The following is a 144179-nucleotide window of genomic DNA, read 5'->3' as shown; positions in this document are numbered from 1 at the left end:
GAGGTGATTGGTACTGAAGCACAGCTGCTTCTGGCACCTCGACTACCGGTGCTGGGGTGGATGTTCAAGGGAAAGGTTCCTACCACACATCACGCCACCGACACCACGTGGAGCAAATGGATCGCCCTGATCACGCAGCGCGCCCGTATTGGAAACCTGAATCGCCCTGGGATTCTGGAAATTATAACAAACTGGCCTGAAGGTGAGACCTTTGGATTATCCTCTGAAGAAGAGGAGGAGCAAGTGACACGGGCCGAGGAAGCCCCACCATATAACGAGCTACCAGAGAGTGAGAGACGATATGCCCTTTTCACCGACGGTTCCTGCCGAATTGTAGGTGCTAACCGGAAATGGAAAGCTGCTGTATGGAGCCCCACACGACGAGTTGCACAAGCTACCGAGGGAGAAGGTGGATCGAGTCAGGTCGCAGAGCTTAAAGCTGTCCAGCTGGCTTTGGATATTGCTGAACGAGAGAAGTGGCCAAGGCTCTATCTCTACACTGACTCATGGATGGTAGCTAATGCTCTGTGGGGATGGCTGGACCGCTGGAGAAAGGCCAACTGGCAGCGCAGAGGAAAACCCATCTGGGCTGCTGAGATTTGGCAGGACATCGCCACCCGAGTAGAAAGGCTGACTGTGAAGGTTCGACACGTGGATGCGCACGTACCCAAGAGTCGGGCTAATGAAGAACATCATAACAACGAGCAGGTGGATCGAGCTGCCAAGGTGAAAGTATCTCAGGTTGATCTAGACTGGCAGCACAAAGGAGAATTATTCCTAGCTCGTTGGGCTCATGATGCCTCTGGTCATCAAGGGAGAGATGCAACATATCGATGGGCTCGTGACCGAGGGGTGGACATTACTATGGACAGCATCTCCCAGGCTATCCATAACTGCGAGACCTGTGCTGCGATCAAACAGGCCAAGCGAGTGAAGCCTCTGTGGTATGGCGGACGATGGTCAAAGTATAGGTATGGGGAAGCCTGGCAAATTGACTACATCACCCTTCCCCAAACCCGCCAAGGCAAGCGCTACGTGCTCACCATGGTGGAAGCAACCACTGGATGGCTGGAGACCTACTCTGTGCCTCATGCTACTGCCCGGAACACCATCTTGGGCCTGGAAAAGCAGGTCCTGTGGAGACATGGCACCCCTGAGAGAATTGAGTCAGACAACGGGACTCATTTCAAGAATGGCCTCATAAGCACTTGGGCCAGAGAACACGGAATCGAATGGATATACCATATCCCATACCATGCACCAGCTGCCGGGAAGGTGGAACGCTGCAATGGACTGCTTAAAACTACCCTTAAGGCACTTGGTGGAGGGACCTTCAAAAATTGGGAACAGAACTTAGCGAAGGCCACCTGGATGGTCAATACCCGAGGGTCCATCAATCGAGCTGGTCCTGCCCAGTCTGAATCCTTGCATACAGTGGATGGAGATAGGGTCCCTGTGGTACACATGAGAGGTATGTTAGGAAAGACTGTTTGGATTAATCCCACCTCGGGCAAGGGCAAACCCATCCGTGGGGTTGTCTTTGCACAAGGACCTGGTTACACTTGGTGGGTGATGCAAAAGGATGGGGACACCCACTGTGTACCACAAGGAGACCTTATTTTAAGTGAGAACTGTGTGTAGGATTTCATTATATATATGTGTGTGTGTGCGTGTAGTTTAAGGAAGGTATTGATTTGGGATGATGTAGATGGTAATAGAATAAGGGGTGGATAATGTCCTGGGTTGAAGTATATTCTATCACCATCTTCAAGAACTGTTGAAACCAGGTGAGGCAGTGCTCCCTGCCTCCTCCACTCTGGCTTATCTTCTGTTAATGGGCCATCAGCACCTTTGCTACACAGCTCACAGATAACCCCCTCCTGGACTACCTCCTGTTAATGGGCCCATCAGGCCTTATCACATGACTCACCATCCCATTGTGGGATGCTCCGCCCAGAGGGAGAAACCAAGCATTCCAGCCTGGATATAAGCTGAGACTCTGAACACCAGAGGGGCGCTTACCCACTGGATTCCCAGAGGACCCGAGCTACCAGACCTTTCTACAGGATCACTGCTTCAGGAAGACCACCTCATCTGGACTGCTTCCATCACTACGCTCAGGTTGTATTCTGACTCTGTCAGTGGTCTTTTGTATTATTGCATCGATTTTATTTTACTTTCTTTCCTTTTTTTTTTCCTATTAAATTGTATCTCTGACTTGGAGCCTCTCATTTGTTTTGCCTTCAAACTACTACACATTTAAAGCTCACTATAATTTTAGAAGGAAATAATTTACAGAGCTGAAAATGAGATAAAGACCTCTGGGGCTTGATGGTTAAAGAAAAAGATGGCTCTCACAGTGCAGGACAGCAGCACCCTACAGTTGCAGAAAAGTAATATCCTCAGACAAACAGGCTGAAGTATGCATAGCTTTAGTCCTTGTCTCACTGAGTGTGCTTCTATCTGTGTTCTCCAAGATCACTATCCCAAACTTCACATGACCCAAGAGAGCTTTTCCAGCCCTGTGACTATGGCTGAGCTTGTGATTCCTTTCACCTGCACCCCCATCAGAAAGTTCCCATAAACAATCTGAGGCAAAATTACCCAGTTGTCTCTCATCTCGAGACCCTGAGACATGATGCTTTTCCCACTCTCAGAGTCAAATTTTCCAGTTGTGATGGAAGACAATGACTGCTAACACAGCAAACCTAAACCCCCCTACACTAAACACCTACTTAAACTACTCATGTTTTACTCTTCAGTTTACAGAAGCCCACCATTTCTCTCCAAAAGGGCTGTCAAAATAATCCTGCATTCATATTCATTTTGCATAACATAGCTTTTAATTTCCTTGGTTCACTCATTATATGGTGTGCACCAAAAACTAGATTAACACTCTTACATATGCCCCCCTTTTATTCTAAATCCTGGTTACATGAACAATAACTTAATATTTGCATGAGTGAGTGTTGAAAATCAGACTTTCTGGAAGTGCATATCTTTTTGTTAATTCTTTTGATTTCTGTGCCGTGGCCAGGGTCCAAAAATTAATTTCTGCTATTATCAGGTGCCAACTTCAGCTACAGTTTGAATCAATGAAATGCCCTACAAAATGTCTTGCAAAGTGATTTTCCTTCCACAGAGGAAAAAGGTAACTCATTCCTAAACTCCAGCCATGGCTAAATTATCTGATGTTGGCAGTGGTTCAGAGACAATCTACAAACAAAATTATAATCACTAGGCCATCAGTTTCCATAGGTCTGGCCAGAAAGGATTTTTCTCCCAGACCTTATCCCATTTAATCTTGTTTCTTTTGTCTTCACCCTTTCACTCCCTTCTTCATACTTAATTTCTCACGCTTCTCTCTGAGTCCTTTTCTCAATCTCCACTTTAGTTTCCCTTTCCAATCATCATCCTTTGTTTGCTTAATAACACTAGGTGCAAGAAAATTCAAAATGAATCCGTTTTTCAGTTTTAGCTCAGGTCTTAGGGGGGGTTTTTTGTTGGTTTTTGTTTGTTTTTTCTTTTCTAAATAAAGCTGAGATAGGAATTGTAGCCTGAAATACAGATACCAAAATCTGATTGATGAGTTTTGACTCCTACATCTGTATTTTAGCATCTAAATAAAAGTGGTTATCCGATAGTTTTGAATATCTGCAGTCGAAGTGTTAAGTGTTGCATTTAGACATTCACTTATAAAATATTTCTAATTGCAGAAATTGAAATTTTTGGTGGTTAAAATCTTCTGTAAGTGAACTAGTAATCCTGTCTAGAAATAAATGCTTCATAGCAATAAAATTAAAAGTGCTGAGTTCCAATCCTGTGCAAGCTTTTGTTCCACTTCTTGAGTGGGTTACAGGAGCTAAGGAGAGCAAGAATCCATTTTCAGTGATCTGTATTCTTGTCTGACTTACCTTTTCTTTAAGTCAATATAAAAGAATTCTTGAAATAATTTCATGTTTTAAGGCATTCCAGTGATGATATTTGAGGTTAAAAAAAGGCCCATCCAAGCCTGGTCATGAGATGGTCATAAATGCTTAGTGCAGCTGCCCCAAACCAGGATGCACAGGAAGGTGACCAGACTTCAACCATGCTTGGGAATTTGGCCCTTTTTCATATAGATATAGCTCTCTCTTCAGTGTTGTTTGGTTGTTTTGGGTTTTCTTTTGAAAATGGAGGAAGGAGAATTGAAGACTATCGGCACTTATCAGAATCCAGAGTCACTGTCCAGGGTGACTCCATGAGTTACTAGCAAATTAATACAGCTGGAGACCTCCTGACTGGTGGCACTTTTCTGCTGCAGAGTGGATCTTACTCCTAAATCTCCAGTCTGTATTGACTTACAACCTTAGTTTGAGTGTATTTGACCCACAGTGTCAGCAACTTGTCTTTCTCTCTCCTTGTCTCCAGGATGAGAGGAATGAAGCAGAAAAAAAAAAATGGATTTCTAGAGATTTAGGAGAAAGGCTAAAATAAATGTTCAATTGCTTATCATTTCTACATTTCTTAAGGACTTCAGCATAGGTACACATGTGCAGCCATAGATTGAAAAGTTATCTCAATAATGCCATGTTTTTCATATTATATTTAATTATGGTGTTCCTTAGCCAAGATAATAAGCCTTCAAAAGGAGCTGCAAGAGCCTAATTAATAATAATCCCCATTCCAAAGACTACAGTGAAATTTGGGAAATTGGTCTGAATAGAACCATTGGTCTTTCTAATCCATCCTTTTTCTTTGGACTGCTATTCATCAGCCATGCCCCAAAGTGCTCTCCACTCACTGCTCTTTAACTCCATGCTGTTTGAATCTTCATCTTTTGTTAGACTTTTCAATATCCTAATTATGTTTTTAACTGAAAAATCTCTCATTAAACCCCAAAGTAAACCTCCTTCTCATTTCTCATTTCAAGTCACAGTGGAAACAAAACAATGGCCGTTACAGATTCAGCCTTTTTGTACAACATTTGTTACATTTAAGTTTTCCTGTCAGCACTTTTTTTCAGACTGGAGACATTCAAGCTCCTCAAAACAAGCTATGGCTGTAATATAGCCAAAGGCAATTGCATCAAGGGAGCTTCAGTAAACGCCTTTAGACAAACTTTTACATTTGGAATTTTCCCTAGCTTAATTCTAATTACTTAGTTATTAAAGACTTTATTTTTTTAGACCTGCTAGAGGAATATGAACAACAAAAAGGCATCTAGTATTAATGACTGTGTGGGTTTTATAGAGCTATTTGTAAACATGAATTTTTGGTTCCTAGATCCAATCTCTCTCTGATCTAGAGGTCAAGAGATGAGTGGAGAAAAAGGTAGGCAAATTGCTTTTTTCCCCATTAAAAGTGATGAAGAACTTCCTTATACAATTTAAATGACGTGTCCATGGTGGTATGTGAAAGATTGTCTCCCCACAATGCATTTTTCTTTGTAAACATCCTGTCAAGGTCCTTCAATGAGTTCTGAATTGTCTTATCTCTGCCTCGAGGGGAAAAAGAGTTGTCTTTATTGCTGTATTTTAGGATGCTTTAAACGCTGATCTAGTCTACAAGGATTAGGCACTCTGTGGCATGTTCCTTAATCTGAGCCCCAGAGATGGCTTCATTCAAAGCAGAGCACATTTTGGGAATTGATGCAGGTCCCTTCTGGGCTCACCACCTGTGAAAAAAAAGGTGTAGGAAGAAGGCGAATATCTGCTTGGGACTTCTGAAACGGATTTGCAACACACAGACCTAAACATTCGCATCATGGAACTGCTTCTGAGGTCCCCTACAGCAGTCATAATTGAAGCATAACATTTAAAACTTTTAACAGCTGCAAGCAGGAATGTTAAACACTTCCAAAAAACATGTTGCATTTGAGACAAACAACTGTCTCTCCACAGCCCAACTGGCAAATGATTAAACCTTTAATACTTTTCTCTTGTGTGCATGCCATCAGATGCAAAGTGTACACAAGGGATTAGTAGGTCGCTGAAGAGTTCTGAAATGAAGTAGAGAAGGAGCAAACTAAATTCCCAGATGCTTTGAGGTACCAATTTAATCTGTGTCCTCAGAACATCGCAACATGAAATGCTACTAACCAAATTAGTTGTTCTATATGTACTATCAGTATTTTGACATCAGTAACCCACTTGATTGTGAGGAGTTGGTAGGTGTAGGGGTCTGACTGACATGGTTTGTCCATGCTCTTATTGAAGTAAATATATTACCACATGCTGTGAAAATCTCATCATTCTGCTTATTTACATGTCCCCTTGTCTATAGATTTTTTGCACTTACGTGGACTCTGGAGGATTATGGTTATATCCTATGTTTGATTTTATAAACCATGTTTCTGTAACAGTAGATGTAAGCTGACACGTACATTCCCCAACTGGCATGTATAGGTGAAGTTCCATCTCAAAAGTTCATGTTATGAAACTGTTCTAATAACAGCATAAAAATCTCAAAATATCATAAAAAAAACGAGGTGACAAATGTTTGGCCTTCCTCCACAAGCTGGTAAAGGGTAAAATAGAACTTCCTAAGCAGTCATTCTCACTGGAAATCACATCAGTCTGGATATTACCCAAGCATTTGATCCTGGCTAGAAACATTTGTTCTTTGATTTGTTCTGATCTCTATGACATAAATGTATCATGAGCCTCTTACTAGATCCCAGGAGTGAAACTCTTGCCATTTTCCAAAACCAGGATAGAAGCCTTTCTTTAAACAACAGCCAGCAGACAAACCACACGGGACCAGAGAAGGTAAATTCTCATGTGTTTTTGCAACTGCAACATCCCAGCATCCTTTCCTGTCTAGGGCTAAAAGGTCTTAGGATTGTGAACTATCTTAAAAGATATGCCTATGACTTTCTTTGTCTTAGCAATACTAAGCTGATAAGATAGAACACTGGTGTAACTAAACAAAAAAAAAAAAAAAAAAAACAAAAAAAAACAAACAAAAAGAAAGGCAAAAAAAATTTGAAAATTTGCCTGACAAAATACCATATGGGTTCAGAAGCCCAAGACAAGATTTACAGTGAGGCTTCAGTAGTTCTGAATGACTTATGATGATCAGCCTCCTCAGTAACTTCCACTCTTTCTTCTTGTGGACTGGTATTAAAGAGTAGTAGAAATAACAAATATTTACTACTTAGTACTTTAAATAAGAAATGCTTTTACTGTTTGTCATCTTTGGGAAATGAACTTATAGGTGCTCATGTGCAACTGTGAGTGGGGTCAGTGGGACTCCAAAACAAATCAGCTCAGTTTTTCATGAGCAAAGCTGATGTAACCCTGACACCACCCAGAACCTGAAGTGACCCTGGGAGGTAATGGGTGAAGGCAGAAGTAGGACTGCTGCTCAGTACAGCAGGATGGCTGTACTCACAGGACACAGGTGTAGTTATCCCTGCCACGCTGGGTCACACAGGCACACTGTCCTCTGCAAGCTCAGGCATTGGGCCACAGCCAAAAAGACTTTCATGGTTCTGGGCTACAGTTGAGCACAACCAGCCTTTGGCTCCTGAAGGACACACACCAGGTGCCTTTGGTAGAAATAAGAGCCAGATGCGTGACCTGGATGTGTAAAGTATGTGAACTGACGTGTCTGCTGAGGTCTCAGCCCCATTAGTCCACACTGTGTAAATCCCTGAGTAAGTCCACCCCAAGTGGCAGCCCAAGCCTGATCCATCAGCTCTGATGGTCTCTGAGTTCAGGTGCCCTGGGAGCACAGACAAGGTGTGGGTGCTGACCACACTGTCCACCTGTGCCATCCAGCCTGCATGTAAACCAGGAGCAGTTCCTGGGTAAGGGAGCTGGGACTATACAGTCAACCAATGCCTGGACCATGGGAGCTGCCTCTACATATCCTTGGCTGATTGGTACTGTACCTGCAGTAAGAGCTGGTTCACTCTTGTCAAGCAGTTAGAGGACCCATCCATGGTCTTGGAACAAAGGGTTCGCATATACAGGTCTTGAGAACAGTGTGGGGATGCATGTCCTAAAGAAAGAAAAAAATCAACATAACTTCTGCCTATCTGCATTTCTCAACATTTTTACAGTAGTAGGAGTGTTGGCTTAGGAGCAAAACCTCTCCTTCAGTCCTACCATCCCATTAATTTGTTATGCGACTCTCATGCACTCCATTCATAAAATACAGATAATACCTTGTTTGTTTTCCTAACTAGTAAAATCACAAACACTATTTTCTAATTTTTTTAACTAATTTTTTAAAATTAAATTGATTTGAGCATATTATATACTGGCAATTGAGCTCTTACATTTATGTCTCTCTTGGAAGTCAATTTTTTTCCTAACTCAGACATAGGATTAGACTAATATGAAGTTGTGTTTACTGTATGTAGATTAGGACCATATATACAACAGTGTCTATTTGGACTTTTAAAGTATTTTACTATTTTAAAATATTAAAAATGCATATTAGAAAATGCTCTTTTGAAGTCTTCGCTACCTATTTGTATGGGTCTCTTGCTATTATTTATGTAGCAATAGCTATACTATTACATAAAAGCACACATATAGAACGAACAATGTAGATTTTTGTCCCTGTTACTGAACATTATATTCTCTTCATTACAACAGAGTTTCTTGTCCTCAGATGACTCTCAAGAGAATGTGAGCTCTGTGTTGTGATCTGAAGGGCTTGCATTATACATTTGCCTGGAGCTTTCATTATTAATAGACCCTCCTTGAGCACCTCTTAGCTAACTGACATTCATTTGAGACCACTGAATTCCTAAACTTCTCTGACCTTGCTCCATGAACTCAAGATTCATAGTCTCAAGTAGAATGGATAAATCAATTTTTTTTTAAAAAACTAAGAAGTCTCAAGTGTTGACAGCAAAAGAGAATGTAATTATATTGAAAAATATTTGTCCAGAACTACATGCTTTTATTCCCCAGTTCATGGTATTTTTCAATTGTGTCAATTAAAGTGAAACAGCAATTTCTTCACTTCTAGCTAGTTATATTGTATTTGTAGTCAAAGTTGAATGGGGAGTTTTTCAAAATTCATTTTCATGAGTGTTTGAACAGTCAAAATGACATCATGGATTTTTTACAGTAGCATTAGTTCTTGCCAGCTAATAATATGTCAGTCAGTACAACTGTAATATGAGACACCGGTAGGACTAGGTATTGGATTTGTTTTATGTCAAGGTTTCCTTCAGATTTTTCCATACAGTCCCTGCTGAATGAATCTTCTGTGTTTTGAGTCACTTACTCTAAGCATTTATTCCTTTGTTTCCAGAATAAATAAATAAAGAAGAACAAGAGGAGAGGACACTGACAGAAAAATCTCAACCCCACTCAGAAAACACAGGACCCTCTTTGGATTTTGGGGTTCAGATCATGACTCTCAGCAACATGCAGCAGGAAGCAGACAGCATTTGTGGGAATTTGCCCTTTCTACTACTGGAGCTGAGATTTGTAACACAAAAAAGGAGGGTGTTTCTTGAACCCTTGTTAGATATTGAGCACACAGTGTATGTCAGAGTCTGCAGGGTTCATTCCCTCAGAACATCTGAATTTCCATGTGTCTGAGACTCATCCCCTCATGAGCAGTTTGTCTTTCATAACATATCTGCCAATTCAGAAGAGTGTGAAGTCCTACTCACAGCCCCAAGAGAATTTCACCAGCAAAAGTTCTATATGTGTATGACAGATCAGAAAAGTTAATTAACACCATAGATGTCTTTGTCATGTAGACAAGAGGTCTGCAGAAATATCTGTGGAGAATGGAGCCTTCAGAGAACTGTAGTCCTCTGTCTGGGTGGACATAAGTTTCACAGGAACTCTTTTTAAAATCTGTGCTAGGACAAGATGTATAAACTTGAGGCAGTGTCCCAGCTACATGGCTACTCCTGAAATCCACACAGTCATGTCATCTTACCCTCTCTGGAGTATTCCTTTCTGTTTGAGGGATGTGAAGGAACATGTTTTCAGAAATACAAGTCCATAATTTTATTTTCAACATAGTACTTTTTATTAGATTAGTCCAAAGTTACTGTGTTTAGACTTAAATCCTTCAAGGCACTGCAAAAAGAGACTTGCTAAACTGTGCACAAGGTTGTATACATAAGCTCTCTGGATTTTTCTTTGAAAGCAAATTACCACCCCAAATGCAAATAAGCAGGTTGCATCTGGTGTGCCACCTTTGGAAGCTAATTTAAGTGATTTGAATATATGCTTGGAAGTATCTTTTTCCACTGACTAGAGTAAAAGTCCGGGGTAATTGCCTGGGATAAATTATTCACTGAAGTAAGGTTCCTGAACTTAGGCAGTATGACTGTCTCTATTGCCTACCGCTCCTGTCTTAGTCTTTAGACTTCTTAAGGTGGGCAATCAGCAGGTGGGGTTGCAAAGACATAAACAATCATATCTGGTCAAAGAGTGAAGAAATTAAGCCAAAATATTTACAAAGGCATATGTCCCTATTTTTAATTAAAAACAAACAAACAAACAAACAAACAAAACCCCCAAACAACCAAAGCCAAAAACTTGTGAAAATGTTCTGAAGATTTTCCCTACAGTAGAAATTGTCTTCATACTCCCTAGAGAAAAATATTGCTTCTGGAAGGGGTGCCTATTTCCATTTACTTGGGAGAGAAAATGACACCTCAGAAAGTTTTGTGTGTTTTTCAGTGTCTGGAAACCTTTCAAAGAGCATGTCAACTTGCAGACAGTTGTGGTAATATAAAAGCAACAGAGAGATACTGATCAAGGACAATACTAGCTCCTTCCCAGATATATTTGTGGCAAATGATGTCTGAGGTGCTTCCTCTCCCTCTGACTTGCAGTTGCTTCAGAGGCTTGGGCTAAGGAGTGAAGGCACAGAGCAAAAGCAGAGTAAACATGAGGCAGGAAGACCATTCACAGCCCTCTACATGAGAAAAAGTGGCAAATATCACAGCTCCCGCAAAATTTAGACCACTGGACAGATCTGAGGTACTGGCCGGGATGGGGTATAAAGGGTTTTGTTTGTTCTTGTTCCAGTGGAGAACAAACTACCAGGTCTGTTTGCCTCTCTTTGGAGAAAAGCCAAGGGTTTTATCCCATGGGGAATAAATTATACACATAAAATATGAGGCATCAGGTAATGTAATTAGCTCAATTTAGATGCACTATTGACATGACACTAGTGCTTATTATTAATGAATACACTGCTAGTGAATCATTAATAATGCGAGTATCTAACTACCATGCTTATGAATGCTTTATTGTGGAAAGGTGGAAAGTTCATTTAGGCTGTTGGATTTTTGTGGGCCAGTTGTTTGCTTCACTTTTCACCTTTTTGGATCAGCTATTCTCAACTGGGTTTGTGACCAAAAAGAATATGAGTTGGATTTTGAAGGAAATTTGGTGACAAGGGTAATGGAAAAGCCTTGAATACCTTCACTACATTTTCTTTGCATCACAGTTCTGGCCAGGGCACAGGAAAAAGGCACAAAAATCTAGAAGTAAACTGAGAAAGAACTGAATCAACAACAAACAGATCGCATTGGTGCAGAGGATATGCTTTCTGGAAGAAGAGCATTTAAACAATTGGGAAGATATTTCAGTGACCATTTGCAAAGGTACAAAGACAGTCACAGAGGTGTGGAAGTGGGAAATAAAACAGCTACAGGAATCTGTTTCACTTCATAGCCATATCCCAAGCCTCACTCAGGCCCTCATCCTGAAAACTGGATGTGCTCTGACAGCTGCACTTGTGGGAACCGGGACTTTGGGCAGGGACACTCTGCAGGTGTGCGGCGTGGGGTGGGATGTAAGCAAGGGATTAGGCCCCGGGCAAGTTCATTAAACTTCAGCTGTGACATCTGGCACCAGAGGGTTAATGGCAATCCCTGGTGTGGCAAACTGCTTGCTTCAGGGCAGCTCCGTTTTTTAAGGAGAACTCAGGGAGGATTGGAAGCCTTTGCAGTGGTGACTGCTGCTGGGCAGTCAAAACATCCCTGGCTTTTCTCAAGAGGACACCAGCGCTGCCAGCAAACCCTATCCTTTGGAGCCAAATGTTTTGCTCTTTGCCACTTATTAGGCACGCCCACAGACTTGCATTTGAGGAGTGCTCCATGTTTCAGGACTTGGTGCTACATCCCCAACTACTTAGTGAAAAAATTCAGGGAAATCCAGGTGCATCAAAACTGCATGGATAACACTAGCTGGAGCCTCACCAAAACTGAAATATTTTACCGGCTGTTTGGAATCTGAGCAGTAGGATGCAGAGATGTGGTATCATGTAACAAGCTGGCTCTGGCTTCTGGTTTTGAAGCAATTCAACTGATGAGATTTTGCAAGCCCAGAATCACTCTTATTATGCCCTTGCTAATTGACTGAAGCTGTTTCAATACCAACATTTTCCATATAAAAAGGAAACTCTTTTTTTAAAAAAATTGTCTGCCTTATAGGAAATAGAGTTTTCAAATAAAAAATACAATTTCACTAAATTTTTACAGTCACATTTTGTTCTGTATTCTTAACTATGGATCAGATTTGTGTGATCAGGATTATACATCTATGTTGAATTCATCCAAAAGGACAAAGTGCTCAGGATGTTTCATGACCTTGACCTTCACCTCTGAACTTCCTTTATCTCTTTGTGGAGCCAAACACAAAATAGATGTGCTCAGACTTGCTTGTCCTTTTCAGCTCATACCTTGCACCCTATACAGCCCCTTTTGCATCCGTTTTCCACCTTTTTTGATCCAGATTAGTCAGGTAAGATGTAGATTTCAGCTAACCCTTGATGTACTGGATTGTTTCAAACTATTTTGACAAAGATGTCAGGTTTAAAAACAAAGTGAGACAAAAGTCAGACAGTATTTATGATTTGTGAATTGAAACAATACCTCTTGAATGGATAATTTGCTTATAAATTAAAAAAAAAAAACCAATTCATAGAAAGGTCATGCTCTGAAAAAAAATGAAACCATAAATGAACATGTGGTGGCATTATTTTTGATAGATTTCATATTCATTTAGCTCAGTTACATGAATTTGTAAAGGAAAATAAGTAGTCTTTGGGAAGCAAAAAACACTTCTAAAGCTAGATGATTCCTGTGTGCTCTGGGTTGTCTTTCTTTCTTGAATTACAGTTTATTGGAGGGGACTACAGGTAATTCCCAGTTCAACATGTAGCTACAGAGGGTACAATAAATCTCTTGGAAGCCAGACTTCCATTTTTTTCTGGCATGAAGTACATCAGGCAGAGTGTTACAACCTGGACTGCAGCTGATAAAAATGGGAATCTTCCTCCTTATAAAGCAGAGCTTGTTAGCACTTACTATGATTATGCCCAGCAGAATATTCCTGTGTGAACATGGAACAAAATGTCCCAAGTCTACAATCAGATATGGGACTATGGAGCCTGAAACCCCTAAAACTGCACAAACTACAGCTCTGTATCTATCCCACAGTGGCTCAGATTTCAGGATCAATGCTCTAATTATCCCCAACTTGAAAAGTATGCTAGAAAAATGTTTTTTGCCAAATAGAGAAGGAAACGGAAAAGACATTTCCAGTGTGAACAGACATGTCTATGCCATAAAGACAATTGGGGTTAGTTTCAACAGAGTTGTCAACTGCCACTGTCAACCCTGGGAGTGTTTAATCATTGAGGTAGTGATATATCCTTCAGTATGGGAGGCGCTATTAAGGTGTTGTGTTTCCTTCTAAAAGCTTCTAGCAATCTCATTTCTTAGAATGACACAGTTAGTAGTTAGGAGGAAGCAGAGTGCTTACGATCCAGATTTTCAGTGGGAATTTTTTGCTACTTGGGTCAAGGAAAGGTTTGACACATGAGGTTTGACACATGACATTGTGTGTCCCCAGTTTTGCCCATGCTTTTCTTTTGGACTTCTTGCCTTCCCAGTCTCAGTTCTGATTTCTCCAAGCTCTGCCTCCCAAATACCAAACACTTTCACTCCATGGACACTAAGGAATGTTACAGGAATACACTAAGGAATGCATAGTAAATCCAGTACTTCTGTGTCACATTAAACCTACTGCACACGTGCACGTACTGTGTGTATGGTGAAAGTGCAGAATCTGATGCTTATTTAAAATGGTATGCTCCTAGATCCAGCATTTGCCAGCCCATGCACACATTTATTTTTCATTGCCAATTCTTGATTGTAGTGTATTTTCCTTCCTCTCCCATTCTGCTACCCACTGGAGGAGAGTTTTCAATAAAGCTGTTTCCATTCTGGACTCTTATGGAGGACACCGTGTTGTGTGATCAGGATTCTATCTCTGCTGCAAGTTGAGTTCCTGTGGCAGCCCGACTGCAAACACAATATTGCAGGGCTTCAGGAAAACAAACTTCCATCTCTCCAGGGAGACAGTCAATAGGATCCTCTGGAAGACTGCTCTCTGGGAAAAGTAGGTGGAAGATCTGGCAGATCTTTAGTGAAGTCTTCCATGGAGCACAAGAGCTAGCAATTCCCAGAAGCGAGATATTGGTCAAGGAAAACAAGAGATCAGTGTGGCTGAGTAGGGAACTGCTGGTCAAACTAAAGGGGAAGAAGCAAATGCACAGGCATGGAAACAAGGACAAAGTATAGAGATGAAGTACGGTTGTGTAGGGACGGGGTGAGGAGGACCAAGGTGAAGCTGGAACTGGACCTGGCAAGGGATGTAAAGAATAACAAGAAGGGCATCTACAAATATATTAACCAGAAAAGGAAGGTCAAAGAAAGTGTTCCCTGCTGAAAAACAAGGCTGGAAAGCTGGTAACAACAGATGAAGAGAAGGCTGAGGTAACAATTTTTTGCCCCAGTCTTTAATGTTAGCCTCCCTTCCTACATTCCTCGAGTAGATTGACAGCAGAAAGCTATCCAGAGGGACCTGGACAAACTTGATGAGTGGGCCCTTGAGAGTCTTATGGGGTTTTAACCAGACTCAGTGCAAAGTACTGCACATGGGCTAGGACCACCTCCTGTATCAACACAGGCTGGGGGATGAACAGAGAAAGAGCAGCTCTGCTGAGGAGGGCTTGGTGGTCCTGGTGGGTGAGGGACTGGACACCAGCTGGCAATGTGAACTGACAGCCCAGAAAGCCAAATGTATCCTGCCTGGGCTGCACCCAAAGCAACGTGGCCAACAGGATGAGGGAGGGGTTTCTGCCCCTGTGCTCTGCTTTGGTGAGACCTCACCTGGAGTGCTGCATCCAGCTCTGGGCTCCCCAGCACATCAGCCTGCTGTCGCAAGTCCAGAGGAGGTCCACCAAGATAATTAGAGGGATAGAGCACCTCTCCTATGAAGAAAGGCTTGTTGTTTAGCCTGAAAAAGAAGTTTGGGGTGACCTAATGGTGGCCTTTCAGTACCTGAAGGCAGACTGCAAGAAAAATGGAGAGGGACTTTTTACAACAACATGTAGTGACAGGACAAGGGGAAATGTATTCAAACTAAGAGTGTGGGTTTTGATTAGATATCAGGAAGAAATTCTTTCCTATAAGGATGATGAGGCACAGGAACAGGCTGCCCAGGGAAGCTGTGGATGCCTTATGTTTGCAAGTTTTCAAGGCCAGGTTGGATGCAGCTCTGAGCAACCTTGTCTAGTGAAAACAGTCTTTGACCATGGCAGAGAGTTTGAAATTAAATTATCTTTAAGATCTCTTTCAATCCAAACCATTCTATGATTTTCTGGTTTTGAAATTTTATAAAACCTTGGGTGTCTGAATATGAGCTTGAGAAAAATCTGGGCCCAACCTCCAATCCTGAAACATTTGAAAATCTGAATAGCAGTGTGTATTCACCCACCAGCTCAGCAATATGCCTTGAGCACAATATTAACAATTTTGGAAAGCAGATCGATTTTGTGCTGCATTTCAGCTCTTTGGCAGCCCCAGCTGAGCAGAGGGCTGGTGTGGCCTGAATCTCCTTTTGAGGGAGGCAGCTCCCCTTGGCCCCTGCCCTGCTCTGCCTCAGCTGCTTGGGGCAGCAGAGCCCCATGCCTGCCCTGTGCCCAAACAGGTGATTTTGCATTCTTGGGGGTCCTTGGGTGCACCCTGCCTTGCCAGGGTGCCTGTCACACAGCATTAGCCACTTGGTAGAAAGCCCTACAAGAGCAATTGACTCATTTGCCCACCTGCTTATCTCTGGCAGTTTACCTGTAATGCCTCCAATGCCCATGTATTTAAATGATTTGTATGTATTCTGCTCACTGTGCTTATGAACTATGTAAAGGATCCAAGAAACATCCTCCAAACTGACAAGTGTGACAAACCTCAGATCTCAGTTAAATAAATTTGGAAAAAATTTGACCACAGGGTGATTTCAGAGCTGTGCTCATCACACTATGAGTGCACACATCTCACACATAAAGATTCAGGCTTCTACATGAAATTCTTTGGGTCCTGTAATCACATGCTGAAAACTGAGCCAGGCTACTGACAGAAAAGTTTGCCTGCAGCCATAAAAAGTCTTATATGGCTTCCTATAGGAGACTGTTTATTACCCACAAAACCTGGACAAATCACAGACATGTATATTTTCCAACCATTCCCTAATATCTCACATACTACAGAAACCAAATCTGTATTATCCATACTGCAAATTTTAATTTAGTACTTAATTATCTCATGATAAGAGAGATAAAAGAAAGTGACTTCTGTCTCTCTCCCCCTTTTTGGGGGTGGGGATGCCTTTTGTAAATAAGTACTCTGATTATGATAATATAAAGTTCTGTTTATGTGTAGGAATATGTTTATCTATTTTGAGAGACAATGGCTGCAATTCAGTGGCTTTTCCATTTAGGTTTGCATTGGTGAATATTCTTAATAAAAATTTATGTGCATGTGAAGGTGAATATTAAGACAATTGCCTTGGAGTTTTATATTTGATAACTTTCATAGGTTTCTTCAGAGCTTCAAAAAATGCTAGAAAGTTTTACAAACTTTTCATCCTCCCACTGCCCCCAGATTTGCAATCTCGTGCTGTTCATTGGTCATGCTAATTTACCTCCTTTTAAGAAAATGGACTTCTAACTAAGAGGAAGCCTATGTAATGGTTTTACAATAGGATAGCATTCTTCCAGTCTTCAGGAAAACACAGGGCAACTCACATAAATTGCTGGGCTCTACTTCTCTAGTGATTATTTAGCAAAGTAATGGCTCACCAGCTTATTTTTTCTCTGGTATACCTGAGCTCCATTTAAAAAAGTTTTCAGTCACCTGAAGCTGACATTCAGCCTAATTCATAGCATTTCTGTGATTAACAATCTTTACCATCCCCTCTGTTTTTCTTCATCCCTCTCTTCTTTTAATCACTTCTTGACAACTGAAAAATGGGTTAATACTGGTATTTAGGCTAAACTCAAAACTATCGTGTTCTAATTGTTTTGAATTTGGGGAAAATGAGCTTTTATGGCCCAGCAAACATGACTACCCTGAAGAAGGGCCTGAAATTACCCATGATAATTGTTTTCATATTATCTCTACTGTAACTTTCCAATGATATATTTACTGTCTGTTTTGGCAGAGATACAACAGCGCTAGTGGGCAAGTACGTGTCAGACATTCCTGTATTTGTAATTATGGTTCCTTGCACATGCCAGATGAACTGAAGCATGGCACAAGTGCCTGTGTCTTTCTCCAGTCTAAGTCCATACACTTGCTCTAAGCTTTTACCAGCCTGGCAGAGGAATCTCTTGTACTCAGCTTTTTCTCTTCAGCATACAGAAATTTTTATTAAATTACATGAGGGATGAAATGTTGAGACTGTCTTCTGCAAATCTGATACAAATCAGGACGCCAAATTTTTACTCACATGAGCAGTTCAATTACTTTTTATGGGCATAGCACATAAATATCAGCAAAAATTGAGACTTGAGTTTTTTATTACATTTTCTGTGAATGAATGTGACATAGATAAAAAACTGGGAAGTGAATTTATTGAAACTGCTTAGTATCATAAAGAGTACTAGGAGGGAAATCCTTGTTCCAAAAAAATTAATGGGAAGCCTGATGTAAAGGACAAGCATCAGAAATATGGTGTATAACCACAAGAATTCTCAGGCATATGCTCTTAGTTAAACAGTTTAGAAGTCTTCCTTCTTACATAAAATCTAATATTAGGAATATTTGTGTTAGTTTAGAATTCAAATAAGTTGAAGAGAGCTTCATTTCAGCAGATTACCTTTCACACAGTGGGTTCTCTTATTTGTGGTGGAAGACTAAAATTTGTTTCCACTGGAGAATATAACTGTGTTCTGTGTGAAGTACTCTAGGTGAATTGGGAATATATGATATTTTTTTCTAATTAGAGCCAGGCTTTTGCCTAATTAGATCAGAGTAAGGATTTCCAAACTTGGGTCTGACAGACTTTGTGTGCGCGATAATTTTATTGTGGCAAATAAATTAGTTTCATACTCGTGAAGCTACATTCACTGCAAGAAGAGAGAATAGCACAAAGCCAGTACCTTTGCAACTGCTTGCAAAGGAAAATCCTTGTGAAACTTAGTAGTCTCAGGTATATTTTGTAAATATAAATATATAATAACCTATGAATAATCCAGGAAAAACCTTGGAGTACCTGTGTCCATGTTGAGTTGAAAGCTGGAATGGTGGATCAGAGCTGCTTTCAGATTTTCTAGCTCTTTCCCTTTTCCAGCTAATTGCCTTCAACTGGGTATTTACTGAAAAGCCCTGGGAGGTCTGGTTTAGGAAAAACATATGAAATTCCTTTATGCTGGAGCCCTTCCATAGAACCCCCCTGCCCCACTTTCTTATGCTGAATATATATACATATATTAATGTATTCTGATAAGTATTTGAGTTGTTCTTTCAATAACCAGAGAATATTTACAATTATTTTTAGTTCCTCTTAGTCTAAACAAATGTACTCTCATTAGAAACAACTGAGCAGTGAAAACAAACATGCCCAACCATGTAAACCAAATGCAAAAATCTGCCAGTCATTTGTGAAAATGGTTTTGATTTGACTATATCTAAATTGGTGGTAGTATAATTTTCCCTCAGTAATACTGATGTGGTTTTACATAAAGGGTTTAATAAAATAGGTGGCATTTGAGAAATGCAAAAAAATGCGTATGGGTTTTTATTTTTCACCTAAAAATATTGACACAAAAATACAACGGGCACTCTGGATTTTTACTTTTTAAACTAAATATACTCTGTACCATCCTTTCTAAGAGGAAATCCCGACCTACAGGGAAAAATGGTCTCATTTCTACAGAAATAAGTAAGATAATTTTTCTCTAGTACACTATTTTTCCTGTAGCACACATGCAGCTTACTCTGAGTTTGAGCATATCAGGACCAGCCTATGAGGCCTTCCAGTGGTCTTGATTCTGTAAAACACAAATTTTATCGGCAGTAGAAAATACATCTACAGGAATCTCTCCTGGAATTAATACCTGGGGTTTTTTTTTTGGAAGTTTCATTAAAAATTTCATCTGTGTATGAATTGCAACATAGTTCTCTGGGTCATGTCAGAAAGATAATTTGTTTGTTACAACAGGTTCATTAATTTATACCTCATTTTTTGTTATTATTAGACCAAAAATAAGAATAGCTGAAGTATGTAATGGTATGAAAAGTGCTGAACAATTTGGGCTTTTGATTGTTTGATCCACCAAGAAGTTCAACATTTTTATCAGAAAATTGCTATGTTCCTAACTATATTTTGAATTTATAACAAGACCTTGTTTTAGATAACATCAAGATGTTGCAGTTCAAACCTTTGTTTCAAAACAAATATATTCCCTTCAATTTACACTGAAAAAATACTATTTGAACATAATGAGTTTCAATAATTCCTAGCAAGTACTTTTCAGCAAAATACTGTATTCTGTGGAGCAAATGTAATGGTTAAAAATCTTTTCCTTGAACACATTTCCCACAAAATAAAATGCCAATTTGTGCTTATTTTGTGTCTAGTATCTGCATTTCTATAAGTGTGTGGCTGGCTTTGATTGTAGTTTTCCAGCACAGCATGCTACTCAAATTAGAAAAAGATTTAATTAAGTATATTAAAAAACATAGAGGGACAAAGCTGCACAAATCTGGAACAAGATTCACTGACTTCCAGTGAGTCCATAAGGATTTACACCATTACCAACAGAGAAACATTTGGCCCTGCTTCTTTGCTATATCCACATATACAAATTATAAATCTCAAATCTGGGCTCTCACAGCCCCTCCACACTTTATTTCCTTTATCTGATCTCATGACGGTGTCTAAGGCTCCTCAGGATACAGAGAGATTGTGCTCCTACCTGCACCCTTCAGAGGTCTGGAGAGGCCCTGCTGCCCCTTTGCAACCATGATTCATCTGCAGTGGGACTGAAAACCAGCACCTGCTCTGCCCTGCAGGCTCTTCGTGTAACCCTGGCTGTCCCCGGACAAAACCTTCATCTCTTCTTCCCCCCACACCATCCCATCGGCATGGTTTTGCTAGCAGCCAGCACTCAGCAGCTCTCCTGCCCCTTCAAGACACAACAATTATCTTTACCATGTTTTTAAGAAGATTTACGTATGGTTTTCTGCTATGAAAAAGTGAAATCAGAACATCATATCAGAAAAAGTGCAAGAAACCACAGCCTGAGACAAACAAATCCTTCCTCCTTCAATGGCATCAACGACTTCCAGCCAACTTCATACCCAGTTGCACATGTCTGCAGTAAATCTTCACCTTCTTCAACACCTCTGCATGATTTGCTGTCTTTAGGTATACTGACACCTTTTCTCATGTGAGAACTTTATGGCTTGATAACCATAAAGGGACGGCTGGCTCCACAAAGTGGTTACTGCTTACACTCACCTCCTAGTTAGTAGAAATCTAAATATATAGAAATGCATGTACGGTTCTCACTTGTAACCTGATCTATGGGAAATGTCTAAGCTTATTACTGTGGGGATATGTGTCTTAGATCAGCAGTGGCTTTGTAAGTCCCTTTGTAATAATACAGCTGTGGCTTACTCTGAGCAGCCCTGAGCTCTGAAGGAGGCTGGATATAGCCCTCAGTCTGAGCCAATGGGTGAGGTCTAGTTCTAGCTTTGGCTGCCTCTGTTTATGCTGTACAGAAAAATCCATCACAGGTAGGGATTATTTAGGAAAAAAGATCTAAATTCACTGTGCTGAAAATGTGTTTGTGGCTGCTTTTGTAAATAACGGGAAAATCAGGACATTAAAAACTTCTCTTAATTTCTTCCTCTTTTTTTCTCAGTGTTGTCTTGATGATGTTAATTTTGGAGGTGATGCATTCAGAGCCCTCTTTCCATGGGTCTGGGATATCCTGTGATTTCCTGTCTGCAAGAAGAGCAGACTGTCTTGTCTTTACAGGCCAGGCAGGCCTGTAGGGACAGTGACTAATTACCTTCATTTATCATGCTTCCTGGCATCCTTTCAGATAATCTGATCAAAATCCTTTACTTGACAGTAGCTCAGGAGTCATCAGTTCACAGGACCACCAGTGAAAAGTACTGAGCTCTTGGGAACCCTTATTGCTCTGGTAGAGAAGGTGTTTAAATACTGTAACATGAAGGGAATATATTGAACGTGTGTCAGTTGTTAATAAAACTTATGTCTTCAGTTTTGCCTTTATAAATCCTAAATTAAAAATAATTCTAGCTTTGTGGTTCCCTCATTTCACTGGGATGGGAAGGAATAGACAATACAGGAGAACAGCTGCTTTCAGGTAGGTGGGAAAGAAAGGATGAGGGAGCAAGCGTGTGTGACTGAGGCAACCTGTTGCTAATTGAACTGCTTTCCTTTAGCTTTCCATCAAAATTAAGGCATCCTATGTATGGCTTTCTCCACAAGGGAATTGTGAGGACCAGATACCACCTTCTGTCAATGAGATTCTGGTGGAGTTTTCCTCTTCTCATGCCACTGAAGAGAGGTCCTGGTCAGATGGAAAATGTTTAATAGGTCCATAAAAACAGGCCTTCCTCTCCTGTGGTGAGGTAAGACACATTCCAGTGAATGGGGATAGTGGCTAGAGTGCATCCACAAAGGATCCCTCATCATAAGAAAGCCTTTTCCTTGTTGCCACCTTTCAGCTGGCTGAATCATGGACAATATTTTAGGGGGAAAAAAAAAATGAAGGTAATGAGAGGGAATAGCTAAAATCAGCAGTGTTATGTTTCTCAGAAGTCAGAAAGCCATCACCATTTCCAGCAATCACAAGGACTCCCCAGACTGTGATAAGAAAAGCACTCACTACTTGATGGTTTCTATGACAAAAATTCCTACAGCTGGACTACTCTGACACTCTTTTTTGAAGTTTCTTTAAAGTTACTTTTTTCTGCCAAATTATCAGTACCTCTTCTCAAAGCTTGTCTCATGCCAGCATGTTTTCTTACCAGTTCAAGATGTGAAAAATGTCCTTTTTTGCTTTTATAAACCTCATATTAAATTCTTCCAAATCCACAGAACATGCCTTAAATACTGTAATATGAAATTAATAATTATTTCATTAAAATTTCACGTGTCGCTCTCCTCTCTTAGTAAAAGTCACAATCCTCTATCCAGATCCAGATCCTTATTAGGGTTTTTTCCTTATATGAATGAAATATTACCTTGCAATTTCAAGCACTTAAGAAACCTATTTCTGCACTTAACAGAAGACTAGATTAAACTGTGCAGAAGGCACCTTTCCTTCTGCTCCAAACTCTTTCAATACTTTTTTTTTTTTTTAAATTTACCCAGGACAAGTTAATCTTCATTTAGCGAGAATTGTACTATATTTTGCTCATTCCTTATACCATTAATCTGAACTCACCCTCTTGTAATCCATTACTTGAGCAAAGGACCTTGCATAGAAAGATATCCATTTTCAAGCATGAAAATGAAATAGTAAATTTTTTTTCCAATTGCAATATTCCACAAGAGAAAAAAATCTCAGTAAAATTTATTATTGTTTAGACAGTGATTATACTTTTCTATTTTGTACATTCTCAGAATGGAAAATTAATCGGTCCACTGACCTAAGATCCAAATTTCATTTATTTAATCTTCTAGACCTCTGCTAAATATAACCTCAGCCATGTCAGTAGCAGTGTATGTCTATGGTTTTGCTAGTCATGCACTGCATGGTGTTGTGTTACCTCAGAGCTATATTTTGAATCCCACACACACCCATTACTGTAAAATGGGCAAGTACTTTCCTTTGGGCTATGCTCTCTTAGACATTTCCTTTACACTTGACTGAAACTCTCTAAGAGGTACTCTGTTTGTTAAATACATACTTATAATTTAATAATACATTCCACGAGTGGTCACTTAAAGCATCAGGTACTTGGAAAGTTTGCAGAACAAAGCCAGTGCATACTTGTACACATTTCATGACCATTTGCCAATATACATCTTGTTTTCGTTGATCTATTCCTTGTTTTTACAGCTTAAAGCAGAGCTTTCCTGAAGAAAAAAATGATTCTTTTTGGCATCACCTCATAATTTGGAATCTTATCACTTGGACTACAGTGGCTGTTTGTGTCTTGCTGATTTTCCATTCCTTGAGTAGGTAGGAAGTGTTTGTGTCAATACTGTCCTACATTCCCTAGTGATTATTCTAATACAATACAATTTATATTAAAGTTCTACCATTCCCAGGCTTTTACATAGGAAAGAAAAATGTGACATTAATCACACTACTGATATGCCTCAGAATGGTGACAGGAATATGACTTCAAAAGAAGTTAATGAAAAAATTCCCCATTTCCAGGCAGAGGGAGGGGAAGAGCCTATGGTATGTGATTATTTATAAAGTTCATTTAGAAAGATATTTTGCTATTACCTGGCCTGTTTTCTCTTTGATACAGGTAAAGTTCCTAAAAGACCCCTGAAGTGACGAAGAAAAAAAAAAAATTAAAATCAATGTGGAACGTAAGACTTTAGTACAAGCCTTCTAACTAACTTAAACTTTTAATTAACTTAAACTTTTCTTTAGTCTCACTGGAATGTCTGCAGTCAGTGAGCTGTGCATTCATAACAGTTTATAGTAAGAAAAAGAAGGTAGATGACTTTTTTGTGTGATTTCTTGGACTAGTCAAAGTTTCACTGATTTTGGAAGACACTTATATCCTGCTCCCCACCCTGCCATTCCACAAACTGTCCCAGTTAATTTTGTGACATCTCATGCACAGGATTATGACAGATAATCAGTGGGGCAAGAGGACCTTTCCCTGTCCAGCTCTGCAAGGCAAGTTCATCTCTGAAGGAGAAAGGTGAGATACCTATTTTGGCCACATAGTTTTTGTACATGAAAAGGGTTATTTTACATTTCTTAGTGTGGTTCGAGTTGTTAAGAAGGAGTTTTAGGAAAGGTGGATTGGTGGATATAATGAAGGTAGCAACCAACCCAAAGTGTACCTCATTCCTGACGTAGATCTACATCTCATCAATGCAGCTGTATGTTTACAGGTGGTAACACCTTAAAACTGAGTTACTTCTTCTGAGTATAGACGTCATTCTTAAAGTGAATTTGGCTCAAGCTTATATTTTTGATCTGTGAATACATTTTGCCAGAGATGGGGCATTCTGACAGGCAGTCAGGGAAGACAAATTCATGGCTTTCAAGTAACAAAATGCTCATTAGTACTGCTTCTCAGGTTTTGGGTAGAGGCAAGAGGAGCAAGGCTGGGGTTTTATTTTTATTTTTGTAACAGAGGTTGAGAACAATTCTCCTGAAGGATGCTCAACAGAAAGAATTGTGCCCATTCCAGTCAGTCTGAACTAGGCAGACATTGCATTTTGTTTTCATGGCAAGAAGCAGTGATGGCTCACCATATCTGCCGCCCCAGGAAGGGTAGGAGACACAGGTCATGCTGTGGGAAGGCAAGAGTCATCATGTGGTCAAGAGTGAGGATGCATCCTGGGAATCTCACCCAGCCACTGCCAACTATGCAGCTCAGGCCAGCAGCAAAGTCAAAGATCTGGGAGACACCGACCATCACTGATGGATTAATTTAAATTCATCCACTTGGGCTACTTCTTAGGCTTTATGGCGTTACCACAGGTATATATCACTACAGCCTGGGGAGTCTGAGATTAAGAACCATGAAATCTTTTGTTCAGATTGGAAAATAAAGGCCTGAAGCCATGTGAATCTCTACAGAGATTGTGTTTCAGGACTCAGATTGTGGCAGTAGCCATTAATGTGCTACCTTTAGGTATTGCAAGAAAATTCTCAGCTGTAGAGAAGAACTAGCAAGGCTAACCATTTAGCACTGAGAAATCATCAAGAAAAAAATAAATTCGCAAATACCTGTAAACACTCCTGATCTGCAGGTGAGATACCCTCAAAATACTGTTGGATAGAAAAAAGCACAGCTATGAGAGAGCTCCACTCAGACTGTTGCCAAACAGTCCCAGAAACTTAAATGATTTGACCTGACTGTATGATTTGTGTTACTTTGCAAACACATCTTTTTCTTGCTGAAAGCACTTTTTTGGGAGTTTGTTCATTTTATTGTAATGATTTTAATGTATTGAACAACAGGTCGTCAGTATGTTAACCACAGATTTATGACTGTGATAGGCAAATAAAGCAAGTGCCCAGCTTCCAGTGGATTCTGCTATCCCTGGAACTGGTTTGCAGGAATGCTTGAGCAGACTCTGGTCAGCACCCCTCATTGCTTGGCCACTGTGGCTCTCAGATCCTCACTGATGTGATAGTGCTCCATGATGGTGGGCTGAATCCAGGGAGCTAATGCTACAGCAGGGAGACTTCCTAGTACAGCAAGCAACGTCTGAGCAATTCCTTGTGAGAGTGTTTCTCAACATTGTTTTATCTTCTTGTAGATTCTCTTTTAAATGCACACAGAACAGACGAAGCTGGAAGGGACCAGTCTAGAGATCACCAAGTCATAGAACAATAGACTAACAGAGTAGTTTAAGTTTAAAAAGACCTCCAATACCACAGATTCCAACTGTAAACCCAGCACTGACAAGTCCAGCACTAAACCATATCCCCAACTGTCACATTTACATGTCTCTTAAATACTTCCAGGGACAGTGACTCAACCACTTCTCTGGGCAGCCTCTTCCAACTCTTATCAACCCTTTAGGTGAGAAAAATTTTCCTAATATCCAATTTAAGTCTCCCGTGGTGCAGTTTGAGGCTGCTTCCTCTCATCCTATTGCTTGCCACTTCGGAGAAGAGACTGAGACCTCGCTAGGCCTCCTCCAACCTAGTGGTAGAAAGCAAAAACCCGATGTTCTCCCCTAAAATGGTGTAGTCAGACTTTGCTGTCTCTTTCTGTAAATACTTGCTTTGAGTTAAATAACTCAGAAGAAATCTACAAAAACTGTTAAAATCAACCAAAGCAGTCAAATACCTGCTTTGAGGTGTTTTGATTCACCAGCTGAACAGCTCACTGACTATAAAAAAGTGGCATTTTGTCCTGGGTTGAAGTATATTCTATCACCATCTTCATGAACTGTTGAAACCAGGTGAGGCAGTGCTCCCTGCCTCCTCCACTCTGGCTTATCTTCTGTTAATGGGCCCATCAGCACCTTTGCTACACAGCTCACAGATAACCCCCTCCTGGACTACCTCCTGTTAATGGGCCCATCAGGCCTTATCACATGACTCACCATCCCATTGTGAGATGCTCCGCCCAGAGGGAGGAACCAAGCATTCCAGCCTGGATATAAGCTGAGACTCTGAACACCAGAGCAGCGCTTACCTACTGGACTCCCAGAGGACAAGAGCTACTGCTGGATCTTCAGACCCATTATTTCTACAGGATCACCGCTTCAACAGAATCACTCTGCTTGGACTGCTACCACCATAGGGTGTCAGGTTGTATTCTGTCTTTTTCAGTGTTCTTGTACTACTGCATTTATTTATTTCTTTTAATTTTTTCCCTACAAAATTATAATTCTGACTTACGATCTCCCACTGGTTTGATTTCAAGCTAGTACACATTTCAATAAACGTTTTGGGAACTCCAGGTGATCTGAATGACTTGGTTTTTGGTGTGTGAAGCATAGTCACTCCAAAGGGGGAAAGTCTGGCTTCTCTCATGGCTGAAGGTCATTGAGGCCCAAGACAAAGGTACGTCAAAGCATGGGCAGGACATCAAGTCCACGAGCACTGCTGTTGCCTGCAGTGGGACTGTTCTCGAGCTGGGGGTGAAACCAAAGTTGAATGCTTTCCTGGAGTTTTGCTTCACTTTGCACTTGTTTTTAAGGCATGAATTATTTTTTTTAGGCAACAAACAATACTACATGGTATTGCAGGCTAATGTAACAAGACGGATTCACTTTATGCACTAAATTAAAAAAATAAATCTATCCTCAGTTTTCACCTGAATTTGACATTTCCCTTGTTCTCTTTGTGTTTAAATTTAAAAGTAGTAGCCTAAGGGAAGGCGTTTGAAGAACTCTGTGTTTATAAATGGTCTGTATTATATTTTATATATGTAGGCAGTAGCTATAGTCTTCCCTTTTAGGCCTGAGGGGAAGGCAATGGTTTCCTGCATCACAGAGCTGCAGCTCCTGTCTGTAGGCAGGTACACAAAGCTCCCTTTAACTGCCTGGAAGGAGCGGTGAGATGAAACATGCCCACTGATGGTTAACAGATCTGTCCCTCAAGACCGCCTTTCACCGAACATGGCATTTGTTTACACTCAGCTAAAGCTTTTAGCATTTTTGGGCCTATAAGAGGATTTGGCTGGTAGCCCTGCTGCTGATTGTCATATTCCCTAGCTAGAAACGTCAGTTACCACTTCTCTTTCTTCTTCCGTTCATTAAACTTTTTGTATATTTTCTCTGTCTTTCCCAGGAATTAGTGATGACATGTTCCATTTGCATATTACTGTAGTTCTTCCAGGGGATGTGAGTGCACACAGAGCTTGCTGCTTTTAACCCACTAGGGATTCAGGGGACCAGGAGCAACATAATATCATCAGAATATTGTTTGTAGCATTTTGTGTATTAAAAAAAAAAAGTGAAAAAATAAGAGCTGTTCAGCTGGAACTGAATATACACACATACTGCTTTTCTTTCATGACCTACCACTGAGCATTTTCTCTGCAGATGACAGGAAGGTATTTCTGGAAATCTGTCACAGTATAACTAACTGAGAGGATCTCTGAGCTAAAATTGTTTAAAAACTCCCCTTTTATTACTGTGTGGTGCTGAGTTGTCACACAGGCAAAGCAGCTGATTTCTCAGATTTGCCATTGAAGAACATTCACAGGGTTGTTGTTTCACAGCCTGAGAAGTTACCATGGGCTGCCTCTGCTTCTCCTGTGCTCACATACAGGGGAGAAACTCTCTTCCCCCTTTCCTTAGGTAACACAACTTTCATAATAATACAGAATACTCTGCCACGCAGGGCTCAGGCTCAAGACCACATAATTAAAACTTCAGTAATGAACAGGTGATATAGCCCAGCTGCTGCCAATTCACATTTGTTAGTTTCCACCCCAGACTGCTCTGTTCTGCCATCTTCCCCCTGGTTCATTCACAAACCCAGAGTTCATTGACAATTATTTACACAATTGGAACTGAGGAGGCAATAGCCTCAAAGAGGTGGGTAGGAGCAAGCAGCTGGGCATCAGTAGCAGTTGTCTTAATTTGCCTACCATGACTGTCTTGGCTTGTTGCAACAATGAACTGGAGGGATTTAGCTACACTGGAAACATTTCACATACTTCTACCTAGGTAAAATTATAAACTCATCCTAACCCATGAGCTAAAATATGTTGGTGTCTAGAAAAGAGGCAAGCACCTCCAGAGGGAATTTCTTCTGTCTTAGATGCTTTCAGAGCAGCTCATCTGACTCTGTCTCCTTGGATGATGGTAAAAGCTACAGATTAGGGCAACCAGGCTATATGGATTGGTCTGGAACTTCCAGGGATTGAAGAAAGCTTTCAAGATATTAACTTGTCCAGATTTTAGTAACATTTATGAATACTGCAAGAGATTAATCTAGGATGTGTCTTCCTTCTTGGTATGAGTCTTAGCAACTATTACTCATTTCAAACCTGCAGCAGGACAGGAAGTTTTCTGCCCATCATGCTCCCTGGCATGTTTGCCATTCCCATGATAGCCTTTAATCCTGTGCTCAGCATCAAGCTGCCGTGTTGCAGTTGTGTAGAATAAACTACCTTGGAAACCTCAAAGAGTTAAAATCCAGAGAAATTAAGTGCATTTTTAAGGGATAAATATGTTATAGACATGGCAACACTGACTTTAAAATGGATAGCTTGGAGAATAATAACAAGTAGCTACAACAGCAGGGACCTCAGTTCATGCTGAAAGACCTGCCTTTATGAAAAATTCTATCAAATGCTCATACCAGAACTCCATTCAAACAGGGCTACATCCACTGCAGTATCAGTTAGCCAGTCAAAATCTAAGACTGTATCACACAAGTTACCTATGCAGGAATGAAATGCGCACAATCTTACTCCCCGTCTCAAATGAGACTCCAGATAGTCTTTGACAAAGGCTCTGGCCCCGAAAGGCTGTCGTTTATTAAAGACCCGCAGTAACCCCAGCTCAATTTGTGGCTGCCACTTGGCTTTTATGTATGATGAATTAGAAAGTGGGATGATTCCTCCTCACACTACAGGTTTCATTTTACTCTTCTTTGTGAAAAATTCCTTCCTTTCAACCCACAGACCTGGAAAGCATTTCAAAGCCTGTCCTGTTCATGTGATAGTTTGGTAACTCCTCAAGAGCTGGTGAATTTAAGAAGTAAGTTAAGAGTTCTCCACATTCAATTCTGAAGCATATTTCAGGACCACTTACGTTGTTTCCCATTTTGTACACTTCTGGAATTTCAGAGATCACTTCTTTGATTTTAGGTGGTAAAACAATGTAACTACTTTTCTAATAATTCAACTGTACCAGCTGAACACCTTCTCTGTCAGCATGAATACTGCAAGAGGAAAATCCATATAACAAAATCTTTCTTAAAAATGCCCTACAGGACTGAGCTAATTTCAAGTGTGCACTTACTTTTTTCAAACACACCTTATTTAATTTTTTTTTCTGCGAAGTAGTCCTTTAAAAAAAGTCCTGTAACTGTTTTTTAATTGCAAATTGTAACGTGTGTGCCAGGCTGTACATCCTCCTGTTATCCTCTTGACAGTCCAGTGAAATCTCTTCTAGACACACAGCTGCTGTGGGATCCAGTTTCATTAGCCACTTCCTGCGGCTCTCTGCTGTTGCTGGGGCTCTCAGCTATTCTTCTTCCCCTTCTTTCAGTTTGCTCCCCCCTCTTTTATTCTCAATAGAGTCATATACTGTAAGGTACATCAGCTCTGATGTCTTTTCTGAAAAGTTTTCAAAGGAACTGGTACTCTTAAAGCATGCAGAGATGAAAGTATCTGGTTTCACCAAAGTACACATAATTGAGGAAAGCGGGAAGTTTCAGGCAATGGCCTCAGTTCCAGCAGTAGCAAGGCTGCATTTGTATCTTGCACATCAGCAAATTATTTACAAAGCCTGAAAGTGCAGTCAGAGCACCGATGTAGAAGGGAAGGGACTGCCATTGTTTTCGAGCAGGGACACACAATTTCTGTGAAAATTCGGAAAGTATAGCATATGGTGAAACTGGTCGCATTCTGCTAAGATGCTCTGCAAAATTATTAAGTTGTACACATTTTGCAGAGTGGATTTTGGCTTACTCTATATCATTTAGTAAGTTATTTGCTGTGGTTTGCTGCCTTTGCATAAGAATGTAGTATTTGATCTGTTTCAAACAGGGGGTCTTCAGTGCAAATGGTCTTTTTTCATGACTACACAGTCTTAACCCGTGGAAACCCATCCACCCAGTGGATGGCTTGTCAGTGCTATGTGATAAGGACAGTAATACTACTGATGTAACGGAAGCTTCCAGCTGATAGGAATTCTCTTTTTTGCATGTAATCTTCCAGGCTGAATTAGACTTCTGAAGGAATGTTTTGTCTTGCAATCATTTATTTGTCCTTTTCCCATTCATTTACAAAACATGATTGATTTATTTTTCAATGCACAAAAATATTTTGTAACAGATATTAGCATTCAATTTTCAAAACAGCTAACGCTTCTATTTCTTGGATAAAGACTTGGATTTGGCACACAGGAAGCTTCATGGTCTGAAATCTTTCAGCATTTCAACAGCCTAGTGAAAGTGTATTTCCTTTTGACCAGATTATCACAGTTAAGTATATGTGGCTTTTGTAGAAAGCACAAAGTGATTGTTTTCCTAACTATCTGCCTCTTAGTTTTCTCCTGCCTCTGTGCATGCTTGTGTAAGTAACCTTAGAGGAGTGTTCAGTCTCTGAGGCTATGACTATTCTATTAAATTAAAAAGTGGAAAGGAATATTCCCAGGCACTGTGCTTCAATTGCATTTACTTCTAAATTTTAAAAAAGGTAACAGGGACGGTTTTGGCTCACTCTAAATATCCAGGGATGATCTGAGGTTGAGAAAGGGATGGAAAGCCTTCCCAGTGGCAACCTGAATGCAGGGACCCTGCTTTGAAGGGTAAGAGTGTGACAATATGAACCCAAGTACCAGCTGTGCTGATTGCCAGAAAGTGGTTCCAACCATGTTTGTTTTATTAGTTCAGATATAATTTGAGTGCTACTAAGAGTCATCTACCTCTTTGGTGTTTGAAGGACCTTTAAGGTACCTCTCTCATTTCAAAGGAACTGATAATGAGCCCACAAAAACTTTGATATACAAAGACACTTAACCAAGTAAGTAGTTCTGTGACAGTAGTTCTCAGCAGTGTAACTCATACCCTTAATGTCAGCTCCATCCTCATCCCATCACTGGGTTGAAGCCTAAAGTATGTAAGTTTGGAGCTGTCCGACCTCACTGAATTTGAATCTTCACAGGATGCACTCTTGTTACATTTTGAAAAGTATCTGAGGAGAAAGAAGGCCAGTTCAGCCCAGTTTCAAACACTAGACCTTTTTTTTTTTAGTATAGCCACTCTCTCTATCCACAATGAAATATTTGGTTTCTGGCCACTTGTACAGTTACTCTTGATCTAACCTATATGGTGTAGAAATAGGAAAAGGCACCAGCTGGTGCCTCATGTCACCTGTCTCAGAAGACTGATGACAGCACCAGTGTTGTAATCCAACTTAGCATCTTTAAAATAGCACAGCTTAGGGACAAAAACCATACAGATGACACCCGACATGTCTGAATCAAAACTTGCATGTGCCATTCATGTCTTAAAGATAAAACAGAAAAGTTGGTACATTTGCCATTGATGAAAAGAAAGTTTGTATTGCTTTTTTTTAGCATCGGAAAGCTACATCTCTGACCTAACCTGGCCTAGGTTTCATTTGAGAGTCAAATGCTAAAGACACCTCAAAGATGGGTCTTGAAATGAAAGGGTTCTGAATGTCCCTTGAGGTGGTTGTGCACTAAGTACCTGACTTTTACATAGCTAAAATAGAGTCTTACCTTTACCCCTTACATGAGGATTTTTATACCTTTCTGGAAAATAGATGCTGTTTCAGTTAGGTGCAATGGGTCTGGAGTCATTCAGTGAAATTCTGTCATCTGTGTTTGTATTAGAGGAACTGAACAGTACCTCTGTGTTTAAAAGCTAGTGGCCCATGAAATCTTGCAGAGATGACACACACTGAGTGACAGAAGCAAGACTTAAGTAGGCAGACTATACACAGAGATGGCTTTGGGTGGTTTTGCCCACCACAAACATATAGATCACATATTCAGCATCAATATTTGACATGGCATCATTTGGTGTTGGACAGCCTTTGTGCCAAACTGCCTTAATGACAATGTTGTTTTCAGTGCAGGGGTTGGTTGTCTTCATTGTTGCTTCATAACACCATGAAGTGTTAACAGTAACTTTGCCACGACACAAAGGGATTTCCAGGAAAATAACAGAGCTTTGTTGTTTATTTATTCACATCAAGCTCTGGATGTGGTGACAACTCTAGCAGAATCAGGGTAACCAAGCACTCACTGCAGTAACCAAGTCATACAGCTCAGACCAAGAAGTGGGAATCTTGTGCTAGGACTAGAAGGGCATCTAAGAAAGCTGACAGAAGATTTGAAAAGATAAACATTATTTACCATTTTATCATCATTTATCAACAATGACAAACCTCAAAAAAGTGAACTGTAAATCTTGAGTCCGCAGAAGTGGAGAAATAAAATCCAGGGAAAAAAAAATCTATATTGCCTATGGGGAAGCCTGTTGGTCAGGACCAAAGGTACAAGGTTGCTGTGAAAGGATTGCAGATAGAATACCTCTGTTAAAAAAAAAAAAAAAAAAAAAAAAAAAGAAAAAAAAAAAAAAAGAAAAAAAAAGCAGCAAAGAGTCTGGCTATTTATTCAGGCCAGAGGTAGCCCAGAATATTGCAGGCTAGTGTGACATTGCTGTGAGGACCAGGCTGGAGGCCAGCCTCAGTGCCATTCAACTTCTGTGATGTGTGCTTGCAATAATTTCCATAACACCAGTTGCAGCAGGAGCAGACCGGTAGATTGCACAGAGGTTACTTGGAGTACCTCTCCTAGTAACAGGATATCAGTCCAGCCTGATATAGTAACCAGCACACAGTAATTAGTCTGGGTGTGAAGAAGCAGCCCTGCCAGAGTTGTATATCTTGACTATAAATAGGTGAGCACATGGACTTCTAGTACTTATTGAAGACATTTTACCTCTCCCGCTTTGGATTAACACCATGCACCTTGAGAAAAAAAACACCAGCAACTCAGTCAGACAAGGAATTTTAAGTCCAGAGACAACAAGACCCTCAAAGTGGGAAGCAGGAAATTTAATTGGTCCTTTTCTTCTCCTAGCCCTTCCCCTTGAACGATTTGTCATATCTTATTGAGGCTGGCTGATTTTATGGTGCAGATGACAGGTCTAGGCAGGCAGTGCTGCTTGTACAGTAGGACTAGGAGGGAAGCCCAGGTAAATTTGTGCCAGCTCATGAAGTTAAAACAGTTTTGCATATGAAAAGGAAACCATAACTAATTAACACCAGGCAGGTGGTCTAGCTGGAAAACTAAAATCCAAACTAGGTCACAAGGGAATATGGGACTTGGCAGATGAAACTGTAACTGAAATCATCTCCTAAGACCAGCCAAGTGAGAGCAGAGCCAACTACCCTCATGAAAAAATATGCCTGTGCTAGTCATTTCTGGGAAAAACAAGCCAAGGACAAATGACTGCAGCTCTCAGAATGAGAGTGATTCCATTTAGTCTTTAGGGTTTTGTTTCTAGAAGAGTTCTTTGTTAAATGCTAATCTTATTTGGTCAGATTCACAGTGAGATCAAAATCAGTTTTCATGGTGCTTTAAGAGAATCAGCAGGGAAGATAATTGGGGGTATCAAGTATTAAAACAAAGGGAAGGGTGTGAAAATTTATGTCAAATTTTGGCGGGACTTGGAGGAAGCAATAGACCCTGCTGAGTTATGAAGGCAAAAGCAGATACCAGCAAAATACAGAGCTGGCTATGTATCAACTACAGTATCAAGGACTGTAACCAGAACGGTGGAAGAAGGTTTTGTTTGGAGGAAAGAAATGGAGAAAGTGAGATTTGTGAGGTGAAAGATTCTGTTCTTTCACTGAAAATAATGACTGAACAAATACAAGCACAGCGTCTTAAAACTTACCATGAGTAGTGTATGAACTTTGGGAAACTGAACACCCAGATCGCACATTCAATTGGTGGCCCTTAGGGAAACAGAAATGATTCCATCCCCTCAAATTCATGAAATGTAATCCTATGACATACCTAAATGTTAAAGCAGACTAATGGAGACTTACCCGCAAGCTAAAGAAATAGGTGACAGATCTGGACTTTTAAAAGCTTATGAGAGCTTGCAAATATGTAAGGTAACAGCATGCACAAAGTCCCAGCTATTCCTGCTGCTGCAGGTAGATTACTCCACTCAACTCAGGGTACCTGTGGTCAGAATATGTATAGTTCTCCATGTGAAAATCTTGAGCGGTGCATTTAAAACACAAAAAAACTAAAGCCTGTAAGATCAATTGACTGTATTTTAAGGGCGTTCTTTGGCAAGCAATTCAGTGAAGAGCTAATTGCAATCAGTGAGCAGAAGTAGCTCTTTAGCTTTAATCAGCCTCATGGTACCATTTATCCCTTCTACTATAAACACTATTATGGTAATTCTATAACAATTCTCATTCATGCTTCACTAAGATCATGATGGTTCTACTTTACACTGCAACGCTCACATGTAGTCGCTCACATGTGTATAGCATTATACAGATGCCTAAAATACTGAGGCCCAAGTTCTTAGCTGGTCAATAACGGTGTAAACTACTGCTGCCAGGTAAAGCTCACATACTTGCGTGAAATCCCTGCCTTTCAAATATTTTTTTTCAGCCATATTTAAGTATGTACAAGGCAAGGCACAAAATACTAAGGGATCACAGTTTGCTTGTAAAGAAATTCTGGGACACGGAATGATGCATTCTGCCAGATCAAACTGGAGTACTTGAAGACTTAAGTGTGCTCATTTCTTCATTGCCAGCTCACTGGACCTTCTCTGAGCCTTCAGCTGTGCAGGCCACCCAGGGTAAATGGGTGCTGATAAACTTCAAAACTCATCTACATGGCCTGAGTTAAACCACTAAACCTGCACTAAAGTAGATTAGGAAAAACTCCCCATGCTTACTGTTGAGACCGTGCTGGCATAGCAAACATCTGTCAGGGTGAATAACATCTTCTGGCACCACAAGGTTTGCAAGGTAAATGTGTCATTATAAGAGAAATGAGCCCAAACATAAAACTAGTTTTTCCATTAGGAAGACAGAAAGGAGAAGTGATTTGTCACAAAAGGCTTAGGAAACTATTTCATCTAGAAGACAGCAGCATGGAAAGGAAAAAAAGTTAAGATTGGGAGGACATAAAAAGGACAGAGTTGATACCAGAAGTTAGAGTAGCAGCATGAGAATATATTTTATGACTCTGAGTGCATGAGAAGAGCTGTCAAGCTTCTGCATCAGACTGGGAATAAACCACGCAGGAGCTAGAATCCATTTCACCAAGACAAAGGGGAAGTTTAATCCCCCTTTCATATCATGTTCTCACTAATTAACTGCTCCCAAGCCATTGCCCTGCTAACTTCTTTTCTTGTGTCCCTCCAAAAGTCTTCAGTTCATAAAAAAAGGCAATTTAAAAAACAAGAAAAAGACAAGTCTGGCAACTGAGCAGTCAGAATCTCTTTTCTTTACATGTTCTACTTTAAGCAATATACTGTCCTTCGAACAGGGAAGAATATTCTCTGAATGGGAGCTGAACCAGCTGAATACCATTGTTTAAAAGCTCCATACCATTACTGACCTGCTGCAGTAAACAGTCTACTCAAATCATTTGGGAGTCTTCTATAGTTTGTGCACAGAAGAATGATGGACTAATTGATACAGTCATCACAATCTCTACAGAAACACTTCTCATTGTCTTGAGGGAAAAATATCTGAATCTGTAAGAACCTTTATTACTTATATTAAAATTATTCTCTTGGACAATTATCATATTGATTTGGGCAATGTAGACTTGGGCATTAAGTTGAAACCAAGCTATTAAAAAACCACCCTGAGGTGATTTTTGTAAAACTTTTAATTATTGTTTTAAATAAAACATCAGCTGTCTTTTAATGAAACATGTCACTGCATTCATCCTTTCCCTTGGGTTTATGAAGTGTGCTCAGATGAACACTCAGAGACAGCTCTGCTATTATCATTTTTACATTTACAGAGCCAGATAAATGCTTGTTGTAGCCTAGAGAGGGACAGATAGTAGTCTAAATATGCTTGGACTACTCAGCAATGCAAATGAATATCACAGGAAAAGAGGCTTTAGGAGGATGAAATAGAAGAAGGTCAGTGTTTGGCTCCCACAGAGCAAAGCTGATAGTCTGTATTGCAAACTCACTGCACAGCTACAGAAAAAACCAGGCACTTTAATAAGAATGTCAAATGTTCAGCTTGGGTCACCTAGTCAAACCCTATTCCCGGACCAACTGCAGGGAGTGCCAGACCTGAAATACCCCCAGACTACAGGAAAGGAATGCCCAGGGCTAGACTATTCTTCTGCCAGGATGCAACTGCTGTTCATATGGCATTGAGCCCAGGCATACTGAGAATCCCATTACGCCTTTGTTGTGCATGCAGTCCAGGGGAAGACAAAATGGCCTGGGAATCACATTATGGAACTTCACGAGATTTGCCTTAGATGCTCCCATCCCTGTCAGGGCACATGCTGACTGCATATTTTCAGGGCCCTGACTGCTGTCAGGGGCAAAGGCAGCGCTGGAGACAGCCCCTGCTTTGTGAAGCAGGAATGGTCCTTGGCAGGAAGAGGTGCTTCACTGTCATAAAGCGTCTTCTCTGTCTTTAACTAGCAGCACAGTGGCAGGGTAACATCTTTGTTATCAGAGTGCTGCAAAGGGTTTTGTAAGCACCTAAAGTGAAGACCCTTCGAGGGAAGCAATACAGGCTTAGATGCCACATGGGCTAGTGCTGGACTTGGCCCAAGGCACACTTAGGGTGAAATCAGAGTCATCCCATTGGCCTCCCTGGGATTTGGATAATGCCAGTTTGGCTCCCTGACCACCAGGCACAGTTTGTACTGTTCATGCAGATTATGTTGTTATTCTTTTCAGCTTGATTAGCTATGCCAAAAAAGATTGAGACTTGAAGGTTATTCTCTTTAAGAGGAGAAATTGATGATAGAGTCAGATAGCTTGCATGCAGTTCTCTCTGGCTGCAAGCCCTGTGTTCCTAAACCCAGGTAATATTAAGCAGTGGGAGACAACTTTGGTTTTGGCCAAACACATTAACATTTTTGAGCATGATCTTACACCCCTTCGAGTAGAGGCACAGGCTTGGGTTTTGTTTTGAGAGGCTGCTATCATTTCTTTCACACACTTCCACAGAGGAACTTCATAGTTCTTTTCCAGCCTCTTTGAAGGAAGGGTGGCAGCTTAGTCCACTTCCTTCAGTGAATTCATGCCCAGTTCATTTCAGTCTGCCCGTTTCACTGTAGCTGTTCCTCACACCACATGATTTTCTCTCTCTATTGCTCTTTCATTCGGTATCAAATTTTCTGCACATTTTGTGTATTTTATGCACTATGAAAATCAATAAAACAGATTGAACAATGATAGCAACTGAGAGACTGCAGCTGTTTCATTTTAAGACGCTTTTAATCTCCATTACCGTAGCCACCAACATGCTTTTCAGTGGCAACAGTTATCAGGACAGACGTACTGTCCCCATCATTAATGATAAATCACTGAAAGACCTACTCAGCTGCAGCATTGCTGTGAATGATCTGAGTCCATCGTTGAAGCTCCTACACCACAATCAAGGAGTCTCTGCGCAGAATCACTTTCAAACACACAGAACTATGGAATCATTCCATGAAGTGACTGAAGCAGTGCAGCCCAGTCTCTTTCCGTCTTTGCTTATCTGCCTAGGGACACACGGGAAAGTTAAGGCAAACCAGCTCAAGGTGGGAAGTACTGCACATAAATTACAGCATGCTAATCCCTTCCACAGATGCTCTCATTTAGGTGTAAAATGGTTTAAGGTTATTGAAATTCCATGCCACTGGGATTTATTTACATTTCCTGTAGGAGGCTGTGGTTTGATGTTACAAGATGGACAACAGTGATACCAGCTTAAGAGAAATTTTCCCAACTACAAAAAGAACAACAAACACCCCCAAAAGACACAAAGCAAAATATGGTCAAAACTATTTTAACTGATTTTGCAACCAGATCAGTTCACGAATCTTATTCACAATGAAGTCACACAAATAGCATCCTAGAAGCTCTCCTTTTCTTTCTGATAAAGTTTGTTCTGGAAAAATTGAAGTTTTATGTCCATGTTTCACATTTAGAAGTTAAGGATAGTTCCATTCTAATCAATTTAGTTCAGTTCTGCCCTACTTACTAGCACAGTAATTGCAAAAGTGATTTCAAATAACTGTCTGAATTAGCTAAATATGTACATGTGTAGTAAAGGCAGAAACACAAGGATGTCTATTCAAAAATTTCCCTCATCATCCTGTACTTCTGCAAATCCTTTAAATATTTGCACAGTTGCCATGAAGCCTAACACATAATTAGTGAATAATATGAAGTCAGTGGATTCTCCCTAGTTTGTGAGGTACAATCAAAGAATAAAGCTCATCTTACTGAGATTGGTGCATTTGGCCAGTAGATACCCTGGTCTGGTAAACAAAAAATACCTGGGATTACAAGTGTCTGAAAGCAATCTTCTAGCCCTGAGGCCTGTGTGGAGATAGGAAAGTTAGGGACAGAAAGAGAAGGCTTGGAACCAGAGTGGTAATGAGTGTGTACACAGTGGAAGGAAAGAGTGTGAGACCAGTTTACAGTTATAGTATTTAAAATCCCCCTAGGAGCTCCAGGAAACGGGCCAGGATTTGGCAGTCTTAGGAATAAGATCTGGAAGTGGTCTCTTGACCTGGGGATGGACTGGAGCTTCTTCCTGCAATAGGAAAAACCTCACAAACTAAATAAATGCAGCAGGAGGTACTGAGCTGGTACTGCCCAACCAAGTAAGAGACAAGGATCTTTATTCTGCACTTTCCTGTGGTTGGACACATTGGATAGATACTGGCAGATCTGCCGTGGAGGTACCTGGGACAATTCAGAAATATTAATCTCCATTTCTAATGAATGAGTCAATGCAATTCCAGTGCCCCTTAAAGTATTTGAAAATTTACTTTCACTAAACCTATTGTCTATTTAGGATTACATTAACATTAGTCAGTAGTATTCTTAGAATAATAAACAAGAGTCCAGCTCCCTGGCAAAACTCACCTTGATCTGTATTATCATTTAGACTGCACCTGAAAACCTCATTAAATTAAATAAGCAATAGAGACTGAAATAAAATTCCATTCATGCTTAATTCTTCAATGTGGTTTTGAAAAATCTTTCTTCTTTAGCCAGTCTTATGTTACATGCTGGATGGTCTTTGCTTTGACCACCTCATAAAAAAAGGCTCATAAATACTTTCATGTGTTATTTAAACTAGCGGTACTCCCTGAGGCACCATGCTTTTATTTTTAAAAATCCTTTGTGTATTCCTAAAGCATTTCTAAACCAGTAGCAGAGGTAAATGTGTATTTTAACCTAGGAAAGCCATGTTCTGTCAATATCAGAATACAGTTTCTTACCCTATGCTGATAAAAAATAAAAAATTTTTAGCAACTTCCACTTGATTTATGTGCTTTCCTCCTAAAAATCAGCAATTTCTGATTGTGAGTGAAAATAGCTAAAATTATTTTTCTTGACTAGATGCTTTCCAGAACAGAAAATGTATTCCTAGTATGCTGCAAGCAACACCCTGGGAAGGGTCTCCATTTCTGCTTGGGAATGCTTTGAAAGAAGGCAGGAGGTATAAAAGCAGCACCTGGGATGGGTAAGAGCTTGCTTGGAGCAGAGTGTCATTAGTACAGCTGTGGGGGCAGTGACTGCAGGCATGTGGAGCAGGTGGGGAGATGGGAATGCAAAATATCACCTGGCATAAGAGATGTTTTGTTTTCCCTAATTAACAACTATGGATAGCAGTAGAATTAAGTTCTACTGCGAGTGGAAGTACTTGTACTCACAACATGTGGGCAACAAAAAATATACAGCAATGTTGATGGAATATCACATTTTAAAAAATCAAATGTAAAGTAGGATTTAAACCAAAAAGATTAGAAATTACACCAACCGAATAGGCATAAGGCAATTGGATCAACCCAGATATTCCAGAAAAGCTAGAATGGTTCTTCCACATTCTAGTTCGGCTCCTGATTTATCTTTCAACAGGCAAAGAAAATCCCCCCAAAAATCTTTTTGGCTCACATCCTGAGCATATTCTTCTTGGCAATTTATAACCTGTGAATCTCTTTCTACTATCCTAAATTAGGACAGGAATGACATCATCCTGAGTGACACAGGTATTGTCATCCTAACCTCCTTAAAAGACACAGCCTGTAGTGCCCCCACAAATACACTGACAATAAAATCAGGAGAGAGAAGGATTTCTAGATATTTTCCTTAGATTCGGCTCTTGTGGTGGTGTATTGGGTTAACATGGCAGGCAGAGGGGGAGGTGCCACAGGAGTGCCTTCTGTGAGAAGCTGCCAGAAGGTTCCCCAGTCTCTGGCGGAGCCAATACCAGATGGTTCCAGGATGGATGCGTCGCTGGCCTGAGCTGAGTCAGTCAGAGATGGTGGTAATGCCTTGGCAGTAAAATATTTAAGAACAAAGAAAATATATTTTCTTTGTGCAGATGTAATTGTGCACAGGGAAGAAAGGCATGAGAATATGTGAGAGAAACAGCTCTGCAGGTACCAAGGTCAGTGCAGAAGGAGGGGCAGGAGCTGCTCCAGGCACCAGAACTGAGATTCCTCTGTGGTGAAGACCATGGCGAAGCAGCTGTGCCCCTGGAGTCCATGGAGGTCTGTGTGGCATCAGATATTTATCTGCAGCCCACATCAGAGCAGCTGGATGCTCAAAAGATGGCTGTGATCCTGTGGGAGGCCCACACTGGAGCAGGTTCCTGGCAGTGACTTGCAAACCTTTGGAGAGAAGAACCCATACTGGAGAAATTTCCTGGTAGGACTTGTGACCCTGTGGAGGACCCACCCTGCAGCAACCTGTTCTTTATGGACTACATCCCGTGGGAAAAGACCATGCTGGAAGAGTTCATGGAGGACTGTTTCCTGTGGGAGGGACCCCACTCTGGAGCAGGGGAAGGATTCCTCTCCCTGGGCAGCAGCAGCAGAAACAATGTGTGATGAACCAACCATGACCTCTGTTCCCCACCTCGAGAAGGCAAAGCCCAGGAAGAAGTGAGGAGGAGAGGGAAGATTTTTAAGATTTGTTTTTCCTCTCAGTATCCTGCTCTGATTCTAATTGGTAATAAATTCAATTAATATCCACAGGTCGTGTCTGTTTTGCCCATGATGGTAATCAGTGAGTGATCCTTCCCTGTCCTTATCTCAACTCATGAACCTTTTGTAATATTTTCTCTCTCCTGTTTTGGAGGGGAGGGATAGAACATGTTTGGTGGGCACCTGGCATCCAGCTGGGATCAACCTGCCACAGGGGGAATCTCCTTGGACACATGAAGATCAGCTGGTACAAGGGATAACCCTTTTGTTCATGGAGTTCATGGCAGTACCTGTGAGTGCTTGACAGGTCTTTAAAAATTCACATTTCTTTAATGGATGAATTCCTATTAAATTTTTTTATTTTCTTCTGGAGAACCTGCCAAGCACTAATTCTTGCTGAGATGCATCACTAAGACTCATTTACAACTTTAGAAGTAGCCAACCTGCTAGATACCATACTTTAGAACAAATGTCACAGGAAAGTGTTCACATACTCTTTTTAACAGCTGTTTAATCAAATACTCGTATTTTCAAGACTTCCTTTCATTTACCCTCACAGTTTTTAAAAAAACAGACACTGAGGAAAACAAAATAAACTCCCCCGATCGTTGTCCATACATCTCAATTATTTGGTAGCCTATGAGGCTTAAAAAAAAGGAGGAAGAAAAACAGGTTTATGAAGATCTGAGAATTCCATTTAACAAGGGAGAGAGAAAAGTGGCATTAGAACTGGTCCAATAATACTGGATTTGAAGCAGCTTTTTCTGTGAAACTATTTCTTCCTCCCTACCCCACACTCAGATCATTCCCTTCAGACAAAAGTAAACTTTTCACAATAGCTTTACCATCCAGCTGGCACAGTAGCTCTGGGATTCAATTCCAGTTCAAATGTGAAAGGCTGCTGGACTGTAATTCTCTGTTACACACCTTGACAGTAGCCAACATGGGAGCCATAGTCAGGAGCAGAAATGGAGTTAGGAGCTTTGCTTGTAGGAAGCTTTCTCCTCTAGACATGTTACCAAATTCCGCAAAAGCTGAGGTTCCTTCTTCCCTGCAGAGCCACCAGCATTTAGAGGGGTGGTAGAAGAGGAAATGTCATCTTCATATATTTTATTGTGTTGTCACCAAGGATGACCATTTTCCCCACCTCTTATTGCACCCTACACATCACTTGGGAAGCTAGAGTTGGGCCACAAGGGACACAGAAATTTCAGCAGGATAAGAAGTTGGACTGTCTCCAAAACATCAAGAAGTCTGAGCCACTGGGATCTGTGGGGAGTAAAGAAAATAAAACAATTGTAATAGAAATAATACTACAAACTAAAATGAAAATGTACATACAATAAATATGGACATCACCAAAACCATTTGACCTTTTTGTATGCTGGAGGAATGCACAATACCTCACATTTGTAATCTTCCTATTGTCCCAACACTGGTCTATGTATGATGTTTTCCTTACTAAGAGGTAAGAGACATCAGATACAAGTCAATCAGTCACTTACCTAGCATGACATGGGGAAATCAGAGGATACAATCTGGCTGTCCTGGACACTGGAGCTGTACTTGCTCTCCTTCCAATACACTGCTGTTGACTCTCAAGACACCAGCTCAAACTGGAAAATGTATTTCCATGAGGTGCATTGGACAACAACAGTTGATAAGGATAAGGGCCTTTTCCTGCTGGCTATATTCATACTGTGCTTTCCTAGGCAGCATCCAAGGGATGCACATGCTGCACAACTCTGCACAGGGTTCAGTATTCTAGCTCTGGTGCTGCATGGACTCAGTTGCCCCTGCAAGAGCAGCAGAGGTGCAAGTGAAGATTCTCAGTTCAGAGGAGGGTCATACATGGCTGTGCTGCCATCAGATAAGCTTTGCTGCTCCTGCCACGGAGCACTGCTTGCTCTCCTTTCCAGGGGATTGGTTAAGCCCCAGCCAAATTATGACAAGATAATTCAGCCAACATGCACTCTGAAATGAACCACAGATGCTGGCATGGCATGCAATGTGCTCTCTAAGCCAAAAAACGTCTCCTAGTCTGGCTGATCCTTTCCCCCAGACTGCTGCCTGTCTTTTAGTTTCTGAGAGACAAGTAATGATTGATGTTTTTCCATCAGTTATGTTATTCAACCTGCTTTTTAGCCTAGCCTAACCTGGCCTAGTCTTTTATTTTTAAAGATCCAGAGTGGTTGTTATACACCATGCATCCTCAACTACTCTTAAATGAAGGAATAGTAAAATGCTTGCAGGCTGATGCAGACAACATCTGGCAAGCATAAATGCTATGGCAAAGTAGTAGACACCACAAGTTAAGATTGTGGGCAGAGATTTTTACCATTATCCTATTTGGTTTTTTTTGGTCTTTGGTGTTTTGCAGCTGTCTTGATTAGTGTTACTAAAACGTGGTTCTTTTAGATTTACTGTCTGTGCTACAGACCTGAAGATTTGGGGAATTCTGGCAGAACTGAGCATCAGTGCTGGTGGATAAATAAAATGACATCGTTGCACAGATTCAGCTTTTGGCTGTGTAGTTTGAAATCATAGCAGTGTCTTTCACTTATGTTTGTTTGCCTTCCTCTTTGAAGCGAAGAAAACTACAAACCACTGTAGATTTATAAGAATATATAAGGGTATCAGAGTTGGTTAGAGTCCGACAGCTATGGCTCTGTAGTTTATTTTTTCAATAGGCTATATCACTAACATCACACTTAATCTATGTTTTGGAGAATTGATGAATAATTTTATTTATAAACTCAATGCAGTTGTTTCTTCCTGGCATTGTTATCGGTAGACAGGCTTAAGTTTTGCATGCTGTTAAGAAGTATTGTAATGGATTTGAAACAAAGCCCTTCTTCTATCCATAGACATAAAGACATTATATTCTGTTTATTTTACCCAGGCTGCCTTTGGGAATCACTGAACATGAAGACAAAACAGAAAATTCTCCTTCAAGTGAAGATATTAAAGGAATGAGACATGAAGACCTGACATGTGACTCATTGATTTGATTCAAATTTAATTAATAGGAATCCAACATGTGTAAAAGAGATAATATGCCATGACAAGAAGCCACAGTTCTGCCGTTTCATGTTCTTGCAGCATTATTACAAGAACTGTGAACACAGGGAGTTACTGTTACATAATATCAAAAGACCACAGTTAATGAAGCTGAGGAATGGACTCTGCAGATACATGAAGTAGGGTTCTATACGGAATAGCTTGAGCCCAACTGTGGCAGACCAGGCTCTGCATACCTGATGTTGAGGCTCTTAATGAATAAAATGGGCACAGAACCATCTGCTGCTGCTCTGGTGCTCCAGTCATGGTGTCACCTGACTGATGGAACAGAAAAGAAGGTGATGGGTGACTAAAATACAAATTTCTGCATAAACATGGAATCAAAACAGAGTATCTGATGATGGGTGGGCAGGACACATGGTGGCCCTGGGTCCATTTGGGAACTCCTCATATCCACACTGATACTGGCCACAATTGACGCTAGAAGTGAAATCCAAGTGGCAGGGAATGGAACACACAGGTTAGGGGATGCTTGCTACATGGTTCAGCATGTTCATGTGCCAGTTCTGCTACAAAATTACTGCATTTTACTTAGCTTTTCTCTCTTTGCTACCCTCTTGCAGATTAAAAATGATTTTGTTTGGTAATTTAGGTGGATTAGTAAACGTCAAGGCTAAAATCCAAATCTCAGTCTCTCTACTGAATTGTGGAAATAATGGGATTTAACCTCAGACTGCAGCTGTCCCTCATTTTGATTCAAAGTATGTTTGAAGGGGGTCTACTTTCCATTTCCATTTCCATTAAGAAAGGAGTGGATTAAATTATTTTTTTCCATTTATGAGAGCCAAAATCTCCCTTTATTTTAGGTTTCTGAATGAACAGAATGTCAACCCACAAGTCTAAGGAAGTGTAATTAACAGACTGATTTGAAGGCAGCATTCTTAGCTGATATTCAGATTCATGTTACACAATGAAGCATTTACAATGGTCTATTCTTCTTTTAAATAACAATTAGGTCATAATTTCAAATAATATTTTTATTTCTACAAAATTGCTGGCAATTAGTTTGTCATCTGGATAGTAAAACCATCTGTCCAGAATTATTCCCACCAGGAAACTGAGAGTTTAGAAATCCCATGTACTTCCACACTTTAGAACGATACCACAAATATTCACCAGAAAGCCACTGTCTAAGAACTAAACCAAGTGCCTTGTGGAACAGACTCTTTTTGCCAGCATGTTTTCAAAATTACTAGAATGGTTTTAGAAACCTGACCAGAGACAACATAACCATTCAAAACCCTGCCAGAGACCTACAAAAGGTTTGAACATCAGTCTATATTTGGTACAGATGAAAGAGTAATTAGAAGGCTGTGGAAAATATTAGTATCCAAACTGTAACTTTTTCTCTGCATTTCAGGTGCAGTATTCTCCATCTCAGAAGAGAAGGAAATACATTATATACTATTATGGAAGCGTTAAATAGCTTCTGTCTCAGATGTCAATGTTTAAAACATTGCAGGATCATGGAATATGGAGGAGGACATTGCACGGATTAGGACGAAGTTAAAATGGCAAGAAGAAGGTCATAAAAGTCAGTTCTTCACAGACAAATGTGGGAGAAAATATGTTAAAAAAAAAAAAAAAGAAAAAAAAAAAGAATAAAAGAGAAGCATGAGATCAGTATCTTCTCTCATCACCCAGTGTCCCAGCTCAGGACTTGGACTGCTCAGCAGGAAGGAGGATAAATACCAAACCACATTTCCAAGCAAAACATGATTCAAGAACAAACTAAAAGTCTCCAGTCAAAGTTCTGGCTTCAGACTGCCATAGCACTCATCAGGTTTGTCTTGCTCCTATTCCTAGTGGAAAAAAAGAGCAAATATTAAGCAAAAAGGCCAGTAAGTTTTAGGGGTCTACTACAGTTACAGATCTGCACCATTGCCCATAACTTTAATTGAAACCAATGCGCAACCCAATGTCTAGAATTTTTAATAGAGAGTTTCTGTTCAGGTTTTGATGGAAATGTAGTCTTTGACATAAAGGAATTCCAATTCTGCTTATCTGTAAGAAAGAAAATCACAAAAAAATTGTTCAGAAACTGATTTTCTCAACTGTCATTTAACACCTGTTGCCCATGTTAAAACAAGAACAGCCAGAAGTAACAAGGGCACCTTCAGACCCAAGAGGTACTAACATTGGCTGTTACCTTCTCGGCACACCCATTGCACGGTTTGGTTCTTCTGCAGGGAAATGCCCAAAGACAATTAGCAGAATCTTCAGATCTGCTGGTTCACACAGCTACTGGAGCAATGGAAAGAGGAATCAGGTGGCATAAGAGCAAGTATTTGAGAAATTCTGGACAAAAAGATTACAGAATGGTGGACTTCAGCTGGACTATAGAAATATCAAGAAGAATGCTAATATTCACAAGAACTGACATTTTCCCCCCTGTAACTCTCATTTAAAAGGGATATTGCAAGCTTCCTAATTTTATTTTGCTGAGATTTCCTTGTCTTCTAGAGAACTAAGTATATAGTCTAGGGTTGTTTTTTGTTCCAACTCCCCTTTAAAAACTTTCTGTCTTAGAACAAAAGGGCTCCAGGAAGGCTCTGACTCGGTATAAATCTGTATATTTTAAATTGAATTTCAAACTCTCATTTTATAAGAAGGTATCAGGAACAGTCTGAGAGGATTTACCTGCTGTGTAGTGGAAATATTACTGGGCTGACCCCATGTGACCCCAGATTAGTGACAAATACCAAATGGCATGTAAGTAGACCTCTGACATCTATGACACAGATGCTCTACTGAATTTTAAGTGAGTCACATATAAATAATGACTGCACAGATAGATTCAGGAGCTGGAGCATGAATTTAATACAAAGTTAATAATCCCTTCTGGAATTATAGCATTTCTTGAGGTAAAGGGGAATGTAATGGTTTTGTTTCTATTCAGTTGCTTGTCTTGGTACTGAGAACTGCACTTGTTTACTCTGGAGAGGTGTTTTGCTGGTTTTGGCTGGGATAGAGTTAATTTTCTTCACAGTAGCTTGTACGAGACTGTGTTTTGCATTTAGGCTGAAAACAGTGTTGGCAATTCAGGGATGTTTTAGTTACTGCTAAGCAGTGCTTGCAGAGTCAAGGCCTTTTCTGTGCCTCACTCCACTGCACTCCACCAGCGAGCAGCTGGGGGTGCCAAGGGGTTGGGAGGGGACACGGCTGGGACAGCTGACCCCAACTTACCAAAGGGATATTTAATACCATATGGCATCATGTTCAGCATATAAAGATGGAGAATGAAGAAGGAAGAGGGGGGATATTTGGATTGATGATGTTTTCTCAAACCACCATTATGTGTGATGGAGCCCTTCTTTCCTGGGAACGACTGAATATCTGCCTGAAGCTGTTCATGAAATTGTGAATTAAGTCCTTGTTCTGCTTTGCTTACATGCACAGCTTTGGCTTTACCTATTAAACTGTCTTCATCTCAACCAATGAGTTTTCTCACTTTTACTCTTCCAATTCTCTCCCCCATCCAAAAATGAGGGGAGTGAGTGGGTGGCTGCATGGGGCTTAGTGACCTGCTGGACTGAAACCACAAGAGAAAGGAAAACAGGTATTCAGTCCACCCAGTGGATTTTTCTGAGGAGAGCTAAGGGCATCACTGGATTCAGTGGTGTGAGCACATGCCTCAAAGACAGGAGCCCTGATTTATGTGCCAGTTCCCAGGACTTTCTGTACTTTGCATTAAGCAGCTACAGAGAGGCAAAGTGTTTTCGCTCTGCAAACATCATCCTTGTGTGCTTCACTGAGAGCCTGCACATTTACACTTCTCTTTTCTTCCGCTCCCACGAAACTCCTCCAGCTCTCCAAGAGCATTACCAGCAGGCAGCCTCCCACATAGCTCTGGATAGGGTTGAAAACAGACTTGGTTTAAAGTCACCTGTATCCTGTGCAAGTGGTCACTGATCACTAAGCTTCTGTAGAGATGGGGAACAGCGGGTGCTGCACAGGACACAGACAGCTCCTGCCATGCTCCTCAGGATGGGCAGCCTCCTGTCCTGCACAGGAAAGGGTTCCAGCCACCAGTTAGGGGGCAAGATGTGGCGCTCAAGCTCCTGGTAAGGGCAGGATTTTGTGCATAGCTCTGGTGCCAGTGGCTGGCTTCAGCAGCTCCTCACTGAGGGTCTCAGCTCTCTCCATGGAGAGCATGCACGACCAGCTGAGGCCCTGCATGTCCTGCAGATGGCCAGCCACAGTGACACTTAGCTTTGCTGAGCCTGAGTCCTGACAACTTCGGGGTTACTCTGTGGCAGAGCCAAGAAATTAATTTGCCTTCCTAAACATAATTTTCTCCATTCTAGACAACTCAGCATTCTTCCTCACTCCTTGCTTTGCATTATTTTCTCTTGGATTTATTATCCTACATTTTTCAAATCAATTTATGTTTTTTTTATTTCTATTTTTTACCCTCTCTGCACTATACTGTCTATCACTGCAGCCTCAGCTATCAAACTTAATGTGATATCTCGATCTCACTTCACTTCCATGTCAAATTTGACATGGCTTGACAATGAACAAAAAGAAGAAGACTGGGGCTTCCTTTGCAAATGATTCAATTCCCACTATAGAAAACAATGCACCTGGGCATGAGACTGGAAATAGCACAGTATCAAAGGCCAGCCCTTCAGGGAGCAATCCATGCAAAACATGTCTAAGTGAGGGTGAAAAAACAAAACCCAAGCCACAAATACCTCTTCCCAGCCAAAACACTGCCAGTGCTGGTGAAGTGATGGGAAGGGTAGATCACTAATAACATACTTGTACCTTCATCTGACTTCCATGTTAGCTGGCAACATCATGTGGCTTCCATGAGAACTGGCATATCTGCATTTAGCTTTAGATAAATCCAAATACTTTGCTTTTCTTCTGCTGTTATTCTATTACGATTACCAGGAACAAACAGCCACTTAAAAACCAGAAATGGCAATATAGAATATTAGTAAAAAACAACCAAAACAAATTCCCTGGTGTATCAGAACTGGTGAAAGTTTATTTATACTCACATGAACTGAAATGCTGACAGTTACAAAGATGGATGATTTGAGTAGTCAAATGTAAGAACTTTATTCATCTTTCATAGCTGTGCTGGAGAATGAGAGTAAGCGGCATTTTCTAGTGCAAACCATTTGCATAAAGTCACTTAGGCAACAGGTTCTATGATACATAATTTTAATTTTTCTGTCATAATAAAGCTTGGCAACAAATATGTCTATCTATATTTGTGTATCTAGCTATATATGTATGTATATACATGTGTGCGTATGTATGTATGTGTATATATGCACATATATAGTACAGAGAAGTTCACCCAGTTAATAGGCTGTGGAGGGAATTCAGGACATGAACTCCAGAGATTTCCATCTTTGCTGTGTCCTTTCTGGAACATGAAGGTGCATGCCAGGAGTACGGAGGTAATGGGGACAGGGCAAGAGTTTCAGGAGGAGCCAGAAGAGGGATGGCAACCAGCCTCCCTTGATTTACACCATCCTCCCCTGAGGACCACACCGAGTTACGTGCTCTTGTCCACCATTCTGTGGCCAACCTACCATCCACACCATGAAGTTGGTGGGATAGGGTAGCCAAGAGAATGTGGGACGTCTCACTGGTCCCTTGTCCCATCAAATTCCTGGGCATAATCCTGAGCAGCTGCTGGGGGCCCATCTAGGAGTACTGAGTGCTCCACTCAGTGACCCTCCCTGGTTACTTGCAGACCCTCTTTGCAGTTGCAGCCTTGTAACCCTTGCACTTCTTCTCTATGTTTTTTTTCCAACCTGGGAGATGACAGTTTTCCCCCGGATTTTCCATTTTTCTTCTAGTCCTTTGCCTGCACAAGACAGCTGGACAGTTTTGGTAGAGCCTGTCCCTGGCTAAAGAGAGAATGGCAAAAGTGACAGCTGTGCAGCCCTGCCATTGACAAAGAATGGGAAGATTGGGACAGGCCTGCTCCTCTCCCTTGGCATATGACACAAAGAAATGTGTCTTTTAATATCCATCCTCTACTCATGTTGCAGGGCAGAATTCAACACTGAAAGAAGCAGAAAACTGAAGGAAAAGGCAAAAAAGAATTTCTAACAATATTTTATTGGCTTGCATTGCAAGCATTTTTGAGACAAAGGTACCACTCACTGAGCATGCATTCCAGTCATGAAAGACATAAATAATAATAATTACTATTTTTAATTTCAGTTTCTCGGCACTACCTCGAAGTTACATGTGCTATTCTTAGAATGAAAACCATTACAGCTGAACACTTTTATCAGTGAGCATCTGTGAAATGGAAACTTCAAGCAGGACTGACAGATTTCAAAAAGTGGACCCCAAGTCTAGGAGCTGCCTACATGACCTCCTTCACTCTATAGGACTCCTTGCTCTCTTACAAGATTTTGATTTAAGAAGAGTTTCCATATGATGCTCCTTTAAAAATAATTATTTTTCTGAATATTTAGTTGCTCAGAAAGAAAGACACTGACTTCAAGGGGCATTTCAGTGCTTACTTCATCAGACCAATTTCTAGCATCATTGATGCCGTGCTGAAAACATACAATTCACCTCCGAGCGTGCAACTTCCATGGTGGTGCCAAGTATGTAGAAGCACATCCTTGACTGGTCTTGGGTTTGCTTCCATTTGTTAGGTCTCACTAGACCAGAAAGTGAGACTAAGGAATAACCAGCTGGCAGTCAAGCTCTCACTGATAGGCAGAGGAGCAAAGAGGGATCTTCACCAGACCATGTGCGTACAACAAAGCGTCTGCTATAAAACGGTGGTCACTGCCACTCTTCCCAATTTAATGGGCAGCCCTCTCCTGTGCTTGGAAAAGTTAAATGCCAGTCCTGAATTCCCAGATAGTCAGGCCTGTAAAACCTCAGAGGATGGGACTTGTAGCCTCGAGTGAGATGTCTGAATGGCAGACTCACCCATTCAGCACATGGACTGCTCTGGATGACAGAGGCACCATGAAGTTCAGGCATTTGGTGTGAGTCACTTAGAGACACTTTTCCAGGACACCATGGCCTTATTCTGCACTGACTGTCTCCAACTGCTGCTGATAAGCAAAACAACTGCTGCTCATCAAATTGAGCCTTCTGTAAACTAGATGCAAGTATTAGACATCTCAGCTGGGCACCAGAAAGTGAACAACTTCTGTGTCTTGGGACAGCAAAGAGATGAGAGATGTCTCCTCATTCCCAACCCAGAGGGCAGAAATATCATAGACTTGCATACAAAACAATTGTTTAATATGTTCACAAATCAATTTTATTAATTTAAAACAAAATTAATGAAGAAAAATTCTGTACACAGTTGTGGACACAACACACTTTTTGTACAATAAGGCCCAGATAAACTTTGTTATTTTTTTCAGTCCGCGAGTGACCAAAAATTGAAAAAAGCCAAAGGAAAAAAAAAAGACAACCAATCCCCCCCATCACTGTCTACTTTGCTTGAGGAAAAAAAAAAAGGCTAATTATAGTGTCAATTCTAAAAACTATCCACAATGTGCTTTAGGTACATATGTGAGTACTGCACGAGTTGCAGCATTCATACTGGGTCAAGTAAAGCACATGTGCAAGTCTTGCTAAGATAAAAACCTCTCTGTTGGTACTAAAGTAAGCCACAAATATTTTATTCTAGCAGCACTGTGATTCCTCCAATAGCGAAGGGTGTTGATTTGTAGCTACATTGGTGCTTTGAAGCTTTCCAGGTAGCTGTTTTGAGGCTGGTGGTTTTTTTAAAAAAGTGAAAGAAATAAAACCAGAAAATTAACCAGCAAAAGTGAGGCTGCTTTTTAATAAGATAACTGGGCAAAGAGAATTGGTACAATTCAAGCCAAAAAGTCAGACTAACAGTTTATTTAACCAAGTCGCTCACAGCCTTCAAGATCAGAAAAGTCACAAGTCACAGACAGACACAGTCTAGGCTTGTCCTTTAAGTTAGTACAGACAAAAGCAAATTTTAACTCCTTGGTGATAACCATTTCAGCACTTCCATTGCCGGCAATGGATGTTATATCTTAGGAAAATCTGACTCCTGGTGGAAGAGGATTAAAAAATCTTAAAAGTATATGAGCATTCTTGTTTAATTTCTCCAAAATACTCTCACTTCTAATTTCTAAAAATATTAGTGACGATAGTTTCCTTCATTTTTGGATGAGACAAAAGCTATTCAGTAGCAAGGTTCCAGTTTAAGTTACATCTTAAAATATATTTGTGTTCTTTCTCTATCTCTTTAAGGAATGACTTTCCTAATTAATTTTTAATACTCTAAGAAAGGGTTAATATGTTAACTTTAAAAGAGGAAACAAAAAGACAATAAAGGCCTCCTCTTCATTTGGGTTTTATCTGTATTTGCTTCGACCGGGGGGGGGGGGGGGGACACAGAAAATCCATCTTTTCATAATCAGAGTGTGTGAGACAAGAAAATGGCAGAGAAACAGCTGAGAACAAAACCCAATTCCTATTGACACTTGACATCCATGCTTTTGGTCTTGACAAATTTATCTAAAAAATCCATTATCTACATATTTATATCCAACACATTGATAAGGCACTGCACAAGTCTGTGCACACGTGGCCTCATTCTTCACCAACAAGGCATTACTATCTTTCAATAGCATTTACCTTAACAATATGTAAAAGAATCATTCATTATTACAAATTTACACAAAAAAATCTTCCTGTACATGATTGTCTCAGTGATGTACCTATTAGTTTAAATTAGACATATTTTAAACTACTCTGTAATGTGCTAAAACCAAAAGTAGTTGCTGTACCATAAGGCAAAGGCTTATAATAGCCTTTAATCCTATTATACATATCCTCAGTTATATGATGTCAAAATATAGTCTGTTCATAAATAAGTAAAGATGTACAGAGTACCCTGGGTATGAGGAACCAAAACGTAAACCTTCTTTTTAAGAAAATTACTCCACTGGTATTTTGTAAAATCTCAGTCTTCATTGTGCAATCAAGTTTGCTGTGTTGAAGAAATGGTGTGTGTCACATTGAAGAGGCTAAAAACTACAAAGCATTTGCAGGTCCTTTTTCTTTTCTTCACAGGTATGAACCTCTCATTTCCTTTTCTTTTTTTTTCTTTTCTTTTCCCGTTTTATTTTTCCTTCTCTATTCCTTTTTGGTAGCAAACATGGTAAAGATGAGTTGTTCAAACACTCGCATGGCTTGTTTTCGTTGGACTCGCAGTACCGGAGCCAACAGCTGTTCTGAAGAAAAAGACATGCTCCTCCGTTTACTGAAAGGGCAAGGGTTAAGACCAATTGCAGCTGTACGTCAACATGTTGAAATCACACCGTTCTGTAGTCCAAAGCTGACACAAGACACAGGCATCTCATCCATGGGCAGAAGGAGGCTCTGAGGTTTTGAAAGTGCTGCTAAGCTGCTACAAGTACTCCAGTTCCAAGGCATGGTGAAGGGCCATAAGGTCAGAGTGGCTCGAGATCCTCCAAAATGGCATAGCATGCTGTGAACAGCACAGACAACATGTAAAAATAACCCCAAGCATTGTGGTATTTAGACCCACCCTTTGTCTTTTACAGGGATAAGAGAACACTTGTGGGAGAGAAAAAGAGCTCTTAAAACCTGGAGTCCTTCATGTTTATGTCTCGTTTCTCTGACCTACCCCCTAAACATAAATTATCAATAACAGCAAATCCATTTACAATAGGAACTACAACAAACACATCAGGAGATCATAAGGAAGGGAGTGGCTTCTAATATCTTTATATGAAAAACAGATTTCAGAACACTGCAGAAGAGAATATTACTTCTGGAAAAAAATAAACCAAATAACATACACATGAAGCATGTGGGTAGTTTGAGGAAGGAAACAGAAAGAAAATCATGAAAGTGAAAGTATTGTCTACTATCAAAATGTGTTTGCTCCTTTTAAAAAACTACTCCTGGCAGATGAGTTAAGCACAGAGAAATGGTAATTCAGAATAACTCATGTGTTGCTCACATCAGTTTGAAAAGATTTTTATCCCAGTGGCTTGTATAACATTGGCCATTGCTAACACTGATCTTAAAACATCTTTTCCATATGGGACATTAAAATAAAATCATAATTTTTTCCTATTAGTTGTAATAAAATCTGTCTGGAGAACAAATACTTTTGCAAAGAACCTGGATAAACCAAAAACACAAATTCCAGGAAAAAGCACAAATTACCTCATTCATGAAGGGTAAAAATCTGATTAAGAACAACCTTTATACTTCAAATTAGGGATTATAATGTCAACAAGAACTTTTGAGTAAATTAAAAAAGAAAAAAGATAAAAAGATAACCATCAGCTTTTGTCAGGAAATTATTCTATAAATCCAATGGGAAAATAGTTTCAATTTGACAGTATTCTGGTGGCTAACATGATTGTGTTCATCTTTTCATTGGGTTAGCTTGTGTCCCTGGCATCTTTAAGAGGCAAACCACAAGCAATTTATTATCACATTACCTTCCAAGTTCCCCAAGCATTTTATCTATGACTTCTCAAAGAGGCTTTCATCATCCTACTTCAGCAGCTCCTGAGTAAATTCCTAATTCCACTGAAATCAGTAGCAAAACTCCATCTCCTCTGACACTTTTATTCTGCTTTCCTTTTTTCATTCTGGTCTTCTAAAATTTGAAGTTGAAGAAAAATTTTGAAAACAATGTTGAACTCACTGTTTCCACCTGTATGTTTACTGAAATTTTTATACCTGTCTCAGAAGGCAAACACTTTAACACTCAGCCTATCACATCCTCTTTGATATTACACTGCTGATCTGAATAAAGATGCAATATGGATGCATCAGCACATGCCCGCATTCAGAGTATGCCTTGCTTCTAAAGCAAAGGAATTTCTTCAGGAAGAAAACAAAATGATCCCCAAGAAAACTCCATTGTAATAATTTCTGTTCTGCTTTGCTTTGCTCTAGAGTATTAGAAAACCTTGAGAAAGAGCTGACTGAATCTCAGCCTGAAGATAAATTCATGAGCGATGGCTGACAATGGAGAGAACAAAACAAAATTCAGAGACAACAGAGGTATTTTAAAAACAATGCTTATGATATTTCCAAAACACTTTTACAGATGGATCCTTTCCTTGAGAAGAAAATGTTAAAAACTACAACATTTTTTTTCCCCTACAGTTTCAATCTGGACTTCCACTGTACTGTCTCTATGCTCCACTAACTACAGAAAACAGATGCAGTTAGTTCACTCAGTTACAACTCCACATCCCCGGGTCTTCCCTGTTACATTATACAGGCAGCCTACCCTCTGTGCTCTGTCAAGCCAGACACTGCTGCTTTCCAACTCACAGATTTCCTAAAGATGAACCTCTTGCATCATGTTCAGGAAATAAACCAGCAAGAGCAATACGAAATAAAAATGACTAGTCATGTCATTCTCTGGACTTTGCAAAAGTTTCTGTGCACTTATCTCTAACTTAGGCTGCAAGATCTTTCTGACAGAATTTGAAATATCTGATGGGGGGTACTACATCAAGGACAAAGAGTCACAGGTTCGTGCTTGCAGCAGGTCCACGCTGTATTTGCCAGATGACTGCACAGGTCGGCGATGCTCAGCACTGCTGCCTCCTTTTCGTGTGAGGTTGCAGCTTTCCTCTTCTCTCTCAAAGCCCTGCCAGGTGGGACACAGCTGCTCTACCTGACAGCCAGCCATAGCTCCCTGCTCCTCCTCTTAGTTTGGCAGCAGGTCTGCTTTAGCCATGGGTCAGGGAGGTGTGTGTGGCGTGGCAAGAGTTTGGCGGACACCTGCATTTGCAAAGTGCCTCTGCAGAAGCCAAGAGTCAATGACATGGATGCCCTCCAAGGTCACGGAGCAAACCAATGAATAGGGAGAACTATAGGAATAAAATCTTGGATTCCAGCTCCCACTTAATGCAGCTCCAGCTTTATACTGCTTCCCTGGTAACAACCTCAGCATCACAGAGCATACACACACCAGGCAGATAGAACAGTTAAAGACTGATTGATTTAACAGAAGGTTTAGCTTCTGTTAAATCAAATTACAGCACCTCTTTCTAGATGCCCATGTGCAATATTGAGTTTTGGATTACCCTGTTTATGGTTCAGTTGTTGATGGTCAGATTTTAAACCAAAACTGGAAGCAGTCATTATTTTGACTATATATGTCTATCTCAAATTCAGTTAAGGGTCTTCTGCTTTATTTATGTCTGTGAAAGGAACATACCTATATTTACTCCACACAGTTACAGCAGTCAAGCGTGGAATGACAATAGAGAGTCTCACGAAAGAAAAGAGGTTGTGCAAATCTCAGGATTATAACTATTTTCAGTTCTCCTTCATGTAGGTCTAAAGGCCAGCTGGACACTCCCAAGAAATAAAGCATGCCAGGGACGTGGTGGCTGCATGGGGCTGGAATCTGCACTGATGCCCTGGGCATGGCTGAACGTGGCCAATTCAGATTTCAATCAGTCTGACCCTACAGTACAGCCTTCAGAGCTGTGAGGAGGGGAAACAAACCTGATACAGATCTATATATATCTGTATGTTTGTGTGTATATATAGAGACTCACACATATGTGCTCATATTTATGCATGCGTTTTCATGAGGCATGCACACTAATTTTCACCCCATCCAAGTTAATAGATGATTGTTTGAAACTAAAATCCTTAACAAAATTATCATACAAACTCTTCTATATTATTCCTGTATTAACATGCACTGTTGATTCACAACCTTTCAGCCATGTCAAAAGTGGCAACACACCCATGAGATGGAAGTACATTTTCTCTTCCCAAATGACTTGAGATCATTTGAGAGAGCAAGAGATCTTTTGTGTATATATACATAATAAATATTGCCTCTAAAAAGCCATCCCTGTCAACACTTAGCACACACACGTCATGCAGAACACTTCTATTCTGAGCCAAGCAAGAAATGCTAATCTCACATTTGCTGCTGCAGGAGAATGGATGACAAATGTTAACCACTAATAAATAGGTGGTGAATCTGGATGCATTAGTATCTAATGGAACTCTAATTCTACTATTTCAATGTTTTCCAAGTAAATATGAAGCTTTTGTCTTTTAAAAATCATGAATTGTTTGGTAGATGATGCTTAGTAATAAAACATCTATGAACTTTTAAATTATTTGATTTTGATGACATTTTGAAATTAAATATGGTGGCAAAATTTTGGTTTCGATGTAAAAAGCATAAAACAGAAACTACAAATTTAGTAAGCCTAAAAATTAGAGTATTATTAAATAACCTAAGATACTAAGCTATTTTATTTCTGAAATAGAAGTAACTTTATTTTCAGCATGTACCTACTAAAAGTACAAAGCTTCAGCTATTTTACTCTACAAAATAGAGTGTTCCTATTAATACACATGCAAAACAAATCCATTTTTTGATGGCAACACCAAAAAGTGCAGACTATCCTCTATTCTCCTTCTCTTAAATGAATACATATTTATACAAAAAACTTACTCTTGAGATTTGTGATGGATTTGAATAGAAAACTCATCAGTTTTTGTCATCTTTCATGGTATTTTTGTTGTATTCCTGCCAGATTTGCTAAGCAGCCGTCTTTACTTCCTACCCCAAACCTGACCAGCACAGTGTGACTGTGAACTTAAAAGCAGTGGCATATTGGATACCCATTTATATTCTATTTATTGCTCCACAAAGATTTATGGTTTTTCCTCCAAGGCAGCATGACCATTTTGGAGACAAAGGGAGAAGCCCATTTGTCTAGGCTCTCCCGAATCACCTGATGTAAAATCCAGCTCCTCAGTGCAGAGGAGCCTTTGTCTCTTCTCACAAATTAGATATCCTTTGGAGAATTCTCCTTAGCAGAAAAACTCAGGAGCTGGGGTTTTTCTGTCTTATTAGTATTTCCCAAATGTGTCTCCAAAAGCAAAGGCAAAAGATGAGCATAAAACAAAACAAAACACAACACAACACAACAAAACAAAACAAACCCAACCTCCAAAACCAAAACACAAAGCAAAGCAAACCAAAATGCCAAGATAATGAAGTCTCTGGCAGAAACCCCCAGAACTTTACACAGAGAAAAGTTTTGTCACCACAGTGGCTCTCGCAGGTGATGGCTCTGACCCACAGGGCACCCGCACTGGTGCCTTTGGACTTTCACACTGGTTTCTCTCTGCCTTCCTCTCCCTCTTTTCCTAGGGAAGCTGATATGAAGGTAGCAACCTTTGCGTGAACCCTGGTGTTACAGCCAAGCTCGCTGGTTGCTGCACTGATCCAGACGAGTATGATTATTCCTCAGTCCACAGTGCAAATACCCTGAGAATTTTAACTGTCTCATCAAATATTTTGCTGGAAGTGACAGCTAGACAAAGGGTCAGTATCATAGTTTGACTAACGCTATGAGAAATGCAACAGTGTGCAGTTTCATCAGTGTATTACATTTACTTACATCAACCAAAAGAGGCATTTTATGAACAAACTGTTTATCCTAAAAATGTTTCTCAGTAAAGAAATGACACTTTAAGTGGCATAAAAAAGTTTCTATTATTGAATTTTTATTCTAATGACAATAACAAAAAGATTTTAAATATGTCTTTTATTTTCCTACTGCTGTATTGACTCAAGATTTTCCATGAATGAAGGCCATACACGAAAATCTTGCTTTACGATGAAGGAATTTATAAATGATCAGTAAATTATTTCTAATAATAAACCTTAACTTTCCTACCTCCTAAGCTGGAAGTTCAACTTTTTTTTTTTTTTATCCACTGAATGAACACGGAATAAAAAAAAATCTCTAATTAAAAAGGCTAGAATTTATATGCTCACTTGAAAAGACTCATTACAGTTTACATGTAAATAATAAAGTGCTACCTAAAGAAGGATGTACTGTTTATGTTCTAAGTAGTGTAAAGAAATACACATATACTAATGGCATCATCACAGGCCAGAGCCCTACAGGAAAGTGCTGTGCAAAGGGGTGACAGAAGACCTGTCCCTTCTCTGGAGAATATAACAAAACCAGACATGCTGATGGGAAGCAAAGTCAGAAGGAACCAACTCCCAAGAGTCAGGGGATAAGCATGACAATGGGGTACATCACAGGACAGCTATACCACTCTGGATTGATTTGCTTTGGGTAGTTTTGTGGAGGTAAAGCTTCTGTTTTGCTTGTGTGCTCTCCAGAGGTTTCTGCTTTTGCAGGATGTGAAAGAAAAAACTAAAAAGGCAAATCCTGCATTCACAGTGTGAAATGGTGATTTCTTATTTGCTGGAGTAGGGAGCAGGACAAGAACCACAGAAGCATTTCCTAAATCAGATTGATAGTTTATGCAGAAAGGCAGGGCTGCTGGTCTGCTTATTGACTTCTCTGGCATCGCTGCAGCAGATAATTTAATCCAGAGCATCTAACATGCTTTCAACCTGAAAATTCCTTCCATCAAGAAAGAATACACGCAAGTAATTGCACAAAGGAACTTTCTATACTGCTACTCCTCTTAGTGACTGGAAAGGCTTTCTCTTATGCTTTTCTGAATCATGTTTCCTGTTGAAAAAAGCATTGGAATAGATAATGTTACCAAAAGGACTACTCCTGCCATTATCATATACAACACTATTTCACCAAGCAACAGAAAAGGAACAAAGAGAAGGAATTTCCCCCCCACCCCCGATCTTAAATACAGCTTTTAAAATGTAATCATTTGCAGCGGGAAAACATTTCTCTGCAAAGATGAAAGGCATTTCTGAAGGAGAAAGGAGCAAACTGTTCCCGTCAGTCCGCCAAAGGGAGACATGAAACTGAGACTCTGCAAAGTGCTGGGACGAGCCGAGAACCTACCCGCAAGGCTTCAGGGGCACAAAACCCAGATTTCATGAAGCAAAACCAGTCAATGGCTGTTAAAACGCTATGTGGACTAATTAGTTTCACTTCTCCAATTTAGAAAGTCACAGTGGAAAGAGATAGAAGTATCACATAGAGTTTTGTGGTGAAAAAGAAGCTGTGTAAAAGCAATTTATCTGTGAAAGGAAGCAAGAACAAAAATGCCCATTTTCCTGCTCTTTCTTCTATTATTCAAATAGCCAGGGTTATGCCTCATTCCTCTATGCAAAGGGTGTGTATCTGCAGACTACCTTGCAAGGCTAGAAATAATGCCTATTAATTGTGAATGGGAAGTGTTGCTTTTTATACAGCTTAATTCACATTGAAAAAAAAAAAAAGTGAATTTTTTCCTTCCTCTCAGTGGAAAACAAAAAAATAATAGACAGTCAAATAGTATCCTCTGCTCAGTTATCTGAGATTATGAATGCACGCCAAGCCACAGGTTGTTGTCTGAACTAAGAATCCAAATTATGGACACACAAGAAAACGGAAATTCCTGTGTACCTACTCCAGTCCTACATGTCTTTTTAAGGTGTGACATATACGTATTTCATACAGTCAAACAGCACACTGCCTTTGATCACTAGAAATCACCATATTTTGCTTACATTCATAACATCCTATGTGGTATTTTGGGTTGCCAAGGAAAACAGAACTATTAGTTCTTGGCACAAAAGCCAGGGCCCATTTTCTGGCCCCTTTTTGAAATATATCAAACATACATAATTTAATGTGTCTTTTGGAGAACAGCAGGGCAAATCATTATCTACAGTCTTACCCGGCTTTCTGCTAGATATGGTCAATACAGATTTTGTAAGGCACAGATATCCAACCTAAATGTTGGATATTATGCTATCCCATGTTGAGGAAAATACAATTTTCCAGACTCTTGAAACCAATCATCACCAAAAGAAGGTCATTACCTTTTTTGCGCCTTGTTCTTCTTCGACACCATCCCCTATAACAACATACACTACTTTTCTTCCAAATCTTTGAATTATTCGCTCAAAACAACTTTCCTTTCCTGAAAGAAAAAGATCAGGCTATTTAGGGTAGGTGGTCATGGGATACCATCAAATAAATAACTTTTTAGCCTGGATCTCCCCAACCCTTAGAATTCCTAAGTAGAGCTACAAGATGAGAAGAGTCTGTCCCTCAGGATGGTGTATAAAGGCCAATTGCACCATAAATAGCATACTGGAGGTCCACAATATGACCTTTCTTGTCTCATTCCATAATATGACACAGGTTTTGTGGGGAATTTCATCACCAGGAGAATTATCTACCATTTGCTGATGACCAGTAGCCTGATTTGAGTAAATTGATTGAAGCTGGGTTGAAATTCTAGCTTTTTCTCCAAAACCTGCGACATGATTAATCACAGCTCCTAAAACATAGTAAGTACCCTGACTTAGAAGGTCACCCAAAAGATTTAGATTTAAATGCCTGTAATCCAATACACGGGCCATGTCCTTGATCCTGCACTGGGATCCACTCATATGGACCATTCCTTCCCTGCACACACCTAGGGAAATGATCTCAGTGCTCCAGCCCTTTGCACAAGTACCACAGAATCATAGAAATATTAAGGGTTGGAAGGGACCTTAAAAATCATCTAATTTCAACTCACCCTGGTATGTGCAGGGACACTACCACTATAATAGGTTATCCAAGGCCTTACCCAATCTGGCCTTTAACACTGCCAGGGTTGGGGTATCCACAACCTCCCTGGGCAACCTGTTTCAGTGTCTTACCACCGTTACAGTAAAGAATTTCTTCCTAACAGCTAACCTGAATTTTCTCTCTTTCAATTTGTAGCCATACTGGGAAGCTTCAGGTATGGTACTGAGAAGACAGAAAGAAAGCAAATGCTTGAACTTGAGCCTTCTCAAATGTCCCCACTCTGGAATGTCACTTTAGTCTGGCCATGGGACATGCTAATCTGTGTGTCTACAGCAATGGATGAGATAAACTGTTTTTTAAAAAAAGTTATTTCAGCTGAAGAACAATAAGCATAAGAAAAAGTAGGCTGAAAATTAAATGAAGTTTTCTAACCATTACAGAAAGCAAACTACTTAATGATACCATTTGACGGTAGCACCAGGCATAAGAAACCTCCAATACTAAGTTGAAACAGTGTTTGAATATTATGAATCTAATTACAAAAATCCCATGGTTTCCTGTTACAGTCAGTGACAGAACACATTCTTTCTAAAACACCCTTCCATCTCATGTACCTGAATCACAAGTGAAGATTTATTAAAATATTTTTAATTAAAATGTGTATTTAAAGTATTATATTTCAAAGTTATAATTTACTATAAATTTTGACAGAGGGCACTGTAACTTTAATATTCAGGAAACAGTTTTAAATATTTTAAGGGAACACTTTCAAATTTCCCTGTAACGCTCTGAACCAATTTTTCTTTTGTCTTTAAAAAAAAAAAAATTTAAAAAAAATCTCACAATTATTTCTTGACAATTTGAGCTTGCTGTATTATAGATACTTAAGAACACATGAAAAACGTGTTTGTGTAGCCCACAATTATGATGGAATATGAGACAGAAAGATATGTCATAATCACATTAAAAACTACAAACACCATTGCCATCTGGTCTGGGGTACTTCTACATACTCAGAATAATATCTTTTATACTGAACCACAAAACAGAAATAAACATTTGCCTGACTAAAGCTTATTACAGTCAATAATGAAGAAACTTAATAATTACATTCTGCAGCAAAACCTTCTTGCTTCTGGTAAATTGTTTACCAAATTTTTTTCCAGAGCCCATGAAAACAAATGAATCCAGGGCCTACCTTTACAGAATTTCTCCTACTGCTGCTCCAGGGAGACTCCAGTTCTGTACTTACTGCCTATTAAAAACCCTTCTCAACTGCTACACAGCCCCACAGTTCTGAGAAATGATGAAAAAAAAGCAACTAATTTCTTCCTAACAGAGACTGTACCACTGTCAACAGAGATATACAAAGCTTTCTGTGCTGGATCATCACTCATTCGAAAAGCACTTTAAGGTTGCTTTACGAATGTTTCATGAGGATCAGGTGTTACTAATTTCTGTATTTGCTACAGTGAAAGGAATTTAGAATTAAATATAGACTACAATGACTTTTCTTTTTAGAAATACAGCTTTAAATGTATCACAACATGAAAAATAGCTCACCTATTTTAGTTGCACTGTAAATATTCTCTATGGGAAATACAACCCCTAGTCCATACAACAAGACTTTTGCCAGAGCTGGAATTAGCTGAGTAGTTGTTACAAGAATGTTCACACAGTTTGTCCTATGGAAGAGAAAATGCAAATATCCTTTTTCAACAAAGCATAACAGAAAAAAACAAAACAATAGCAGGAAAATCTTACCCCTGCCATCAGAACCCCTCAATATTATTATTGCCACTTAAAAACAATGTATTTTTTTAACCACTGTACCAAGGAGCAAGGTGTGGCATGGTCAGATCAGAGTAAGGAATGAGGATAAGGTCCTCCAGCTTCAGCATTTTGCCCACCACACCAGGGAGCCTCTTTCAGATAATCATCATCAGACACCCTAGAGCTTCCTTCGAACTCTTTAATACTCACCTCGAATGAATGAGGGTGAGTGCTTTCAGTGCAAGTGTTAACCAAGAATCTGTCAAAGCTTCAATTTCTGCTCTTAGTTGTAACCAAGCCTCTCTTTTTGCTGGACCAAGTAGACCTGTGGAGAAGACAAGGGCATGTCTGCACTGGTATTAAGTAGTGCTCTGTCATCTTCCTTTGTTTTCACTAGCTCAGACAATTTCCACACACTGCAAACTGAACAGTAACACTACTATGTAGTAACACTACTAAACACTACTATGTTATAAAAAGGAGTAGAAACCAGTTCTTCCCATTTATGACCTCTCATCAGTGTTTGTTAGATACTCCAGAGCCACTTGCCTCCAACATTATTTTTGTAGGTGTTGTATATTTCTTTTACTCGTCTGTAGCGGAAGGCCAGTTTCCTCATCCAGTCCACCCCTCCACGCACGCCAGTGGCCAGGCACAGGTTGGCGCTGGTGGCAGCTGCGGGAAAGCCGTCTGTTCCGAAGTTATACGTGCTAGGCAGAGATACAAAACCCCACGGATTAAGAAAAGGCAACAAGCTACACTGAACCACCAGCTACTCACTTGGCTGGGTTGCAAAGAAGACAGTGAAAAGGGAGCGGGCTACTGTGAGCATTCCAGCAGCCCGTCACTTGCCCAGGAGGGAGTTTGCAAAGCAATTTTTATCTTAATGAGTTTTCTTGTACCTTAAATCTTGACCGTTGTCGTCCGAAGACACGTCGTCAATGTGAACCTGGTCGCATTCCTAAGATGACAGAAAGATTTTACAATTATCTTGATTCTGAAAATCTCGAAAACAAAGCTATAAAAAAATCTACGAACAGTCTAGTCATCGGGGATATTTTTAATTGTGGAAATCAGTAGATGGCAGTCTTGTTAAAACAACTATTTTACCTATTCCTTGTGCTCGTTTCTTAGAATAAATGCACACCGTCATTAGCTCCTACTGTTAAATGGCTTTCCAAAAACACGTTTTTGTGTTTAGAAAGGAAAGTGGTTAAAAACAATTAGCATATGTGTTCCATAAACGATCTTGTAGCCTTTCAGGTACCTTAAAACATCATGCTGCTCAAAGCTGATTCAGTCAGTGCATAAGTGTAACTGAAACCAGACATTTTGGTAAATGTAACATATTAGAAAAATTAAACCTGATGCTAACCGCCAATGAAATTATGACCTCTGATTGCTGTTGAGCCACACACCAACACAGCCTGAGGCCAGTGTTTCAGAGGAGTACAGATGAAAAATCTGTTCCTAGTTTGCCATTCATTTGAGAGTTGTGAGTTTCCTTCTCTCTCTTTGGTCTTAGTGCATGAAAGCAGCATGCCAAGATGAAGAAAATCTGAACAGAAATACCCAAATCAAACCATCTTTTTTCAGCAGCTTGTCTGCAAACTAACAGAATACATTAAAAATTAGCTTTGTCCATCACTAAATTAAAAATTGCAATTGTTTATCCACAAAAAAACCCATTAAAACATTACTATTAACATTTTAACTGTTGGCAGGAAAACAAATAAACCTCTGACACTCTAGATCAATATCAATTCAATGCTTGTAACAATAATGGATATAAATTATTTTAATAATTTCCTTTTCCTTCTCCTTATGTGAAGCCCTATAACAAATACAATCTATTTTAAAGATGAAAATACTGCAATCCTTTATTTTTGCGTTGCTTTCCTCTGAACAAATTTTTCTCTCTCCATGGATTTGTGAGGAAGGGAGGGAAGATAGAAGTGGAAAGAAACTCAAACCAGCTGTTCCCTAACAGAATTAAAATCCTGACCCTCAACCCTTTTTCTAAAACATCTATTTTCCAGCCAACCCTCTCCCAGCAAGCAGCAAGCTCCAAGGAGGAAAAGACTTTGACCCTGTAACCTTCTCCTCCTCTCCTGAGGTCAACAACCTCAGATAAGAAAAAAGCTGAAGAAGCCTATGTGGCCTCACATGGTGGCTGTGGATTCTACATTTTTAAAAACACAGGTTTACGAAAAATGCCTCAGAAACTTGAAATGTTTTGAAGAACGAGGTGTGGTCTTTTGCACTTGTACAACATATTCTTACTGTAATGCTTACTCTTCTCTGCCTTATGCATAGGTAGCTTGTGCTAAAGAGAGAGGTAGGAGTGACAACCAGCACAGGAGAGACAATACTATATTTGCCCATATTTAACCAGCATACAGTGAATTTCCTCCTCAGGCAGACAAAATACATCAGATGTACAGACACAGCTGAAACTGCAACTTTGAGCATATGTTGCCTGGCTCTGAAAATCAACTTGGCGGAAAAAGCAGCCAGAAGCTTCTTCATCAAGTTATCAAATTCACATGATATTTTACTATTTTTCTGTTTAAAACCTAGAGCAAATGCCCATCCAAATCCATACCACATAAACAATTCAAATATGAGTAAGCTAAAGAAGCAACACTCTCCTGAATTCATTAATTTCCCCACTGTTCTGTTGCACAGTGATTTCTCTTTCTCCAGCTTAGAAACTATGAATGGCAACTGTTATAAGCTACTGGAGAAGAGGGCTCAAAATGGAAATTTGTGAAAAATAAACTATTTTTTTTAGTAACCACAAAACTAAAGGTAGGAGTAGAAGCTCATCCTCTCAAAGGAGCAGATGGAAGAAGGAATAACTCAAAAAATTTCCAAATTCAACTCTCTCAGGGAAAAGACAGAGGCAGGAAGATTGAGACCACTACGTCTTAGATACCAAAGAGAACCTGGGGACTTGGAACTTTAATTCACAGTGCAAGATCTTGGGACCATCACAAGTCCTGTATCATGAAAGACATTCCCCCCTTCTGTCTAACCACCTGCTTGGTAGGGTAGAATGTGAGAACTGCGGTGATACATCGGAAATAGAAATTTTGGCATAAAAATAAAGAATTATTTTGGAGAGAAAAGCCCAGAAAATAAAACTGAGACTAAAAACTGCTAGGGAAAAAGTGCAGCAACAGTGTCAAGAAAGCAAGAAAAATGAAGAAAATGTCACAAGCACCGCAAATTTCAGACAAAATATGGAATATAATAAGAGAGAGATAGTGTCCTCTTTTGTCAGGAATAAAAGAAGAAAATAGTCTGGAGGGGAACAAAGCACAAGAGATACATGTTATAATTTGGAAAGGATTAAAGCCCAATGTGATTGACACTATGTTACCGCTAAAGGGAGGTCACAAACAGTGCACGACTGTTTTGTTCCTTTTGAGTGGCAGGGCACGGCTTTGAGGCTAAATGTGATCTTTGAGTGCCAGGTATTTTTTCACGCCATCTAGCTGACTTGGACTTTGGGCTAATGAGTGATGGCTGCATTTTTCAACCCCTGAACATTGTAAAGAAAAACACTCATTTAGCAATTGCTCTTTTAGCAGGGAAGTTGTTTAGGAGTAATTCTTCAAAGAAGCAAATTACCCTCCCATCATTAATTGATGTGGTCCATCCTTCCTTCAGAACCCCTTGTATTTGTTTTCACCTGCTTGGTGTGTGTGGAACATTCTCTTTGTGAGCTACCTGAGACACTGCTCAGTCCTCTGATTAGATATAAGCAATTAAACACACAGTCAACAACTTAAAGTAGCAGTTAGCTCAATATGCACCATAATCAGGGATATGGTAAAACACTGCGCAAGAAATGAAGTATGCCTTTCCAACCAGAACGGTTTTCATAAATATATATATTTACACATAGACTCTAAAATCCTCAACTACTTCTAAGAAAAGCTTCTGTGAGGGGATCTGACAGCTAAATGGCCATCCAGAAAAAAAAAAAAAAAAAAAAAAAGAAGAAGAAAAAGTTTGTTTGCAGGTTCACCATTTCAAACTTCCACAAATGTATTTGACATTTTTGTGGAATTTTCATAGGAAATACAGTACTAGAATTCTCCCCCTAATTTCTCTGGCAAAGTGATATCTGAAACAAATACTGAAAGTCCCTGTAGAAACACTGTTATTTATGCAGATGTATTTTATTATGACAGAATCAGTTTAGCAGTCAAGTCCAAAGCAGAAAATTAAAATTGTGGGATTCTTTTTTTTAAATAGGCTGAATTGGCAAGTAAGGAACAAAATATCCTGTGGCTTACATATAAAGCTTATGTAGCTAGCTGTGTTTTGCTCCTAAATGTGTTGACCTTGCAACTTCAGCGTATCCAGTTTAAAATCTTCGGGAGGAACTACAAGTGATAACATGTTTGTACTGAAGATTTGTATTTCAGTCAGAGAGGCTGAGATGCAGCAGATGCAGCACTGCACTTCTGGATCAATCCCTGGAAAGCAAAATGCACTTGGTATTGTTAGAAATAATACTTTCAGGGAAAATGGGAGTGTCAGCATGTGTAACCTGGCAAATCTACGTCTTAAGAAGTTACTGCCCATGCTGTCCTTTTTTGCTCTTGCATGCAGCTGGCTTGCATGGATCGATGTGTTTGTGTCCCTCAGACCTTTCTGTGCCACAGCTGGTGGCCTGAATCCCCTGCAGCAGCTCAATTAAACCAACAGATGTTGCGTGGAATAACTGAGACTTGTTTCTTCATTCCCTTCCATCAGCTCAGCTTTGGGGCTCAAAGCAACAGCAGATCCGTGCTTGCAGGAGCAACTTAAAGCTGCTGCAATCACTTGCTAAGTGCATGTCTCCAGTGAAATGCACCAAGTCAAAGGTAAACACCAATCAAAAATGAATGACTAGGTGAGTCTAGCCTAAGATTTGTACATGGAAAGCTTATGTCTTCTCCCTCCTCCACTCCTAAAGCATTTAACTTCTTCCTGCTAAGTTTTCCTCCTTCTCTTTTCTGTTTTTGTATGACAAGCCAAAAACTCCCAGAGATGCTCCACAGTCATCATTCACAGCTCTTAAAATGCCTGGACCTACGTAGTCCTCTGGAATCGTTCCTTTAAACTAACTTAGGATCTTTATAAAGATTCATATGCAAAGCATTAACTTATGGCAGAAATGTTCTGCAAATATTTATATTACTTTGCTCCTTGACTACCACCCGTCAGGTTGTGTACTTCTGCCATAATTATGTAAAATATGCTTCCCTACTCAATTACTGTAGGAAAATTAATAACAATAATAATAAAAAAAGAGATTAAGGCTGTTATAATAGTTTTCTTACCCGTGCCAATACTTCATGCCAAGTGGAGTGACGCAACAGCTAGCATGCTGATCCTCTACATTTCTGTGTTACAAAACTAACAAAAATAAATCTAATAATTCTGCTGTCTTTGAATAAACACTGACATAAGGTAACTCTGGAAAAGTCTGCACATTATAGAGAAGAATAACATGAAGAATATTAACATAACCTCAGAGGATGCCGAAGTATTACAGTTTCAAATCTGCTGATTATGGCCAAAATACATTTCCACATTTGGTTAATCTTCTTAATTTACTGTGAGAAAACTAACACCACACTGCCAACTAATTGTTCCAATACCTTTGTCTGCAAAGTCAAATGAGAGATGGAAAAAAAAAACCCCAACCAACAACTACCCTTCAGAATGAGCTATTTTCATTTTGCCTTTACATCAGCGGGCCCATTGAGACATCCTGGAAGCTGGCCAACTCACAGGAAATGATTGCTGGGATTCTCTGTTCCTCTCATATCTGTCATTATGCAATTATATCCACTGCTTCATTTTCCCTACTGAACAGTAGAGAAATTTGGTCATGTACATGTGAGAACAGATCTAGCAAAACAAGTTAAAGATGCAATCCTTTATAAATGTGATGTATATGTAAAAAAAGAAAAACTTAAAAAAAAATCCCCAAGTGTACTCTGCTGTGTTTTTAATGCAGCTTTTTACGACAGCAGTACGTCTGTTTATGTCTTTTCCAGGAATAAGACATATACCGTTTCAGTTGTATATACCCTTTAAGACTATTATCTACTCCACAAATACTCATCACTCCTATGAGCCATCACAATGTGCTTCTTTGGGAATCACAGAGTTACAGATTGACAGATTTTATTTTTTTTTCCAGGCAACAATTACGTATTTCAAGGCTAGTTTGTAAATGACCAATTAACATCGCCCCCCCATTCTTTTTACTCACAGTTGTGACCACATGCAAGGACCACAACACTACTTGCCAGCATTCATTTAGCTTTAGAAGTAAACCTCTGTTTTTCACTTGACTAGAAGGATAAAATCCCTGGTATGTAAAGGCTGGAAAATTGAACAACAGCACATCTATATCCTCGGTGTCTACATATATATATATATATATATATATATATATATATATATATATAGTATGAATTGTACCTAATGCTTCTCTACTGCAATCCTGTGCTTGCTAAATGTACAAAAGCCTCTGCACTTCCTCTAAAGCCGAGGCAACAGAGGCTAGAGTGCTGAACTTGCTCACCCGTCATCGCGGAGCGCCTGTTAGCGCACAGCACAAATCCATGTGAAAGAGCAGGGACTGCGGTTCGCAGCTTCTCAACCCTGGCACTCCTTTGGCAGGACCTGTCATCTCTGTCTAGCCTGCACTTTGTGACCCTAACATTTTCTCTTCTTTCCCACCACAATTATTCGGCGCTGAAGAAAAAAGGTGCAGATTACCTGTAGGTCAGGCACAGGATATTAAGAACAAAGAGAGTTCTTGAAATCCACTTCATTCTGTCTGACAATTTGTGGATGAACAGTCAAGGAATCAAATTGGGCTGTGAAGGCTTTCAAAATGCTCCCATTTTTAAACTTAAGACTATAAAGAGAAGCTTATAGTGTAAAAAAAGCCCACAATAACCCTACCAAAACCCTCCCAAATCCTATCTTTTATTGTTAAATAGAACATCAGAACCAAAAAAAAAATATATATTATCTATATAAACTATTAGCTGTTATAAACCCTGAGGACTAGGAACTGAAATTATTTACAAACCCTTTTTCACAGCCAATGACTTTAAAGTAGTTCCCTGCACTGAACGTGTAACCCTTTTATACCGCACAATGGATGCCATTCCTTTGTAATAGAAAAAGTGATTTAAATCCAATTTTGCTTGCTCACATCAACAAATGCATTTGGATCAAATATGATACTCCTAAAGTAAACAGTGTATATTCCAAAATAAATACAGATCTTATTCTGCAACTTGTTTTTATTGAAGTAGCTATGCTAAAACCAAGGTTTACATTTTCGTTTCAACTACACCTTGTAACTGGAAAAATCCAATTTAAAATAAAACATGACCTAGAGAAGTATCTATATGGCAACTGCAGTGGAAGGAGTAGAGTGCCTCTCTAAGAATCAGTTCTTGCTCCAACTCTGAGAAAGTAATTTGTTGTTCTATTCTATTATGTTATCCTATTTCTGTATATTTTGCAGGAAAAGTGAAGGGAAGAGGGGGGATGACAAAGAAAGAATTTTACCAATAGAAAGAACCAGCTAAATAAAACTCAAGCGTATCTGCTTGAAAAGTCTGTGTCATTCCTGGAGAGAACAGTGTTAAGTTCCAAGTGTCAAATTAACTGTATTTTAAGTCCAGCACTTCACATGTAAATACTTTCTTTATGATATGATTCCTATTATCTGCTAATATATACTTTTGCAAAGAGAAAAAAATTCTATGATTAATAGGAGACAGTGAGGATAAGATTTGAAGACATTTTAAGAAGTAAAAAAAGCCATGAATCTCATCAGAATGTAATGAATTATTCCCAAGCTCACTAACTTGAAAGTATACTTTTAGGAACATACACAGTATTTTGTTGAAACCATACACTAAAGATTGTTAAAATATATTTAAATTTTAAAGAACCTAAAAATTAAACTTATGAAAAGAATGATTTTTCCACAAATGCCTTAAAATGTCTCATTTCTCTGGAAACAAGGGGTTCATGTGGAAATTATCACAGGATGATCTAAGCTGTGTCTTTCAGTTCCACACGACCAATTCATTTAAACTTGCAGGGCCTTGGTGCTGTCGATAATTTTCTAAATGCATATGTTTAAAATGAAAGCTGCAATGCTTTGAGTGAGTGAGTGTCCCATCTTTTTAAGTGACTACTAATGAGGTAAAGCCAGGGTTTAAAATTCTCTCTGCTAACCTTGCCAGTATGGACAGCAAAAGCATTTTCTTCTATGGGCAGCCTGAAGACCTTTACACAACAGTTTGAATTTTCTCTTTCCTTTTCTTTCCCACTCCCAGTGTTGTGGGGCAGATGTTGGCCCCTGTGCTGCTGCTCAGTGGCAGAAGCAGGGAGTGAGCTGACCCATCTCAGCCTTGCCCAGCCAGAGCAGTGGACAACTATCCTTTGCTGGAGCTCTAAGAGCGCCAGCTAGAGAGATAAGAGCTTTTGTGCCACCTTACAGCCTGTGGTGGTTTAACCCCAGCTGGGTTAAACCAGCTCAGGGAGAAGCAACAGAAAGGTAAATAAGGCGATAAAGTGAGTCCATGAGCATGGCAGGCTCCTGGGTATTTCAGCTCAGCTGTACATCTGCAAAGAACAACCCAGGTGATCCTTTTGAGAGAGAAAATAGTGTAGGCTCTATTTTTAGTGGCACCTAGCATGAAGGTACCTGTCATTTGCCATGTAAAAGAAATTAAGTGGTTAATAAGTTGCATAAGCCTATAGGAATGGTCTTCTCAAGTGAGCAAAGGAGATATTTGTTATTCTTTGTAGCTCTAACACTCAGGAACTACAGCAGCACATTCCACAACAGCCAGGCATCTTGCATTTCAGATGGGTTGAGGCTTTTAGCTGTGTTTTGCACACACCAGCAAGGCCACAGTTCTGCCTGAATGAAGACTTTGTTTTGCCTTTCTGTTCATTTACCTACAGCTACATGTGTGATGTCATTTAGTCGCACATTCATGCAGTGGAACTTCATGAACTTTCTACAAGTCACTCCTGGTAGTAGTATCACATAGATGAGAAACTATTTCCAGTCATTCCCTCACACACACATTAGGGAAAACACTGTGCCGTGATTTGAATTTCCTTTCCTCTCTCTACCCTTCCTTCCTGCATTGCAGCTGAGCTGTTCTTGAATTGCTACTGTGGAAAATTAAATGCAAATAGATGGGCTTTGTGTCTCAGCCCGAATGTGCAAAGGGAACTGCTGTGATGCCTGCTGGAAGGGAGTTCACAACTGTTGACGGGTTTCTAAGAAAGTGAACTTGTCTTTGTCAACTCTTTATAGAACTTACAGTGCTTTAAAAATAAGGTTTATGGCTCTAAAAATAAATTTAATGCTGTTAAAAGGTTTTGGAATAATTACATTTGGCTGTCCCAGAACTCTCTGTTGATGAAGAAGAACTGTCAGAAGTTGAATCACATGCTTGTTATACAGCGTCCCTAGCCACTGTCTGGTCAGGACGTTCCCGTTACAGACATCACAAACATTGGGAGGAGGTGAATTTTTATTTCAACCAAATGAGAAAAGTAATTTTTTAATAAATACTCCTCTGTAGGGACCACTCTGGGTGCCCAAAGATTTGTTCAGCTGTCATCCCTATGGTATTTGGGGGTGGGAAGAAAATAATTCAGTCAGCTCTGTTTGAAGCTTTCCTCCCCCTGAAACCCTTCCTTGTATCTCACCAGGAATTAGGCTTATCCAACAGTCTTTCCTCTAACTGCTTATTTTTTTGAGTCTGATGACCACAAATCTATTTTCAATATGTTCTACAGTCCTTTCTATGTTTGTTTTTTTTTTTTTGTTTTTTTTTTTTTTTTTTTTTTTTTTTTTTTTTTTTTTAAGAAGAGACCTTTGGTGTTTCTTATTCAACATCTAGCTAGTCAATTAGGAAATGAAGAGCCAAAGGTTTGCTAAGGCTTTCCAGGATCCATCCTCCAATCACAGCCAAATCAGAACAACTCTGCTAAAAATCACATTTGTGCTTCACAGAAAACAGATATTTCTCACAGCAGTAGAACTAGGCCTAGAGGTCTGAATATGAACTTCTATTCCCTGTTTATTGCTAAATGAAGGTCATCTGGCAAAAACAATAATGAGTGATTACATTCAACAGCCACCAGGAGCTGATTCCACTTTCAGCTCATCTTTAACTATTATACTCTCTTGAAAACTCTCCTCAAGCAAAAAGCTTTTCTTTCATAGATTGCTTTAAAATATTTCTATTGAAGAAACATTTCTTAGAATATTAAAGAATGCACACGTTATTTTTCTATTTCGAGAGAAAGTGAAATGTAATTTTCTAAGAAATTTATTTTCTTTGGCATCATCACGGTCAATATTTACTTTTAGGTGAGTAAACCTATCCCTTTATTTCAACAGTGGTTGACCTCCACCTATCAACAACACAGTTGATTTATAATGAATTGCTTTTCTTTTTTACTGACATTGACACATCTAGGTTGATTTTCTTCCTTGCTGGCACATCATTGGTGATCCCAGCACAATGAACAAAATTCATGCCATAATGAAAAAAACCTGAGGTTTTGCAATACTTCTAGAAAAGTTTGCAAATGAAAAATTTTAAATAGAACTGGGGTAATTGTACATGAAGAAAACAAAGAGGAGGAGACACTCAAAGCTGTTATGTTTACTTCTCTAAAAGAGCTGCTACCTATTTGATTTCAAAAAAACCTCAACCAAACAACACAAATAGTAACAACCCCCTTCATATTCCAACAACTTAACTTAGGAATGGTGGAACAACTAAAACCCACAAGATTCCTGTATGGTTGTAAGAGAACCATTAAATTCTATGTAACTTTAACCCTCATTTTGAATGGAAGAAAATATCAGCTCTAGTGCTGGTGCTGCAGACATAATCAGTGAGTTAATCTTTTTAGCATTCTGAAAGCTTATCACAAAACAAATGTAAATTGGATAATTAATACTAAGTTCATCAATGTTTTAAAGCATTCTCCATCACAATTTTCTTCTAATAATAAAATTTCAAAAACCATAAAGATGTAAAAAGTAGACAACTGGTACGAGAAATAACAGAATTTATAAAACTTATAAACATAGCAAATAATTATAAAATGATATTGAATTTTAATACAGTGATTTTTTTCCCATTCTCCTTAATAAAATAATTATTTTAATTCATATCCACTCATACTTTATGTTCTGCTATGGACTTTGGTATAGCTTTGAGATAATTTTACTGATTTCTGAAGCATTTTTTCACACCCCTGCAACTGAAAGCCTAGAAGTCTCACTTGCTTTATGGTCAAGAATGAGCTATTAAACAATACTCACAATCAGAAGTAACATGTTTTGAAACAGCAGTACCTAGAGGGGCAATACTCTGATTTACTGTTGTTCTGATTTTTTCTTTTTCAATGGGTTACCACATCATTTTGTAAACATAATTTGTCACCAACACCAGCCAGAGTTCTCTGTAGCTACTTTTTGCCTTTCTTTCAGATCTGTTATTCCTGCTGAGAGAATCTACTAAAGAAGAATTTTTCATACTGACACCAACTGTAGTCTTGCTGTGAATAACCACATTCCCATAAAAAATCATTCCATTTATTGCAAAGTTGTTGGCAGACCACAGGAATAATAGTCAACTCAGGAAACCTTTTATCCTGAAATCACACAGCTTAACCCTTTGCATGACCACATGCAGTTTATACATAAAAGCTAAATTACCACACTGCTATTTAATTTCTTAGTAAAAGCTTTTCTGTTGTTAGCAATTTTTTAAAATTATTTTTTCACAGTAATTCATTTAAATAATATTTAAATAATAATTTTAAAAAGGTTGAATTTGAATTAGTCAAATAGTATTAAGGGTTTTTTCTCAGTATACATTGTTGTATTAAAAATTACAGACTCTTTCCCAATACATGAAATATTACATACCATTTGAATGTGGTTTTGATTATAAAGTAAAAATATGCATTCATACAAAACGTTTTTGTGTTTTCTACCTTCCTATGGTAAAGAAAGATTTATGAATTTACAATATAATGAAAAAATTAGAAATAAAACCCGTTTATAGTTTTTTTGTGGAAGATACTTCTGCTAATCATTATATTTGCTGTGTTAAACACCAAACTAGTGGAGATTAGATTCAGGAAAGAGTCGTTAGTTCTGTTAGTTAAACCTCTTGACAGTTTGGGAGTCAGAGGTTGTATTGCTTGCATTCAAATTTCTGTCTGAATTTATCAAACTGATGGAACAAAAAAAAAAAAGGTGGTGTATGTTTTCACTGTCTATTTTGTTCTGCTTGTAAATCCTTGTTTGCATGTGATCACAGCTTGATTTATGCTTTATTCATTTGACCAAGGCAATAATGGAAGTTCTGGACTTCGGAATACATCTTTAAGAAAAACATTTTGCTCCAATAAATGAATTAAAATATTTGTGTTTTTAAACTTTTCGAAGTCAAAGAAAATTCCTAGAAACCCTCTTTCTTGTGCTCTAACTGCTGCTAAAACTGCCTCTACCCCTTGCCCAGCAGTGCTGGGGACGGAGTTATTCGCCTGTGTATCCATACTTTACATTCGCAGTGTGAATTATACAAATATGCAGAAGAAAAAGATGAGATCTTTTAACTGATTGAAGGGATTTTCTACAGTTCAGGAAGCATCATTTGCTTAGATAAAGGTGATCTTCCTTGTGACAGAGTTTCAGCTGAGCCAGTCCTCATGTCAGCAGTCTGTCCCTGCTGTCAGTGAACACATGTGAGCTCTCATCTCCTGACTCCACAGAGCTTCAGGTAACCTTCACATAACGCCTAGACTGCCTTGTTTTAACTGCACAAGGATCTTGGAAAACCCAAAAAACTCAATGCTCCATTCCTTCAATACCTCACTGTTTCTTTTGTTAAACGTCATGTTTACATTTTTTTAAGTCCTCGTTAAAGCCTCACGCTTTAACAGAACACTTTAAGGTCGTTTTAGTCTACTATAGGATCACCCAGGCTCTTGAACATATCTAAAGAAAAAATTTATAAATGCAATTAACAACAAAAAATTAGCAACAAAATTAACAACAGTCAAATTTTACTTTAAACCCCAGAAAAATGGAAGTGATACTGCAATGAGTGAGGAAATAATGCTCTCCCTCTTTCTTTACAGTTTCATTAGACCATTGAACTGGAAGAAATTCAGATAGAGGCCTTATTGTAACCACACTGAAACAGTAGAAACCTCCTGAGACTGTGAAACTCAAACATTTTGGGAACCAACTTCAAGCACTCCTTTAGTGCTTTTGTAAGAAAATGAATGAAAGAAACTTCTTAATTTTTTCCCTGTGGAAACATTTTAATATAATTGCTACCAAAAAACCAAACCAACCAACCAAACAAAACAACCTAAAAACTCAGGACAGATATGTTCAAAGTTCATATGTATGCATATTTTCTTAACATTTAAACTTCAGTCATAGCACTCACACATAACCACACCAGCACAAGCGGCTTTCATGATATCAAACAACTTGTAAACAACTTTGTAAATCCATGTCAAAATTAAACCTAGGCTGACAAGATTGATAGAAACCACCTACCATGCATATTGCTAAGATGCTTAAGCTGTGGTTTCAAATCTTTGTACTTATGTGAGGATTGGCTAACGTACTCTCATCCTGCAAAACAGCATAGTAAGGATGACACTTAGTTTCACGTAGCTTTCCTAAAATAATTACATTAAGTTATTTTCACAGACTAATCCACTCAAAAAATCAACCTGACTAATTCAAATCTGAGATTTTAAAATGGTACCTATGGTAATCAGGACATATTTTTTCTAAAGGTGACTATTATGTTCTCCTCAGTTTGCCTTCTGGGCTTTTGTATTGGAAGAGTCCAATGAGAAAAAAATATTTTGCCACAAAGTACTGGAATCAGCACAAAATAACTTCATTATGTGAATAGAAAGGGCAGGCTGGGAAAGATATTTGAGTGTAAATTAATGTTGATCTTAGCTGGAATAACTTGCACTCTTTAGCACTTGCAGCTGCACCAGGGACTTGACTGGCTATATGAGATTTTACACATCTGTCAGCTTAATCAGAGACCAAAACACCAAATCTACTGTTCAGGAATGTTATTTGAATTTATGAAACTTTTTAGATTATAAACTAATAATGGAATACTTAGTGTTGGGAACAAGTTGTAACTACAGTCTTGGCATCTATATTAGTAGATAGGATTTTGTTCAATGTTAACAAATTCATAATATTTAAATAAAATGTAAAAAAAAGTTGCTCACATCAGTTCCATGAAATATTAAAAGCCAAAGTGAAGCCTCTCAACACAAAAATAAAAGGAAAAGAATATAATAATTAATACATTAACTGCTTTTATCATTAGTATCAACTATTTATTAATTTATTTGACATCACTGCTCTATTGTTTCACATAATTTAATTAATAAAATGAACCTATTCAAATCTGAAATGACGATTCTGGCACTAAGAGGCCTTCAGGTTGAATCACATTATTACCTAGTTTTGGATCTCATATGATGAATCATCAAGCAGTGTATCGCATCGGTGCTTAGGGGATGATTTGCATTGTAGAAGAGCTCTGTGACACATATCAACAACTTCGCAGACTCTCAAAAATAAAAATTCATTAAGGGTGCTTCTATGTGTCAGCAATATAACATAGGACAGTGTTTTGAAACCTGCTAATGGTTGTAAAGTTCTCAATCTGTTACTTTTCTTGCAGTCAGTTTTTCATCTCTTGATTTCCAACAAGTCTTAGGCTTTTTAAAACAACTCTGTTGTTTCATTATTGGTTGTAAGAGAATTTTCAAAGCACTGTCTCATGTCCTTCATGACATAGCAATCTGCATGTTAGAGCCTGCCTCTGCAGCCCAGCACTGCAATCAAAGCTGACATACGTGGGGTAGATCTGGGATTCCAGGAACAGACCCTGCCTATATACAGCTTTGATGGAGGTATCGCAATGGCTTCCAGCTACCCTACCACTGCTCTTCAAAACAATGTCTTCTGAACTGGCTGGTCCTAAATCTGATATTTCAGACTCTTCAGAACCTAGCTGTAACAGGCAGGTACAACTGCTACCTGAAAAGCATGACAGCATTTGGTATTTTATTTCCCAGAAAAGCGACAAGAATGTTAGTTCTGTCACTGGAAGGAACACCTTTAAATATCTGATTTGGGAAAATACATAGACAGAATATGTTCTGTTATCTTGATAGAAATTACTTTTAGTACATCTTGGAAATGGGACCCATACCACTAAAAGTTAGCTTGCTGCCTACCACAAACCTTTTTGCACTAGCATGTCTTCCACTGACAAGTAAAATGCCATCCAGAGGGACATTGACAGGCCTGAGGAGTGGGCTATTATGAATTTCATGAAATGCAATAAAGTGCAAGGTCTTGCAGCTGGACTGGGACAATCACCCATATCAGTACAGGCTGGGTGGTGAACTGAGAGAGAGTAGCCCTGTTACGAAAGACTTGGGGATTCCAATGGATAAAAACCCCTGGATGTAACCTGCACCCTAGAAAGCCAACACTATACAGGGTTACACCAAGAGGCCTGAAGAGCAGGTTGAGGGAGGTGATTTTCTCCTTTCCCCTTCTCTGCCCTGGTGAGATCCCACATGGAGAACTCCTCCAGCTCAGGGGGCCTCAGCACAGGAAAGAGAGGCAGGCTGTGAAGTCAGGCTGAGAGAACTGGGGTTGTTTAGCATAGAGAAGAGAAGGCTCTGGGGTGACCTAACTGTGGCTTTTCAACATATAAAGTGGATTTAGAATAAAGATGGGGACAGACTTTTTACCAAGGTCTGTATTGATGGGCCAAGGAATAAGAGGTAATGGTTTCAAACTGAAAGAGGACAGATTTAGATGGATACAGGGAAGAAATACTTCACTGTGATAGTGGTGAGGTACTTGAACAAGCTGCCCAGAGAAGTTGTGGATGTGGATCCCTGGAAGATGGACAGGGCTTTGAGCAATCCGGTCTAGTGAAAGATGTCCCTGACCATGGCAGTGGGGTTGCACTAGACTAGACTCCTTCCAAAGCAAACCATTCTGTGAGTCCATGAAATGCTCTATACTATACTGGACAGTTTGCGTGTTCATGTATTTCTTCACAAAGCATGCCTGCCTTGTCTTCAGCTGATTTGTACTACAGCAAAATCTAGGCATCCCAATGTTTGGGATGAAGCCCTGGTACCAGCTGACTACATGGAGTTCTTACTAGGTACTAGCTCACCAGTACAGACACCTGAAACACTGCTATGATTAGGGATGACTCATGCCCATCTGCTCTAAATGTTGGGAGTGTTTTTTAACCCGTGGTTCTGAAAACCAGACCTTACCTGAAATGCATGACTAACTCAAACTGGAACAAGTTCAACTTACAAAAATCATAAAAAAACCCCAAACAAACAAACCAACCCCCCTCCCCCCCCCCCCCCCCCCCAAAAAAAAAGAACCCCACCAAACCAACAATAGAAAAAAATTGCATATAACAGAACACTGGAAAGTTTTCTTGGCTATTCACAACTCTTTTGTACTCTTTTAAAGTTTTTTGAATACACATATTTCCTAATTGTGTCAGTAGAGAGAAGTTGTGCCAGTATGTTCCTGAGGACTATCATGTTAAAGAGTCCAAACTGAAGCTTTTTTAGAAAACCAGCTACAACTGTACACAATAACCACAGCTATAATCACCAGAACCAACTGCTGCTTTTCTCTCGAGTACTTTATGACAAAATTACGATCCTTGTATCTGTAGATACCATCCTTACCATCACCACGATGAGGAGACTAAGGCACAGTGATCAGGAATTACAAAGTATTGGCAACCACAAACACAGACCTCATGTCGTGTCATCTACATAAATATGTATGTGAAATATGCACCAGACAAGTGATTAGTACCTAGTGCCAGCAAAGGCTCACCCTGTCAGTATTCAGGGTTTGGAGTACAGCTTTTGACACAAAATGACCTTGATCTGATTTTATTTTGTCAAGAAGTTGAGAAAGCTTTTCTCTCTGGAAATGGTGTTTCACAATCCTCCTTCTACATTGCCTTGGTCTGACTGCAGCTCCTCCAACTCCTATCACTGACTGTGGATCTCCAAACAACATAGTTAAGTTTAAATCTAGGCAACATTATACCTGCCATGGCTGTCCAAAGCTGGCTCCATGACGTTTCTACAAGGTGTGGAAGAATAAATGATGGACTTCTACACTGCTAATAGTGGCCAACCTGCTCTCCCAGCTAGCTCAAAATCTGCACTTAAGAGCTGGCATGCATCCAAGCACTTCATTTGTTAAGATTATTTGACTCTAGGACCAGATGTGCTAAAATACTTTCAGAAAGAAGAGCATTTTACCCTACAGTGGTCATGGTTCTTTGAGATGTGCAATAACCTGCATACAGTAAGCCTGCTGAATGCAGTAATGAATTCAAGAATGTGTATTATCATAATGCCCAAGATCCCAAATCATGCTTTGGAGTGCTACTGTGCCAAAAGTTACGAGTCTGAGTCTGTGGCGCATTAAAGTACCCAGGTCTGAGAGGAAATAGTTTCCCTTTCTCCTTCAGATTAAAGAGACAGAACATATGTCTGTATTGCTTCAAAGGCATTCCTACAGGGCACTGCGTGGTACACTGGGGACATAGCTGCGTGCACGGTCACTGAAGGACCTGTGAGGAAAGTCACTTAGTCTCCTGTGGTGTTACTGATACCTACAAAGGAGAAATTTTCAGGCTGATGAAAAGAGGATATATGTCCCTGTCATGAAAAAAGGTCTCCTTGAGGACCAGAAGTGATTTATAGAGTACATTTGCTTTCAGCAGCAGGGAGGCAGCCAGGTTTCACCTGTAAGAACTGAAGGCAAAGGCCAAAAAGGAACTAATGTTCAAGGAGTTCTGCTCCATGACCAGGCTTTATGGATGCTGTTCTGGGTATTAGTTCTCCTTCTTTTCCCTGAGCTCTGACGATGATCTCCCATCTTGGAAATCTCTGTAGTGCCTGGAGTTAGTACAGAGTGTATCACCATCTGCTTTGGTGACTTGGGAGTCTGCCTTGCAATGTGGGCCTTAGGGGTCCTTTACATTCCTTTAGGGAACAGAAGGGCTCAGCATACTGCTGGGTGTCAGACAACTCCACCACATTTCAAGTAAAAAAGCTGTCCTCCACACAGTCTTGAGCTTGAAAAGGAATAGGAGGGAAAGGTAGAGTAGATAAATACTAATAGTCTAGTGACTGAGGGTCACAAACAAGAGCAGGAACTTCCACATAGTAAATTATGCAAGAAACAATACACAAAAATCAGTTTTCCTTTAAAAAAATCCAATAGTTAACTTCTCCCTACGAAAGTGGATTTTAAATAATAATCTCAGAAGAAATGAATCAAGGTCAACATCCTTAATTTTTAGAACATAATTGACTATTCTAATTTTTTTTCTCAAAGAACCAAAGTTACTGTTTGACAACAGTATCTTATGGCATTCCCTGATCTTTTATCACTAAGAGAAATATATCAACTTAATTTAGCCTGAAAACTCATACCACACTGCCATTCATTATAAACGACTCCCATACACATATCAGCGCTTTGCAGACTCCACAAACAGAAGTAAATTGTGAACCCATGGGTGTGCATTATATACCCTTCACGAATGGCAGAAAAATTAATGGTAATCATGACCATGCATCTATATATTTGTCAAAGGTGGGAAAAATTGATTTTTTTATAATATCATTAGAATCTTATTTTGAACCTTCCTACAAAAGCCTACACCAAAAAACTTGAACAGAAATGAAAGTCCTAAGAGAAAAAAAAAACCCATAAAATAAAAATACAAATTAATTTGCTTTTAATTACTTCAGTAGAATTCAACACAAAGAAAAGAAAAAGTATTCCAAGTGTTAGGTAAGATTAGACAAAAAAAGAATAAGTGACATATATATCTCTAAAGGAATAGATCTAATGAGATGGTGTCATTTTAGAACAAAGTTTGCAAAGCACTGAACTAACTTTTTCAAATAAGATGTTCCTAATAATTCATTATAACCAATATTCCTTTAACATGCGCAGTTATAATATGCACTTGATAGGCCAAAAAAATGAATAAACTAATACTTTTGAAAGTAGCAGTATAAACATATAAAATCTTTAAAGATGCAGATAGAATCACAAAATGGTTTTGGTTGAAGGGACCTTAAAAATCATCCAGTTCCAAGCCCCCTGCCATGGGCAGAGACACCTTCCACTAGACAAGGTTTCTCAAAGCTGCATCCAACCTCGCCTTGCACCCTCCAGGGATGGGGCATCCACAACTTTCCTGGGCAACCTGTTCCAGTGTCTCACCAACCTCACATTAAATAATTTCTACCTAATACTAATCCAAACCTACCCTCTTTCAGTTTAAAGCCATCAACCCTTGGCCTGTCACTACATCACACCTCATAATAAATCCCTCTCCTGGGACTGGAAGGCCACAATAAGGTTTTCCTGGAGCCCTCTCTTCTCCAGGCTGAACAACTCCAACTCCCTCAGCCTTTTCCTCATGTGAGATGTGCTCCAATCCTCTCATCACCTTTGTAGTTTCCTCTATGGCCTTCTTTAGTTGGGGTCCCAGAGCTGGACACAGTACTCCAGGTGGGATCTCAGGAGGGCAGAGTAAAGGAAGACAATCACCTCCTCAACCTGCTGGTCATGCTTTTGACGCAGTCCAAGACACAACTGGCTTTCTGGGCTGCAAATACGCATTGCTAGGTCATGTTTAGCTTCTTGTCAATGAAAACCTCCATGTCCTTTCACCCAGGACTGTTCTCAATCCAGTCTCCTCCAGATTAACCCAATCCAGATGCAGCACTTTGCACCTAGCTTTGCTGAACCCCCTGAGGTTTGCATGGGCCCACCTTTCAAGCCTTTCAAGGTCCATCTGAATGACAACTCTTCCCTCTGAAGTGTTGAGCACTTCCTCTTTGTTGGCATGCACCACTCCTGAGCTTGGAGGAGCTGATCCTTGAATATTAAACACTTTTCTTGGGCCCCTCTTCCCTCTAGGAATTTATCCCATGGTCCTGCCAGGTAGATTGCTGAAGAGGCTGAAGTCATTCTTCCAAAGTGCAGGGTTGTGAGCTTCCTGTGCACCCTCATTGCTGCCCCAAGTATCCTAAAATCCATCATTTCATGGCCACTGCAGTCAATCCTTGAGCTTCACATTCCCCACCAGTCCTTCCTTGTTGGTGAGAACAAGGTCCAGCATAGCACCTCTCCTTGTTGTCTCCTCTATCATTTGCAGAAGGAAGTCATCATCAATGCATTACAGAACCTCCTGGATTGCTTGCGGCCTACTGTGTTGTACTTCCAAGAAATATTTGGGTGGCCGAAGCTCATCATGAGGACCAGGATTTGTTAATGTGAGGACCAGGAATTGTTAATGTCTACCTGTCTATAGAGAGCCCCATTCACTCAATCTTCCTGATTAGGTGGGTCTGTAGCAGACCCCCTCTTCATGTCACCTGTTCCCTGCTCTCCCTTTAATCCTGATTTGTAAGCTCCCAGTCAGCCGCTCATCTATCTCCAGGCAGTGCTCCATGCACTCCAGCATTGATATCCACTGACACAGAGGGTTACAGGACTTCCTTGTATCCCCTGCCTGTCCTTCTGAAACATCTTGTATATTTTCAGTCCAACACTCCAATCACAAGAGTCATCCCACCAGTCTCTGTGATGCCAATAATATCATGGTCTGGTAGTCTGTTGGTGACACGCTGTCTTAGGGTCACACCCCTAGAGACACACCCCTAATACAAGGCTCTGGCAAACAACACACCTGTCTAGAGAGCACCTGATGCTGGCAAATAAGACTCTCAGAAGTGAGTCACCTACTACTATCACCTCTTGCCTTCTCTTAGTTGCTCTCACTGTTATATGGGGGCGGTTATGGGTTCAGGCTCCTTACTCAGCTCCAGCATCTCTCACAGGTCCTTGCCATCGCAAGCTTACATTCTGCTATGTTATTGCTCCCCCTCCCTTCTGTGTGTGCCAGTGGGGGAGGTTTTGGCTGTTTGGCCATGGGCTGTGGATCCACTGCAGACTGCACCTGGAAGCAGCTATCCAATTCCACTGAACCAGCAACTCCACAACTTCTCAGCCACCCTGATGCTACTGCTGTCTTCCCACTGCTTCCTGCAGCTCAGCCACCTGCCACATCTTTGGCAGGAAGAAGCTCCTCCACCTGGCACACCTTTGGCAGGAAGGTCTGCCGTCCTGTCCCTGCCCCAGGAGAAACCTCTATTCACTTTCTGCAGTCTGAGTTCTGCACTGCAGTCTCTCCCTTCAGCAGCCCTGTCTGTGTGGACGCATTGGCCACTGTCAGGACAGATGGTGCAGATCCCCCATCAGAGCTGCAGCCTTTGCTCTCAGATGAGTGCCCACCATTCTGCCTTGGGAACCAGGTGGGATGAGTACCCCTGAGCTCTGCAGATGGCTACAGAAGGGTGTTTGGTTGCTAGCAGACTTCAGGTGCCTGCACTTGGCCAGTGGATGTCCCTCCCCTGAGTCGCCATCCTCCCTGTGCACCCTGCCGAGCCACCTGCCACACCACGGCCTGTCTGCCCACCCTGGCCACGCTGCTCTGGCCACAGTGCTCACCAGGCCTGCCTGCTTTGGGAAGTGGGACTGGCCACCCTTACTCCTGGCCTCGCACATGCCAGGACAGTAAGCCACTCTCATAAACAGTTGCCAGCTCCTGGTGGGTCTCTGTGCTCCCATGGGGATTCTCCCTGGCTGAGGAAGCCCCCTGTGAGTCACGTTCCCCTGCTGTGCTGCAGAACACACCTGCACCAGAGCTCACCACCTCAGTGCATGTCACATTTCACCCCTATCATCAAGCTGTTCATTTCCCTAAAACACCGGAGCATACCTCCTAAAATACATAATATGTATAATTGCTCCATATACACATTTAAAATATTATACCTTATTATCCCTATCAAAACATAATCAGCATGTAAAATCAAACATTATTTTCAGATGAGGTAACCGTAGTTCTCTTGAGAGCACTACATCAATGTAATTATTCCCTCTTGCACACAATTAAAATTCAACTATAAAACAGATAGTATGAGATATTTAAATAAAAAACTTCAATACTGAAAACCTAAAGCTCTTGTTTGGAAGCCCAAATGCAGACTTTGGAATCTAAATTTTTAGGACACTGCAACATCTTCTACTGTTTAGCCTAGTACATTACTATAATTTCATTATGAAATTACTGCTAATGCAAGAAAACACTGTTTATTATAGTACTTAGATCAAATTATATGTAAGTAAAAATTAATGGTTTTCTTTTCAGTATGTTCAAAATCTTGTCATAGTCCTTTAACATGCTGTTTAAGGAATGTTCCTAAAGATCAGAAATTGTTTGTTATTGCATCCCTTTGAAATTAATTACTCCAAATAAATCTGTGCAAAGTGAAGCAAATAAGCAATTTCTTTCATTTTTTTTCAAAGCAATAAAACAAGAACTAGTATAAGGGTGCAAATCTAACTGTAGTTCACCCATTCAGAAACAGAATACTGACTTCAGAGCTAGATAGTGAGATCTGACTGAATTTTTTCCAATGAGTTTGAAATTTTCAATTACAAATTATTATTATTATTACTATTATTATCATTATTATTACTTTTACAAAAAGAAAAGCATACATAAAAATAGATGATTAATTTACCTAGCTGTACCTCCTTGCACTAAATTCAACTGATACACATTGGTATTGATTCACTTTATACAGACCAAAAATTGACTGCAAAAGTTTAGAATTTAACCTAATAACATTACTAAATCTCTAGGTTGAGCCTTGAAAAGCCAGTTGGTCATACATAAATCAAACTATGCTTCAGAGATCACTGCTGCAACTTTGCCCTTTGCATTCAAAATGTTCAATCAGTCTTCAGCATTTTATAAGAAGAAAAAGTATTTTCACTTGGAACACAGGAGAGCTATTCTGATTATAGAGTTTTCTGGAATGTGTTGGATGAAAGAAGATTTTTATTTAAAAACATTAACTTGTGGTATCTGGAAAAATGTGCATCACAGGCCAAAGCTATGACAGATGATTGCCTGCCTTTAAAAGAGGCCTCTCTACGTGCCAAGAAGGGTTCCCTCTGAGCCTGGGTGAGACAGAGGGCATCAGTTTTCAGGTTCCCACTCTGAATTAAGCCTAGACTCAAAGACACATCTACTCTGTGGGTTAGATATCTTCCAAATCCTGCTTTGCTGTTCTTCATACTACTGCTGGGCAAGGATACCCAAGCTCTAAAGCTCTCTGGCAATGCTGCCTACAAACATCTTCAATCCAAACAGCCCAGATACTCGTGCTCAAGAACTAGAAAGCCTAGACCTGAGCTAGATCTTTCAGACTCTGTCCTTCATCAGTGAGATGCTTTAAGCCTGAGGCATATCCAAACAAAATTGTCCATTGTCAAGCTGCAAGAACTTCCAAACCAACACGCAAGGACTTTTGAGTTTCTGAGATGGACATGAGGAATCTGGCCCAAGGTCACAGCCCTTGGGAAACTGGCAGGCCCTGCTAGTCAAATGGTGATGCTCACAAGGATGCCAAACTGTGGCTCCAGGAGGACATGCTCCTTCAAGAACATGTCTGCAACATGTTTAAAAAAAAAAAAGTGTCATTGCCTCAGTCTGTGAAGAGGTCTAGTCCATACATGCTGCTTCCCACAAAGTACAGACTCTCTCACACCCTTTCACTGTGTACTCTGAAGGCTTATCTATGAACACTGAACATGCTTTTCACTCCTTGGACAAGGCATGATACTTCAGACTGGAGCTCATGTTCCCCAGACATCAGGATTAGAGCTCATGTACAAGGACATGCACACAACCGCTCACTCCTGGGTGCCTCAACATATGAGGAAGACAGACCAGGGTATAGACACAAACTATTTCACTTTTGTTTGGACATACAACATAAACTGGCTTGTTAGGGTGGAAATGCAAAGAATGAGGCTTAACAGTGAGCTCCTCAGCCTTCATGAACCACCTGGAGCAGTTGTTTTCTCATACACAGCTTCAGAGTTCTGGAGTGAATGAACTACTGTGCTGTTTAGTTAAGGCTGCAACATGTCTATTAGCAGAAGATAATCCCTAAGATGTGATTGATTAACTTCCTTTAAGGTCAGTAAGGTTGACAATTGTGTATGAAGTAGCTACATATCTTGCTCTGCACAGCAAATGAAAACACACTGAACTTTATTAAATACACCTCTAAAATACAGAAAGAGTACTACTTTTTCATTCTGCTCTGGTTAAACAGAAATCAGAAACAGAGTTGGAAAATAACTAGCATTGTTATATTTTTAAAAAATCTGAAAAATAAGTCCTATACATGGAACTCATTGATGGTGCTTCTTATATCCAAAACAATCATATCTTTAAATACAGCTACCTTAATGAAAGAAAATGCTACTTTAAAATTTAAGGAGACCAGCTATTTTACTATAAGTATAAAAATAAACGCTCTAAGGAATGGAAGAAAAAAAAGCATGTTCAATAATTTCATTAACGTTCTAAGATGCCAAATCATCTGTGAGTGGTTTCTTTTTTAGATTAAAAGAAATCAAAATATAGGACAGATGTTGGACAAACCACATTTGAGGTCTATCACACACTGGCATTTTTCAAATTATTTTGGCTCATCTATTGAATAAGGTGTACTTTGCTTGATTTTGAAAAGGGAAACATCAGGAAATATTTAAAGGCCAATTGCTGCCAATTAACTTTGATCAGCAAAAGTTGCATTTGAATCTTTTAGATTCTTTTGCTGTCTGGAATAACACACTATTCTAAAATCTAGCAAAACAACAACTTGATGATTAATGTGTGTTGGCAGCCCCACCACAAGCTTGCTTAACAGCTGGATTTTAAATAAACAGCTGTCTTCACTATGATGGGAAAGAAATCTGACTGTTTTCATGTTTTTGCGTTATTAAAATGCGATCAGAAATTGCTTCTTTCCCTTTTAAGACGAAGCAGCCAGGCACTACAGTGACAGTCTCTTTCAGCAGTTTGGAGAGCTTTGGAACAATATCCCAAGCATTGCCAAACCATAGGCTGTGCAGGCTAAAAAAGCCCTTGGCAAGACACCCACAGCTCCTCGCTGCAGGCAGAGGCACCCTGGCACAGAACACCCCGTGCCTGCTGCAGGCAGAGCAGCCCCAGGAAGAGCCCACAGACAGCCCATACAACATTAATTACATCCCTCAAGGCTAGGGTAACGCTTGCCCACTGTGGGATGTAAGCAAGAAATCTGTACCCAGCCATCAACTGTTTATAGAAGCCGATGTTTAATATTTAATGGTCTGTGCAGACTATTGAATTCTGTATGTTTGTAGGTTCTTTTGGCATATCCAGCTCTGAAACTTGTCTGCTGTCATCATGAGTGCTAAAACCTGTGAGGACAAAACTCCACCATTTTAACTGTAGTAACCTTTGAAGGCCAGTGCAGACATTTAGTGCAGACATTATTATATATCCTTATGACTAAATGATACAGCTCTTTTCTAAGCATTTCCATGTTGAAACTCTGCAAATAACTGCCAAACCATCTAACAACACATAAAATCAGACACATATTAAACATTAGATAATCTTTGTGTTTTTCAAGAGAATGAACACTTACTTCTAAATCGTTAAAGAATAGATGCGTGTCTGCCAAATTGAAAATCATCTCTTCCATTCGTAGTCCAAGGGACACAGAAGTGGGAGGATCCTTAAAGAAGAAATTAAGCAAGTACACCATCAATACCATGCCTAAAATACATACCCAAATACAGACTGGAGGAACAGCTTTCCATAGCATACTATTTGTATTAAATGCAACATCTGCTTTGTCAGTTTCAGTTCAGTAACTGTCTCACCTCCTACTGCAGCACTTCCCAGTACCCCTCAAAATAAGACTTTAACTCAACTGACTCCCAGATTTTGCACTGGGACTTCTGTGGTCACCCTCATGCATCCCCAGCACTGGCTCTTTGCTCTTTGTACAGAAAGGGCAGATCCATTTCTCCTAAAACTTCTCCAGATGTTACAGCTGTTCACAAGTTTTATGATCAACCAGGGGTATGATAATACTATTGTTACTCAAAATAAACTCTCATTGGTCACAAATGACAGGATTCAGTCCTGGGAATACCTAGTGCCTTCAAAGCAAAGAACTATTGATGTTTTATTTGCAAATGGCAATTATATTTAAAACCACCCCTTGATTGTCCACAAAACCAAGCTTTAATTGTGTTTCCAGTTTGGCCCACCCATGCAGAGTGAACAAAACTATTGTTTGTTATTAATACATAACACACTTTAACTTCTCTACAGAAATTACCATAACAACTTATTCCTTACTGAGCTAATAAACTTAAAAAGCATGTTCAGCATTGTGGTTACCAAATGCATTACAGATGTTGGTCTTGTTTTGATTTTTTTTGGTGTTATATATATTTTCAATCTGAAAAATCAAAAAGAGAGCCTAATACATACATTTGATATAGTGTTTCCCATTTATAATCCAAGTCTATCCAAGTGCACAGGAGCATGAGTTTGAAAAAACATGTTATAATATCCCATAACAGCCTCTATTAATAATGTTAGTTTGTTAGGAATTATATTTTAAATAGAATTGAAGAAGTGACAACCCATATTTTACTTAAAATAAGCTCATATTCTAAACTTGATGACAAGTCACAGTTAAAAAGCAAGAGATGCAGTCCTTAGTTTCTTTTTCCACCTCTCAATCAAATTAATAGGTGCTTCAACATGATCTCTGAACTTTCAAACATGTTTCTGTAACTACTGGTTAAAAAAGAAAAATTTGTTGGAAAGAGCTGGAAAAGAATGGTGATTTGGCAGCCTGTTTGCCTTCTGGAAATGCCAAAACCCAAGAACTGCTATCCAGAGAAAGAATTTTTGAAATTTCAAAACAAAGCTACATTGAGCAGACAAAACATCTATTCTTGAACTCACATCCATTAAGAGTAAGTTTTTTAAAATTAAAAAAAAAATAGCACTTTTAAAAGGGGAAAGAAATTGCATCATGCTATTTTGATGAACTTTGCTCTTAAAAATAAGTCTTTTACTTAAACTAACACAGCCAAAAAAAAAAATTGGCTTCTTAATTCAAATGGAAAGACTTTAAAATATGAACAAAAGTATTTTGTCTCTCTTTTAATATTACTCTATTAGCAGACCCAGGTCTTCCTCTGCTTTACTTTTGTAGGCATGTGAGGTGGAAAGCAGGTGGTATTTTCTCTCTAGCTAGGCCTGAGGCTTCTTCTCCCTTTGACATTTCTACATATCTTTGTGCCCAGGTAGCACCTCACCATTCCACACAGTCCATCGGGCTTCTTTTTTTCTTTAAACAGGCAAGGATTTCTATTGTGCCTGAACACTAACAGAAGCCACAACACAGAAGCCTCTGCTCTAGTTATTAAAGGAATTAGATGGGCTAAAGGTCTAAGAGGCAAATGAAGATGACTAGCCACTTCTTGATTATTAACTTCTAATGCAACGAGGTAGAAATAATTCCTTTCTGACTTTCATCCCTAAATAGGGACATCATTTTGAAAAGCAGAATAAATGGGCAACAGAAAATTATATCAGCTATGAATCCATTTGACTAATTTTAAACAAATGGCTGAAAATAAATATTTTACATTTCAGTGTGCGCAACTTCCATTTTTTATTATTGAACATTTTAATCACATTTCTGAATCTGTAAAAAGAGGTTTTTGTAAAGCTTTCTAACCATTTAACTTCAAGGTATTTTTACATGGCAGAAATAAAACAGAGTGATTCTCTCCAAAGTAATACTAAAATAATGTCATTTATTAGGTTAATTAGGCAGAAAAAAAAATAAGAAATTCTTGGCACCTACTGAAAGTGTCAGATTAAATAACACTAAAGCTAAAAGAAGAATCAAAATGGACTGCTTTTCAAAGAAAGCTTAACTCTTAGATTAAATACAATCTTTTTGCATAGGAAGTTCCACTTAACACAAAAACTATGTTAAACTGTGGCTCGCACTAGCTACATATTTAACACAAGCAAAAACCTTATCTGTATTAGTGTTTTAAATATCTTGCAACTGCTCTAATGAAAAGCACAATAACCTTGGTTTAAAGCATCCTAGTATATCAAGCACTGTCATCAGACATTACAGTGGGGGCTGTAAACTTTAAAAAAAGACAAGGCTAGAACAAGGTTTTAAAAAATAATCCCGCACCCAACCTTCTTTTGCAATTTTAAGCCACTAATTGCTAACTAATTACTGAGAGGTGTCACACAATGAGTAGGAAAGCTAACAATCTCTTCTTGTTGCCTGGGATTTGCAGGTTCAGCCAGTGTCTTTTCAGGTATGGTCAAAATCAGGTACAAATCTCTGAGGGAGGTACAGTTTAACTAAAGAAAAGAAATACCAATGTCAAACTGCTTAAGTAGGCCTTTTGTTTCGAATACTGGCATTGGAGCCAAAACATTGCCTGTATGTCATTTCTGAATTCTACCTACTTGATTTCTTTGTTTGGTGGAGAAACAAGAAGCTGAAAAACAGGAAAGTTCACTTTGGGTACAAGGCTTATTTTCCACTTAAGCCTACAGGTCACAAATGAAGGGTTAAGTGAAACCAGGCTTTGTTTTTCTCTATCAGTAAAGTATATTAAACCACGATAAAATAGCTTATAATTTAAAGGAAAATTCCTTTAAAACCTCTGTATATAACTGCTTTCACTGAGGATGGAAATGCATGTAAAAGACCACAGTGTTCTGTGCCAATTCTGAGATGTATTTTCACCTGCTGCAAGATCACAAAGGACTCCAATTTTTTCCAAATTCCAAAACTTAATTAGCCCTAATGTCAATTAAACTGGTAACTTTATATTTGATCAATACATCTCTCTCTGTACATAGTTTAAAAAATCCAAAAGCAAATAGAAATGCTTTGTTTCTTTGTCTAATCTTCTGAAAGGGCATATTCCTAGAGTTTCATACATTTCCATTAAATTCACAAAATTCAAATAATCCTTAAATAAAAATGTAGTGATTTATGGAGTAATTTTTGCCGTGACTAGGCAAACTGCAAAATGAAGGTGTTCTTTTGTTACAACAAAACTGAAGGAAAGAAGCAGGAGGAAAATAGAGCACAATAGCAGCTAAAGGAGAGCGGGTGATAAAAAGAGATGAGAAAGTTAGAAGATAGAGAAAAGGGTGGCACAAGGAAGAAGTTAGAAGGAATGAGGTTGAGAATTAGGCAAAGAAAATCAATCCCTTCAGCAGCAAGGCCACAGATCATTCATAGTCATTCACCATGAAACTCGCTGAGGCATTATGAAAAGAGCTGAATGCCAAGTTGCCAAATCCCCTATTATTTAATTAGGACATTTTTGTTTGTTTGAAGATCCAGCTTTTGTATTTTAATGATTATGTGATCATCCTAGATTTAGTTTTTTAAAAGGGCATTTCTAGCCCTCACCACAGAGATTTATAAGAGAACATGATGTTAGATTGCTCATAAACAAGAATACAGGTGAAAAGAACAATAATTCCCCTCAACTTTTTTTTTTTTCAGATTAATTTATGGTCTGGATTTCTGATTTTAAAGGCCAGTAATCACAGGCAAACACTCTTCCAAAAACGTGCATCTGCTGCCACAAATAAACCCTAAAATTCTTATGTTTTAGCATGTTCGCTTTGAACATTTGACACTGTCTTTCTCTAACATCCTTGGAAACTTCTAACTGTTGTCTGAAGCTGTCAATAACCCAAGAAAAACTCTGATTTGAATGAAACCTTAAGAAAACAAAACCAGAATGGCAGTTTCATGACATCATCTCATGAGAGTCAAGGACAGGCATGTTGCTACCCCTCACCAAAAAGATTTCGTATTTATCCAAAGATTAAGCAGTAATGCCATCTTTCCTCTCAACATCAACAGTTGGCTGTCACTTAGCAATGCAGGAATATTGTGCCAGATGCCATGCCAGCAGAGCCAGCCAGGCAAAAGCTACATCTTATGTAAACAGTGCCAACAGTGATGGAGCAGTCAGCCCTCTCCTTGCAGCATATGTATTTATATCTCTTTGCAACTGAATACCAGCCACTCTCCTCAATTCCAACCATCCAGCAATAAAGTGTTTATGTTCAGGCTCCAATTAATGAATCCACTACTGGGAACTAGTAACAAATGGAAAAAATACGCTCACATTAGTACTTCTATGACAATGACTAATTATTTAGGCTTTTCCAGCGCTACTCTGCTCCCCATAAGGCAGCAGTGAGATTCTGTCGTCACTGAGCTTTTTTGTGAGCACTGGGATTTGTTCTCCTCAATCGGAACTAAATTGTCATAGATTTTGGGATACTACACAAAAGCTGATTTTAGTCTGAAAAAAAGGAAAATAGCTTCTGGTAAATATTTAATAATGCTTTTGTCCATACATATCCAGACAATAATTGTTGAAACATTTAAGTTCTAGTTTCTTTTTATTACCTAAATATAAACTAAGAACACCTAGGAAACCAAGGTTACTGAATTAACTAGCTTTTCTGACATATAATTAAAAAAACTAATTATATTCCTCAAACAGGTACATTGTTATTGCAGTAAGCATTTCTGTAAACAAACCTTACCTGAACAAGCAAGAAATGTTGCAAAGTAGTACTACTTTACATCTGTATAGTGCAAAGTGCTATTGAGAGAAACTCAGACTCTGACTCAGGCACAGACTGAACTGGGGGTAGCTTTGCCCTTCACTCAGCTGGCTGTAGGGTAAAACCTTTTAGAAGCTTTACAAGAAGACAGAGGCATTACCTGAAGCCAGACAAAACTATGTAGTTGCTCTTTACACATCGGAATTTTTGAGGTCAACAAAAAATCACATTCTGGTTATAACTCACATGAGGTGAACATAAAAGGCAATAACAGATTTTAGCACAAGCTGTTAGCTTTCAAATTCAATTCTGAAAAAAAAAAAGTCTGATCTCATAAGGACATTCCATTCATAAACTGTTCTTATTCACCTACAGTCATGTTTCTCTTCTGAGAATTACCAAGGAAATCCGCTGTCTGTAGACATATTCATCAGTTCAGTTATGATTTATAGACTGTGCATAATAGAAAGATTTGACTCATAAGCAGACTTTCAAAAACATCAGATTTTAGATTAAAAAAAAATTTAAGGTAAAAATTTTTAGACTAATCGGGCCATGTCCAAAAGCATTCTTCCTCTTTCCCTCTCAATATACAGAGCACAGCCAATCTATCATAGCAATCATTCCTGGAAGTTCTTCACTCTCTGAGGGGATGTAGACCTTTGCAGATTTTGATGATATCAAGAGGTTTCAGACAACCTGTATCTACAAACCAAACCTCAAGTGGTCAAAGCATTACTCTCAGCACTATTTAAATATGTACTGAATGTAAGAGCTGAGTAACTACAAAGAATGGACGTGTGAAACAGCTGGATATTTTTTGTCTCTTAACGCCAGTACCAGTTTGCCTCAAAAAATCAACTAATGTCCTGGTATTCCATGTGTATCAACCATAAACCAGCAAATATTACTGAACATTTCCATCAGTTTCTTGACACTTACCCTTCCATATCTGTTAGCATAGGACCCTGTAAGCAAGGAATGGAAAATGATGATTGTCTCATCCAAATCCCAAATGAATACTCTCTGTAAAAAGAGAATCAAATCAATGTGTTCCTTTGTGAAGCTAATACTTGAAATGGAAAGTTAAAATTTGAATCAGTAAGCACACAAATGGGAAAACTGTACTGGAATGGTTGCATATTAAAACCATTGCTTCCCTGCGATTTATTTTCAAAACTAACAAGTTGGGGTGGTTTTTTTTTTTTGGGGGGGGGGGTAGGGTAACACAATCTGTTAGCTTTTTACTACAATTTCTAATATAGCAAATCCTTCTACTAGAATAGAATTATAGGATTGCCAAATATACACAGAAAATGTACAATGTAATTTTTGAAGCTTGATGTGAGATAGAAACTGAAATAAATAAAGAGAAGCATCTGAAAATTAAATCTCCAGGGATAGGATTCTGTATTTCTACGATTCTTACAAAACAAAAGTCTTACAAAAATTCATCTAAGTGCCCTTGAAAATTATCTCTAAAACCAAAACAAAGCAGATTGCTGCTAAGCACTTAATTTCCCTTATGTTAGTTTTAATGCATTTTAGTCATCTGAAGAGCAAAAACTATGAACTTGGATGATATATGTATAAAACTTATGGCATCAGTAAATAATTCTTTTGCTTAGAGACAATGGAAAATACATGTTATAAATTTGTCCTCTGACCACACATAAATGATAACTTAATGAAAAATAAAGTGTTCAAATACAACTATTTTAAAACCTTGTGAGATTGTATTTCCCATGATGACAAATGGAGTAAGCTTCTGGAAAGGAAAAGTAATGCAGTGTGGACACTCATAGCTGTGGTGTGTCACTGGAGATGTGTTCTCAATATAAACCATAGGCCACTGGGAGGAATGTGAACATAGCATGAGAGAACAAACCCCACTATTGTGCTGAAGTGTCTCCTGTCCAAATGAAAACCTTTCTTTGCCTTGGGAAAAACTTACTCTTTTTTTTCCCTTTTGGTTTGTTTTGGTTTGTTTGTTTGTTTGCTTTGTTTAATCAAAAGGAGAAAGAAACACTGAGTATTTTTCCAAGAAAGGAGGAGCTCTTCCTGAGAAAGGTTCTTCAGAAGAAAAATCCTATTTTCTACTGTTAGGAAAAAGGGAGCGCCAATGCCACTGTATTTTTGATGCATAAATAACACTTCCTTGTGCAGAATAATAATAAAAATAAAGTTCTGTAACAGGCCAAAGACATTTTATATAAAGTACCTCCAGATCAGAGTCAGGTGGTGGTGAAGGATTATTGTTTCTTCTGCCACGCCCACGTGATTTCCCATCTGAACTACGACGCAATCTGTCTGAATCTGAGTCTTTAATAGGGGTTGAGGGACTGTGGATTGTACTGTATTCTGTGGGAGTAAAGAAAGAACACTTTTACCCTTCAGTTCAATGTTTAAAATGTTCAACTTACTTGCCTACACCAAACCCAGTCCTAAGTAAAATAATTAAATATAAAACAGAAAGTGGTAACATTGATTCATTAGTTAATTAAATCTAGCTCAAATTATATGTAAAAATAGAGGGATAAACTATTTCAGTAAACCCCTATAAAAGACTTAATAGAAAAAAACTTAATTCCTTCATTCCTTCAATTATTACAAGATTAAACTCTAAACAAACAATTTTAAGGGACACCAGTTTTTCATAAAACAACTTTAATTTAACTCTATCTTTTCAAACTTAAATACCTTAAATGCTTTAAAACAATTGTCATGGTGATTGGTAAGAAATTTCCAAACAGGTGTGAAAAAACCCAGACACAGAGAAATTGAAAAATTTTTCAAATTGCCTGATTGGAGACACTTTTAGGTTGCTACTTTTAAGCCAGAAGAATAGAATTATTCCTAAATATAGCATAAACCAGAGTATTTCTTTTCCTATGGTAATTTAAATGAATAAGCATTAAATATGCATCAACTATGAAGATGATATTTCTAGTATTTTTCAAAGGCCTACTCAACACTGAATATTTCCAACGAGTTCCTTCGAGATAGGATACAAATCTTTACAAACAGTATTGTATGCTAATTATTATTCTTTAGCAACATTCATTTATAAGAATATTTACTGTTATTGAACAGGTGAAAAAAGAATGACGATTCACGTAGTTAAGAACAACAGTTTTTCTGAAAACACACCAGTTTGAAGATATTTTGCTACTCTTAACATCCATAGGCTCTATCATAGGGAATGCTTGTACATTAAAAAGGCAGACACCAAGCACCAATTATCTTTCCCTTTAATTTAATTAGCAGTACCACAGTCCTCAGAAATGCGACAACACATTTTTAAATCTCTTTTGAAAACTTCCTTTCATAGTCTCAATTTCACAAATATTTTTATTTTGATGGTTTATTTTGTTTTCCCTAAAAACACTGCTTTAGTGATGGAAGATGCAATTTTTATCTTTCTCAATTTTACTGCTCAGTTAATATTAACTACTCTTTAGAGTCCAGTAGATACAAAATTTTTCATTTGAATCTGCCTAGACCATGACATTCCAGCTTGAAGAGACAGGTATACTTCTCACACAAGGGGTTCTCTCTCCTAGGAAAACATCCTGTTGAGGTCAAAGGTTAGATTAAGGAGGAGACTCGGACATCTGTGTAACACCACATATGCACAATTACTGAAAATAATAACAGTTGCTTGTGCTGAATAAAAGGAAAAGGTCTTGAAATTCTCATGCTCAGCCTTCAAATCTACACTTATTGAGAATTAGCATATCTTACATATTTCATATTATACATTTACCTAAATATTTCAGGCTATATCAAACAAAGCAGAACAAGCTAAGATGTAAATCAAGGTTAAGCACAGAATCTTCTGAAGACATCTGACCTATACCAGAAGAGTGATTCTATATGCGTCAAGTAACAAAAATTATCCAGCCACATCTATCTACACATCCCAATAATATATATCTTTTCATTTGACAATGCATGCATCAGAATATTAATTTAAAGTACTTAAACTTTGAATGCTGATTGCTCTTTCACTTACTGTACTTAACCATAAATAAGAAATCATAATGAATAGTACCAATTTTCCCAGTTAATTTTTGTGCTGTACACTATTTTGCTTATTAAAATCTTTCATAAAAAGAAAAGAGAAAGAAAATTATGCACAAAAGCCTTGAAATAAATTATAACCCCATAAAATAAACAGACCACGATTTCTTCAACAGATATACTGGCCAAAAATGTTCTAAATACGTACTCTAAAATTTGGATGTAATGAAAAATTGCATTTCCTATTGACTAATTTAAATTACAGCTGATTTTGGTCTCTGACACCGTTTTTAGGAGTGTGGCTTTAGTTCCCAGTTTTAGAAATTTTTCTCACAGATATGCCATGCCTAAAAGTTTCAATTATTAAACTTGCAGGAGTAATACTAAAGAAAATAGGGAACAGGTAAGATGGAAAAGTATAAACAAAACCTCATGACAAATAAACAAACAAGCAAACCTAAATGAGTGAGGACATGGAGCAGAGCATGGTGGGGGCAGGGAAGGAAGTCAGGCTGTAAGAGGCATCCAGCTCTCCATGTTTGCAAACACCTTTCACTTATGAAGACTTCATTCAAAATCTCAAACTCAGCGCTGCAAGTTTGGGTGGAGGCTCATTTCCATTTTCCCTTCACAGGTAGCCTGTCAGGATGCACCAGACTCTCACCTGACAGAAAGAGTCCCAACCCTGCCCCAGGACCCCTTCTTGAGACCACTGTACTTCCATCACTCCCAAGAATGATTCGTCTGTCCTGCTCTTATGGATCTCTCCAGGAAATCTCTGCTGCTTGGACAGCTGTGTCATCAGAACATACAACTCAGCATTCATTACAGCAGTAGAGGTTTAATCTGTGAAAGTGGGGGAAAAATTATTCCCTTTATTGTATCTGCATGCATTTGAAGACTGTTCACAGATTCACTTTATTGTTAGATTAACCCTTCCCTGTCAATCTTCTTTGCTAGGCTCTGATTCTCATCCTCTACAGTCTCACCAAACTGGACAAAATAATGGAAACTAAAGTCAAGCAAAGCTTGACTTCCTTAATGTTCTGCATTCTCCCCTGGACACCACTTGGCTGGAAAAGATTTGCATTTTCCACAGTATTTCCATAAATATTAGATTCAGCATTCCTAGATCATCTTCTGAGGAAGAAGTGACATTGAAGTGGTTGTTTCTCAAAGACTTGGCCAAACCTTGCACATGACCGAGTAAGCAACATTGCTAATACCTGCAACTTCTGAATCTACTCACGAGATCAGTGTATTAGAAACAGTGTGACAGAGGGGGGGAAAACATGACATTGTGTGCAAGAAACTTCTTCCATGTACGTGCCTCTGTGTGCATGGCTGGGTTACCAGCTCACTGTCCAATGGTTGCTCTCAGGGCCTCATAAGGAAACCCAGTTAAGGAATACAGCGCCCAGCTGACCCCTGAGCCTCAACAAGCCCAAGACTTGACAAATTCTGGAGAAAGAGAAACAACAGCGGCTGAGGGTACTCTCTGTGCCACTAATATTTGGAGTACTGAGAGCAGACCACAGGGAAAGGTAGAGCCTGGAAGAAGCTGCCAACATTCCCCATCCCACATTTGTGCAGTTCATCATTCCTGCCTAAATGTATACCTCACACCTGCTCCTATTCAGATCACATCTCCATTTTTTGAGTTCTCATCCTGTCTCCAAAGGCCTCGCAGCCCCTCTCAGCATGGTGTCATCTACATATTTAATAGGCAAACACATTCTGTTCCGTCACCCAAATGATTAATGAAAATGTGGTCTGGTGCTAGGCCCAAGGCAGACACTGAGGAATGCTGCTGTAGCCATCCTTCTATTTTAACAGTGAGCTCTCACCGACTTCTCTCAGGACATGATTTCCTAAACAGCTTTTTTGTGGACAGCTTCTGCTGTAATTCCTGCCAAACTGCTTTAGCCTAGCTTGCTTTTAAAATTGTTAAGTGAAAATATTTAAGTGCCAAGGCATCAAAAGACTTGCTGAAGTCAATTTACATAGCCACAAACCATGCTATCACTATACCCATTACTCTATAATCATTGGTAAGAGAAGGTTAATTTGTTCAACTTCAGCTGACTTCATGGCACCAGACATACTTTAAGACTAGCCAAGTGAAATGGTGATTTTTCTAAAGCACTGAATTCAATTTTATCCTGTCTTTGAGCATCACAAACACAAGTAAGTGCAGGAGAAAACCCTGCCTTCCACATAAACACGAGCAGAGAAGGGGGTGAGGATCAGATCCATTGCCTGTCCAACACAAAAGCAAGATCATCAAAGGGAGCTGGCAGAAGCCTGGTTAAATACAAGAAGTTTAGATGAAAACTACAAGATCTGTACACATTTTGCCAAAAAAAACCCCATGCCAGGCTCCCAAAAGATTACATGGGTTCAAGAGAGGCCTGAAGACATCCCTGGAAGTGAAGCATTCAGGGGTGCTACCGCAGTACCACATTAGCAAGTTGGGTCTGTGGGATCAGGCACATGGTGGCAACTACATCAGGCTCCTCTGGCTGTTTCTGAGAGGTTATTTCAGTGCAACTGCATTCTGATCTGGTCTCCTGGGCATCCTCAGTAGGGGCTGGAGGAATTAGGAACTGTTCTGGAGGACAGGTTAGCTTTGACTGAAGGGACTCCACTTGGGTGCCCTAGGACTGCTCTGCTAAGCCAAAGCTTCACATCAAAAAAGACCCTGCTCAAAATTAAAATGCTAATGCCGGCACACCCTAAACACACAAACAAAAGCAGGTCTGGAAATCCTCTGAGACAAAAATATCTGGGATCTGGAAAAGTACTTAGGGCAAATCTCACACAAGCCTAGCCTGTCGATGCTCCTGAGGTGCCTGCTGATGGCCCCTGTAGCAGGCAGGGTACAGCCCGGTGGATCCATCAGTCTGGACTGTCACAGCCATTCCCCTGTGTTGCAAAGCCTTCACAAAATTGTATTAACAATGTAGCAACAGGTATTCTTCTGCATCCATGGACATACACTTCATTTTCGATCTCCCTGTTCTAGCAACTCTCTGTACTTCGCTCCAGGCAGACACTAAATGTTATAGCTTATTTCTGCTTCACACTGTTATGAACCTTGGATAAGTGTAAAAGATCCACTCTTGATTTCTACAGTCAGTCAGAAAAAAACACTTTAAGCCCAGATTCTACAAATTGTTATTTTCCAGGTGTGACTGGTACTCCCCTGCTTCTCACCTGGTAGCAGTCCGTGTAATATATGGTGACACCAAGCCTGACAAAAACATAACTGTAAGGAATGAAGTATATTTACATTTTGGCTTAACTAAAATACATTATAAAATACTGTATCAGACTTTTCTCTATGCTTCAAGGCACCATAAAACTCCAACTTGACATTAGAGTTCATAAGCTTATACTTCCCTTTATACATCACTCTGGGCAGTGTTGATGGTTTTGTCACACAGGACAATTTTCCATCATCCCAAAACCAAAACCACCTTGATTATTTCTGAACAGACAACACAGCTGCAGAGATAGCATTTGCAACACCATATTCTGCAATTCATTTTCGTCTGTTATGAAAATCCCTTCATAGTAATTGCTGCATTTTCTTACTGTTGATTTCAATGTACAGAAAGAGTGTTCAACAACAAATCTGGGGAAAACTGGCTATGCCAGAAAGCCCAAAATCAAGTCTGTCTCTAGGTAAATCCAGCTGGTGAGTGTGTGGGTAGAGCTGTTGCTGTTGACAAAGGCATTGCAAATTTTGTCAGACTTTTTCCTTATTACACCGAAAGGTCATGCAAAAAAAGAGTAAATATACATTATCAAAGTAATCATATCTCATGTCACAATGTAAATTACATGGATGAGGCAGGTCTAGGGTAGTCCATACAGTCAAATGTGTCTGCAAGTAGCTGTATACCAAAATTTTCCATTTAGATTGTGCCCAGATTAATGGCTTCCCCTTAAATCTTATATTTAATTTTGCCAGTGTTATTTCAACTCCTGTGTACCAGAATAAAAATATAAGATTCAAGTAATTTGAATATGTCAGTCTCACACTACAATTTTCTTACTTTTGCATAATTAAAGTTTCCTTTTGCATAAATAGAACTAAACACAAATTCGATGAGCACTTATACAAACTTCTACTTGCATACAACTGGACCAGGATTAAAAAATGCAGCAGAACCACATGTATCTGTGGATTTTTTTTAGCTTGTCTTTTAAAAAACAGTACTGTGTTAGTAGTAAGTAAAAGCACTAAGTATTGCAAGAAATACAATAATGCCTGTTGGCAGTATCACTGAAGCATATCACTAGTGCTGTTTTGACAAAATGTCAAAATCTTCACTTGAAAAACAAATTTAATGTTTGTATATTAAGAATTAAGAGCATGCTATTATAAACTTGACAGAAGCTCTCAACAGTCTGTTAAAAATAGTGGCAAAAATGACTATTTATTTCAAAGCCTGGTTTTGATTTAGGATTGCATATTTAAAAAATCATATATAACAGTATTTATAAACTACATATGACCACAACCTAAAGTGGTCCAGATTTTTTTATCCAGCATTCTTTGTTGAAGAAAAAAAGCAAAGCAATCCATAATGGGCCAGTAGTACCTGTATCCTTTACAGTTATTTCTTCCTTACACATTAGTTCAGTTTTCAAACAATTCAAAAACATTCTTACTTTTAGTCACATCAAAACCAAAGATAAACATCCCAGGAGAACAACCATTATGAGAAAAGCAAAACCAGAACTGCACTTTGCCATTCATTATTGTATCCAATTTAATTTCGTTTTTACGGAATTTTCTGTGATTTTCCTTCCTTGTATAAATATATCCTCTAGATTTACTCTTCATTTCTATTTACAAAAAAGAACAAACATTAGAATACCAGAAATGTACTGCCAATATAGCTGCATTTCTTTCCATACAGGTATCAGTGAAAAGTTGTCTATAGAAACTATCTGCCCTCTTTCACTTTTCTGTCTCTAATTTATTGTTATGACACAGTAAGAAGAAACTGTAGAAGTTGCTTTCCCTTCTGTAATACTAAATGTGATATAGAACTCAAGGAAAAAGAAGTTGAGTCTTTAAGAGCAAAATAGTGACCCATGTCTGAGACCAAGTTTTGCTGGCTGGCACAGCCCTTGTGAGGTTTTTAATCTGCATTATGAAGTATGTGAGTAATATGAAAAAAACCCCCAAACCTTCCAGTAATGTATTAAACACACTTATTACAGAAACCAAGGAAAATGAAAGAGATTGAATCTCAAGAACAATGCAAGTCTCTCTTTTGAGAAACACTGCTTGAGAAATTATAAATATACCATCATATGAAATAGAAGGATAAATTCAGCCTTCCTGACTGAATGAAAAAAAAATATTGCACGAATCAAGATTTTTTTTTTATTACCAGCACGATGATGGAGTTGATATATTGCAAGAGAAAATTATTATGGCTTTAGAAAAGGCAGGTTTTTTCTATATTAACTCCTAGAAATATATGTTATGAATGTTACTCCAAGAAATTTTGAGCATCGGGGTAGGCATAGTGGATGGGGCATAACTCCATCTCTCCAGGGTCAGTTTCAACACTGGCAAACAGCTGGAAACTAAGTAAGAAAGCGTAAAAAGGACAGACATCCACACAGCACTAATTCATCCCCAGTCTCCAGTGATCTTGTGCATCAAGAATTTCTTGTCCCTGTAAATCTAATATTTGAGCTTGTCAAAGTTATGCTTCAACTGGCATAAACTTTTTGCATCCACAATATCCTACAGCAAAGAGCTACAAAGCTTACCTACATGAAACATAGAGAAATACTGCTTTTGTTCCCCCCGAATCTATTTCAATGAATTTGAATATTGCAAGGGAGAATTAATATTTGCTCATTTATCTATTTCTATTCTCCTTCATAATTTTAATTATTATCACTTCTCTTAGATACTACAGTTTAGACAAAAAATCAGGAACTTTCTGATTACATCACTAAGAAAAACACAGGCTTTTGTTCACAAGAAAATAACATTAATTTCTATCTCTGATTTATGTATACAAGGACTATAAACCTCTGGGCAATGAATGGTTTTGTCCTGACTGTGGTACAAGAAAGTTTCAAATCCTGAAAGCGAAGAGAAAGAAGAAACACTGAGTATGGGAAATCTCAGGTTTTTCTGCAAGAATCCCTGCATGTTCTGGATTGCATGGCAAAAACTTTGAAATTTAACTAGTAACTGAGGGAAACCATAAAAGGATTATTTTATATTTGGACAAGGAATTAAACATATTTCAAGTGAAATTATCTGAGATTTCTGAGTCTGCAAAACTCTACTAAAAATGTCAGAAGAGCACATAATTACTTTCTCCCTTTCCCATTTTTCTTACCAGACTCTTCTGTTTCACTTACTGGCCCGAATTCATAGAAACCACCTATGTCTGTCAAATTATTCTGGTGCCTCTGTAAAGTCTGAAAACTGTTCTGTGCTTGTCCTGGCATATTTCATAACCACATGGATTACATGTGTTTTTTTTAAATACAGAAGATGTCTAAGGATAGACAGCTGCAATTCAGCAGCTGGAGCCCATCCTACTAAATGTGATGGCTCTGCACTGCTCCCCACCATCCCTCATACAAAGCATTCCAGTTGTGGTATAGAATCAGCAGCCTAACTTGAGCAGATGTGGCAAAACAGCCTACAGAAATTTTACTAATTGTAATAAAAATTTGTTTAATTTTCTCTTTTGTTCTTTGTGTTTTTGACCCAGCTGTATTCTGTTGAATACGCCTTCCACTTGTCCCCACACCACCAGCATTCCCTTCCTACTTGTAGATCCCTCTTTTCTTTAAGCCCAGCCTTGCTTTGTCTTCCAAGCAGACTGTGCATGAGCTCATCTGAGGGCTAGCAATAAACCTCAACAAGAAAAAGGTACAACCATTTACACTGTCCAAGGAGAAATGGCGAGCACAGCACTGGATTCACTGATGGGTCCTTCCTTCTCTTCTACCAGCATTGAAGGTTTGTGAGGCAGCAAAATATTCTTGCCTAATTTCTCCTCAGGAAGCCAGCACTGGTATGTCAGCCACTTTAAACTGCTTTCATATGACCGGAGAGGCTTTGGCATCTCAGGGTTAAGACTCTTGTTAAACTGAACTCTAATTAGAAGTGTTCATCTCTCTCCAGTCAATATAGAAGGAGCCTAACTTAACTGCATAAAGGAAAAAAATACATAAAGAAAAATGGAGAAATTTTCCCCTATACCTTCTGCTGATTGCAACCACATTGATGGAGATGACTTTCATCAGCTCTTTCCAATAGAGTGATCCACAGCAGGTATTTTCCTAAATGTGCGCCTGCCTCTGGTAGAGGCACCCAGCCCATGATAACCCCATAGCTACATTAAGAGTTGTTATTTGCAAACTGCTATAAGGAACACCTTCAGAACTGTTAAATCAGTAAGGTTAATGTCTTGAGAAAAGAAATGGCAGCCCCAGCAATGCCAGAGGAGGTGTGCACTTGTCCAAGCATGGGCTATGTAAGCAGTGGTAGGGCATCCATGGATGTACAGCTTTCAATACGTGAAATAACTAGAAGGAGGATTGGGTGCAGAACTCATCCACGAGAAAGCCCACCAAATTCCTTCAAATTTTTAGACAAAACTGTCATAACAAGAATATGAAAGATGTGAGAGAGAAAAGACTTCTTAAAAAGGAACTGAGAAAAGCTCTGTTCAGGCTTATAGAGCACAGAAAACTTTAAATAGGAGGATGGCCTTTAAGCCACTAAGTTTGAGCTATGGAAAAATATACCTGCTATTTTCATATGCACATTTACTACAGCTTTTAGGAAGTAAATGCTATAGTAAAGATCAATGACTTTAGAAAAATACATAAAAAGATTTTGCAAAAGATTGAGACACAGATGATACAATGATTAAATTTTAGGATCTTGATAACAGCTAAAACTTGATCACCTTATGGTTTTGGGCTAAGAGGAACTTAACTGCTTCCAACTTAAAAAGAAAAGCAAACAAAATCACAAGAAAAAAAAAAGAAAAAAAAAAATTTAAAAAGTTAAAAGCAGGATTATTATGCAGACATCAATATGCATCCATATCAAAATGCCACAGACCCCAGTAAGAACACATGTATTTAGAAAGATTCTTAAATGCAGTGCACATAGGTGACCTTGTGCATGTCAATGCATACACCAGCACTGGATTTTGTTCCCTACTTACTTGCAGCAAATGTCTCAAAAGAGACAACACTGCATAACATTTTCATCAGGTGCACACTCATGAAGAAAAGCAACAGAGGCCTAGCAAGTTACAGTAAAATTTAGCATTGCACATGAAAGATCAGTCCCATCAAGTGCTTCAAGAGAACTAAAGCCAACCTCATCACAAAGAAGTCCAAAATAAAACCACCTGATACCACTGCCAAATCATAACTGTTTCTTCCTGCATTACTACGAAACATATCTGCAACCTTGGACTTTCTCTCTGACAGACTTCATACTTCTGCCATCTACTAATGACGGACATGCTTGATCTGTTAAAAAAATGGATTTTAACTTTTTTAATAATGAGGAAAGTATTTTTCACCCCTCATTTCCAAAAACAGTTGGAGCAGTTTGGCATAAATGTTCAAAAAATATCTCAACTAGTAAAGGACTGCCAAATTCCACTAAGAAAGGTAAAATGACTGAGAAAAAGAATAAGCCACTGAAAATCTTTTCTTAAAATGGAAACACTTGTGCAATTTCAACTCTCTACTGCAAGCATTATTATGCCCTCTGAAATAAAGAACTCAAAAACTCTCTTTCAAGTAGAGAGCTGGGTTATGGTTTGAAGGCCTCTTGATTTCAGTCTTATTTAAGAAAAATCAAAGGGGTTTATCTTAATGAATGCAGAGGTTAAAAGCACCAGTTTCTTGTTCACTGTAAAGACTTACACATACCATGCAATTTTAAACACAAACACTTTACAAGTGAATATAAACAACTTGTGTTCCAGATAAGCGTTAAAATTTTTACTGATCCTCCTTTTTCTTTAGTCTATTTTCTGTTAAAATCTGTCCAAGATATGCCACAGGCTCAGGATTAAGAAATAATAAAAAAAATATCAACAACTACACAACCCTCCCCCAATTCAATCCCCTTTCAACTTACAAAAACGTGCCTCATAGGGACCATAAAATCCATGTAATTACCTGCTGCAGGATCTGTAACTGCTTGACTGGTGATGCCAGATGGTGGTTCCTGAAGCTGGTATGTTGCATTTGTGGAGGGTGTCGTAGGGCTGGTGTTGCTGTTTGTCATGTAATGTGAAGGATATGGTGAGCTATTGTAATACTGTGCATATTGGCCCTGGCCAAAACTGGGATAAGAGGGATATTCCTGCAAGACAAAAAAGCAACTGAATAGTCCATCAAAGTTTTGCTACTTTTTAGTATAAATTCCAAAATGTAACTACAAACACATGTCAGACTTTGAGCATGTACGCTTCCTGGACTGGATGCTGTAGGACCTAAAACTGTGAGGCAGTAAAACAAAATCTAAATTACACATAATTTAGTATGTCTTCTCATACAAGTAGTTTATTAGATACACTGCTGAAGATGTGTGAATAAGAACATCAAGCTCAGACAATTAATTCTAGTACTGGAAGATGACAGATTGAAGAAAAACATTTATAAATTTAAGTTTAACTTGAAAGGATGACAATTTCTTTCAACAAGCCATTTAAGGGCTACATTTTTTCAGTGGATGAGAATTCAAAGTTTGCCAAAGTTTGCTGAATTCCTATTTACAAATTTACCTGCTGTGAACTATTAAATCCAGTAGAATTAGTGAGTGAATTATTTCCTGCATATATTCCTGATGATGTTGTAAAACTGCTGCCTGAAATGAAATGAAAAATTATATGAATTACTAAAACAAAGTATTGGAAAATACCTTCTATCACATGATTATATCATAACATTATGGCATATTTGTAATATTTTCCATATGTCAGCTCTATGACATGTTAATACACAGAAAGTGATAATTCATAGTTCACTCTGTGTTTCATTATTGCAATTAAAAAAAACCCCAAAACAAATCCTTGAAATTTAGAGTGGAATTCTGGACCGACCTCAGCTCTGATTGAAAATTAGGTTAAGGCACTCCAGGAATAACAACCAGCACTGTGGAAGTAATGAGGGTTTCTTTACTTTGTTGTTGTTGTTGTTGAAGAATAAGGGCAAGCCTTGTCCAGAGAGACACCATCTCCCCTCATGAAAGTGTGATGGCTCTGTTTCTCCTCCCACCTTTGGGAACTGTGTCCTCTTAGCTCAGTCTGACTGCAAAGCCATTAGGACTCACTAACTGATCAGAGACAGCCTTGGGCTGCAAGCCTTTCCTCTTTTGACAGAGTGTACCGGGCTTGACACAAGAGAAAAAAAGTACCTCTCTGAGAAGGGAGACCCAAGATGGAATTTAGCCCAGAGACTGAATTACTGCCTTCATCTCCCTCCTCCAGCTTTCATGAACCACCAAAAATAGACAGATGGGGCTCTCGTTTAATACCCAACCTGAGAAGCTGTTCCACTAAAAGGGCAGCAACCCCCTTTCAGCTGCCTTGCCCCCACTGGCTATAACCCAGGAGTGACACAGCCACCAGCTGAGACATATGGATGCACAGGGTGAAGCTACATAAGCCACCACAAAGTCTGTAATGAGGCAACCTAGTGAACTCATCCATCAGGAGAGCCCCAGTCAGCGCAGGTTATTAAAGTGCACACGTTGTTTACAGCCTCCCTCACCACCAAAATCTGCCTCAGCGCAAAGATATACAGAGACCTCGGGAGCAAAACTCGCAGGTGAGCAGAGGAGACAAGGAGGGATGAAAATCAACAGGGAGTCAGGCACACAGATGCACCAATCCTCTGATGAACCCGACACAACTCAATTAACAACCAAATCTAGAAAGAGGTTACTCATTGGGAGAAGTAATACTTCTTGCAACTCCAAAGAGGACAGAATAAAGGCAGGGATCCATACTTACTGCAACCTCTGAAGGACATTTGTGAGATATTTACTTTTCTTAAATAAAAAACCACCAAAGCAATAGGTATCCTAGCTATGAGAAGTCAGAAGGAAAAATACTTATATGTTTTGACTGCAAAAGTTACTAAAAGCACATACAAGTTAAGCCTCAAAGAAGCAGATGAGAAGTCCAACAGCAGTGGGAGTAAAGGATGAAGCTTAAACTTAAGGTATGAAATGACTGTAAACCTTTCTCTTCTATTTTCTACTAATGCAAAACCTGTGATTGTTGATAGATGCTACTAATCCTGTGAACTAAAATCAGATTACTCCAGCAGAAGAGTTGACATCCAAGTTTAGCAGATAGTACAGATAAACAGTACTAATGAGAAAAACATGTTTTAAATTTAATTTAAAATTGGAAAACAGATGTTATTTTTTTATTGTAACAAACACAAAAGCCAAAATACAGCTGAAAAATATTTGAAATTGCAAAACTTTGAAATGATATTTTAGTTCTAATAGTGCTCTGGGTGGAAGAATACAAGTTACTGTGTCTCTTCTTTTTTCTCTAGAGCTTTTTGAATGATGCAGTAATACATTCAAACCCAGGTTTTAAAGCTTCAACAGTTTGAGCCACTCCAAAAATATATAAAAGGCCTCTCATAGTTATAAGCAGAAAAAACTCCAAACTTTGTTTGAGCAATAAGTTATCTTTCCTCAGAAAGTTTAGAAAGTAATTTGCAAGAGCAAATGAGAAAAGTAATTACATGCCAGCCAGCATCCCTCCCTCTCAGACAAAGACACATACACACTAACACGCAGATCTCTCTCTTTCATCTCATGGTCAGCACTGGCTTCTATGGAGGAGGGGTAAGGGTCTCCTAGACCGTAACAAACATGAAGCAGGTTTCTCAGAAACAGCTCTGTGGGCCACCCAGAACTACAGGCCTGAAGTTGTTTTTAAAATACTCATGATTTTGCAAGTTGTTTTTTAAATATTCAGCCATAACATGGCATAGAGCCGCTATCCTGCCTTAGCTGAGCAAACACAAAAATGAGAATCACTACAAAACATGAGAGATTTACTGCCTTACGTTGGCCGGCTACATAGCTTTAAAATGTGATAAAAGCTGTAAATTGCAGGTCAAAGGTCTATTTTGCAAAGAGCTCTGACCCACATTAAAGCTGGGAATCCCAGTCAGCATCGGAAGGCGGTCGGACCCTGCTGGGACCAGGGCGCGCTCCAGGCGCGGGGCACGCCCTGTGCCGCCGCAGGCACGGGGTAAGGTCCTCCCCTGTGTATTGGCCACAGAAGCCCATTTGCTTTCCTAGCTTAGTCTCCTTGCCATGGGCTATGTCTATCATCAGGGTACAATGTATGTGGCAGAAGTTTAGTACAGCTCTCTTGGGAAAGCCTTAGACAGCCAGATGGGCTATTTAAACTCAAGGTTTCTTCCATTTGCATATAGTGTTTAAAAATCCTTGGCAAACTCCCCCTTGTTGTCCTAGTAACTGCTTAGCCATCCAGCACAATATTTTTATACTGTATAATAATAACCAAATACCTTAACGTTTACTTTTTTACGGTTGAATTCCCAAACCAATCAGATAGTTACTGTCTATCATCACAGCCTTGGTAACTAAAACAACGCCAGTGCTCATCACAGGTCTAGCACCCTTCCAGTGGTAGGGTACTCGGGTGGAGGGCAAAAGCCATGCTTTCTATCACAATCAAAGGAGACTCAAATAAGACATTTGCAAATGGAGTTCTTTCCTTGCTGTTTCCCCCAGCCGTTCTCCACTCCGTTTATCCTCACTGTGCAATCCTTATAACTGTGCCAATATAGGAACAACAGCCCATTCCCACAGCCATTAGTCATGTAAGTGGTCTTTCAACATCTATGAAGCAACTTATATGAAAAACAGCTTAAGGAACACACTCGTTAAATAAAGTTGGGGGAGGCAGGGGAGATGGGTGGCCGAACTGCCTGAGTCCTCTTCTCACCCTCTCTCCTGTGTACCCTCACTTACTGAGATTATAAATTTGTGACAAACAAAAATCCAATTACCAGAATAAACTTAGCAAAGAGTCACAGGCAGCAGTTCTTCTTATAATTTTCATAAGCTGGCAGCCTCTCCCCCCACTATTGTTCGGTGACTAATGACGCTGTAATTTTAGCAGGGTCAGGAAAAGCACTGGGTTTAATTGGCTGCACACGCACCGCGAGGCAGCGTCTCTACATTGCAGGGAGACATTCATCCCAGGGAGAGGAACCAGAATTAACTCCAAAGCTTTGGAGAGCGAGGTAACCCCAGTCAGGGAACACGAGCAGGACAACTGCAAGGCCACTAGGAAATCCCCTTTGCCGCAGGCAAGAATGCCAGCAGGGCCCCGAGCGCGCTGTCATGTAACGCTCCACTGTGGAGTAGGTTGTGGGATCCATTTATCCCCATTTAGCAGCTCAGCAGCTGCACGCAGGAGATGAAGAACAGCCATTGCAGGCCATGACAAGGCTGAGGCTGCAGCCTGCCCATATACTGCTAGAGGGAAAAGGGAGAATAAACTCATTTTCCTCTCTGGAGATTTCTGCACAAACAACTGAACAACAGCAGCATTAACCCGGTCTTCTGTCATGAGAATCAATTTTATCCTTAAATAATAGTTGAAGTTATGAATAGGTTCTCCTTCCAAAATTAAATCGGGAAAGGGAAACAAATGTTCCTGTTTACTTTTAACAGCTGTTCAATCAAAAGGGAAAATTAAGTCAATTTAGAGTTGTTTCAAATACAAAACTTAACTTAATGAAAATACTATCAAGACATATATTCTCATGTATAGTATAGACATATATGTTCAAACATTTAACTGCAAGAAAGACCTGTTCAGCAATGTGATTCTTTTCTACTTAGCAACTAATGACTCCACCAGTCCTTTCATTTGAAATATTCCCCTTATTTCCATTCTTATGGTCTCTAAGGTTTCTGTAGACCAGCCCTTCCCTCACCCACACATTGTACTGTTTATGAGCACATCAAAAAGGACATACACACCACAGGGACCCTCCAGCTCTGAACCTGTAGCTCTTCTGCCCTAGCTAGACTGTCAAGGATCCATTGACTTCCACAGGTGAGCAGCTCTCAGCCCAAGTCTCCTCCCTAAGTCCGGCAGACAATTCCATCATTAAATCAATGCCTCTGATCCATTTCTTATTAGAGCTTCACAGCTGGGTCATCTTAAATATATTTCTTTTTGCAGAATATGTTAAGATCCTTGCCTCTCAAAGTATACAGCTGAGATTCTTTCCAAGATCTTACTGTTCCGTATCTTGACAACTGTCACCCTTTGCTGAGCTTGACAATTCTGATCTTATACATACTTTGCATACAGCAAAACAATAAAAGCAGTACCCTTTATGGCAGACTCCACGCAATCTATTGACAGTCCTAGCTTTGCACTATTAATGCCAGCATTCACGTTACTTACAGCATTTACTTAAGATTTTCCAAGCACTCTCTACGTTATCCTATGCTGCTCCCTCTTTCCTCCCTCTGTTGACTGAGTTTCCCATAGACATCTGCAAAACTATTTCCCTGTCCTGCCTAAAACCCCTTTTTATTGACATCCCTCTGCTCGACATCTTACAAAAAACACCTTTAGATCTGTTAGATAACCAGTATGGGGTGCCAACTGTTTATTATACATAAACAGTGTCAGCTTTATTGTTTCATTAGGATCTTCTAGCCTGTGTGTTTAATTTTAGCCTCCAACTTCTATGGGGACTATATTTTTATTTGCCTGTAAAAGTTAACACAACAGGATCCAGTATATGACTGTGGCATGAAGGCACTACTGCAATAGAAATTACAGGCAGCACAGACATGATTTTTCCACAACACTATTTCCAAGTGACTGTGAATTATCAGTTCCTTAAAAGCGGAAATGCTGATTCTGAAGTTCACTTTAGCTGCTGCTGGCAAGTATTTTGAGCTCTCTCCTACAGAGAAGTAGGATTTGTTGTGGGGGGGGGAAGGTGGGTGTGGAGGTGTTTTTGTTGTCTGAGTTTTTTTGTCTAGCTGCCTGCAGATAGCAAAACAAGTAACCAGTAACTTTGTTTGGTTATATTTACTGGGCTGAGGAGAAGATCATCACTATTCAGCATGTAGATGAAAATCCATGTGCTACTCTGGTCCTGTCCCTCTTGCTTGTCAGAGTATACTATAAGTCAGCAATATTTCAGATGTCAGATGATCACTTCTGCCCTGAGGAACTACTCAACACACAGTTCAAAAGGAGATTAAAAAAAATGCCACAAAAAACATCTCTCTTGAGTCTGAGCAAAGGACTCAGATCTCTATATCCTTAAAGCTGTGGAACAAAAGCAAAATCTTACTCACTTAGTCTCTGAAAGCACTTCCGCCTCAAGACATTTCATGGGGTGTTTACTTGGCGGCACACAGTTTAGACTGAGCTTGATATTATACAAAGGTGCTAAACTTATAAAAAAATGTGGTCCCTTTCTGTGATTGATGTCTTATTTCAACAACTCCAAAATCTGCAACACACCTGATATCTACTGCCAAAGTCAGGTGTGAAAAGGCCTACAGCAGACATCCCAAATTAGCTATTTCTGGTAAACAAAGATTTTTTAAAATATCCATTAAGTGGTGAACAATCCTGAACCAGGCACACCCAGTGACTTCTCAATACAGAAGAGGGAAAAGGAATTGGGAGAACAAGGTGGAAAGACATTAAGTTAAACTAAACAGGAAAGTACAGCTACAAAATACAATTGTTAATAATAGCCTGCATATACAAAGACTTTCAGCTTTTAAATAGACTTCAAAGAAACAGACTTCAGTCATTACTTAGCTACCTCCACAGCTGCAGTAGGTATTTTTATCTTCTTCTCCCTCCTCGAACACGCTCAGGTGTCAAATTATATTTGGCACTTCCTAAATTCATAATCCTGTCACGTTTTACAGGACTAGCTTTGTCTCATTCACTATTTGCTAAACTACTGCTATTCAGAGATACATTTTTTACTGTAATAACACTAGAACACTTCAATATTTAAAATTTAATGAAGCAAGGGATCTTCCAAACTGCTGAGAGCTGGCCTGTTGCTCTCTCAGCAAAGGCAATCATCATTTCATCTCCAACTGCAATAAAACCAGTGTTAAGTGCTCAAGCAAACATTCATTTTTTATTCTAGGAATAAAACAAAACAAGGAGGAAAAAGCCCCACCACAGCATTAGCTATATCTAATTCATGGTAATATCTCTTTATACAGACCTTGCATCTGGTAGCTATAGGGAGCCTGTCCAGGTTGAGGTGTGCTAAAGCTGGCACCGTAGCTTAGAAATCCTGTCTGTCCAGGTGACTGTGACTGTGCCAATCCACCTTCTGTCTTGATGCCTGCCCACAATGCACCTAAATCAGTTAGTGACAGCAAATCTATTTGTTCATATTCAAACAGGGATGGAAAATAAAATCACTTAATTAACAGCCATTTTAACATAAACCTACTATTGCCTGAGAGAATAAATATTGAGAGAATGCACAAATTAATAGGGTAAGGGCAGTTTAAAAACACACTGAAAACTGAAGTTCACTAGGGAGAGGTTAAATTCAAAACTGTGTTTCCAATAACTGCAAAAGAAATTTATACATGAACAGGAAGTTGCATTATTCCTTTTTTCCTTTCCTTTGCCAGAGGCAAACTTTTCCATATATTCATGACATTACACAGAGGTAGATTAGCAACTTTATATGAATTTAATGAAGCATAGCATAGCCAAGCTCTCCTGCCATCTACCCATTAACGACATAACTGAGAATTGCATTGTATATTATTCCTACATGAAAATTACACAGCTCCAAGAATGTTTTTTTTAAGAATTAGAAGTGGATAAAGAGAAATAGCAGTATTAAGTGCAATGATGATTTTTCAAAGGTAATTAAAAACTAATTCAGTTCTTAACAAATAAGCACCTAGGAGACGGGAACTATTCCTGAAGCAATCTCCTGAACTGGGAAAAACACAGCAGAGTCATTAATCTGCACTGACAGAGAAATCCATTAAACACCACATTACTCTCTCATTTCTAAATTTAGTTATAAAAGAATCCAAAGTCTGATCAATGAACGACTTGCTGCCCAGTTTCAGTGATTCTTCCCTCAATTTGTAAGGCAATGAGCAAGCAAATATCAGCAAGCAAAATACCGAGGAAATGCACACAATTCAGCCTCTGTCTCTTAGTTTTAATTATAAGGTTGTCCCAACATGAACTACCATTTAAAAATAATTATAGCCAAAGTAATGGAAAAGTGATACAATATTCTTAGGTTTCGCTGTGAGTGTCAGTGATACCTCATTGTTCAGAAACCAACAATATTTGAACTGAATTAACTAAGTGTGAGTTAGTAACATTCCTTTGAAAATTACTGTTAATCTAAGTCCATTTCCGTGTTGGATTTTTCTTTAGACAATATTCAACAATGTTGCACGATAGGAGAGGGCTCAGAAGTTACTTTGCTGGCAAAACTTCAATACCTCCCTATATACAAATGGCAGCAAATTTTCTACCATCTAAGTAATTATTTTTCAACTGTTGTCATTAATTAACCTTAATTCCTTCTGCCAGACCTTCTAACTGCCAAACTAAACCTGTTTGCTTGTTTTTCCCTGATGCTTACTTGATTCTTCTGTTTCACATTACGATTAGCAGTTCGAATGATGAATCTTGACACCTCATTTCCAAGGGGAAATTCCTGCTATGGATGGTTTGGTATCAACAATCCCTATTTGTTATCTGTTTAAAGACTTCTGAAATGCTGATTAAATAAGGCTTAGAGAAAGTTTAACTAAATCAAGCATTAAATTTCTAGTCTAAGTTTCCTTTAACAGCCTGATGCAACTCTCCATCTCTGACAGAGCGGGAGGAGATGATCAAAAGCAGAAGTAGGAGGATGCCACTTGAGTGAAGACAACTTGGCACTGACATGCCTTTTTGCAAACCTCCATGCTATGAAGAGCCTTTCATCTCCTGGGACTTACTCACACACTTGCTCTCATCCAGAAAGCCTCCACTCATCAAACCTTGATGCTCCCTTCTCCCAAGTCTAATCTACCCAAGGAAGTGGGAAGGGACAGTGACACAAGAGGAGTGCCAGGATCTGGGAAGTAAAGAAGCTGGTAAGCAAAGCCTTTGCTAGATGCTGGTGCTGGAGCAGGCAGGAGGAAAGAGCTTCAGGAAATTCTCCAGCCTCCTCAGGGGCTTTGCAGATGAAGCAGAGACAGGAGCCCCAGGGCAGCAGCTGTCAATGGCATTCCCCTCCACCCCCCTTCCTGCCTGCATGGCTGTGGAGGTGGGGAACTGGAAAAATGAAGAGGCTACAGTTGAGACAGCACCTTCCCAAACTCCAGAGAGAAAACTTGGGGCAGGCTGATACAGGAACTCACGAATACTCTTTCTTCCAGTAGACCCAGAGAAAAGAAACAAAAAGAAAGGGGCCTCAACTCAGTTTTTCCATTCACATAGGCATAAGTCTTCTCCCTTTATACTGCTGTAAGGTTTCTGTCTGGATGAAAGAAAGGCAAGACAGAGGGTACACGGGGTCTAAACTGCAGATCAAAGAGTAGAATTTTAGCTCTAAGCAAGGCTTCAGTTCTTGCCTATTGCAAATGAGTGTCCTAATGCTCCCAAATTTTATTTGGGAGCACAGATTACATGGCATGCATTAAATATGCAAAAATATATGTTAAGTCCCAAAACTTTTTAATAGTTATTTGCTTTTAAATATTACTCCTATAACATACATCAGCAAGGAGCACCTTAGCACCACCCACAAGGCACAAGTCTGAAAAGAATAAAACACATAAAAATTCTCTTGGCGCAGGAGCTGAGGATTTCAGTGGTCAAAAGTAGCTCTGCAGTGTAAAACATTGCAAATTGATCTGAAGTCCTAGGCAGGGGGGATGGACTAGGCAAAAAACCAAACCAAAACAAAAGAGTAGGCAAGCATGTTAACCCCCACAAGCAGTTGCCAAGTAAAGCAACTCTCAATTACAGCTCCGACGACAGTGAGACAGCTAAACTCAAGTAGTGAAATCAAGGCCTGGCTGAAGTCAGTGGGAATTTTAGAGCTGACTTCAGTGAGGTCAGGATTTAATCCAGAGGAACCAAGCAAAAAACCAAAAAAGTCACTGTTTGGACTGCCCAAGCCTAGCAGTCAGCCAAGTATGAACACGAGGTGTCCACAGGAGAAACAGGTCAACAAAAGCAGGGTGGGGAAAAGGTTATCATCCCACCTGATCCAGATGGAATTAGCAGACAAGCTCTCATCAGCAACAGGAGCTCTTTTGTGTGTGTGTGTGTGTATGTCTGTGCATGTGTCCAAGACTCCCCATTTCATTGTGTAAGTTTAAAATATGTGCATTCAAACTGAAACTGAAACTTCCAATTTGTACTTAGAAACCTATTTTAAAGTAAGGGGGAAAATAACCTATTTCTTTTATCTAGTGTTCACCATAATCTGCCATAGGATATACTTGAGACCCAGTGGATTCTCAACTTGCAGGCTTCAAGATGAGAGATTCACCAGTTTTTCACTTAAAACTTTTAACAGTTTTAAAGTGAACAGCTTGTATGGTGAATTCTGTCCTTTTGGTATAAAACTTACATTATGTGAATGTATTTTTACAAATATACTGCTCAAAGCATATGGACTGTATATTTTTAATATATTCTCCCTAAGGAATATAAGACCTATTTTCTAATAATGCATCCTCATTGCTGCACTGCTATGTGGTCTGCCAGCAGACAGTCTGGCAGGAAAACGGTCTCACCCATGGCAGCTTGTTTTTAAATTAAATTTTTTGGGAAATATTTGTTACTTAGTACTATCTCCTCCATCAGGGAGACAGAGCTTTAGTGGCAATTTACCTCAATTTTCACCTCCAGGGAGTTTTAAAACATTGTAAAGTGAGATTTTTTTTTTTGATGGAGGCATTTTTGAATCAGTTTTTTTTTGCCTGCTGAAAATCAGCACAGCCTCACAGATTCGTCTGGGTTCTAGCAATATGTATCAGCTGAAATTCAGACTTTTACACCTCGATGTAACCCCCTGCACTGCTGGAGAGCAGAGCCCTGAGCAAGTCTCCAGGGGCTGGGCCTGTGTCATGGAAGCCCCGAGGTTCCTCTTCCCATTTCACTGCTGTATTTTTGATGACACCAACAAAAAGCTAACGAATTTCTCCTCCTGATCCCAAAATTCGTTAACCTCCTTGAGTATCTTTTTATTTCTTTAATACATAAGTTAAGCATCACTCATCCCAAGGTGGGAAAATTAACAGTCTCCCACAAGAAATGCTCTAGAGCACAGCTGCCCCACTAAACGCTAACCTAAGGGTCACACAATCTTGATCTAAAGAAACCATTTATCTCTAAAGAAACCATTTACCATTTACCATGGTGATTTCTTACCATAGGAAGGGATTCCATAGGGCTGGCCGGGCTGGGGGTAGGTGGCGTAGGCTGTGGCTTGCTGCATTCCCGCTGTAAACTGTGTCTGCCCATACGCAGCCATCGTTTGGGAGGACGGGGTAGGGAGAATATGTGGGTAGGGTCTGCTATTGATTACAAATGACAGAAAATAGGACAAACACTGCATTAGACAGACATGCCTGCACTTATTTTTAGCCTTATTATAATCCTGCTGCTTCATTAACACACAATCATAGGCTGCGCTAGACAACAGAAACTTTAAGAGACAAAACAATAAGAAAGCAATAATAAAAGAATAAGTGAAGTAAGAACTTTACAAATATTTTTCAAATACATTCTTAGCATTAAAAAAAAAAAATCTTTTTTTCCCTAGAAGCTGCTGCGGTTTAAATTATGGCTTAACAGATGGACTCAATTATTATTTTAAATGAGGTTAAAATCTGCCTATTCTAGTTATTATTATTACTAGTACTATTATTATTTTAAAAAGATATCATACTTGGAAGGGTAAATCTGTGGTGGGGAGAACTGGTGTGTTTGTCTTGGGCTGAAACCACTGCTTCCAATTGCTGCACCAAGGAGAAAAGAAAGCATACAGAAGTGTAAATACACACACCAAAGATAAATATTATTTTTCCTAATAGAATTTCAGAGTATTAACAAGATTTTAATTAAATTCAAATATCATTGATACTTTCGATAGAAAATAATATTTTATGAGGAACTATACAGGAATGCTTAACAATAAAATCTTGATTGCAAATCTCAAATACTAAATTGCCCCTTTGTACAATTCCTGAGCCATAGTTTATTCTTTGGTTGCACACAGGCAACATTTTCAATGCAAACAACCTATTTCCTGATAGAAATATTTCCCTTCATATTTTCAAAGCGTTGTTGATATCTCAAGTGCAACATTTTATTAACTTTCAGAATTTTTAAGACGTACATTTTATGAAGGAGTTTTATGCTTGCCTTGATTGAAAACATATGGCCCGCATCAGAGCACGCGCCTCTTTAAAAAAAAATAATTCCTAATACATGCTATGTATTACCTTATTACACTTCTATTTTCTTCCACCTTATCTGCTGTCTAAAATGCTTTCAGCCCTTCAAATCAGTATTGCATAGGGATGTCCAAGGTGCAGATGCTGTTGGTGACACATGTAAGCGGAGGAGGCTGTACTGAGAGCCCCTCCCCAGTCAGCCCCAGCAGCGCTGCTGACACGGAGCCTTCCAGCAGCCCAGCTCATTTCTGTCAGCATTTCTGGGTGCTGCTCAGAGTGCGGCAGTTCTGCTTGCCTACTCTGCTCGGGGCAATATTTTTGGGAGCCCTTCCCTCTCTGGTTACTGTCTGGATGTCACTTCTCCTCTAGGTCCCAAGGTGGGCTCGGAAGTCTTTGCCAGGAAAGGGTCAGCGGCGGGTTATGAGACTACTGTAAAATCAGACAGCCCGAGAAACAACAGGACTTATTGCTAAGTGCTTGGAAATAAACAAGGCATGCGTAATTACTCCTCACCAGCTACCCCCTTCCCGGCCAGCTAGAGGGAAAATCCATCATCCTTACACTCTGGGAGGGAAGCAGGGAGCCTCTTTCTGTGCCTTCTACACTCGATAATTTTTCTTTTCTGTGGCCTGTGGGGCTGCAGATATGCCAAATGTCCAACCTTTATTCAGGTCACCACAGATGTAAGTAGTTACTATTACGTACACACCACATTTTTTTCTTTCAGAGAATTAAAATACCTTAGAAACCTTTCTTTGGTCTTTCAGGCTTGATGCTTTCATACTCAACAGTCTGTGCAGAAAACTAAGGCTGTGACAAGACCATGAAAGGGCTGGCTACCAGGAGTCTGACTGGCTGTGAGACGTCAAATTTTGCTAGTACGGATATATAATTCCGCAATATATTATTAGAACCTTTTCTGATTTGATTTGCACCGTAAAACCAATGTGTTAGAAATACCACAGTTAGTCCACGGGTGTGCAAAACTGAGCAAACACCTTAGGCTGTTCTCACAGTTCCTGTATGTCAGAAGCTAAGATGCATTTGGCTTCCTCTAAGAAAAGAAGCCTGACAAAAGAATGAATACTTTGGTAATAATAAATTACAATAAGTGAGGAAGGCCCACCCCTCAATTAGAATAATAATCACAGAGGCATGTACGTTTACTCACGGAAAACAAACAGTAATTACTCTGCGCCAGAATACTCCCTAGTGAGACTCCCACCAAAGACACCAATGGACATTATAAGCCTGATACTGTAATGCTCCTTACTTGGGGAAAACTCCTGTAGACTTAGACTAAAATTAACAGAAATAGGCACAAGCTGGAAAGTACAAAAGGCTTTTTAAGAAAGGTGCACAGGTTAGACCACGTGAGATAAGAAAACAATAAATGAAAAAAATGCCGAGTTTGAAACTTCTGTTTATTCCTTACCTGATCCTGAGAAATTGTCTAAAGACCCGTCTGTGGTAGTAGTAGTAGCGATCTCACTGCTGTTCATTGGTTCTGTTTTAACTACAGAAATATAAAGAGAAGATATTCCATATGCTCCTAATATTTTTGCAGGCACATGCACACACACTCACTACAAACACAAACTCAATTAAACAAAAATCTGCCAAAAATGTTCTAAATCATGGCTATCGATATTTTGCATTTTATGTATCTGTGTATACAAACAATGCAAAATACTGGCAGCTATGATTTACACATAAATATAAGATGATCAAGAGGGTTATTCCTGTCCCCAAGGAATAAGAGCCACTGTAACAAACCAGAAGTCCCCATGCAACTCTCTGCACCTGTTCTGATTCCTCTTAATCCCGCAGACCTAACAATAAGGATCCACATTTAGATCGGGTCACACAGCATTTACAGGCTTGAAAGACAGCAAATTGAATAAGACAGAAGAAGAAATAATTTTTAAATGGTTTTCGCTGAAGGCCGTTCAAATTTTGTTTCAAATTAAATAATTTTTCAGAGGAAAATTAAGAATTTGTGATGAAGTAAAACACTTTTCTTGTGGTGGATTTCTTCTCTCAAAATGAAAATCAACTTTATACTCAACAACCCTGAATAAAAAAAGAGGACACAGTCCTCACCAAATACTTCAAAGAATGCTTTTACATTTTATCCCTCTGCACCCACAACATAACACAGCTGTCTGAGAGTAAGAAAGAAAGAGACCAAGAGATTATTGCCCGTGTCATGCAGATTCATAATTAATAATCAATTAATGCCTTTTAATAAAACCTCAAGTAAATAAACATTTTCCCTCTCTATCAGTCTCGTCCAAAGTCTGTAATGTTAGGTTCAGGACAGAATCCTGATCCAAAGAGCAAGGATGGGGCTGACTTGGCATGTATGCAAAATAGGCACCAATAGCTACTTCCTATATAGTTTGTCTATACACGTGTGCTCAGGAATTACAACCAACACTAGCAGAAACCTTTGGTACCAAGTTTGGAAGGGGTGAGGCAAAGGGACTTCCCTCTTTTCACACAAGACCTTTTTTTCCATTGCCAGTCCACATTCTTATTTCTGCATTTCTATTTCTTTCACCAAGCCTCCTTCATGGGATTTGTAAGAAATCTCTCAAGATTTTACTAATCGTCCATTATTTTCTTTTGACCCTCATGCAGGATTTTTGCCTGCTAACTTGGGAGGTCAGCGCTTAGCTGCATACAAAACTCTGCTATGTCTACATTAACAAGCATTGCACTCCACTTAGGAAAGTTTCATGAAGTGAAACGGTTGAGGCAGAAGGCCCAGTGTCCAGAGGCTGGGCATTTCTGAGAGCAGTTATTCAACTTGAGAACATTAGCTGCACTTCCGCGAAGCAGCTTTTTTGAAACATGTGAAGTCCAAGACACTCCCCAAGGGGAATTAATGTGGTGAGAAAAGGTGGCCATGAGATTCACTCCAAAAGAGCGCTCATGATCTGAACCATAACTCTAATACAAAGGTATTTCTTAAAAATACAGCCTGTAAGTTATTCTCCATCCATTTAATGACTAAGTACTGGAAGTCTAACACACAGATAAAATGAAATATTTATTGCAAAGTGTCCGTCACAAGTAATTTTTCAGAAACTACCATATATGCCCTAAAATGCTGTCCTCAGAAAAAACCACAACCTTAATGAACTTCTGTGTCACAGATAGTTGGGAATTTAATAAAGATGAATAGGTACTGAAAAACTCTCCATTCCCCAAGCACTTTAATCAAAATGCCTGAAAATTGCTGCATATTTCCTTCTATCAGCCTAAGCACATTTAAGAGGATGAAATCTTGCTACACAAAGAAATAAACTGAGAAGAATAGCCACGGGTTTACCTGTAAGAAATATTTACATGTACTCTTACTGCAAAGAAAGGTCTCTTGTTTGTCCAAGGCAAAACTGACCTGCAATGGAGCATATTTCACCCCAGAATCACGGGGAAAGAGAACTGCAAAACGACTGCCTAAGAATACAAGTCTCACAGTCTATCCCAGCAGCACATGAGTCATCCATATCTATGATGAGAGACATATGGAGCTGTCCAAGGAAGCTAGGCTTTGGATGAGCACAGATTTGGCTCAGCCACATGCTGCTTACGGGTGCTCTGGATTTCAACTCTTCACATTTTCCATGACAATTAGCATTTCTGTGACGTGTCCTAAGCTTTCACATGATGACACTGGGAAATGAGTGGGAATATTGCCGCAGCTAGACAACACACATTGCAAGCTTGACAGTAACAGCCAAGACCATGCTCAGCTGTGGCAGAGACAGTGGAAAGTGACACAGGAAAGTTACCATTTCTGCTGCTCCTTTATCAAAACTGACCTTTACAGAGGTGCAGAATCATCAGACTTGAATTCTAGAGACAGACTCTGATTTAGCAAAGTACTACTGAGTTTTAGTGCCACCCAAACCACTCTTGTAATAGACTATCAACAAGAAGTTCAGGAAGCAGACCAATGTCTTCTTAATCTGCTGCAAAAAGTCAGTGTTTATTTAGAACTAAGGATTCAGATTTGGTTTATGTATCAAGGAGCTTAAGAAATTATGTCAATAGAGATATTTTTTTCTCCTTATTTTTTGCTTCTAGTCATTTGTGAGATTCTAAAAAGACAAAAAGAAACTGTGTAAGAAAACACACTCAACAGTAAAAAAAAAGGAGTAGCAGATAACAGCACAAATGTTAACTTGGAGAAAAAAAAGAAAAAAAATCAGAGAATCACAACTGCTGATCTAATGTTACGTAGATTGTTAAGATTTTTCTTCTAAAGGAATTCAGAGACTGCAAGTGCAATGTGTCCTGTTCAGTCAGCTGTATAGCAAAAGGTGATTTAAAAATGACTTATATGGCAGTTTCTGAACTCGGTTGAGAGAGAACACTTGAGACCAGAACCCACAAGTTCATGTGGTTCACTGGCCAAGTAACAACTTTCTGAGTTCACAGCTTGTCATGCAGTTCCTGGTATATATATATATCAGTAGTGTTACGAGGACTGAGATGCTGACTATTTTAAATACGGATTTTGAGACCTAGTATTTGGCTACTCCTAACACAGAAATTGTAGGACTACCTCATAAAGATTTGCACCTTCCAGCATGCAAAAAGTAAGGTTTTAAAATATCTTTTAAATATTGCTTTTATTACATGAAATACATATAAGGCTGAACTCATTTTTGTTGACAGCTATGCCATATACATTAAATCAGAACAGAAATATTGCAAACGTGCCTAACATTAAATTGGTTTTAATTTTGCAGTTTTCAGATTGAAGTAACACTATGATGTTATATTCTTTGTATTTTACACAAAAGTGGGCAAAATGAAATTATTCCTGGCTGACATCACTCAGTGTTCATGGGCTACAAGAGACTAAACAAAGTAATTGTGGTGGTTAGTTTATTTATACACATACATAAAAACATATTCTCCTGCCCTATTTTGGCTGGTCTCGTCTTCAAAAAATAGTAGTAACTAAATACCATGTAAATCTTGATTAAGTACTTTATGTATCAACTGCTATTCACACACTGTTTTGCTTGACACTATCCTCTTTCTGTACTCACTATAGAAGCCCAAAGTTCACCTGGAAGCATAAAGATAATTTTTACTAACAACAAGATAAAAATTCTACCTTGAACCTCTAAGCTGATGATATTTTCCATTATTTTATTCAAACAGTCCTCTGTCTGTAGTGAAGAATCTTGCAATTATAAAAAGGTTACAGGTTGCTCAATTATACTAATTCCTACCCAGGATATTACTGTCTCTTCCTATCACAGATTATCAAATCACCAGCTTCTGACCATGAAGCCTGATAAACTTCCTTGTTACTGCTTCTCAAAGCAGAGAACTCTTCCTGAATCTCATTGTCTGGAAACTACCAGAAGGTAATTTCCAGCCTAAATTTTTGTATGCTTTTCAAAGAAAGTCCCTGCTCAAAGCAGCACATTCTAGTTCAAGCCCAGACTGTTCCCTGCTTTCCCCTTCTCTGATGTGAGAGGCTTCAAAACTTCTCCAGTGTTTGGGCTGTGGCTAATACTTAGGCTTTACCACATACACCCCCATGACCCTCTTACGTTATGCATTTCAGGTGAAAGAGCTTTAACATCCTCATACCTCCTCATCTAGCAGTGAAAACCTTAAATTTACAAAGAAATGGTGTCACTGCTGCAGTGCAAAATCAGAAAGAAAATTCAGAAGCATCTGGATAGACAAGGGTGGATAGTATTAATACCAGCTAAGCAAGATTCAACTTGGATATTTATCTGACGAGTACAGTCATGGGTTAAAATTCACTGCAGCTGGGAGATAAGAGTATCTTTGTCAAACTAAGGTTCTTATCCCTTATTTTATTCACACTCATATGTCCAATTTTACCAAATGTTTGTATCTCAGCTCTGCAAATGGAGGCAGCATATATCCCAAACCAATCCTTTTAGAAGTGTCACGGAGTATTCTATTTCCTTTTCTTCTTTTCCTCTTTTCAATTGGGAATCTGGCCATGCATATGTTTAACAATTTGCAGTGGTCATGAACATTATTCATATTCTTTAACCAAAGCCAGACAAAATAGCCAAAAAACAACACAGGCCCAGCCATTAAGGGCAAAGAAGGTTGCCTTCACTACCTTCTAGGAACATGGACATCTTCAAGTGAACAAGAGAGCAGCATGGAGAAGTCATGCCTGCTCTGCCATTTAGGTGTACAAGACACAAGACTATCTCATGAAGACAGAAGCACAATGACAAAGCAAGTGGGACTTTTCATAAATGGGAAATATGCTCTACATTTGGCCAGTGTCTGAACTCCAGGACTGACAGACTTAAAGCCAAATTCACCTGGACAAATAGTGATAGTGCTAATTCCATTCCCCTCCAGCCAGCACCAGCAGCAGCAAATTCCCTAGCTTGTTCCATCAAACCTGGTGACAGAGGGGTCAAATGACATGGCTAACCTCGAAGTGCAACCAAGTTTCATGCTTTTTTATCTACTTGGGGCAAGCAAAATCCATCAGAAGATTATAAGATGCAAGTGCAAATGCTAAATCATCAAACCACAAGTCTGAAGCTGTAAGGCTCTTCCAATACTACCCTGTTAAGGTGTGATCGCTGACTAAGATTTTCTACTTCTGTTCCTTCTGCAGGTGCACAGTGACAGCTGGGGCTGGATTTCCTTCTCATCTGTATTACTGGCCAGGCATATGACACATGGCATTTCACATGATATTTTTGTATGGAATCACACAATGATGTGATTCCATACAAAAATGTATGGAAAATGGTACACACACGTGCATAACAGGTTGGTCCCACTGGAAAGACACTACCTCTAGAACGATGTGCTGTGGCCAGTTTTCAGTAAAGAAGTGGACATCCTCACAGGTCCTTGAAATCCCACAGCCTGTGCACTACTACTGTGCACGTGGAGGTCTGGGACCCTCAGACACACTCAGAGAGTGCTCTCACACTACCACGCTTCATCCGCAGTCTGAAATAGCATGTGCTGTGAACATCTCTGAGAAGTTTTCAAAAATAAATTATATTAAAATAATGGTGCTTCTAAGATTTCCCTTTTTATTAAAGTAATTTGTCATTTAGAGTATTTTGTTTATTTTAAATGCCTGTGGGAATCAGTATTGCTATTAACTAATCACTTAAATGAGGTCCTTTCTTTCAGGAAAAACTTAACGGAAGAAACTGAAATAGAGACTCTTTCAAAATTGTATGCACATACATATAGAAAAGACAGTAAGTACATAAATATTTATTAGCCAGTCTCCTCCTCAAGGCCTTGCAACAGGAGTTGCTTGACTGAGTCAGCAGAGAAGTGGACAAGTAATTTCACTGGCCAAGTGCCTATGAAAGAGGAATAATAGAGCATTATGCTACATGTGCTCAGGAAAGAAAGACTCCTGGTGAAGCAGGAGAATAAAAGCACAGGTAAAACAAAGAGTCTGGAAGGAAGCCAATGTAATACAGCAAGGAAAAAAAGGTGAAGAGCAGGGAAGAAAGGATAGTCCAAGTCAGCCCCTTGCCTTCACACAAATCGGCCATATCTGATTTTTATCCTCTAGAATCAGGTGGAAGAATCTTAGCAGCCTCTACAGACCCCCCAGCTTGCTTTTGGGAGCCCAGGACCTCTGCAGTTTTTGCCTCTGGCCAAACAGTCCTCTTGTACTCTTCTGGGGTGAGTAAAGAAGTCAACATCCACAACCCTTGATGCTAATACCCTACTGAAAGGCAAATACTACATCTACCTTTAGTATGCTATTATTTCAGGATGTCTAAATATGGAGGTATCAATTACAAGTTTCATACCATCAAGCTCCTTATTGCAAACACAAGTACAGAAATTTCAGCATACATAATTAGCAGGAACATCAGAAATGAGTAATTAGAAGGAACCAGAATCCAACCAGAACCACCAGAAGCTAGTTCCTGATTGTCTGATCACCTACAACAACTTTGCATTCCAAAGCACACAAAAATACAAAAAATGTAAAAAATAAGAATAAACTAAACATCACTCACTGCCCATGGGAATTGCTTAATTGCAGTACTGAAAGACTATTTTGAGTGCTACAAAGTATTGCTAGAATTTCAAGAAATATAATTTATAGAAATATCATTTACTTAGAGAAATCTACAACACACGCCATAACAACAACCAGCTCCACCCTCTCTATAGATTTCACATCTCACTCCCCCATTACTTTAGGAAATACTAAAAACAATTTTTTCTTCATTCTGTAATACTGAAACTTGACAGCAAACATACCACACAGTGCTTTTTGAACCCCCAAAGATGGATTTATGTTCACCAGACTTAAAACAACCTTTTCAATGGCCACAAATCAGATAGTCTCATAGTGGAGAGCTTTGACTGCCTTTGTGTCAGATCTCATTCTCATGTTGCAGCAGGTACTCAAAGAGTGAGAGTCATTTTTTTCCAAAGGATTTTTGATGTCCAACTCCCTTTGAAGCCTCCCTTTCTATGTATCTTTGAAAATCTGATCTTCAATTTGTTATCCATTTCCCTTCCCACTTGATATGACACTGCCTTCCCTCCTTCCTTCTTGAACATTCAAATAAAAGGGCAGTGGCAGGTCTGTATTCCTTAAATGAATGAAGAGTAGTTGCTCAGAAAATAACAGCTCCTTCCCCCAGTCCTCATCTATTCTTTTCCATTCCAGTTGCATAAAACATCATCATGATGGGCCACAGGCTTCTGTTTCTCACTCTATGCCATCCATCAGGTTTGATTTACAGTCTTAAGATAAAAGTAAGGATCTCCATAGGCAGAAACTGGATGCAGTTGTCTGCCATGGAAAACAGATTTCCTACTCCTTTCAAATTTACTGATTACTCATGGCCTTTCCCCTTGAAAGGGTATCTACCAAAGTGGGCACTGTGTTGGAATAGCCACCAGCTGTCTGATAAAACTTAATGAATGGCAATTTTATGAGCTTCCGTTGTTATTGTTGCTTTAACTCCTTCAGTATCAACCCGCCATGGCAATTCACTGACAAAGGAAGATTAGAGATAAGGCAAAACTGTGAACATTTTGATGTCTACTCTAATCATTTTTTAAGAGATTCTCTTAGGCAAGTTGTACAGGGCCATAATTTTTATGATGTTCAGCACCTGTTTTTATCTACAATAGAAGGTATTTTGCAGAAATACTTTTAAAGAGAATGCAAAAACCTCAAATACTGTAGTATTTCTATAATCAGCATCCCCTTGGCATACTAGGACAGGTTTTTCTGCGTGCCTTTAGCCAGACATTTTAGTCCTCTGCATTTATCCTGGGAAATTTCTGTCTGGTCAAGGTCTATAATTTCCTTGTTACTTCCCCATCAGTGAAGACTATGCTGCCTGGTCAAGAGAAGAATTTTGCTCTGTCAAAGTGAAATTAAGCACACAAAGAGTTATTATATAAAAGCTGCATGTAGAGACCAAATTCAGACTCAATCGCACAACCAAATCCCCATTCAGTGCTTTGAAAACTTACAGCTAAGTGTGAAGCTAAAAACATTAGCTAACAAAGTGAGCTATCTTCCAACCACATCCTCTTGCAGAAAAACATCAATAGAAGACAAGTCTGAAAACGTGCCTTAGAGGAATTAATGAACATTTGTTTGAAATGCAGCCATTTCACTTTGGGACAGGTATTTTTTCTCCTCCTTTTTTCTTCCCCTCCCCTCATCTAGAGAACATATCCTGTGCTTCAGGGTATGGAAACCTGTCAAAATCACACCCATAGTCAAATCAAATTTAACATATCTTTACAAGATATTTATAACATGCAAATACCTAGAGGCCCTGCTTCTCGGTCACGTGAATCTCTTATGTAGATCTCACGTAGATCTCTTATGCTAGAGAAGGAGGGCTCTTTCACATTAGAGAGAATGTGTACATGGCAACTGGTTTCACATATTATAATTGACATGTGAAGATTCAGCAGCCCACATCTCCACTGCATGTGCAACAAACAAACCACACTGCAGCATCTAGAAAGAGGTGTTTGGTGAGCCCATAAAACCGCAACCTTACAGTCAGCCACCTGTGTCTCAGCAGGATTCTGCTTCAAGAGTCCCAGAAAAAATAATTCTACTTCACCCTTCTTTAAAAAAATAGGAAACTTTTGCTTCATTCACTCCACTCTTTCTTAACTCTCTTTAGCAGCTCAAGGAGCCTAACAAAACATTTTCTCAAGATAAAACAGATTAGCAGCAAAAATTCCACCTTCAGATTCTCAGGCATCTGCTTCACTCACAAATTCTGTCTCTTGGCACACATCTCATTCAGAAATAAATTATTCTACTAGTTTCTTTGAAAACCTTTTCCTTCTTTGTCACTTAAGAGCAATCAGAGACAGGAATTTTCAAATTAGAGAGCTTAGAGCAGAACGGCCAAGCACAAGCTATCTCTCGGGACACTTTTGGAGCAACATCTGAAATCGCATGCGGAGTGCCCACGCCTGCAGCACCCAAACCTGCAGGGCTCTGTGTGCTAGGGCTGAGCAACCAGTCTGCAGTGCTGAGGAGGGTCATGTCACCTGAGGGAAAAGGGCAAACAAAAGAAAACCGTTTGGCTTCATCTCAGGAGGCAAACATGTATTGCAAATTAGAGCTTTCTGGGTAGAATTCACTCCAAATTCTTTTAAACTGCAAAGTTCTAGTGTCAGATAAATTTACCACGGTTCAACTGACTTTCTTCAATAAACTCTGATACCTACCTAGAAGTTTGGGTATTATTTCCAAAATTATTTTCTCCCTGAGGTCAGTGAATTAATAGATAGATACCACCTATACCTCGTTTCCTGACAAAGTAATCTTAAGCATTTCTCAGAGTGTATGCACATGGCACTACATGTTGAACAAAAAGTCAAGTCAGATGATGAACATCTTTCAGTGTTTCAAGGAACACCCCCTATTTTTGTGCTACAAAAGAACCTTCAAGTTATACAGAAGGTAGAAAACCTCAAGAAGTTTACAACAAAGGCTTCTGTGAGCTAGAGGAATTTTAATTTGAAAGGGCAATTTTATCCTGTACCAAAAGTGGTACATACCTGGTAATATGCTATAAAAATATAATAACATACTTGTGTATTTTTAAGGAAGAAGACTCATTTATGGACATAAAATATTTTCCTGCTTAAACTCCATGAGCACAACAGGCACTTTATTTATCCTTTACAAAGGTTGTGATTTTTTTTTTTCCAAACGGCTTAATATTTGATTGAAGCAATACTTTTACAGCAATAGCAAAAAGAAAATTACACACAAGTCTGGCACAAGTTCCTGTTAATCTGATAACCCATAAACTGTCCCCACTACCAAGGACTCCAATTACAATGAATAACAGAGATATTTGGGGAATTGAGGAGGGGACAACATCTGTTTGATTGACATGTGCCTTTCCTGGAAAAATGCAACGCATGTCCATAATCCTAAAGAGTCTGACAGCACTACTACAACCCAGTTCCTAGGGGAAAAAAAAAAAAAAAAGGCATATCTTTTCTACAACAGTTGTAGCAATTTACCTATACATTTATACTGAAGAGCAATACTGAATCTGCATTGACTCTCTTTTCTAGTAATGCATTAGGTCTCTGTTCATACAGCCAGTCAAATGTCATGTATGATCTTTCCCGCTATTGCCATAGAAATGCCACAGGAAAGGGCATTTTTTTTGCTGCTTGTTGTACAAACCCTTCTGTGTTTCATTATACGTATTATTATATGCATTATAGATGTATTATATTACTGGAAAAGCTGTCAGGTTGTTCTGTTGTTAGTATTCTACTGAGAACAAACATAACTTATCAACTGCCTGACTGCTTCTTGAGAAATAGGTATCAGTTTACCCCATTGAATTACTACACCTGTTTGAATTTTGGCCACTCCATCAGAGCAGCAAGCTAGCCTGAGGAACTTTCAACACTCATTTTTATTAGCCTACTTGACAAAATTCTCATAGCCTTAGGAACTTGCAAAAAGTGAGAACATAAATAAATACCAAAATAGAAAAAAAAGACTGAAAAGTTACATTCTGTACTATGGCAATTGTAAACACCTACTTTTCTTCTCTCATCATTAAACTTCCTTTTCTGTTGGTTTTTTTTTTTTTTTTTCAATTTAAGCTCTGCACATACTACCTGCTCAGTCCATTCAAACTCCATGAAAGAAACATAAACCTGTAATGAAAGCTATTGCTGAAACTTGATAATAGTAACTACTGATAAACATTGAACATTGCCTTTATGTGCCATATGAATAAACACAGAACACCTAAAATAGTAAAACATTATATAGTTTGCTGACTGTAAGAACACCAAAGCAACAAGGAGAGAAAACAAATCATGTAACATTTAAAAAAAAAACAAAAAAAGGCTGGCTCACCTTCTGTGCCATTGGGTGTCATGGAATTATTATTTATATGGGAGTTATCAAGTTTTGGACCACTGGGGGATTCACTACTACCACTTAGTCGTCTATGTGGGCTGGCTAGATCCTGCATTTCCATAGACCTGAAAACAAGATGCAACTAGTTTTAGTGACATAAGTCAACATGGATTACAGAGGAACTGCCTTTATGAGATGCAGCCTGCTATTTATCAGCATCCCAGAAACACTTAGTAAAAAATTAACTACTTCTCCCAACTTGATCTTTTCCAGTGCTTAACTCATGTTATAGTCCCACACGACTGGCCAGCTACTATAATTATTTTTGCAGCTTGTTACTAAACAAAACTTAAATTCCAAGCACTGCGCTTTAAAAATTGATGTAATCACGTATTTTTAAAATATATACAAAGATAGAATCACCAACATATGAAGACATATACTCTCTTAAAAACAAATTAACACTGCTTTTTCAAGATTTACCACTCAGTGGCAATATAATGGGCCTCCAAAACAAATAAAACACTCGAAGCAATTGTGGAAACCTATCATCTACTGACAGGGAATGAGATATTCCTGATGTATGTGTTTACTCTGGCAAACTACTTAATTGTTCCTCTGTTTCCTTTGAAACAAATGCAGCATTAAAACATTATTATGTCTGCTCACTTGTTTTCTTTGTGGATTACATAAAGCGTGCCCAATTGGAAAGGGATACGACCGACATACAGTGAATCCATACAGGCGTTAGTGTGCCTCAGCACTCTGCTGCACCTCAGCAGCTGTTGCTTGGTCAAAATGAGAAAAGAGCAGTTCCCATCTAAAGCAAAAATTAAATGTTTAAGCGGCACAAAAGCAGCTGAATATTTCAGATTTGTGCTTTCAATAGCCTTGTATTAAAAGGCCAATGGTCATCACCACCATGACATATGCCTTGGTTGATGCTGGGGCTTATGACTGCAGTATTTTATCCTTCTGTTCCTTTATACCTAAAAACTTTTGATATTGTTATTTGACGTACTCATATGAAGTAACTGCTCCCAGTAGAAACTTCACAGGTTACTGTGCCCCAAGGCATTTGAACCAGTAATTTTTCAGTTTAAAAGAAATGCTTAGGCTCTTTTAAAGACTATTAAAATTATATATAAAATTACTCCTGCAGCAATGGTATAAATATCCTAAGTGTCATTTCAGGTACAAAGCTTTTGTATTTTAACTGAAATTTTATCACAAGTTCTAAACATAGATCCTTCACTTAATATTTCTCTACCTAAAACAATCTACACAAAAAGAAGAAGCTGATATTGAGATGAGTTCAAAATGCCAGCATCGAATATAAACTCAAACAATTTAGTGAAAAAGTTACGTGCTTATGGTTTACAGACTTGGTTGCACACATGTAAAAGCTACACTCCCAGCACTTATTCATCTGCTTAATGTGGGAAACAAGAATAAATATTTTACTTGCCACTTAAAGTTCAAAAAAAAAAAACCCCCAATAATAGAAGGCTTGCAAAAAATTAGCAATTTTTTGTCAAATCCTTACCTGCAGCTCGAGGAAACAGCAACATCTGAACTGGTTTGGGACTTCTGCACCTGTAAACCAGGGAAACAAACAGAAGCTTCTATTACTCCACTTTACTACGAGGCCTTAATTTAAAGAAAGGATATCACTAGGGATGACAATTCTGTCCTTTAAACCCAAAGGGAGAGGAGGAGGGTGCAGTGCCCCTGAAAGGCATATTGTCTTTAAATTGAAGGCTCAACTGTTGTTTCCCCGGCAGGTCTCTCTCCCTCCTCCCCGCGCCAGGGGACGGCAGCCAAGTGACGGGATAGTGATTCATCAGGGGCCCGTGACAGCTGCAGAGGGGCTCACTCCTCCCTCCCCCGGCACGGCTCGGCTCGGCTCTGCCCTGCACCCCGCAAAGGTAACCCCGCCGCGCCGCCCGCGCCAGCTGCTCCTGCCCCGAACCCCTCAGCATCCTCGCCTCTTCTCATCTCTCCTTTCTCTCTCGGTCGCCACGGATCCTTGCCCTCATCACACTGGTCTTCTTCTTCCTTTGCTCTTGGCCATCCTTCCTCTGTGCCTGGGCCACAGGGAACCCACAAGTCAAGCCCACCCCAAAGGCAAGCTGGAGATGCTGATGTTATTTTTTTTTTTTTGGGGGGGGGGGAGGTGTAGAGAATAACAAGGGGCAAGCCTACCTATGGTAAAGACCTTCACTATGTAGCCAACAGCCTTACAGGACCATCTCTAAAAAGAAGCCCATCTCCAGCCAGGTCAAATTAAAATAAAAACTCCACGCATTATTGCATAGTCTTAATCCTAAAAATTCCAGTTGCTAATGAGATTTCCAATAAAATTACTTAAAATGACACTTCTGGGTAAATAAATGGGAGGAAGCTGTAGCATTTACCTCTGAGGTCACTCATGAAGAAAAGGAATCTTTTTCCACTGGGAAGCCCACCGATAATTTTTTAGTTTAATAAAATTATTCCTTTCATAACTCAGGTGAGTAGTAGTTTTCATATTCCATCAGAAAAACACTGTTGCTTTACTAACAAACTCTAGCCAGTAACAATCGTCAGCAGGTGATAAAATTCAGGTGGAAATACACTGCTTGACACTATTAGCTTAAAAGCACACGAAAGCTTCTCTGGGCAAGGTATATATCCCTCTTAATGTCTGCAGTGAGGATGTTTCTTGTGCGTTTCCACTCAACCTGAACCGACATCTCTTAAATGATCACAGAGCAAAGACAAGGGAGATGAGGCATTTTAAGTGCCATAAAAATCATCCGAGCAAATCCTACTTATGTGTCTGTAGGGTGGGTTTTTTGTTATTTTTAATCACAGACAGAATTACTACGAGCAAGAGTAAACAACTGCTAGGGGTAGTCAGGCAAGGAAGAACATTACAAATGATGTCAAGAAGCATGCAATAATGCATGCTGAAAAACATCAATCTTTTTATAACTGGGTACTTAAAGTACTGCATAACACGCTTTTCAATACATCGTTGCATGCCAAATCAAACTAGACTAGCAGATACAGTCAAAACTGTGCATTTTGGTTTAAGGATTTTTTTCCCCCCCCCTTAGTTCTTTACCCCAGAAACTGCTGCGGAGTGCCTTAGGATATGCTTCTGCTGTTACTTCTAAACACCTGGAAAAAATTATAGGTGAGAACTAAGTTTGCCTACAGAGCTATCTTCACTCTCTCTTGCACAAGATCTTTTAAAATCCATCTTTTTATAACAGAAAAAACATCCTTTTTCAAATGGATGCTTTAACTAAAAGATATTTTCCACCATGCACTACACAATTATTCATACATAATTAAAATTTAAAAAATGTAGTCCTCACTATTTTAAGTACCAAATTTTTACAAAAATAGTAACTTCTGTACATTTGAAAATATATACATTCTATAAATATATACATGTTCATGTATGTGCATAGCAAGAAAGATCTCATTTATGTATTTGTTGGACAGGGCAAAAAAAAATAACTATCTCATTCAAAGTGAATTAAATACATACCTTAAATGTCCTCCAACACTCTATGATTTGTGAAAGTTCATATCCACAATTTTCATTTTCATTAGACATACTTTAGATATATTCCTTTGTGTCTCAAGGATTATTTAAACCATGTGTTGCACGTTACCAAATTTAAAAATGACTCTTTAATCAAAATAACTTTAAAACAACTAATCCTCACTTAGGCTGGTCAGCTGAATCCACAGAGTGGTCCAGGAAAAATAAATCTACTCTCAAGAATGCGAATGCAGACAACAATTAGACACAGATGTGAGTGAAATTAGTTACAGTTTACAAAATGCTACACTTCACATGCTTTCAGTTTTTTATGTGCAGTACAAAATTACAATGTAGTAAGGAACCACACTTGTGACGACCAGTTAGTTCATAGAATAAAAACATTTCTGGGTGGTGTGAGCTTGTGCTTTCTCTCATATATTCCCATTTTGTCAACAGGTTTCTGGATAATTGAAGTTTGGCAACATAAGTCACATATCAAAAAAAAAAAAAAAAAAAAAAAAGTGGGGGAAAAAAACCCAAATGCTTTGCCTTACCCAGACAGAAATGGGTCATTAAAAAAAAAAAAAAAAAAAAAAAGAGAGAGAGAGAGAGAGAGAGAGCTGTCACACCCCCTTCATACTCAGTGCTCTACTTAAACTAAAAAAGCCTTACATGCTAAATGGCATACACGTTCTTCTTAATACCTCAAAAACATTGCTCTATATAATTTAATTTTTGTCAGTAACATTCACATCTTTCTCCTTAATACAGATTGCAGATTGGGCACTATGTAGTACATGGCGAGAAAAAAAAGGACAATGATAGCAAAGCTACTTAAAATTCATCCATTTAAGAATCTTAAACCAGTAACATCAAATTCTGATTAGTTAATGAGGTCTTTTAAGTTTGCCCTTTTTTCTAATTAAATTTATAATTCTTCACAGATGTAGGTTTTGTTGATGTTCAATTTGTCTCTCTCATTTTGTTAAACCTCACATAGTACTCCACCAATCCATTGAATAGCCACATTAAATCTGTTAATACCATGCTCTTCAACCCCAGAAATTATTTCCAGAAGGCAAACTTGCTTTGAGAGATCATCAAACAAGACTCAAGGTACACATTTTATCACATTTTCCCTACCACAGAGCTCAGGATGCAGAGGAAAATTCATGACTTTTGCACTGTTTATTATACTTTGTTAAATTACAAATCAAAAGCATCTGACAGAAGATCATGTATGAAGCCAAAAAGTTAATAATGTTCTGTGAAAAGTAAACTGTAAATGGGAAGGGATTCTAAATTTCAGCAGCACAAAGCAAATAAAATGTAGGTACTTGTCTAAATTACAGCTTCTCCACAGTATTTTTGCTTGCTAGGAGCAATTTTTTTAATGGCTATAATTTAAAACATTTTTCCAGCTGAAAAGAAATTTTTGAAGTGAAAATAAGAATTTAACTCAGAAAACTATAGCCAGCACACACATTTTCTCTTAAAATACAGTTCTACTTTAAAGAAGCAAATTTCAAAGACAATGGCAGTTTTCAAATGAGGGTGTTCCTTCTTAGGCAAAAAAAACCCCAACCAAACCAAAAAACCCCTGTCATTTTTAGGAAGGGGTGGAGGGAGGGAGAGAAAGGGACTTTTTTCCCAACAGCACTCTTTACCTCCCTAAAAGAAGGACACAGTATCTACCGACACAATGGCTTCAACAGCCAAAACGTTACAAAACTAAAATGCAAACTGGCTGCAGAAAGGCACCTTGCTGGCAACCCAGGAAATTTGGTAATGCTTTCACTCTTCCAATAATCATGTATTGCTAGGCTCCAAGGGAAGAGGTTGGGCTTTTTCACTAGATATTCACATCAAAGACAAATTGTACTTATTAAAGCAAAAGTGGGTAATTGCAGTTATTTAATTTTTAATTACCAGTTTAAATTCTTCTAAAGTGCTATCCTGTGTGCTCATTTCATACACTCATCAATGAAACATTTTGAAATCCCAACACTTTCTTCCCTTTAAGAAAGAAGTACTACAATGTGACAATGCTTCTATTATGACCAGCCATTTAAGAATGTCTTTCTGCTTTTCCAAGATTTTTTTTGGCTCCTGAGAAATACTTATTGCAATTCAAACAAAATGATTACTCATTCTTTTTTTCTCCTAAGGTGAAGCATGACTCAAGTCCTCTGTCACTGCACAGAACTGCTGAGAGGGGATGGCTGCTCATTTCCAGACCCTTCCAGGCCTTGCGAAAACTCTGACAGCACTGAGGTGCTTGGCTAAAAACTGCATGTCATGGGTTTGTGAGCAACATGAAAACGCTGTGTGCATATGTGTTTATATACCTAAAGTTCTGCAATGTGTATAAACACACATATATGTACTTTTACACAGACATATCCATATATATACTATTAATTTATTTGACACCTCAAACCAGTAGTCGGTGTTCTGGCAGATGTTTTGCGAACCATCTCAGTATGGGCTGGAAAATAAAATAATCTCTATACATGGTATCTAACATTAAAAACTTCCAATGATACACTACACCACATTTCCACTTCTTATTCCAAATTTCTCCTGGTGCTCATTTTTAAATTTAAACAAACTACATGAAACACACTATCATTTTATTTTCCCGGATAGCCTTTATCTCTTCCGCTTACCTCAGTTTTGAACATTTGCGTACAGAAGAAAGCAAAAAACGCACCAAGACACCTTCAAAGAAACATTTTTAAGTGCACTAACACCTTTCCTTTTCCAGACTCAATCTTGCATTGTAAAGGGTAGTCCTTCCTCTTGGTGTTTGAAACACCGAGTGAATGTTTGGTGGGTCTTGGTTGCTCAAAAGCAAGACGTAAATTTAATGAGACTTCAGAAGGTCTTTCACTTCCTTGTTCTAAGATCACCGTTCTAAATAAGCCACCTAAAATGTCAATAAACGTCAAATATTTCCGTTGTGTAGATGTTTATTCTGTCATCTTGAAAAGCTCTCCTGTGGGGATCTGCATGTTTTCTTTGGTGTTTGGAAAATTTAAACATATTAAGCAAAAGGATTTCCTGCTTCAGAAAGCACTGTCGAATGCCTGTCTCTGTCAGGCATTCTTCCTCCCAATTTTTTTTTTTTATTATTTTTCTCACGCTCTCAAGTCTCTTTCAACAAGGTCTGCTGGTTTCGTACAGTACGTGTCTATTTCCACCCCCCATTCAACATCTCCCCATCACGTTACTCCTATGTGCAGAACCATTAGCACTCGAAGAAATCAAACGGGAGAATCCCCAAACCTGGCCGATCACAATAAACAGAACCTCCTAACATCTGTTTTGTGGGAAGCCTACAAACCCCAGCCTGAACTACGGCCAAAATTAACTGCTGCGCCCAGTGATTTATAATTGAGCGCCGCTCTCCTCCGGAGCGGCAGGACGCGCGGAAAGCGCCGCTGCCCATACGCGCCGCCCGGCCCCGCCGCCGCGGGACCCCGCTCTCCTGGGCAGCCAGGCTGCTGCAGCGGCCCCCTTTCCCGGTGCCGTCCTCCCGGTTCTCCCGGCCCGCTGCCCCGCTGTCAGTGCCCGCGCCCCGTACTCACGGTGCCGGCGCGCAGCTTCGCGGGTCAGAGCGCGGCGGCCGCGCCTCCCATGGCGCGGCGGGGCAGGAGCGCCCCGGGGCCGGGCCGCGCCGGGCCGGGGCTGGGCAGACAAAGCGCAGCCAAGGGAGGCTGCCGGCAGCCCCGCCGTCTGTTTGCTCAGCCTCGTGAGTCTGCCCAGGCAGTGCCTGGGGGCACGCTACCGCTCCCGCGCCCGCTTTCCTTCTCACTCCCCTTCGCCTTTTTTTTTTTTCTTTTTTTTTTTTTTTTTTTCCCCCTCTGCTTTCTTTTTTTTTTTTTTTTTTTTTTTTTTCTTTTTTCCCTCCCCTTTGGGTTTTGTTTTTGTTTTCTGTAATGCTAACCGCAGCTATTCTCTTGTCCCGACCTTATTGGTTTAAAAGCAACAACTGCAGTGAGGCTTGCGCGGTCCGAAGTCAACCCTCCTGCACGGGCGAAACGCAGCCGGGGCTGCCGCGCTCCGCCGCGGAAACTGCGCGCCCCCGGCCGCCCCCTCCGCCCCCCGCCCGGCCGACACGGCCCCCCTTCCTTGCACCTTCCTCAGCCTCACCCCAGAAAAACTCCTGAAAATCCCTCGGGTCCCTCCTCATTTAGAAAGTTGAATTGTGCGTAGACGCGTCCCCTCTTTGTAAGCTGGGTTTAAACTAAAGCCGTCCTAATAGAATAACTGGAATTACACCAACATGATATCAATGAGAGAAGCTAAACAGGGATAGTCATAGTGGCCCTTAGAGCACACAACCAGCATGCACGTCCGGACATGCCGTTTTGATTGGATATGTAACAGATTTGTTCTCAAATATCTGAGATTCTTGCAACCTTGTAAAGAAAGGGTCTGCTAAAACTATTTAAGCTGGCCTTCTCCAATTTAAGGGTATTTATTAAATAAAATATCTGGAACTTCTAAAATGGTTTAAACCATTAAACCATTAAATATCTGTACGTCAAAAACCAGTTGTAAATGTAGTCAAATTTGTATTTTAATTAGCACTAATCACTTACTAAAGTTTTAAAATTTAAAACTGTATTTTAGGTTTCCATAGACCGTACAAATGTTTCCAAAGAAGGGAGAGATGGTTGCATAGAGTTAAATTTGTGCATTAAGTAACCTTAGCTTTTACCAATCAATAGGTAATTAAGTAATTTAATTAGTAAGCCATTAAACTCAAATGGGTTTATGATGCTTTTCTATTACAGAACTTTTAGTTGCTCATAATCAGAAAAAAAAAACCTTACTCTTTTCAAAATACATACATTATGTTAAAAAACATTCTAACATACATAGTAACGAAATTTGACCAGCATTCTCCAGAGCATTTCCACTATGCAGACAGTATCTTTCACTTCATGTAACACTATTTTTTTCTATACTTTTTTTCCAGTGCGCATAATCCAAATATGATGAGGAAAACAGCGTAACGATTTGTAGCACCAAAAAAGAAGTCTTTATACCACGCCAGGTATAAAAGTACTAAAAGTACTAAATTTAAAGAAACCAAAACAAAACCAAAAATCAATAACACCCCCCCCCCCCCAACTTTATACTGTATAAACAGATTGAAACAGAACCTTTTTTCTCTTTACAAAAACCTGTGGTTATTCACTGCTAATATATCCTTACCTTCAATTAACTAATCTGTGAATGAAAGCAATACTTCTAGAGGAGAAATATCTTCTGGCTACTACATCCCAGTAAGTGAGACATTATTTTGTAGCAAGTACATTGGGAATACTTCAGGGAAGCAGATCGGTTTGCAAAGCTACAAGTCAACCACGAGCTGAGAACGCACCTAGGATTTCATTTTGTTTAGCAGAGAAAAGGGATCTCGGGACAGTCGCACACCATATATGGGAACCCAGGTCAAAATAAGCAGCTTTCGATTGGGCCCGTCTGCGTAGCCAGCGCAAACACAATCCCATCGCTTCTTCAGAGTCACAAACCACATCTCACGCCAAGAAAACTATTTATCATGTTCTATATTAAACTGTGAAAGGAATACAAATTAGTTATTATGGAGTCACGCAGTTTTGTCAGGTAAAGTCACTGAAACCCTGAAACATAAGGCTATGCAATCATTCTGAACTATATGCTTTTTTGGAACATCCACCATCTTCTGGAAAATGCTTACCACTGAGTTCTTTACCAGTGTTAGTAAGATTATTTTTTAAAAGCCCTACCCAATCAGATATAAAGACACACCTTCCTTCACTGGCTGTAGGAGCTACATCTATTAAATGAATAATATTAGGCACACACTTTAATGAAGGAGAAGCTCTTTTTTTTTCCAGAAGAACTCAAAAAATATCATGTTGTTGCGAGGTACAATCTAACACTGGAAAATGTAACTCAAAACCCTTTCTCAAAAACAGTGATACTTAAATGATGCTATGGAAATAAAAAAAATATTTAAAAGAAGACTGTGACTTCAATGATGCGTGCAAATTTAAGCATAAATCTATTTCATTCCATTATCGAAAAACAAACCCAAATAGTGCAAATGTATTAATTAATAAATTGCAGTATTTTAAATGTAAAGATTACTGAAACAGGTTTATTGCTGCTTAGTTTGTAGTCCCTACTGGGAGTTATATCTAAGTAATAACTTCAGGAGTGTGCCCAGTCTCTGTATTTAATTAAAATAAGACAGATCTCCACACACACGTACAGAGCTTGATGATGTGAGGATAAACATGGGATAAATTACACAGAGGCTAAGATAATCAGAAAAAGGGTGTTGGCGATGCATTGCAAGGAAAGAATCAGCTTTGAATTTTTAATCTCTTCTGTAGTATGGCATGTAGGCAGTATGGGAACTGAAGCCATATAAATGATCTAGATGGGGGATATGAGATAAAGTAGGGTCCTCTGTGTTTATACAGCCATTAAACACTGCCTTAAAGTTCTTTATCTGATGTCTAAAGATTGGACTTCAGATTAGTGTGTATCATTACCCCGTGATAGGGTCTAACCTATGAACTTATCCTACAGCTGACACTGTGGACCAGATCCTCATTTGGTTTAAGTGAGTGCAGTTCTTTTTATTTCAATAGGTAATCTAATTATGACAGCCGAGTGCTGCACCGATTTGAAACCTACTTGAAAGAGGTTTGTTTACTTATCTTTTGGGGTTTGTTCTTCCCAGTAACTGCATACCAAATCAGTGCAGGGTGGCTTTTTTTGGTTACTGGCACCCAACATCATTTTCAAACCACAATTGCACTAACACTGGGTTTGGAACAGAGATTTCAGTAGGATTTGCATATGTTTACAAATTTGCCCTGATTCTGTATTCCCATTAATGCAGCTGGCATCTCAAGAGTCCTAAGAAGCAAAGGACCCCGGTCTATTACATAACATCAAATGCACAACAAGCTACTGGGTATATTATTACAACCATTACCCATGCAATATGGTTTTAACTTCATATGCAGTGTCACTTGTTTTAGCACAAGTAAAATGGGTCCATCTGGAACACAACATTTACTGGGCGCTTAGGTGCTATGATTACAGATGTTCTGGTAATTAACAAAAAATTAGATGTAAGATGGATATGGAACAGTGTTCATCTCCAAGTAGGAAATACTACTGAAATATTTAATATCAGAAATAGGCCTAGGAAGACCACACTTCACGAAAGCAAAAGATGTATCCCATTGCTCCTGAAAGCCACCGCCTGGCTCTTCCCATAAACAACTGCAGTACAACGTCAGAACCCTCTGAAGCAGCAATATCCCTCCTATGCCTCCATACAAGTTTTATCTTACACGTAGCAGCTGTTGCCTAGAGACATCCCTGGCTGGAACAGAAGTTTTCAGCATTTGACAGAAGCCCGTGTTGTCTCGTGCTACTCATATAAGCGAAAGTGGAAAGACCTCAGTAAATACAAATAGTAAAAATGAAAGAAATCAACCATTTTAAGTGTTCTGTCCAGAAACTATCAGTGTGACTAAGACGAACAATTTAATGATATTCTTTCAAGACATATTGGATAAAATTAATACTGAATTAAGGTCTGTGTGCAATGTGTTATAGGAAAA

At 39.2% G+C, this 144179-nt stretch overlaps 1 protein-coding gene across 1 annotated transcript; it reads right to left on the bottom strand.

Moving 5' to 3' along the window:
- Positions 1–53372: 53372 nt before the first annotated feature.
- EYA1 (EYA transcriptional coactivator and phosphatase 1) lies at positions 53373–140150 on the bottom strand. The gene is made up of 19 exons (XM_066180273.1): positions 140127–140150; positions 134542–134591; positions 132993–133120; positions 131084–131146; positions 122019–122099; positions 120076–120145; positions 119556–119701; positions 115363–115500; positions 108855–108937; positions 108247–108433; positions 97238–97377; positions 95959–96042; positions 89996–90085; positions 65092–65150; positions 64739–64899; positions 64400–64514; positions 63980–64101; positions 61717–61817; positions 53373–54411 (listed from the first exon to the last, which is right to left on the bottom strand). Exons 3-19 carry the CDS (start codon positions 133114–133116, stop codon positions 54331–54333), a joined length of 1845 nt encoding a protein of 614 aa, XP_066036370.1. The 5' UTR covers positions 133117–133120; positions 134542–134591; positions 140127–140150; the 3' UTR covers positions 53373–54330.
- Positions 140151–144179: the final 4029 nt, after the last annotated feature.

This window comes from Chamaea fasciata, unplaced genomic scaffold (assembly GCF_029207755.1).
Source record: "Chamaea fasciata isolate MVZ Bird 193981 ecotype frontalis unplaced genomic scaffold, bChaFas1.0.hap1 SCAF_1, whole genome shotgun sequence".
Taxonomy (NCBI): domain Eukaryota; kingdom Metazoa; phylum Chordata; class Aves; order Passeriformes; family Sylviidae; genus Chamaea; species Chamaea fasciata.
Note: the sequence above shows the minus strand (reverse complement) of the source record. Positions and strands in the feature narration are given on the sequence as shown.

Coding starts and splice junctions, on each gene's coding strand:
- EYA1 (XM_066180273.1), bottom strand. CDS start 133,116: ATGGAAATGCAGGATCTAGCCAGCCCACATAGACGACTAAGTGGTAGT. Junction 131,147..132,992: donor GACACCCAATGGCACAGAAG/GTGAGCCAGCCT, acceptor CTTTTCCCTCAG/GTGACATGACCCTCCTCAGC. Junction 96,043..97,237: donor CACCTGACTCTGATCTGGAG/GTACTTTATATA, acceptor CTCTTTTTACAG/AGAGTATTCATTTGGGATTT.